The 125,990-nt window shown below is 42.5% G+C and overlaps 2 protein-coding genes across 2 annotated transcripts; both read left to right on the top strand.

The window, feature by feature from the left end:
• The first annotated feature begins 55,948 nt into the window (after window positions 1–55,948).
• On the top strand, window positions 55,949–76,514 carry Cd84 (CD84 molecule). Its single transcript, XM_035445316.1, has 8 exons — window positions 55,949–55,960; window positions 59,878–60,001; window positions 61,251–61,595; window positions 69,745–69,996; window positions 70,353–70,490; window positions 74,858–74,949; window positions 75,851–75,913; window positions 76,449–76,514. The coding sequence occupies exons 1-8, from the start codon at window positions 55,949–55,951 to the stop codon at window positions 76,512–76,514; spliced, it is 1,092 nt and encodes a 363-aa protein (XP_035301207.1).
• A 13,793-nt stretch (window positions 76,515–90,307) lies between these two features.
• Window positions 90,308–112,855, top strand: Slamf6 (SLAM family member 6). The gene is made up of 8 exons (XM_027418963.2): window positions 90,308–90,553; window positions 102,736–103,086; window positions 106,680–106,943; window positions 107,558–107,668; window positions 108,002–108,031; window positions 108,914–108,990; window positions 110,349–110,420; window positions 111,276–112,855. The coding sequence occupies exons 1-8, from the start codon at window positions 90,469–90,471 to the stop codon at window positions 111,315–111,317; spliced, it is 1,032 nt and encodes a 343-aa protein (XP_027274764.1). The 5' UTR covers window positions 90,308–90,468; the 3' UTR covers window positions 111,318–112,855.
• The last annotated feature ends 13,135 nt before the right edge of the window (window positions 112,856–125,990 follow it).

Here is a 125,990-nt window from a genome sequence, read left to right as displayed (position 1 = left end):
CTCTGCAGCTCACACGGACATGGAGCAGAGATCTCTTGATACAGCATTCCATCTTTGCTGTAGCAGACAAAATAGATGATGTGAGTTCAAACATCTCACTCTATGCTGGATTAGACAACAAAACCCAAAGACAAAAAGCCAGGACGTGAAACATCTGTCTCAGATGGCTGAGTACAAGGCACAAAGTCTGGAGATGTTCTTAGCGCTTTATTCCGGAAGCTGATCCTGGTCGCCTCAAGACCTGATCCGTGCCTCAGTCTCCCTCTCCCTCTCCAGATGAAGCAATGTTCGAAGAATGAATTCTTCATTGCCTGAGGTCATTCTATAAAAGGACCAGTATTCTATTTGCAAAACTCAAGCTAGTAAGTCAATAGACTGAAGATGACTTCAGAATCTAAAGCTTTGGAAGACAGAATGGAAACTATGCAACGTTCTTTGAAATCAAAGTAGCAAGTATTTGGTAATGCTGGGAACTTTATAACAAGAGGAACTTGTCCCAGGGAGGTTTTTCACTTCATAACAAGAGGAACTTGTTCCAGAGAGGTTTTTCGCTTCTTCAAAAGACTTTTGAATCTAAGTTCTCTGTTTACTCCATTGAGAAAAACAAAACAAAACAGGATCCTCAAGATTCTCCCTCCCTTGGTTCTGGGACCACTTTATAACCCATGTCTCCTGTGGAACTGCAGGTCTGCCAATCACTTCCTATTCACTGCATACCTCTTTGTACTAAATTTATCTTCAAATGAAAATTAAATTATTTTGATTGAACAGTTTCGAATGATTGGATGTTCAATCACTTAGATAACAAGTTGTAGTCAGAAGGAGTCTATTTAAAGTCCTATTTTCTTCATGTTGTCTGCCCTCAGAGAGGCCATCTTTCAACTTACTCTATTTCTTTCACAACTTGGGCAAATACTTTAAGAAATAACTATTGTGAAGTTGGGAAGGAGGGGTCTCACTGGATAGTACTACTTGCTTTGCAAACATCAGGATCTGGGTTCAAACTCTTAGCACCCATGTAAAAGATGGCCATGGATGAGTACCTGTATCACTAAGACAGACAGGACCAAAGACCTTGACAGTGAGCTAGCTTGGTCTGTCATAAATATCAAGTCCCCTGATAGTGACAAAGGAAGACACTGACATCCTCCTGTGATGTTTGCAAGTACAGCCACCTACATACTCACACACACACACACACACACACACACACACACACACACACACACACTACATACACCTACACATGCATAAAAAAACCTGATTGTATCATTCCATAACAAAGAACACCAACTGCCCAGCTCAAAACTCTGATGTCCCATTGCCCTGTACCTTTCTGTATTTAGACAATTTAAATGTTAAGTTCTGTTGCTCCATGTATCCCATTTCGTGGTATTAACTTCTATAAAATTGTTTCTAATTATAATCAAAAAAGCTAACTTTGAATCTTTATGTAAAAAAGAAAATATGTCAGTTGGTTCAAATAACTACTAAGATATCAGAAAAACCTTCATTATTAGTTAGGGTTCTCTAGAGTAACAGAACTTATAGAATGAACATAGAGTGAGGATTTATCAGAATGACTTAACAGGCTGCAGTCCAGCCAATACAACAGTAGTTGGCTATGAATGAAAAGTCCAAGAATCCAGTAGTTTCTCAGTTCACAAGGTTAGATGTCTCAGCTGATCTTCAGTAGATATTGGAATCCTGAAGAAGTAGGCTGTAATTCCAGTGAAGGAATGGACTTGCTAGCAAGGAGAGGATAAGCAAGCAAAGAGCAAAAGTTTCCTTCTGCCATGTCTTTATAAAGGCTTCCAGAAAAAGGTGTGGTCCAGATTAAAGTCGTGCCTTCACACCTCAAGACCTTGTTCAAAGGTAAGTGTCTTCCCACTTCAGATCTGCATCAGAAAAGGTGTGTGTGTGTCTTCCTACCTCAAAGGTCCAGACCAGGAGTGTATTCACATAAGGAAAAATAATCTCTCACAGGTGTGCCCTCCATTTCTGGATTGTAGTTCAATCCATATGTAATCAAGTTGGCAACCAAGAATAGCCATCACACTTCCTTTGCAAGTAAAGAGGGTAAGGGAAGAATAGGCTGTGGTTAGGGCCATACTAAGATTGCAAAGCTACTCTAGGGATTGCCACTATTTTGTAACCATTGTCTACAACACTGAGCATAGACTACTGCCCTTTGCTGCACTAGTAATGTGATAATAGTAGTTGTTATTGCTTCATTGTCCACCACCAAAATGACTGCTCCTTCCTTCATCTTTTTGTCTCTAGCTTCTAACTCAAAGTTTAATACTTCAGAATGGCCAAACCTAGCTCACAATTTCCTCATCTTACATCTCCAAAGGAGGTTATAAATTTGTTATCTGGAAGCTTCTACTTTTGTAGTGGCTGGTAAACTCTACCTTTTATGAACTAGAAAGTTCTCCAAACAAAAGTGAGGCTTAGATGGCAAACAGACCAAAAATTACTCACTATATGCCCTTGTACAATCTTAGGCCAAAGAATTTTATTAATTCTTTGAAAATATTGTATATGTACAACGTATTTTGATTGCATCCATCCCAACTGCCTTCCTACAATTCCTCTAGAGACCCACCAGCTCATTTTTCTTCTGACTCAATGCTGTCTTTTTTATTACTGAATCCTGTTAGTGCCACATGCTCTAAAGAAAATTAACCCCTCTCTCATTAGCCATCAACTGTTGATAATTCATCAGCTAAGGATGGAGCTTTGGGAGATCCCTCTCTCCATGATGAAATTTTAACTGGTTTGATCTTGTGCAGGTTTTATGCAGACAGCCACGGCTGCTTGTGAGTCGATGTGTACATCAGCCATACCACATCTGGAAGACTAGCTGTCTGTTCTGAAAACCATAGAGACACTCAGAACTGGGATGTATAAAGCCTAGAGTTACAAGTTCCCATTCATTTACTGCAATTCAGACATCAATAGACAATCGGCTCCTATCACTTTAGTTTTTGCTGTGGCTGGGTTTTTACCTGATGGAGATGCAGAAACCAAGAAGATTCTATTCCCAAACTTTCCTGAATCCCTAGACTCCAGACCTCACTGAGGATGGGGGCTGTTTTAGAGGCATTCTTTTTGGCCACCTATCCAACAATGCTTGGCCTTCCCACCCCCCTGCAATCCCATGTCTGGTTTGCAGGGGAGAAGGAAGAGAACTCTTTTCCCAGTACTACACTTGTGTGCTTCAGTCTTCCCCAAATGGCCCTGGACTGAGTCAAGCTCACCTTTCCCTCAGGCTGACGGTATTAAAGCAGAGACTACAGTGACAGAATTCCCCAGGTTGCTCTTCCAACGTTGTTTTCAGTTGACCAAGCATATCTGAATTCTGGAGAAGTCAGGAGGAACAAACCCATTCTCGGTTTTAAAGGCTAATGCTCTGATGCCTGGGTGGAGTCCTTGGCTTCTTTTGGAGTCACACAGCCTGTGTGTGATGGTTACAGGGTGCACATGTTGGCTGGGAAGACACTGGGTGCTCATACGCCCCCTAAAAGTTATGGTTCTCCTACTTAAAAAAAATAGTCTTCCTATGCATTCCATGTCAGCTTTGAGCTCCCAGTCCCCTGATTCAGCCTTCCAAGTGCAAGAATTATAGGTGTGTGTTTATAGTTCCACTCTGGGGAAATTAATAAAATATAGTTAATCCACTGCAAGAGGCTCACTTCAGTCTTACGTTTCTTAGTATGACAGTGTGACTGGACATGTTCCACAACCCATGACTCCATAGCCTTGTCTGTGGACATCTAATGTGGCTGTCTTGGTAAAATGAGTTGTGGGGCTTTTTCTTCTCCAAGAGAGTGGACAAGAGTGAGTCCCAGGCCTCTCCCTCTGCTAAAACCCAGGATCCATTCTCTTTACAGAGGATAGAACTGTGTCTAAAGAGCATTTGATTTTTTGTCACTGTCACAGTAATTCCCTTCTCTGAATCCCCCAACACACACACACACACACACACACACACACACACACCCTAAATTCCCCTAGTAGAAGAATCTGGAGCCAGATTTCTCAACTGACATTTGGGGCCGGGCAAATTTTTGTCATGATGTTTTGTTCTTTCTGTTTAACATCATCCTTATGCTCTACCCACTGCCAGTAGCCCATCCTCTATTCCCCCCTTTCCATGAGTGAAGATACTATTCAAAGGTATGGCACTGCCTATTGTATGAGGCTCTGAATTTGAACCTCAGCAATGAAAAGAATCAGTGGCCCCAGATATTGCTAGGTTTTGCCAAGTGGGCAAAATACCTAGTTGAGAACCACTGACCCCTGGACCTTTACTTAGCTTACAATAAACTAAACACACTGCATAAGTCAGGGTTCTTTAGAGTAACAGAATTTATAGACTGAATCTATGTATCTATCCATCTATATATGTTGTAATAAGTATATATGGGGGATTTATTGTAATAATTTACAGGCTGTGGTATATCTAATCCAACAATGGCTGGCTTTGCACAGAAACTGTTTAATCCACAAGGTTGGATGTCTCAGCTGGTCTTCGGTAGATGCTGGAAGCCTGAAGAAGCAGGCTCTAACGCCAGTGAAGAAATGAATGTGTAAGTAAGGTAGGGATAAGCAGGCAAAGAGCAAAAGCTTCCTTCTGCCATGTCCTTTATAGGTATCCAGCAGAAGGTGTGGCCCAGATTAAAGGTATGTCTTCCCTCCTCAAGATCTGGATTAAAGGTATGTCCTTTCCCAGTTTGAAAGATTTGGATTAAAGGTGTGTGTGTGTGTGTGTGTGTGTGTGTGTGTGTGTGTGTGTGTGTGTGTGTGTGTGTGTTCCTAACTCAAATACCTAGATTAGAAGTGGACCTTCCAGCCATGTAATGGTGGTGCTTGCCTTTAATCCCAACACTCAGGAGGGAGAGGCAGCTGGATGTCTCAGTTCTAGGCCAGCCTGGTCTACAGAGCTAGTTCTAGGACAGCCCAGGCTGCAGCCTTGTGTACAAAGAGACCCTGTCTCAAAACAGAAGTTGATTTTCCTTCTTCTAATTAAGCAAAAGATCCCTCATGGGTGTGCCCTCTGCTGGGGGTTTTAGTTCCAGATGTAGTCAAGAATATTCTTGACAACCAAGGATAGCCATCACAAGTCCACCCCTTGTCAACTTGACACACAATTATATCTCCTTTTTGTGACTAATTTTCAAATGAAAAAAATAACCAGGTCATAATAGTGCCTAACCATAATATAACATGTATAACCAACATGATATAATTATCCCCCATATAACTACAAGTACATTGCAAATTTAGAACAGGTGGTAATGTCCCTTAAGGGACATTCTTTTAGAATCTCAAGCTTAAGTGTAACCACTGGTATTCTCTCAAATGATGTTACATCACATGATAAAAAATTTGCTGGGCATTGGTGGTGCATGCCTTTAATCCCAGCACTCTGGGGGCAGAGGCAGGTGGATCTCTGTGAGTTCGAGACCAGCCTGGTCTACAAGAGCTAGTTCCAGGTCAGCCTCCAAAGCCACAGAGAAACCCTGTCTCAAAAAACCAAAAAAAAAAAGAAAGAAAGAAAGAAATTGAGAAAAGAAAGAACAAATGCATTCTTAAAATATAGCAGAAACATTCATGTCAACTATAATTTATAATCCTCATTTCTGTAACTGGTTAGGCCTTAGCTAATATTTATAACTACCTTCCTCTACTATCCATTCTGTATTTCTTCAACCCTTGGCAAGAGACTCAGCAGGCCTTGGCTCTTTTCCTGACACAGGGATTGAGAGTTAATATATCTCTGAGGCAAAACAATAAAGGTATGCTGCTTGCCTTCCCAACTGAAAGCAAATTTCTTTTGGTGGTCATTATGAGCAGGTGCTGAGAAAAAGGCATTTGCTGGATGAGTAGCTGCAACCCATGCACCAGGAGATGTGTTGATCTGCTCAAGTAAGGAGGTCACATCTGGTGCAGCAGCTGCTCACAGTCACTACCTGATTGAGTTTTCCACAGTCAACTCTCATTCTCTACAATCCATCTGTCTTCTGCGCTGGCCAGATAAGAGACTTAAAGGGAGATGTGGTGGGAACCACCACCTCTGCATCTTTCAAGTCCTTGATGGTGGCACTAGTTTCTGCAGTTCCTCCAGGGATACCATACTGTTTTTGATTCACTATTTTTCTTGGCAGAGGCAACTCTAAAGGCTTCCATTTAGCCTTTCCAATAACAATAGGCCTCACTCCACAGGTCAGGGAACCAACCAGGGAACTCTGACAACTTCTAAGTATATCTATCCCATTTGTACATTCCGGTACTGGGGAAATAAGCAACAGGATGAGTCTGGGGACTCATTAGACCTACTGTAAGTCAGACTTCAGCCAAAACTTCATTAATCATCTGAACTCCATAAGCTCCAGACTTTAACTGGAGGACCACATGTTTCTTGGAGTCTACTGGAATCAGCATCAAGTCAGAGCCAGCATCCAATAGACTCTGGGAAGTCTGGTTGTTTCCTTCCCCCAAATGTACAGTTTACCCTTATAAACAGCAGTAGGTCCCTCTGGGGAAGGATAGGAGAAAGGGTGACTAAAACTTTTAGGTGTTTACCAAGGTTCTTCCTCAGGAGAACCTAGCTGTCCCTTCATTCAAGGGGTTCTGAATCTGAAAACTGACTCAAGTCTGGAAATTGATTCATGGGGCAATATTTTTCTTTTGCTGTGGTCCAGTGTAGACTTTCTATCATTTGTTTGAGAATTTTTCTGCTTTTGAAGATTAAACAAAAATTCAGTAGGCTTCTTGTCTATTTCATGCTTGGGAACACTGTTAGTATTTAGGCATTTTACTGGCCTGCCTTTGGAACTCTGACAAGATACACCCTCAGCTGCTGCCACTAAGAGCACCATCTGTGCCTATTCAATATTTTCCCTTTTAAAAGGGCCCTCCCGCTCTCATCCCTCTCTCTCATTCTTTCCTCGCCCTCTGTCTCTCTCTGTGTTCCTTTCTCTCTCTTTCTCTCCCTCTGCCTGTCTGTCTGTTCCTCTCTCTCTGCCTCTCTTTCCTCTTTCCCATTGTTCCTGGAGGCTGGTCTCCCACTCCCTTTTTTAGGATCCTTTTCCCTTAATTAAAAACAAAACAAAACAAAACAAAACAAAAACCTCTGCTTGAACTGTGTTGCATGGTGTCTTTCTCTCAAGCCACTCTTTTGTTGTTGTTACTGTTGTTGTTACAACAAACACCATGATTGATTATCAGCTTCCAAAGGGCAAGATGAGTCATGCCACCATAAAATTCACTTTGCCTGTGCTATTACTGGTTAGGCTATTATGAACATTGCTTTGTCTATGCTACCTATTATGATAACTACAATCACCCTGCCTTTGTCACCTCAGTGCTGCCACCTCAGGGCCAAGTTAAAATTAATCCAACTGAGCAGCAGCATCTCCAAACGTAAGGTCTGGCACAAGAGAAAGAGCCACACACACACACACACACAAAAAAAAAAAAAACCCTTCAACTGTGCTGGTGCCCTCTCACCATTTTGTAGCTTATAGGATTAGTGAAGGGCATATCTTTTGGGCCTTCCCGTTGTGGAGGATTAGGTTTTACACAGCCTGCCCACTTTAGCATTTCAATTTCCCTGAGCTTTAAAAAAATCCCTTCATCAACACTAAGCCAAGGGATATCAGGCCTCGCCAACTTCATTTCAGTAGGCCATCTTTTGACAAATGCTTCAGTCAACCATTCAAACATATTTTTGACACCTTTTTAAAAAAAAACTGTGGGAGTTTCCATATTAAACCCAGAACCTCCACTCAGAAGACCTGCATCAATAAAGTCAGCCTGATCCAGTTTTATGTTCTTACTCCCACACCCTTGAAAATTCATTCCCACCCATTTCCCCAGACTTGTACTTGAATGAATTAGCAAACTCATTGATCTCTTTAGTAGCATACCATACCTCCTCATGACTCTACTTTCTAACTCCCTCCTAGGAGCCGGCTATGCCTTCAGTCTAGTTGTAGAACTAAAGGCAACTATTGATAGGCCTTAAAGGACAGGAGTATTGTTTTCCTGGAATTTCCTTCAGAAACAGTCACAGCTGGTTTAGTGGATGATGAAGGATTAATTTCCTCAGTCAAAGGTGAGAAAGGCAATGTTTCAAGGGGTGGGAGTGATGGCACTACTTCCTTAGGTGAGATAAACTCTTGAAAATCTGAAGGTGGCAAAGTTCTCAGCTTCAATGGGATCCTTCCACACATCCTCATCCCAAGTTACAGGATCTCATTCTGTACCAATTAGTGCCCTTACGTTAGCCACTGACACACTCCCAGGCTGGAACTTTAATTTTTGCTATTATTCAGCCAATCTTATAACAAGGGCTATGGTTTGATTTTCTGCAACTTGATCTCTGTGGCTGTAGGAGAGAAGATTCTCTCCCAGGTTCACTTAGAATCCTTTAGATCAGTGGCTCTCAACCCGTGGGCCAAGACCCCCAAGATCATTGGAAAATGCAGGTATTTACATTACAATTCATAACAATAGCAATATTATAGTTAGGAAGTAGCAATGAAAATAGTTTTATGGTTGGGGGTCACCACAATATGAGGGACTGTATTGAAAGGTCTCATCATTAGGAAGGTTGAGAACCGCTGCTTTAGATTGTTTATGTGCATCTGGAGCTGGATGATTTTATCACTAAGTTCATTACTGTGTTTCACCATATTCTGAGATGCTAATCTGAGATTGATTTTATCTCAGAGCTCAACCCTATCTTTTGTCAGTTTATCCAGAGACACTAAGAGCAACCAACCAGCATCAACATTTTCTTTATTTTCTCCCCAACTATACAGGGTCACCAAATCCATTGTCACTCACAATTGGTGAAATCAGCATATAAAGTGCATTTATCTCCTAACTTTGTAATATAGTTCACCCCATGGGCTTTCAGTACTCTCTGAGCTCCCAAAAGAGGGACTAGAAAGGCTTCAGTAACTGTAGGTGATGGAGAATTGAAAAGCCTATTCTAGATGCTTAAAAGATTCATCCTTATACTTCTGTTGTTCTAGAACCATGTCTGGTACCAAAATTTGCATTAGTTATGATTCTCTACAATAACATTCTCTAGAGAGAGTGAATATATATATTCATTATATTAATATAATATAAATATTATACATATAACTATGTGGCATAAAATTAATATTGATAATATAAATATACTAATATTATATGGTATAAACATTTATATTGCATAAATATTTATATATGAGTACATATATAATCCCATATACATGGGATTTATTAGAATCATTTACAGGCTGTGGTCCAGCTAATCCAACAATGGATGGCAGTGATTGGAAAGTCTAAGAATCCAGGAGTTGCTCAGTCCACAGTGTTGTGTGTCTCAGCTGGTCTTCAGTAGCTGTAGGAATACCAACAAGTAGGTTCTAATGCCAGTGAAGGAATGAGCATGTTATCAAGGTGAGGGCAAGCAGGCAAAGTGCAAGAGCTTTCTTCTGTTGTGTCCCTTATAGTTTCTAGCAGAAGGTGTGTCTTCCTTCCTCAAGAGCTGGAGTAAAGGCATGTCTTTTCCCAGCTGGGAAGATATGGATTAAAGGGTGTGTGTGTGAGTGTGTGTGTGTGTGTGTGTGTGTGTGTGTGTGTGTGTGTTCCTTACTCAAAGATCCACATTAGAAGTGGATTTTCCTCCTGAGTGAGGTAACCCAGATCCAGAATGGCAAGTACAGTATGTACTCACTCATAAGTGGATATTAGATGTAAAACAAAGGATAACCAGGCTACAATCCACAGACCCAGAGAAGCTAGGTAACAAGAAGGCCCCTAAGAGGGATGCATGGATCACCCTGGGAGGGAGAAGTAGATGAGATCTCCTGGGTAAACTAGGGGCTGGGCGGGGGTGGAGGGGAGGGGATGGTGGGTAGGAACATGAGAGATCAGGGTGTTCAAGGCGCGAATGGGATGGAGGAGGGGGAGTCATGAAAGAAATACTTGATAGAGGGGGCCATTATGGGGTTAGGGAGAAAACTGGTGCCAGAAAAACTCCCAGGAACCACAAGGATGACCCCAGCTAAGACTCATAACAATAGTGGGGAGGGTACCTGAACTGGCCTTCCCCTGTAATCAGATTGGTGACTACCATAATTGTCATCACAGAGCCTTCATCCAGTATTTGGTGGAAGCAGATATAAAGATCCATAGCCAAGCCCTGGGCTGAACTCCAAGAGTCCAGTTGAAGAGAGAGAGGAGGGATTATATGAGCAAGGGGGGTCAAGACCATGATGGGGAAACCCACAGAGACAGCTGACCTGAACTTGGGAAAGCTCACAGACTCTGGACCAATAGCTAGCTAGGGAACTGGCATTGGATCAACCTAGGCCCTCTGCATGTGGGTGACAATTGTGTAGCTTGATCTTTTGTGGGGTCCCTAGCAGTAGGACCAGAACTTGTTCCTGACACAAGAACTGGCTCTTTTGGAACATATTCCATATGGTAGGATGCCTTGCCCAGTCTTGATGCAAGGGAAAGGAACTTGGTCCTGCCTCAACTTGATATGTCATGCTTTGTTGACTCCAATGGGAGGCCTTAGCCCTTCTGAATGGAGATAGAGGAGGGGTGGATGGGGGGAATAGAAGGAGATGGGGGAGGGAACAGGATGAGAGTAGGGGAAACTGTGGTTGTATGTAAAATAAATTAATTAATTAAAAAAATAAAAGAAGTAAATTTTCCTACTTAAAATTAAGCAAAAAAATCCCTCACAGATATGCCCTCCATATGAAGGTTTTAGTTCCAGATGTAGTCAAGTTGACACCAAGAATAGCCATCATACACTCCAAGGTTCTTCAGATGCCTTAAAACACACACACACACACACACACACACACACACACACACACACACACAGAAAGAGAGAGAGAGAGAGAGAGAGAGAGAGAGAGAGAGAGAGAGAGAGAGATCAAAACTCAAAACAAGTTCTACACATTGTCCACACGAGGGTAGTGTGACAAAAATCATCTAATCCACGCCATTGGCTCCACCATTGGCTCTCCTCTACATCTGAAGGTTGTGGCCTAAGTTATGCACTTGCCAAAAGTATAACTAAGTTCACCTCAGCTCAAAACACTTACAAGCTAGAGGAAGCAGATGAGAAGGCTTAATATGGGTTAGTGACAAGGTCTAAGCATGGTTAACTGCAGTAAGTCATTTCACTGAAGAATCCTACTTGTACTCAATGATTCATTCATTAACGTACAGTTTCTAAGTTCCTGCTGTGGGTTAGAACTTGTCATGATGGGTTGTTCTGCTCACTTAACAGCATCCTTGTGCTCTATCCACTAGGTGTCAGTAGCTCTATGAGTGAAGATCCTATTCAAAGTACAGCACGGCCTATGAAGCTCTGAATTTGAACCCCAGCAATGGAGCTACATTGAGCACAGAAAATAAAATAGTCCCATGGCATTTAACAATGAGGATAATTTCTTAGAAATGAATAACTAGGCAATTTTACCATTGTTCAGCGATCTTAAAATATGCTTTCACAAGCCTAAATGGTAGAGCTGACTACATTTCTATGGTATGTATGTGTATTAGCTTATTGTTCCTCAGTCCATACTTAAGAAAACAATAGAATAGATCAAACACAAGAGAAAAATGATGCACTGGTCTGAAACATGGCACAAGATAGATGAGTGTCTGTTGCTGTGCTCTGCATGCTGCTTGACTGTTGATAACAAAACTGCTTAACAAGGGTAAGGCAAAAACAATAGAACAATGAACAAAAATTATAATATATAAATACATTGGTTAGCAACGAAGTTATTATCAGCTGTTGTGAGCTGCATAGGCATATATGTTCTATAGAACTGACAAAGTGGTTAGTTTAGTTGCACCAAGATCACTGCAAATGTCTGAGTAATGCATTGTGCTACTATAAATAGGAATTTTTCAGCCCTACAGTAATCTTATGGGGCCACTGTTGTATATGCAGTTGCTTGAGCAAAACCGTGTTCTGAACTACATAAATGGGTGATTACAAGGAGTTCAATACATTGTTGGGACCCAGTGGAAAATAAAAGTGGATGCTGATAATGTTAACACAAAGACCATAATTACAGGACCCAACTAAGCAGATGGGAGGTCCACTCAACTCAGACTTCGGAAGTCAAGTAGATAAGATTATTTTATGTGAGAAGTTTGGTCTGACTATGGGAACGCAGAGAAATTTAATGAAATGACCAAAAATGAGATTCTGCAACTTAGGTCAAGAATAGAACCACTATTTGACATCCCATCATTATAAAGTCACTTGGAATCACAGAAAAGAAGGAAAATTCTAAAGAAGACAAAAAAAGTCACCCATAACAGAAACTGCCAAAGAACACTGACATGGTCACAGATCATAAAGAGATCAGGATTGTGTGACATGATTTGGAAGAGGAGGAAATGAAACAAGAGACTTAAAAATCAAGAGAGATTGGTGGGTCAAATTTCTTGCTTTTATTTACTTGTTTTGCCTCAAAGATCTTCCAGCCTCATAAATCAAACATTTTGCTTTACATAAGTGAAGATAGTCAGGGTTTGAAGCGATTATAGGGGGCAGTCAGTGAAGTCTGTGCCCAGATCAAATTCCTCAGTCTTCTCTACCACATCCCTGACATCATTGCCTCTGGGGGAGAGGAGACATTCACACTCCAGTAGCCCTGAGTCCATCACTGATGTGTACCGAAATCAATGAGCTCAGCTGATGGTGAGGGCAAAGCCAACAAGCACAAATGGAAGATAAAAGAGTGAAGACGGGACTGGAGAAATAGCTGAGAGGTTAAGAGCACTGGGTGCTCTTCCAGAGGACCCAGGTTCAATCCCCAGCACACATACAGCAGTTCACAACTGTCTTTAACTCCATTTGCAGGGGATGAGACACCATCACACAGACATCCATCCATGCAGGCAAAACACCAATGTACACAACATAAATAAGTCAGATTAAAAAAAAAAAAAAAGAGTGGAGACAGTTTTGCCAAACAAAGAGAACAATGGAGGTGTTCTCAAATCAATGGTCTTCTGAAACAAAGAAAGTGGGAAAACTTACATGCATTTAGATAGGAAAGACTCAATGTCCCATGTAGACATGTGGGAGCACTTCTAAGCATACGCAGTATGTGGTCAGATAGCAAAAGTTTGTTTTGTTTTGTTTTTAATGGTAGAGAATTCTGTATTATAACATGTAAAGTTTATGGGAGTGATTTCTTTTACTAGCAGGGATAAGTTGCTTATTAGACTGTGAAGGTGGTAGCTGTTGTGCATGGTCAGCTCTGCAACTCGGGACGGTGGTCAGCTGCTCCGTGGTCATTCTGCCTTAGCTCAGGGAAAACTGCTGTCAAGGCGGAGCATGCAGACTGCTCTCTACAGAGAAAGGGGAACTGGTGGGCAGGGCAGAAGGTCATAGAGCTGGGCCTGCTTCTGGGGCCACAACCCCCAACAGTATCCTAGTCCCTTTGGAAATACTGAGGGCAATGGAGGAATGAGCTGGGAAGCATGGGTAGGAAGCGGCTTCTATACTTGTGCATCGTCACATCCGCAGCCTGCTAAGCCTGCATCTACCCCGTTCTTCTGTTTAGACTGGAATAAAATCAATCCTCCTCCCATCTTTAAATTCTTTGAATATTTAAAAACATTTCTTCATTATTCCTATTCTCGACATTTCTTCAGTTATTCCATTTTATTTATAATTAACAAATGTCTCCACCTAGAAGTTTTTGCCAATGTGTGTGTGTGTGACTCAGGGTAAGAGGATCCTGCAACTACCTCCAAGAGAGGTCAGAAGAGGGGCAATGTGATTTTAAAATTCTTGTTTTTCCTGGATGCGGACATGTAGAAGACTGCAGATAGACCCAATCCTATCGCCATGCACAAAACTTAAGTGAAAATGGATCAAAGACCTCAACATAAATCCAGCCACACTGAACCTATTAGAAGACAAACTGGGAAATACCTTTGAATTATTTGGTACAGGAGACCACTTCCTGAACATAACACCAGTAGCACAGACACTGAGATCAACAATTGTTAAATGGGACCTCCTGAAACTGAGAAGCTTCTGTAAGGCAAAGGACACAGTCAGCAAGACAAAACAGCAGCCCACAGACTGGGAAAAGATATTCACCAACCCCACATTTGACAGAGGGCTGATCTCCAAAATATACAAAAAACTCAAGTGGTCCCAGGAGGGACGGTAGCAAAGTAGAAAGCCAGGGGGAGGTTGAAAACCAATTTTTATACCAGGACTCTTGTTGTTCTCTTTGTTTCTTTCTATCCTCTAGATTTTTCTTTCTTTTTTTCTATACTATCTTGTACTAACCCAGTTTTATCTTTGTAAAAACAGCATTCCTCTTTAAGAGCTGCACAGAGGCCGAATTCTTTAAGAAAGACCAGGTCAAGACCTCTCCTACTTTGCAACACCACCTCAGACAGAGAGACAAATAAGTCTTTTAAGTTTTGTAATCCTGTGTGTAATTCCTTTATATCTATGTCCACTGCCATAGACAGTTGTGCATATTGCTGTTTGGAAGTTATCAGGGAAGCTAATCCTGTCCCGGCTCCAGCTGCCCCTAAGCCCAGCAGGACAGCTAAGGTGATGGCTGTAATGGGCTCTCTCTTGTGACGGGGGCCTTTCCTCCCAACTAGGGAGCAGCTCCTCCGGGGCATGTACCGTTAGGCGGGGCAACAACTGTACCAAAACGCAATCATCTTTACTCTCTAGAAACTGAAAGGTGGAAATAAAGGTGGTGAGTCCCAGAGAGCAAGCAAAGCAAGTTCCATCAGGTGCAGCTATATATGTAGATGACTGGCTAATAATGATAGTTTGGTTGCATATTGGCTGTAAGGGTTCTGGGAAACGAAGTTCCGGTCCTCTAATACAGAGGCCTTTGCCTGAGACCTGGCTTAAGGTCACGCCCTCCTGGTTCACGGAATGCCATCCTAGTGAGGAAGTCTCATTAGTGAAGATAAGATTTTCAAAAGTCAGCATGCCCTCATAGAAGGGCGGCTGAGGGGAAAAGCAAATCCAGCATTCCTGATAACGAGAATTATTAAGGAACTGTAAGGCTAAAGCAGAAGCATTTACCATGGATTTTAAGGCCTAAGAATTCCAGTCCTTTAGGACTGTGGGGGTTTTTATAGTCGTCAGGCAGCTCAGAATCTAATGCCTCTAGGCAATGGTAGTGGATCAAAACCAGTTTTTCGAGGATGGCATCAGTCTGAGACTTAATGAATCTGGTTAGTTTTTGAAAAGGTAGAGGTGACAATTTAAATAGTCAATCTAGTAGAACAGGCAAGGTAGGAATTAAATGCCTGCAATTCCCTGATAAAGGGGAGGGGTGGAAGAATAGCAGACCCAACTGTCCTCTATAAGGGAGTGGCTGGCTTGATGAGGGGCCTGAACAGTAGGGTTAATTAAGAAGAGAATAAGGTCATCGGAGGAGGGAGGTCCTGGGGGAAAATGGTCAGGGGTTCCCTAGTCTGGAGAGGCCCCTAAGGCTAAAGCACATAAGTCAACTATCAGGGGGGAATAGGAGGGGGTGGTTGCAATAGTTGTGGAAGCATTGGCAGCATCACTGGCTCAGTTGAGGATCATCCAGGTGTATTTGTAGATCTGATAAGGGCTTCCAGCGGCAACACCAATCAAGGTGATAAACGCCCAAGTAGCCAGAAAGATAGCATCCTTTATCTAAAATTAAGCAGAATTAGAAAGCTTCTCAGGGGCTTCCCCTGGGTGGATTATATAGTTTTAAAAGGCATTTAGGCAACCATCTAGCATTATTGGCCTGAGTATCAAAAATCCATGCATGTCCTTTTCCCCAAATGAGGACCGGATCTTGTCCATGCCATTTGTAAGTTAGGGGATCTTTCCATAAGGCTTGAGCATAATTTTGAGCCATTCATGGATGCCAGAGGCAATCCGAGGCTGATTTTTCTGTAGCATCATACATGAGGAAATTTAGCAGACAATGCATGGTATAGAACTCCTCCTCCTTAGGCAACCTGGTGGCCGCCCGATCTCTGGAGGTCACCATATTGATGCTGAACTTAGTGCGGACATAGCGCATTACAGCCCAGAACTCCTGGACTCAAGCGATCCTCCTGTCTCAGCCTCCCAAGTAGCTGGGACTACAGGTGTGCTCCACAGCGCCTGGCCCGTGCGTTCCGCAGGCTCAGGAGCCGCCGCTGCCCGAGCTGTGGGCTCGCCTCATGTCTCACTGCTGCTACAGAAGCTTGGAGGCAGGCATTTCACTCCCCCAAGTCAGCAGCATGCTGTGTCCCCAAAGGCCCAAAGGCCCAGCCGTGCCCGCTGCTACGGGCTCAGCAAGCAGGTCCTCGCACACTGGGCGGGACTAGGCCACACGGGCTGTTCCGGTAGCACTGGTCTCAGGAATTAAGCACAAAATTGCTGGAAAGCTTTGCTAGTATATCCAGACCCATTATCTGTTTTTATAACTTTTGACACTCCCATATAAGCAAAACATCTTAAACAGTGACTTAAAACATGCCTGGTGGCTTCTCCTGTTTGTGGAGTGGCACATTTTTAACTTGCCAAACTCTGTAATGTGAGTCACATCCATTCTCCATAAATGGTTGGGGAGCAGGCCTTGAGGATTCACCCTTAATTAGCCATAGCCATATTGTGGACATATTCCACATTGTTTGATGATTTGACCAACAGTCTCTCTGGTTAAGCCAAATTTCTTACTTAGACTTGCTATTATGATGAAGAAAAGTTACAAGCCTGTCGAGCTTTTTCTATTTGAGGCAAATCAACCAATTTTGCTAATCAGTTAATTCATTTCATTTGGCCAGTAATTAAGGAAAGGCCTATTTAATAGGTTCCCCCGTGTGACCCATAAACATGATAATTCTTTGGTGAATAATATTTTGAATTTGCTTAAATCAATCTAATATTGGATCCTATGTATGGAATTGTCTCTATTACCATAAGATCCTTTAATACATAGTGACTGTTAATATGTAAATTTAAACAGATTATTTACCAGGATCTGAAAAGCCGTTGCAACAGCTCGTAATTTGATTATTTGGGCTGAAGTCAGAGCTGTCTGCTCTATCTATTTATTTCTATTAATAACCTATGTAAGTGACTCTCCCAATAGAACCATTGGTAAAAAATTAACATAGTATATTTTTAAAGGACTGCTTTTTACAATTTTGGAAATACAAAAGGATGCATAGTGCAAATTGTAACAGTCCATGAGCTAGAAATTGATTATCAATTCTTCCTGAAAATTGAGCAAAGGCAATCCATGGACTATGACTTATTGTTCTGAATCAACCAATTAAACTGTTGCTTAGAGTAGGAGATATGTATCATACTTGATTTTCTCCTAAAATACTTCTTAGAATCTATATGGCATTTCTGTATCATGTAGGCTAATGCTTTAAAATAAGGGTTTAAAATATTTAGGCTGGTAATACAGGTAGGCGCAACCATAGTAATGGTTCCTTCTGCCATAAACCAGAAATCGGACAATGCTTTGTGGGGAGTACATAAGCTTCCCATGGTTTTGTATATGATGATGCTGAATCGCCTTTTCTAATTATAGAACTTGTCTACCTTTCTAGTTAGCTGTTTGGGTATATCTGGATCATTATCTCCTTATAGAATTTTACTTAAAGGATTTAAATCATCATTAAATGTCCCAAAAAAAGGTACTTAACCAATGAATATTTTATAACAATTTCTAAAAAACTCATTTAAAGATTTTTAAAGTATCTTTTCCAATTGTTATCTATTAAGCCTTAATTTCTTTAGAATATAACATATGTCTTTAACAATTCTCTAGATTTATTTAGAGTTTTTGAGTAGCCTTTTCTAATCTAACCTTCGAGGCTGACAAGCTGATAAGATCTCATTTACATGTTAGCTGACCTGCCAAGCTGTGAATCTAACAGGTTGGCTCTTTCTTGAGGCTTCTCACAAACCCTTCTCAAAATCATGCATCAACCTTTATTTTCTAGGTGTCCTTTTTTAACCAAAAAAATCTAGGAAGATCTGTATCCTCTCATCTGCCAAATTTTACAGAATCATCCATAGATTTCTCATGTCTCTAAGCTAATGCTATATAGGCTTTTTACTAACTTTTACATTGCCTGTATCCTAGGGCTCAAATCATAATTTCCCCTGTTAAGACATTGACTGACTGACTGACTGGATGCTCTTTTTGACCATATTAAAGTGATTTTGATATTTTTTAAACAATATCTGAGGCAATGTAAATATCTCTACTCATATCCAAGGCAATTTAGGTATTTCCATTCATCCGCATTCATAAATTCACAATCACATCATGCATCCAAGTGTGGCCACACCGTTCATTCATAACTTGCATATGTCTCATATTTCTCCTTTTGCCTAGGTTATGATCAGCTTATTGAAAAGAAAAATCCCTAATTGAAATTTTTAACATATTAGCTATAGTCAATCATTGAATTATGAGCATCCAAAATTTGAACAATTCTAAGCTTAAATATGTTGCCTTTTCTATAAGTCTCAAAAACAGTTTCTGTCTGGCTGTATCAATAGCATTTATATACATTAATTAGCCATCAACCATGGCGGCATCTCCCAAGGCTGTAAGTTGCAGCCCCCAAGCTTGACCGCCTCTAAGAAATGCTGCCAGCAGCATTTTTCGCTGTGGGCGGCTTGCAAGTCCCCCGCTGTGGGCAAAGTAACTCTCCCAACCTTTTCCCAGGTCTGGGGAGCTATGTCTGGTCCCATTAAAATCAACCATAGACAAGCTTTATCAATAAAACAGAAAAAAATGAACTAAATTTTTCTTTTTGACTCATTTCTTTTTATCTTCTCCTTTTTAACTCTTACTCCTTTCTCCCTAAATAGTCTTGAGTTTTCTTATAAATTGCAACTCCTTACTAATGAAAGTACCCATGGCATTTGGACAGCAATGATTGGTACCTTACCTCCACCTGGAGAGAGCTCGAGTCTGGCTGTCTGCAGGATCCTCTTTGTCCCGGGCTGTCTTTCCGACATCCGACAGCTTAACCGTACTTCAGGTCCCCTGGTCAGGCGCCACTTGACCGTCTCGGGTCCAGTCATTCAGGGTTCCGAAGGGGGGCTGCCTGAAAGAGTCATGGGCGAAAGAAAGGAAGGAGACCCTGCAGCGCAAGAAAAAGGACCAGAGTCCATCTATGCAATGTCAAGGTCTTGATTTATTGGGGCTTAGAGTGGGCTTATATAGCCCTGCAATGAGGAAGTTAGGCAAGCGGGGGCGGGGGGGGGAATAGCAGGAATGAACATCTGGTATTTGCTGGGGCTGGAACATTCTTCGAAACAGCAGGCAGAAAGGCCCCACGGTCTTTTCTCAGAACAGCAGTCGTTAGCAGTCCCACTTGGCCAAACATAATTATGGGGTCACATGAGGCTCACGGGGTTGGGCTTTAAGCCGCAAACTTTAAAGGTCATAAAAAGCTTACAAAAAGTGGGCTTTAAACAGCATAGCTTTGGGCCCATGGCCCTTTACAAACATCCTTAGCCATCAGGGAAATGCAAATCAAAACAACTCTGAGATACCATCTTACTCCTGTCAGGATGGCCAAAATCAAAAACACCAATGACAGTTTATGCTGGAGAGGATGCGGAGAAAGGGAAACACTTCTCCACTGCTGGTGGGAGTGCCAACTTGTACAGCCACTTTGGAAATCAGTATGGCGACTCCTCAAGAAAATGGGAATCAGTCTACCACAATATCCAGAAATTCCACTCTTAGACATACACCCAAAAGAAGCACATTCATACAACAAGGGCATTTGTTCAACGATGTTCATAGCAGCACTATTTGTAATAGCCAGAAACTGGAAGCAACCTAGATGCCCCTCATCCGAAGAATGGATAGAGAAAATGTGGTACATTTACACAATGGAGTACTACTCAGCAGAAAAAAAAAAAAAAAAAAAAAAAAAAACAATGGAATCTTGAAATTTGCAGGAAAATGGATGGAACTCGAAGAAACCACTCTGAGTGAGGTAACTGTCGTGACCCGGCTTGTCTCAACTTTAACCTACGACAGCCATGAGGTTCTACCTGTTTGGGGGTGTGTGGACCTGGAAGCTTCTAGGAACCCAACGGCGATAAAGACCAAACTCAGGCATCTTGTCATCTTCAGAGAGCTCTCAGTTCCATGTTGTGCAACTGGGAGCTATTTGTTTATTAGCCATCTTCTCTGGTGTCTCATAACCATCCTGTTCATACTGCGAGGCAACCATTTCTCTCTTTGTCCCCTCGATGCTCTCTCCTGCTCTCGCCCCTTCGCTCCTCACCTTCTGTCCTCATATGTTACTCACCTATCTCTAGCCCTCCACCCAGGTGAGGGCCTATTCAGATGTTTAGGCACATACAGATGCAAATAAGAGGCATATTACCCTCAGGCCATGGTAAACAAAAGTACTCCTGCTGACATTAACAATACAATAGTGGTCCGGAGTTTCCTGGCCCACCACTGTTATGGTGGCCAGAACCTGGGACCCTGTCCCCCACAGGTAACCCAGTTACAAAAAGACAAACATGGTATGTACTCACTCATATGCGGATTTTATACATAGAGTAAAGGATTACCAGCCTACAATCCACACTGCCAGAGAAGCTAGTAAACAAGGAGGACCCTAAGAGAGACATACATGGTCCCCTGGAGAAGGGGAAAGGGACAAGATCTCCTGAGCAAATTGGGAGCACAGGAAGAGGAGGGAGGGAGCTAGGAGAATGAGAAGGGGAGAAGAGGAGGGTTGCGGAGGACATGAAGGAGCAGAAAGGTTGAGTCAAGGGAAGAATAGAAGAAAACAAGAATGGAGATACCATAATAGAGGGAGACATTTTATGTTTACAGAGAAATCAGGCGCTAGGGAAATGTCTGGAGATCTACAAAGATGACACCAGCTAACAATCTAAGCAACAGAGGAGAGGCTACATTAAATGCCCTCCCCTGATAATGAGATTGATGACTGACAATGAAAGACCCCTGCCCCTTAGCCCTCTCTTTCTCAAGTTTGCCTCCTCCTCCGGTCGGCGGCTGATGGGGCGCGCGGCAGATGCCTCCGCTCCTGCGCCTTCCCGATCCCCACCCCCGCCGGCCTCCACTTCCCCCGCCGCCGCACGCCCAGCTGGCCGCAGGTTCCCTCCAAAGCTGGTCCACCCCAGCGGGGCCCCCGTGCCCCCTGCCCGCCCACCTGGCACCGCGCCCCGGGGCTGGGACCGAGCGAGGAGCCCGCGAGGAGGCCCGAGGGCGAGCACCAGGTGAGCCGGTCCGGGGCCCCGCCCCCATGCCCCCTCCCGGTGGGGAACACTCAGTCCCAAGGTCTCCACCCCCAAGGTCAGCCATTTGGACGCGGAGGGGGGAATTGAGTCTGTTGTACCAGACACCAGACCTTGAGAATATGCTGGTCTGGAATGGCTCTGTGCCTCATTTGAACCATCCAATAGAAATAACTCTGTATTTCACCTCATTTGAATGACTCTATACTTCACCTCATTTGAATAACCCTGAGTAGCGCCTCATATACATTGACCAATGGGAATAGCTCTGTACTGCGCCTCATTTGAATTATCCAATAGAATCCCTGCTTCTCGTTTGTGCTTTTTGCTATATAAGGACCCCTCTCCCTTGGCTCGGCGCGCTTGGCCTCACAGAAGCTAAGTCGCCCCGGGTACCCGTGTATCCAATAAAGCCTCTTGCTATTTGCATCCAAGTTCGTGGTCTCGCTGATTCTTGGGTACAGGTCTCCTTCTACGAAAGTACCTCTTCGGGGTTCTTTCATTTGGGGGCTCGTCCGGGATAGAGACCCCCGCCCAGGGACCACCGACCCACGTTTGGGAGGTAAGTGTTGTGCGGATCCACTGTCTTGTCTTGTCTTGTCTTGCCTGTCTGTCTGAATCCGTCTTATGAATTGCGCTTGCGTTTGTAGTACACAGCTGCGTACATTTGTATTTGGCGGCTCCAAGGAGGAACTGACGAGTTCAGACTCCCGACCGCGGCTCCAGGAGACGTCCTGGTAGCGATTGAAGCCCTCGGCGTGAAGGATTTGTACTTTTGTCTTTGAACTTAGATCTATGACTGGACATTTTCCCAGTCTCTTTGGAGAAGGCCCTCGGCTTGAGGGATTTGTAATCCTTACCGGGGACGAGGAAGGGGGGCCCCCTTCTTCGACCCCCTCTCAAATTTTACTTTCGACCTTGTGCCGAAACCGCGCCGCGAAAGCCTGTTCTGTGTTATTCGGTCTTTATCTTGTAACTATCATTTGTGTCCTCCTAGGTCTAGAAACTATGGGGCAAACTGTCACCACTCCTTTGTCCCTAACACTCTCGCACTGGAGAGATGTACAGGAGTATGCCCATAATCAATCTGTTGATGTGCGTAAACGCAAATGGATTACTCTCTGTTCTTCAGAATGGCCGACCTTTGACGTGGGCTGGCCGCGGGATGGTACCTTTAACCCCCAGACTATATTTCAGGTAAAAGAGAAGACTATGGATCCTGGACCACACGGGCATCCTGATCAAGTGGCTTATATCGTCACTTGGGAGGCTTTGGTTCAGGATCCCCCTCCCTGGGTATGTCCTTTCTTACATCCCAAGGGCCCCTCTCTCCTTCCCCCCTCTAACCGCTGTAGCCAACCCATTCCCTCGGCCCCTACACCTCCCACTCCTTTGACACCAACTCCTCCCAACCCTCCCAACCCCCCTTCCCATTCCAACCTGTAGGGAGCCGTCCCTGCATTCTCCATTACAATGATGGTGCCTGCAGGCACCGAATGTAAATTATTTCGCAGGCGCTTGGTAATTTCCATTCCTTTGATCTCTGCCTATCCCGTGGCTCATTTGGCCTGAGGAGCTGAAGCCATTCATAGGGTGACACGTCCCAGGCGGCCGCTGCCAGCCTTTATTAGGGGATGGGATTCTTGGCTCGGGGTCTCCGCTCTGGTAAGCTTATGCTCTCTCTCTCTCTCAAGATGCATTAAAGCTTTCCTGCAGAAGGATCCGAATGTCCTGTGTGTTTCTTGCCGGCGAGAACATAGCGCGCGGGACACCAACCTTTACCCTACCTCGGTGAAAGACACTAAGGCTGAAGAAAAGAAGACACCTAAGGTACTTCCCCCGGGAGAAGACCTGTTGGTTGATCTACTAACTGAGGAGCCCCCGCCATATCCGCCACCGCCGCCCCCACCAGAGGCAGAAGCGGACTCCGCCGCCGCCTTGGCGGAAGCGGCCCCTGACCCTTCACCAATGGCTTATCGACTAAGAGGTTGCAGGGAGCAGCCCGTTCCAGATTCAACCACTTTGCCCCTCCAAACTGGACTAAATGGCCAACCTCAGTATTGGCCATTCTCAGCATCGGACCTCTATAACTGGAAAAATAATAATCCTTCTTTTTCTGCAGACCCCGTGAGGCTGACATCTCTCATAAAGTCGGTCCTCACGACTCATCAACCCACCTGGGATGATTGTCAGCAGCTTTTGCAGGTCCTCTTAACCTCGGAGGAGAAACAGTGCGTGCTACTAGAAGCACGAAAGAATGTCCCAGGAGCCAACGGGCAGCCCACCCAGCTGCCCAATGAAATTGATGCGGCTTGCCCTCTTGAAAGACCTGAATGGGATTTTACCACTGAAGCAGGTAGGACCCATCTGCGTCTCTATCGCCAGTTGCTCCTAGCGGGTCTCCGGGGGGCAGGACGCAGACCCACTAATTTGGCCCAGGTAAAGCAGGTGATACAGGGGGCGGAGGAATCGCCCGCCGCTTTTCTAGAGTGATTAAAAGAAGCGTACAGGATGTATACTCCCTATAATCCGGAAGATCCAGGTCAGGCCACCAACGTTTCTATGTCCTTTATTTGGCAGTCAGCCCCGGACATAAGAAACAAGCTTCAAAGGCTAGAAAATCTACAGGGATATACACTCCAAGATTTGTTGAAGGAAGCAGAATGTATTTTTAATAAGAGGGAAACACAGACAGAAAGAGAAGAACGCTGGAGGAAGGAAACCCAGGAGAGAGAGGAAAGACTAAGACAGGAAGCAGAGGAAAAAGAGGTTGCGAGAGACCGTAAGCGGAATAAAGAAATGAGCAGGCTATTGGCCACAGTAGTGACAGGCCAGAGACAGAATAGACAGAGGGATGACAGAAGGGGGCCCCACCTGGACAGGGACCAATGTGCTTACTGCAAAGAAAAAGGACATTGGGCAAGAGAATGCCCTAAGAACCCCCGGGCCAAGCCTCCACGGCCAAGGACCTCTGACCTCCTGAACCTAGAAGATTAGAGAAGTCAGGGCCAGGAGCCCCCCCCCCCTGAGCCCAGGATAACACTGCAAGTCGGGGGGCATCCGGTCACCTTCCTAGTAGATATAAGGGCACAACATTCCGTTCTGAATTGGTCGCCCGGATCCCTGAGTCACCGGACTGCATGGGTACAGGGGGCTACAGGCAGAAAGCAGTATCATTGGACTACAGATCGGCAGCTCCAGCTCGCGACTGGTAAGGTCATGCATTCTTTCCTCCATGTACCAGATTGCCCCTACCCCTTACTAGGACGGGACCTACTGACCAAATTAAAAGCTCAAAGGATATGTGATAGGTAAGGTTTTAGTTGGTGGGGTAGTAGAGGAGGACGTGAGGGAGAAGGGAACTGGGATTGTCATGTAAAACAATCTCGTTTCTAATTCAAATAAAAAAAATCTTCAAAAAAAAAAAAATCTGGTTTTTCTTGCTGTGCTCTTCCATCTCTGCATAAAACCTACTGGCAGCCTGCTGGAAAATTTGACTTAATGTGGCTTCTGAGGCTTCCTGGATTACTCTGCTGGCTGGCATAGTAGCAGAACAACTCTTTACTGCCAACCTTGGGAGAGAAAAAAACTCAGGAATAAGCTGGTCTTTGAGTTACTTTTAGCTTAGTGAAGTTTATATCAACTGGGGTGGGGGGGTATCAAGAAGGTCTTAATAGTTGGGTGTAATAGCATACACTTTTAATCCTGGCACTCTGGAGGAAGAGGCAGGCAGACCAACCTGGCCTAATTAGCAAATTCCAAGACAGCTAGGGTTAAATCGTGAGACCCTGTCTCAGAAATAAAAAAGTTATTAACAGAGTGTCAGACAGAGAAAGATAGAACAAAAACTATGAATGTGTGTGAGAGAGAGGGAAGGGAGGAAGGGAGATGTGAAAGAGAGGGAGAGGGGGGGTTCAGTCCAAGATATCCTTGAACAAGCTCCCGAGTATGAGATTATAGGCATGTACCACCACATCTGGCTTGAGAACATCTTAAGACATAGCCTTCCTGGAGAGTTGGCTCGGTAGAAAAAGCAGGCTTCCTGCACAATCATGAGGGTCAGAATTCTGACCCCTAGCACTCCCATGAAATAGCTGGGTGGGCATGGGGGCCTCCCTGTAATCCCAACACCAGGGAGATAGAAGGATCCTCAGGGTAAGCCAACTAGCTATATGAGCTGAACTGGGGAGTTCTAAGTTTAGTGAGAGCGTGGCCTCAGTAAATAAAGTGGTCAGAAATCAAGGAAGACACCTGATGTCAATGTCTGTCCCCCCCCCCCACACACAAGGACAGATAATCTCAATCACTTAAATAAGCAATGGAATCTTAGCATTCTTCATAGTCTAACCCTGACTCGAAATAGGCATGTTTTCCGAGGTAGAGTCATTCATCTCAGTGAAGTCTTCGGCTTCTCTCCCACTCTACCCCTCACTTTCTCCAATCCAGTGTAAGAATCACCTTGTGTGTTTACCTACAGCAGTGCTTCTCAACCTTCCTAATACGTGACCCTTTGATACAGTTCCTCATGTTATGGGGACCCCCAGCCATAAAATGATTTTTGTTGTGACTTCATAACTGTAATTTTGCTACTGTTATGAATCATAATGTAAATAGCTGGTATTCAGGATATCTGATAAGCTACCCCTGAGAAAACATCATTTGACCAAAGGGGTCATGACTGATAGGCTGAGAACACTGACCTAGAGGTTTCTAAGTGCCAGGCATGGTGTGGAGTGTGCCAACCACATGTCCCGCCACCTAAAGTCTCATTTGACAAACATATTTATTAATAATGGAGTTGGAACTTTTTTTCTACCTATGTGATTCTTCTGTTTCAAAATCAATTCCAAACTCAGGAAGAGTAAGGAAGGCATCAATTAATGTTCTTTCCCTGAAACTGACACTGTCTAATGGGTTAACTCATCTTTTACCAGTCTGGTATTTATTCTTTCTCTTTGCCATGTATACTAAATTCTTAAGAAAAGTCTCATCTAAATTATTAAGATAATCACTGTTGTTCCAGGACAATGAAACAAGAAAATTGTCCCTAGGAACTCCTAATTCATTGATTTTTTTTAAATATATAGAACCAAAAACATCTGGTGTCCTTCAGATAACATTAGTATGAACACTGAAGATGTGGACATAGCAGGATTAGTGATTATTCTGGTGCCCACTCATCAGTTGCTAAAGATACGTTTGTTTAAATTTCCTAGATAAGTTCATGTCTTGAGGTTGTTAGCTGAGGTGGTTCTTAGGCCTTAACCTTAGAGCAACAACAAAACTACTGAACACTGTCAAGTTCTCTGTCCAAACATCATCCACCCTTTCTTTGGGCTTCCTCCCAACAATAGTTTCTCATGTTCCATATGTTATAACACTTCTTAGAGTTTGCCTGCTCTTGCCCTAGTTATTGACAATAATCTAATTCCTCTTCCACATGACAAGTTTTCAAATATTTGACAATAATTGTCATTGCTATGTGACTCAATGTCATGAATTATTGTGAGCTTCTCAAATTTCATGTCTTCCCTTCTTAAAATGCACTTGTGAGAGAGTTTACAAGATAATTCCTAAGGCTTTTCTTCCCTTAGAATTCTATTGTATCTCTGTTTGTTTAACTATCCTTACATGTACAGATTCCCTACAAGTCTTTTCATCATCCCTTATTTTTTAATCACATTTTGCTTGCCAATGTCTCTCAGAATTTACTGTTTAATATTGAACTGTATTTCAAATGTAAAATGTGCTCAATTTTAGCATGGCCTGGAACCTTTAGGAAGTAGAGACTAGCTAGATTAAAGTGAGTCATTGAAGACAGACTTCAGGAAATATAACCCACCCTTGCTTCTAGCCCAAGACCAATACTTTCCAGACCACCAGAAAAAAAATGAGGCATTCCAGTCATATGCTTTGTCCCCATAAGCCCTGCCATGATTTTCCCACCTTGATGGACTGTGCTTTCTCAAACTATGAGCCTGAATAACTTCTTTCATCTCAAACTGTTTCTGTAATATTCTATGACTGGAATGGGAAAGGAAAATAGGGGGAACTGGTACAGAGTGGGGTGTTGCTGTGATAAGTTTAATGAGTAAAACTGGTAGAAAATCAGAAGCCGGCAATGCTGGAAAAAATAGAGATAGGGAAGTCTAACTCATTAAATTTCAGAAGGGAAACAAGGAGTCTATTGGGAACTGAGCTTGAGGGCCATTAGTGTTACATTCGGGCAAAGAACATGACTACATTCTGCCAGTGTCCTGAAAATCTGAGTGAGGCTAAAGTAAAAAGAGAGTTTCAAATCAGCATAGCATTTGAATTGTGGCATTATTACTGTTGATAATTCAGCTCTTAGGCCGAATTGTAGTGTGATCGAGGAGAGCGTACAGCAGAAAAGATGTGACAGTTTCTCAGTTTGGTGAGAAAAGAAGCATAAGCAAGTTTGAAGTTGCCGACAAAGCAGAAGTAATTGGTAAACAGATGAGCACAAATAGAGAGAAGCCTAGATCTCTGCACTAGACATGTCTCCACCCATTGAAACCTTCATAGTGTAACAGTGAGAGCATGCTTGAAAAACTTGAATTTAAAAGGAAAGTGCCCAAACCAATGCCACAGTAGTAATGTTCCACTCCAAGACAGCCACCTAAGGAAATGTTTACCCAAGTTTGGCCTCACAGGCATTCAGAGGTCACTAAGCTATGATGAAAAGGGGACTAAACCACATTTAGAATGTGCCACTGGTTACCACATAGTGATAGGTCTGGCTAACATGAAGAATGTTAAGAGTTATTGGATCATTAAGACTTGCACCAAGATTCAAGAAAATTGCTGAGACTGGTGTGTCACAGGGTTTGATTTCTTATGTGGAACTCCTGAGTGGGTTGTGCCTGAAGCTGTGAAGGTGAACCGTGCATGAGTTCCAATAGATCTCCACTGTTCATGCCAGGAACATGAGACACCCACTTGAGGAAAGATGATCTTGGGATGCCAGCCCAAGAGAGAAGCCATGTGTATTACAGCAGTAGAGTTATAAAGCTGGGGCTATCCAAGCCCATTGGAGTCCAGATACTGCCACCAGGAACCCCAGATGTTGGACATGGAGCATCATCGTCTGTTGTGTTTCAGTCCTGATTTGGTCTGTTATCTCCATTCTATTCTGCTTTTGGAGTGGAAATATTTTACTCTGCCATTAAAAGTCAGAATTACGTAATAAAAAATTTTTAAATTATGTTACAAGGGTGCACAGTTAAGAGATTGCCTTGAGTTCCAGAAGAGACTTCAGACCTTGGACTCTTGAACAGTGTTGAAACTGACTTTTTGAAATTGAGTTGAATACATTTTGGATTATGAGAGGGACATAAGAAGTGTGTGAGTGTGGGGGGGTGTGGATCAGAATATCATGATTCAAGTGTGAAATGTCGCCTACATGTTTGAAAATGTATTCCCCAGATGGTGTCAATATTTGGGGAGATTGTAGAATGTAGAGATAGATTCTAACTAGAAGAAGGAAGTCACTGTGGAGGATGGAGAGTCAAAGTCAAGCCTGCTTCTGGTCCAAGCTCCCTGCTTCCTTGTCCACCAAGATGTGAGAAACCCAGCTGCATAACTTATTGCCATAAACTCTGTCATGATTTCTCTTTATGACAACTGTATCCTTTCAAACTGTGAGCCAAAATTAACTGTTAGTAGTGTTTCCAAGAACCAACCAGTTTGTTCTTGGAGACTATTATGGCACAAACTTCTTGTGGCCAATAAAATTATTGAAAGAGTTGGAAATTATAGAAACACACCCCATACTTTCAGTGGATAATAGACTATGGAGTAAGTCCACAGCATTGCATCTGTCCTTTATTCCCATGGTGATTGAGAAACTCAGAGCACATTTTTGACAGGTAACAGGTTATGAGTTAAGGCCAGAGAGTTTATCCACACCTTGTCCCCATGGTCATCTTTGTATTCATTATTTTTATGTCATGTGACCATATTTGCCAAAAGCAATGCAAAGGAAGAAATATTTATTTTGGTACAGAGTTTCAGAGGGTTTAAGTCCATCATGGCAGGAAAGAAAGGTAAAATAACTCAGATGATGGCAGAAGGAGCATGCAGTGAATGGAGACTGTTTGCATCACAGTGAATCAGGAAGCAAAGAAGGAGGCAGGAATTAGGGGCTGAGTATAGTCTTCAAGGGCTCATTCCTAGAGACCTAATTCAGCCAGGTTGGCCTCATTTCCTAAAGTTCAGCAGCCTCCCAAAACAGCACTATCATCTGGGAAACAAACATTAGAATGAACCTATATGGGACAATCAGATGCAAACCATGACAGTCCCTGACTGTCTCAAAATTTGTGCCCTTTAGTTCATTGTTTATTCATTTATTTATATGTGTTTGCAATACATGCACATATTCAAAATCAGTTTCAAGTTATAAAAATAGATACATCATTCTGTTTCTCAGGCCTTTTGTCTGTTATTCAACATTGTACTCTTTAGATCTTTTCAAGTTGCACTAGAAGAAACCATCCTGAGTGAGGTAATCCAGTCACAAAAAGACAAACATGGTATGTACTCACTCATATATGGATTTTAGACATGGACCAGGGGGTTGCCAGAGAGTCTGGGAAACAGGGAGGACCTTAAGAGAGACATGCATGGTACCCCAGAGAAGGGGAAGGGGACAGGATATCCTGACCAAATTGGGAGCATGGGGGAAGGGGAGAGGGAGCTAGGAAAAAGAGAGGGGGAGAAAAGGAGGGGAGAGGAGGACATGGGGGAGCAGGAAGGTTGAGTCAGGGGAAGAATAGAGGAGAGCAAGATAAAAGATATCATAATAGAGGGAGACATTATAGGTTTAAAGAGAAACATGGCACCAGGGAGATTTCCAGAGATCTACAAGGATGAAACCAACTGGCAATCTAAGCAATAGTGGAGAGGCTACCTCGAATGCCCTTACTCGATAATGAGATTGATGATTACCTTATATGCCATCCTAGAGCCTTCACCCAGTGGCTAATGGAAACAGAGGCAGACACCCACAGCTAAACACTTAACTGAGCTCCTGGAACCCAGTTGCAGAGAGGGAGGAGTGATGAGCAAAGGAGTCAAGACCAGGCTGGTGAAACCCACAGAAACAGATGACCTGAACAAGGGGGAGCTCAGGGACCCCAGACGGATGGCTGAGATGCCAGCATGGGACTTATCCAGAGCCCCTGAATGTGGGTGTCAGTGAGGAGGCCTTGGCAATCTATGGGGCCTCGGGTAGTAGACAAGTATTTATCCCTGACACATGAATGGACTTTGGGAGCCCATTCTACATGGAGGGATGCTCTCTCAGTCTGGACACATGGGGGAGGGCCTAGGTCCTGTCTGGGATGATATGACAGACTTTAGAGATCCCCCATGGAGGACCTCACCCTCCCTGGGGAGCAGAGGGGGGATGGGGTGAGGACTTGGAGGGGTTGGTGGGGAGCAGGGGAGGAGGGGAGGGAGCAGGAGCTGGGATTAACATGTGAAGCAACCTTGTTACTAACTATATATATATATATATTATATATATATATATATATATATATACCCCTATGGCTATGTCATATTTTGTGGTGTATTTCCTTGTTAATATTCAAGTTTCTTTAACTCCTGGTTATTGTGAATATCTATCAACTTTCCATGTCTTTGTATCTACAGAAGTGTTCTGAGTGGTCACCAATGTAGAATTGCTCTATGGAGAATTAATTATGCAAATTCACTACTGTAGTGAATTAGTAGTTCTTATGCAAAATGCATACTCCCATTCTCAGTACATTAGGACCCCTCTTTTCCCACCTCCTCACCAGCTCTGGGTACTATGGTATCTGGGGGGTTGGGGGGGTTGTTTTATTTTTAGCTGATCAAGTATGTGATGCAGAACCCTTGTTTTCATTTTCATTTCTCTGATCCCTGGTGGCAGAGGAGGATATAGTGAATGCTCCCAATGCTTATTTGCATTCTATTTTCTACTTCTATGAATTATTTATACATACTGTTAACTGATTCTCCCCCAGATAACCTTTTCTATTCTTGAGCACACACAGGCTCTCACTCTCCTTTTGTGATAGTATTAGTCGACTGTGACACCTCTTTCAACATTGTGCTGTCATTCATTAAGCAGAAGGCAAATTTGATTTAGATATCCATTTTTACATTGTCATTTATGCTTTTCTATCTTTTCATATTTTCCCCTCATGACAAGATCATTAAGGTATTCTTTTACATCATCATCATCTGACTCCCTCTCTCTCACTGAGGATGAGGGCTGTGAATTGATTCCAGGGTCTTGTGTGTGCTAGACATGTGCTGTGCCACCCACATACATCCCAAGCCCTTGCTTTCTCTTTCTCCTCTAAGTTATTAATAACATTGAAAATGTTTTATTAGCAAATATTAATTATCCATCTAATGGTTCCATTATGACATCTTGTATATGTACCTAGTGTGTTTTGATCATGTCCAATCCTAGTTACTCTTTCGTGTCTCACTTCCTCTTCCCAGCTGGGCCCCACTTCTACTTTCATTTCTGTGTGTGTGTGTGTGTGTGTGTGTGTGATCCTAGGAGTTTAATTAAGGTGTACAGGAGCATGGATGGGAATTTGTTTCTAGCAGTGTGTGCACCGTGCCAGTAGCTCCACCACTAAAGAAATTGTCTCTCCCTCCACCCTCAGTCATTATCTGCGTTTAAGTCTTTGGGGAAAGCTGGAGCCCCAAGAATGCTTCCTGCTTCTGGGACAGCATGCTAACAGTTCTGAAGTGGAAAACAGAATGCAAATTGAGAGCATTCACCATCGCCCTCTCTGCCACCGGGGTTCAGAGACAACGAGAATGAAAACCAGTGTTCTGTATCACATGCTTGATCAGCTAAAAGTAAAATAAATGTCGTGCAGGTAATCACAGTTGCTGTGAGTTATAACATGCAGCTGCCCTGCCAGCCTTTTCCCTTACTCCTTCCAGTTTCTATGTTCATTCCACCCCTTCTTCCGTGATGTTTCCTGATCCTTGGAGGAAGTGATACTGATGCTTCCTTTAGGACCAGGCACTAAATAGTCACTCTGATCAATCACTTTTGTCTGCACGGCATTTTAAAACTTAATGCATTATATATAATATATATATATATATGTATATATATATTTTATATATATATATATTATATATATATATATATATAGAGAGAGAGAGAGAGAGAGAGAGAGAGAGAGACAGAGAGACAGAGAGACAGAGAGATGAAGCCAAAGCTTCCAGCTATATTTTGTTCTATCAGACAACCCACTTCCTTTTTCTATCAGGCAGATCTTGTAAGAGGCTGATCACTTCATTGTAATTAGGAATTCAGCTTAGTCAGGTTGAGTTTCAATTTAAGTAAGACTTAATAAAAATAAAATCTTTATTTTACCCGGTTCCTTGGGTGTGGTCCTCCTGAGCCTTTAACTAAAATACTGGTAAACATCTGTTGTCCTAAGATCTGAGAGACCTGTCAATTTACCCAGCCCACCGCTTCAGTCTGGAATTCCACACAATCTGAAAATTAGTTAAGGGAGAGGTAGCCATGGAAGGCTCTCCCAGAACTACAGGACTGAGCAGTGATTTCACAATAGGACCCCATTATTTGGGATTAAGTTCCCAACCTCCCCGCTCTGCCCTTGACAGACGAAACTACAAATTAGAAATGGAGTCACTCACGCCAAACTCCCTAACTAACTTATTACTTGGTTTGAGAAATCAGGAAAGAGAGACAGACAGAAGGAACAGCAACATTTTCCAAATAGGCAGCTTTTGTTTTGTGTTCTGATCTGTCCAGTTTGGTGATACTAGGGATCAATTTCACATATGCTAGGCAATCTGGGCCACCGAGCTGTGTCCCTAGCCCTGAAGAGCTAGGTTCAGTTGCCATGGTAATAAAATTATGTTTTCTTTAGTACTTAGCAAGAAGGAAAAAATAATAATATACAGTAACCCAGTCCTCACCAGTTACCTTGCTGACGCTCTGCCTTCTGGTCCTAACTTTTAGGGAATACAACTTTGGGTGAAAGCTGAGGAACAAATCTATTCCTTGTTCTTGGTTTGTGCTTTCCTTGGAGATGCTGTATTCATAAAAGTAGCCACTTCTGCCCAACTCACTGAAACAGTAACTCTATTTTCTGAATAAAAGGCTGCCTGGATCGAGAACCACAAATAAAGCCAATTAAAGCCTTTAAAACTAAATTTGTTTTAATTTGGCCTCTTGCCAGTTCTTATCAGTCTAGCTCCCTAGCCTCCACGCATTCCTGTTCTATTGAGAAAAAAATTAGCGCACACTAGACGCCATTTCATATTCACAACTTTCTGCACTCGAGAGATTCCATTATTTTCCGCCTGTCCCTTTCCTGACCAAAAGAAGTTAAATGTTCAGCCTATGCATAAACTCAGTCTTTCCTCTTCATCCCCAACAAAGTGGGGAAACAGCTGGTGGTTGTCAGTTCATGGAATTACATACAGATCATGGTGTGCTGTTGTTTCCATAGCTCTCTAGTGGCTTAAAAACACAGCTCCAAATTCATCTTCACCCCTATGAGGAACATGAGACACTGATCTCCCATCAAGTGTAGTCATTCCTCTCAAAAGTTAAAGACTTAAGCTGTGCTGTATCTTTTGATATCTGTGAAGAATTTACAAGTCAAATCCTTATATTCCATAGAAATTCAATTAAAATTTTTTTCATATTTGTTTGCCAAGATTACCAAAAAAACAATAATTAAGTACAACTTATTTGATAAATGTTTTATCATAAGAATACCTGCATAAGAAATGTATTTTGAGTGGAAGACTTAATACATATAGAATCTGAAAATATGGTTCACATGTTCATATATAGATTTTTAGAGTTCAGAAAGTTATGATCTGAATACTGGTACTTCCTTAAAATTGATGTGTTGAACTCATGACCTCCAAGATGATGTTATTGTGTAAGGCCTTTGGAAAGCAGCTATGTCCTGAGAGGGAAGAAAATTACTGTTCTCAATCAAGATTTGTGCCCTTTCTTTTTATTCTTCTGTCACATATTACATCCTGACTGTAGTTTCCCCTCTCCCCTCCCCTCAGTCTCCCTCCCTCACCTCCCCTCTCCCCAGATTCACCCTCCTTGCCTTCCTTCACAAAAGAACAGACCTCCCAGAGACAACAACAATGGCATAACAAGCTACAATAAGACCAGACACGTACCATCACATCAAGGCTGGACAACACAACCCAATTAGAGGAAAAAGAATCAGAGACACACCCAGTCCCACTGTTAGGAATTCCACAAGAGCACCAAGCTACTCAACCATAACATATATGCAGAGAACCTAGGTCAGACCCCTACAAGCATACGCTAAGGAGTGGTATAGCCTATTGATGGTGTCCTTTGCCTTACAGAAGATTTCAGTTTCATGAGGTCCCATTTATTACTTGTCAAACTTGGTACTTGTGTTATTGGTATTCTGATCAGAAAGTTGTCTCCTGTACCAATGCATTCAAAGCTATTCCCCACTTTCTCTTCTATCAGGGTCAGTGTATCTCATTTTATGCTGAGGTCTCTTTTTAATTTAAATTCTTTAATTACTATTCATATTTACATATCTATCCCCCCATTCCCTTGCCATCCCATCCTCCCAGGTTCCCCACCAACACCCCCAACCCATCCCCCAACTCCTCCCCAGGGATAGTGAGGTCCTCCACCAGGGACCTTCAAAGTCTGTCATATCATTTGGGGAAGGGCCTAGGCCTTCTTGCTGTACCTGGGCTCCCTCCATAGGGAATGGGCTCCCCAAGTCTATTTGTGCTCTCAGATAAAGACTGGCTCCACTGTTAGAGGTCCCATAGACTGCCCTGGCCTCCTAGCTGGCACCCACATTCAGAGGGCTTGGTTCAGTCCAATGCTGTTTCCTAAGATTTATGACTAAGGTCTCCATGCTCTCACTAGTCAGGTCAACTGTTTCTGCAGCACCATCTTGGTTCCTTTGCTCATCCCTCCTCCGTCTCCACAACTGGATTCCAGTAGTATGGTTCAGTGTTTAGCTGTGGGTGCCTTTTCTGCTTTGAACAGCTACTAGATGAAGGCTCTAAGAATGATAACCAAGTTAGACATCAATCTCATTATAGGGGAAGGGCATCAATAGCATTTTCTTCACCACTGCTTGGATTTTTAGTTGAGGTCATCCCTGTGGATCCCCTAACATTTTCCCTGTGCCAGACCTCTCTCCAGACCTGTACTGTCTCCCTCTATCAAGGCATCTCCTTTCTTTTCCTCCTCTATACCTCCCCTGTCTCAGTCCTCTTGTTCTCCTCCCCCCTCCCCTTCTTCCCTTCCCACCTCCTCTTTCTCCACCCTGCCATGCTCCCACTTTGTTCAGGGATTCTTGTCCCCCTCCCCTTCTTTGAGGAACTATGCAATCTTCTCTTGGGGTCCTTCTTGTTTCCTAGCTCCTCTGGCATTGTGGATTGTAGACTGGCAATCCTTTGCTCTATGTCTAAAAATCATATATGAGTGAGTATATACCATGTATACCACTCACCAGCAAAGGAGGAGTGTTCATTTTTCTCCACATCCTCTCCAACATAGACTATCATTGATGTTACTGATTTTCACTGTTCTGACAGGAGTAAGATGGTATCTCAGAGTGGTTTTGAGCTGCATTTCCCTGATGGCTAAGGATGTTGAGCACTTTCTCAAGGGTTTCAGCCATTTTAGATTTCTCTGTTGAGAATTCTCTATTTAGTTCTGCACTCCACTTTTTAATTGCATTGTTTGGTGTTTTGGTGGCTAGCTTCTTGAGTTCATTGTATATTTTGATGATCATCCTTCTGTCAGGTGTGTGTGTGTGTGTGTGTGTGTGTGTGTGTGTGTGTGTGTGTGTGTGTGTGTTCCCCTTGTTTGGGTTTTTCTGCTTTGAGATTATTATCTGTATTTTCATGGGTATAGTTAACCTTCTTTGGTTGGAGTTTTCCTTCTAGTACCTTGTGTATAACTGGATTTGTGGATGGATATTGGTTAAATTTGATTTTTGTCATAAATTATCTTGTTTTCTCTGTCTATGGTGATTGAAAGTTTTGCTGAGTAGTAGTCTGAGCTGGCGTCCATGTCTCTTAGTCTGCAAGACATCTGTCCAGGCCCTTCTGGCTTTTAGAGGCTTGGGTTGTGGTAGGGGTACAACAATGAAGGAGATAGTGGTGGGGAAGGAAGAGGGGCAAAGGGATGGGTCTTTGGGAGCTGGATCTAGGGAGTGGGGCTGTTCAGCTAGCAGGTGAGTCGTTCTCCTATTCTTCTGATAGGTATGGCCTGCACAGGCATCTGCCAGGTTTGGAGGAAGGGGCCTGGCAGCAGGGTGGATGGTGAGGTCGAGATTTATGCCCTTTCAATAGACAGCCTGGAGGGACTGGAGAGATGGTTAAGTGGTCAACTGGATGTTGCTCTTCCAGAACACCAGGTTCCATTTCCAGCAAACAACCATCTGTAACTCTATTTTCATTGGTTCTGACACCATTTTTTGACCTCCATTGACATCAAACTGAAACACGGAGCATAGACACATATTTAGACGAAACACCTATATACAAAATAAAGTGTGTGTGTGTGTGTGTGTGTGTGTGTGTGTGTGTGTGTGTGTGCAGAAGAGCTGCCTTGTCTCTTCTGCAATGATTCTTCCACGGTGACAGGAACATTTTAAGAGGAAGGAGGCTCACATCAGACCTTGAACCAGCCAGAAACTTGATCTTCAATTTTTCTGTCCTTGAAAACTGTGACAAATACAAGTCACTCGGTTTATGAGAGCTCACTATTAAAAAAATGAAAACAAACAAAAAAGCTTTCGGAGAAATCAGAATAAGACAGAAAAAAAGCATCTTCCATTCAGTAGACTTTTTGTAGTTGTTGTTTGGGGTTTGGGGGTTGGTTTGGTTTTGTTTTCAGAGCTTCATAGTGCCTCAATAATTATAGAAAGATTACTGTCTCAGAGAAAAATATCAAGAGGAATCATTTAATTATTCCAATGATTTTAAATGCCATAAAATGTGAACATACAGGCAATTCATTTACAAGAGAATTAACTAAAATAAGACGAAATTATATATGACGTAGAATAAATTGCAATAACCAGGTACTAGAGATGATAAAAGTAGAACACTAATGAAACTTTGTGACCATGTACCAGAAATTATTATTTTTGGTGTCCAGATAGCCAGTTGTCTAAATATAGCATAATATAAACAGTAATAAGTAGAATTTTTATCTTATTTTCTCAGTTAAAGCAGGTGTTGAGCTTGGCAGAGAGCTCAGGAAACCACATGCCTTGCAAATATGAGAACCTAAGTGTGGATCCCTAGAAACCACATGGAAAGCTGGGAGAGGCATCAGTGGTGAGACTGGAAGCAGAGACAGATAGTCACTGGAAGTTCATGGTCCAGTTAACCTGGGTGACACAGTAAAGGTTCAGGTCAGTTAGAGGCTCTCAAAGTTGTCCTCTGACCTCCACATGCCTGTTGTGTATGTACACACCCACACCTACACTTTCAAATACACCAACATGTGCACACACACACACACACACACACACACACACACACACAGAGAGAGAGAGAGAGAGAGAGAGAGAGAGAGAGAGATCACATCACATCACAAAGATGTCTTCAGTTTGATTTTTGAAAGAATTTTTAAAGATTTATTTATAATTATGTGCATATGTACAGTTCTATGTGTGAGTTTGTGCACAAAAAGATATTGTCTGCTGAGGCCTGAAGAGGGTGTCAGATACCATGGATCTGGAGCTGCAGGTGATTGTGAGCCATCTGACTTGGCTTTTGCACTCAAATCAGGTCCTCTGCAAGAATAATACATACTCTTAACTGCTGAACCATCTCTCTAGCTCCTAGAAATCATTTTTTAAACTATTTTATCAGTTTGCTATTATAACAAACCTGTTTTTTTTTCTGGATATACCATCATTTCAGAGCATCAAATAATATCTATGAATTTAGTGTCCCCTTTAACTACAAACATATGCTTGTGGGTTTTTTTTTCCTAAATGAATGTCTTAATCTCTGTCCTATTGCTGTGAACAGACACCATGACCAACACAACTCTTAGAAAGCATTTAATTAGGGTCTTTGTGCTTATAGTTTCAGAGGTTTAGTGTCATGACCCAGAATGTCTCAGCCTCAGTCCATGAGGTTCTACCTGTTTCGGGGGGTGTGGACCTGGAAGCTTCAAGCAACCCAACAGCAATAAAGACCAAACACAGGCATCTTGTCATCTTCAGAGAACTCTCAGTTCCATGTTGTGGAACCAGAGCCATTTCTTTATTAGCCATCTTTTCTGGTGTCTCTTAACCATCCTGCTAATACTACGAGGCAACCATTTCTCTCTTTGTTCTCCTCTCTCCTCTCGCCACTCGCCCGCTTGGCTCCTAACCTTCTGTCCTCATCTCCCTGCCCAGGTGCAGGCCTATACACTACAGATGCTTAGGCACATACAGATGCAAATAAGATGCATATTACCCTTAGGCCATGGTAAACAAAAGTACCCCTGCTGACATTAACAATACAACAGTGGGCCGGAGTTTCCTGGAGCCACCACTGTTTATGGTGGCCAGAACCTGGGACCCAAAATATTCCATAACAGAGATATTTGGTCCCCCACAGTTTAGTCCATTATTATCATCATGGCAGAAAACATGGTGGCAGGCTTGGTAGGTGTGGTAGTTAGAGTAGAAATACCCCCCTAGACTCCTGTGTTTGAATACTTGGCCCATAGGAAGTGGCACAATTAGGAGATGTGGCCTTGTTGGAGTAGATGTGGCCTTTTGGAGCCAGTGTGTCACTGGGGGGGGGGCAGACTTTGGGGTCTCCTATGCTCAAGCTACACCCAGTGTGGCACACAGTCTCCTTCTGCTGCCTATGGATCAAGATGTAGAGCTCTCAGTTGCTTCTCCAGCACCATGCCTGCCTCCCTGCTGCCATGCTTCTTGCCATGACAATAATGGACTAACCCTCTGAAACTGCAAGCCCACCCCTAATTAAATGTTTTCCTTTATATGAATTACTGTAGTCGCCAGTCGGTGGTGGTGCACACCTTTTAATTAATCCCAGCACTCGGGAGGCAGAGACAGGTGGATCTCTGTGAGTTTGAGACCAGCTACAAGGCTAGCTAGTTTCAGGATAGCCTCCAAAGCCACAGAGAGACCCTGTCTCGAGAAAAAAAAAAAAAAAGAATTACTGTGGTCATGGTGTCTCTTCACAGGAATAGAAACCTAACTAAGACAGCTGGCATGGTGTGAGAGAGATATTTGAGAGCTACATCCTGATCCACAAGCTGAGAGGAGGAAGGGGCAGAGGCATGGGTTTTTAAAACCTCAACCACCACCCCCAAGTGACACACTTCCTCCAACAGGGCCACACCTTCTAATCCTATTAAAGAGCTCCATTCCCTGGTGTCTAAGCATTCAAATATAGAGGCTATGGGGGCCGTTCTTATTCAAACAACCACAATGGAGAACTGACCAACAGATAGTTCACAACATGGAGATGAAGACTCCGGGTCCCTATTGAAGAAGAATGAAAGCAGAAAGTCAAGTAGGGAGCCAGGTACAGTGATACACCTGTGAACCTAGCACTGGGGAGGCAGAGGCAGAAAGATTACAAATTCTGGACCAGCCTGGGCTGTATAACAAGGTCCTGTCTCAAAAGGAGGGAGGAGATGTAAAGGTAGAGAATACCATATTAATTTTTCAATGTTTTTGTTGTTCTTCTTTAAGGCAGGTTCTCTCTCTGTAGCCCAGTGAGTAGTTCCTTCAGCTCAGCTTGCAAGCTGACATCAAAACTGTTGCAGTGCCCATCCCCCACCCCCCCCCACACACAAAACTTGTATTTATCATGTTACCACATGCTGCAGCTGTTTTTATACTAGAAAAACGGCATCTCTTAGATAAATAGTCCCAAAGGTCATTGGATGCTTGGGAGGAGTTCACGAAGAAAGTAGCAGAATTTTTTTTTTAATTTCTATTTTGAAATATCCAAGATTCAAGCACACAATGAGAAATTCCCACAATAGCATTCGAGACAGAGGCCACTCTCTTCTTAGTTTGAACTCCGCCATCTGTCGTGAGATGACTAGAGTTGTGAGTAGGGGATCTTCAGGTAGAACTGATGTCAGCCCCTTTTCCTTCAGCTGTTTCTCATGTGAAATTATTTCCTGTAGTTCTAGAATGAACCTGTATACCCAATAATTAGGAAGTGTGTCTTTATGACTGCTCAGTGCCTGCTCTTTTGTGGGCACAGGAATTCCTAGCAGGAATCTACCAAAAACTTATATTGAATTTTTTTTAATTTTTGTTTATAAAATCTAATACAATGGAAATGTTATGTAAACACTGTATTAAGGAAATGGTGACATGAAAAATGCTCACATTCAGTGAGATGCAGTCATCACCCCTACTCTCCCCACAATCCATGGTCACCCCCTCTCCCTCCGACAGGTTCCCCTTTTGCATCTGTGTGTTCTGCTGTCCTCCACAGCCCAGCCCTTAGTTTTTTCCTTCTCATCTCACAGGCACTAGCCCCTTGCCTTCTCTTACCCTCCCACTTAAATACATAGATTTAACCGTTACAAGTTAGAGTAAGAAAGAGCATGCTATGTTTGTCTTTCTGTGCCTGTTACCTCATATAATACTATTCTCCAGTTCCGTCTATTTCCTCGCATTTTTTTTTTACCTTTGAATAAATTCTGAAAGACCCCAGAAGGGGTACTTTCTTAGAAGGAGACCCGCACCCAGGAATCAGCGAGACCACACTTGGATGCAAAACCGCAAGAGGCTTTATTAATGCGCGGGTACCCGGGGACTTAGCTTCTCTTAGGCCAAGCCCCAAGCCCAGGAAGAGGGGTCCTTATATAGCAAAAGCGCAGTACAGAAGCGAAAAGCACAGTTATAGGGATTCTATTGGACAATTTAATGAGGTGTAAAGTTATTTCAAATCAGCACTTTCTCAAGGTCTAGTAGTCAGGCGAAACGGCCTTGGCTTTACTTATCTTTTTCCACGTCCAGATGGCTGACCTTGGGTCGGAGCGATCTCCATCAAGCAGGGCCTGGGGGGGGAAGGGCGCCCTCTCGCCGCCTCGGGCTCCTCGGGGCACGAGCCCCGCCGGAGTGAACCCGCTGGGGGGGGAGCCGACAGCCGGGCGTGCGCGTACGGAAGTGTCCTAAGCCGTTCTGCGCTCATGGGCTGTTGGCTGGTTCCGGCTCGAGTTCTGGGCCCGGCGGGGGCCGGCCTTGCGCGGTGGCGGGGAAGGAGAAGCCGGCGGGTGTGGGGATCGGGGGTCGGGGAGTGCAGGGGAGGATGCATCCGCCGCGCGCCCGCCAGCCGCCGACTGGAGGAGGAGGCAAACTTAAAAGAAAAAGCTAATGGGCGGGGGTCTTTCAATTCCATTGTGTCCATACACTACATTTTCATTAGCCATTCATCAGTTGATGGACATCTAGGCTGACTCCATCCCCCTGCTACTGTAAATAGAGCATCAGCAAACATGGATGTGTAAGTACCTCTACAGTAGAACACCCAGTTCTTGAGGGGTGTGCACAGTCCTATTTGTTGATTTTTGAGAAATGCTCAACCAAATTTCCACAGTGGTTGCACCTCTTACACTCCCACCAGCAGTCAATAAGCGTTCCTCTTTTTGCACACGCTCACCAGCAATTTTTATCATTGGTTTCCTTGATGCCGGCCTTCTGGCCAAAGTGAGATGGATCCTCAAAGTAGTTATAATTTGCATTTCTCTAATGGCTAAGGATATTGAACACTCCTCAAAACATTTATTGGCCATTTATATTACTTTTGAGAACTGTGTGTTGAGTTCATTTGCACATTTATTGAGAGGCAAGGTGCTGGTTTTATTGTTTGATTTCTGAAGTATTTTTAGACATTCTAGGTATCTAGCCTTCACCTGGAGTGTAGACAGCAGATCTTCTCCCAATCTCTAGGCTATTCACACCATTGACATTTCTGTTGCTGTGCAAAAGCTCTTTGATTTGATGTGATCCCATTTAATTCTTGGGGCTAGTTTCTGTGCTTTTGAGGATCTATTCAGATTTTATTCCTGTACCTATATTCCAGAGCATTTTCCCACAGCAGTTTCAACATTTCTGGATTTAATTTGGGGTCTTTAGTCCATTAGAAACTGAACAGTGTACAGGACATGTGCTGTGCAGTAATTTCCTGAGTCTAACATGCCTGCCTTGAGAGGATAAGTGAAGCTCATGAGACTCCCGGAGTAACCAGCTCACAAGTCTCAGGACACTCTTAACCTTCATCAAGATCCACAAGACCCACCCCACTCCATCCACCCCTGGCTCGTAGAAACAGTAAACCACTCCTGAGGGGGCAGACTCTGGCCTGTGGAACTACATGCAAGCCATGTAGGGAGCTCCAGGGATGCGGCTTTAACATCATCCCTTCCATTGGGATGGTTCCTCTTTGATTCAGCTGTCATTGAGTCAGTCATCCATGTGCCTGTAAGTAACTCCACGCCCACTAAAAGGAAAGAGAACAACGTTGTCACATCTGTAATAAAGAACTCACTCTGGGATCCCGGGAACTTACGGGAAGAGTCAGACGGTGGAGAGGGTAAGCAGAGGTAAGTGATGAGAAAGAAGCTAGCCATACGGGAGGTGGTGCATGATGCCCAGAATAGGATGTTGTTCACCAGAGAATTCAGAAAAGGGGTTCCCAGAGCCTTGATGAACCCCATTTGGAACATGGATTTTATGGGCTAGGAGAGGATTTGGTAGATGTAAATGACTTAGACTGGCATGTAAACTAGGTTTATGAAGTGCTAATCTAGAACAAATAAGGAGAGGGGAGGGGTCTTTCCATGTCACCTGAAGACAGATGAGCAAGATTTGTGTTCCTACAGAAAGAAAAGTGATGAAAAAAAGTTGTATTAATAGAAGGTGAGAGTGTCAAAACAATACAAAAGAAAAGGACTAAGCTTGTCCTGAGGGAGGGCAGTCATTCCCCTGAGTAAATTAAACTGTGTACATCTTCCTCCTACCAAAAAAAAAAAAAAAATGCTGGGGATAGAAATTGTTGGCCTAGCCTAGAACTTTCCCAGAAGTCAGATGTGGCTGATGGGGAGATAATAGGAGTAGCTGCAGCTACAGTTCAGACCCAGAGTCTATCAGACCCAGCCAGACATAGCTGTGGCAGGCAAACCCAACTGTTCCTCCTTGGCCCTGACCTAAACTGCTTGAGCTGGCCCACTAAGTCCATGGAGGTGAGGAAGAGCATGGAAGCCCCATAGCAGTGGGCCAGGATAAGGAAACCAGACAACTGAGTGAGGCATAAATCTTCATCCTGTATTGGAGCTTGCTATCATTTTGCCTTAGCTGCTAACTCGTATCATCTGATGCTTCAGATGAACTACTGTGGAGTTTTGAAGAACCTGTTCACTGTTTGTTAAGAGGTATTATTACATGTGTTTGGGATTTTTGTTGTTTTGTTTTTAATACTAACTTCTGAGTGTCTAACAAAATTAGTGAAATCTTAAAAAAAAATTGGTAAAAACAACAGTTGTTTTGCCTCAATTATTTTAAAGGTATCCTACATGGGTTGGGAAAGGGGCTCCCAAAAGCTATAAGGTTGTTAAATGAAAGTCTCAGAACCAGTGGTGGGTTACCTCTGGGAGTTATTGGCCAGGGATACCTTAGAGGCCTATAAAATGATAACTGTGTTCTAGTTAGGGTTTTTGTTGCTGTGATGAAATACCATAGCCAAAGGTAAATTGGGGAGGAAAGGGGCTATTTGGCTTACATTTCCACATTGAAGGAAATCAAGACAGTAACTCAAACAGGGCAGGAACCTGGAGGCAGGAGCTGATGCAGAGGCCATGGAGTTGTGTGCTCTAGCTTGCTCATCATGACTTGCTCAGCCTGCTTTCTTACAAAGCTTGGGACCCCCAGCCCAGGGGTGGTCCCACCCACAAAGGACTGGGCTCTCCCCATCCATCCTTAATTAAGAAAATGTCTTATAGCTGTGTCTTATGGAGGCATTTTCCCAACTGAGGTTCCCTCCTTTCAGATAACTCTAGCTTGTGTCAAGTTGACATAAAACTAGACAGCACACACTGCTATTGGTTGTGTGAGTGAAATTTTTTGAGAACAAAAGCTGGATGTTTTGACATTTTCAACAAAGATTAAGAGACCACAGCTGTGTGGATTTATCTCTTCGTCCTTTATCACATTCCACTGGTTTTCATGTCCGTTTTTGTGCCAGGACCATAGTGTCTCTATCACTGTTACACTGTAGTTGTTGGAGGAAAGGCAATGTGATGTCTCAGGCTGTATTGTTTCTGTTTAGAATTACACTGGCTGATCTTTTATGTTCCAAGTTTTATTCCACTGTTTTACCAAATTATGTGAAAAAATATTGTTGAGATCCTGTGTGAATTTATGGATTATTCTTGACAATATGACTATCAGCACAACTATTAATTCTGCTAGCCCATGAGCGTGGCAGGTCTTCCTATAATCCATTGTCTTCTCCAATTTCTTTTCCCAGTATCTTCAAATTTTCCTTGTAGAGGTCTTTCATTTCTGTGGTTAAGTTTATTTCTGGATGTATTTTATAAGCTATTGTTAATGGTATACTCTTCCTAATTTCTTTCTTAGCAAGTTTGTTATTGCCATATATATAAGATACTGATTTTTTGTATACTGATTTTTATCCTGCTACTTTACTGAATGTTCAAGATCCAAACATTTTCTGGTGGTTTGTCTGTAGGATCTTTTAAGTATAGAATCACGTTACTTGCAAATAGAAATAGTTTAAAATCTCTTCCTTTCTAATATTCTCTCTCTCTCTCTCTCTCTCTCTCTCTCTCTCTCTCTCTCTCTCTCTTTCTGTGTGTGTGTGTGTGTGTGTGTGTGTGTGTGTGTGTGTGTCTTTGTTTCTCCAGGGTATCACTATGTATCCTTGACTGTCCTGGAACTCACTATGTAGACCAGGCTAGCCTAGAACAGAGAGTTCCCTCTGCCTCTTCCTCTCTCCAGTGATAAGATTAAAGGTGTGTGCTACCATGCCAATTATATCTTTTTCTTGTCTTGTGGCTCTAGCTAAAGTTTCAAGCACTGTGTAAAATGGGAATGGAGAAAATGGACACCTTGTCTTGTTCCAAAATTTGAGGAAATGGTCAGTTTTTAAATATTTCATTATGACATTTTCATATATATATATATATATATATATATATATATATATGATACATTTTTATCACAATCACTTCTCCATTACCCTCTCATCCCCTCATCCCCACTGATCCCTTCCTCTTCTTAGTAAATTCTCCTTAGACTTTGATGTCTTTTTTTTTCCTCCCAGTGAGTTTCATTATGGTTGTTTATTCGAGTATGAGTAAGAATGTCTTACTACTGATTGTTGGGGGAAATTTGTTTGTGTTGATTGCTCTGAGACCACCAATAGAGTTCAATCTCTATTCAAAGGGTAGAGTCCATATCACTTGGCCAGAGTGGACCATAGAGTTTCCTGGCAGGTTCAGACAGTGATAGAAGGAGGAAGAAAAGGACCAGAGGGTTTGCTCGGGATTTTTGATCTGAGAAGTAGAGTAAAGGGCAGGTGATTGTGTCTCCATCGCCCTGTGGATCTCTTAGACTTGTTCCCTAATATTTACTCCTGAATTTTATTTTTTAATAAGACAATAAAAGAAATTACAATAAGTGACCATATCACTGAAAAATATATCTCTTCCTTCCCTGTAAGCTATTTACTGTGTATATTTCCAGGGAAAGTGGGCCTTCTGATTTCATCCATATTCCATGACTGGATATTGGTATATATCATGTCCAGACTTGGAGTTTAAAAGTGTAGAATGCACGTCCAACCTGGATGTCAGCATCCCATAACAAACCGACCTTCCTCTGGCTCATACAACCTTCCGACCCCTTCCTCCAGCAATATTCCCTGGGCCTTAGAGGAAGTGATATAGATGCCTCAATTATGGCTGAGTGTTCAACAGTCACTTCTCAACTATTCAATCAGTATTTGACATTGACACATTGAAGGGCTGAAGGCTGCACCCCCACTGCAAAAAGAAGCTCTTCTTATTAAAGTAGAGAGTATCACAATCCTATGGGCATAAACATAGTCGTTTAGAAGGTAATTCAAGGGACGCATGTTATCCATTTACTAAACAGTAGCAATAGCTTCTCTGCCAAGCCCTATGACCCCTTCAGCCAAAGGCCTTTGGCCAAGTTTATAGTATTAAATGCAGGTTTTCTCCTTGGGAGTGGACCTCAAATCCAATCTTAAAGTGGGAGTTATATCCATGACCGACTTACCTCCATGGCACCAGTGGTCACATTTTTGCCTGGCTGGTCACTAGTGTGCATGCAGGGTCCCCAGCTGAGTAAGACTGTTGAAGACAATTTGTACCCATCAGCACCTTCTGGCATTATGAGGACTATCCAAAGAAGAGGAGGGTTCCACCCTAATTCCAGCCTGATTTCCCTCTGTCCTGTGACTAGAGCATGTGGAATCTTCAGCAATGGCATCTTACCATCTAGCTGTAGTGTGCAACCAAAAGTGGTAGAAATTGCCTGTATTTTTGGAGATCCTCAGGGACCTCCCTGACCTCCCTGACCAACAACTTGTCGGGAATCAGCCCAGCCATTGTCCTTGTTTTTTTCCTGTTGCAACAGATATCACCATTTATTGAAATTTCCTGTGTAATTATCAGTCCCTCAAAAAATGTTACAAACCCCACAAAATGAAGGCAGTCAATTACATTATTTCTGTTGATATTATCAATGCCCATAATATGTCTGGCTTATAGTAGGCACTTAATAAATGTTTGCAGAATAATTAATTAACAATGAATAGGTTCTGTAGTTATATAGTGGGAAACACTAGTTAAGTAGTGTAAAAACAAATACTTCTTTTTTAGTCAGCACTAACTTCCTCTCTCAGGCTTCCTGAAACGTCAGAAGTGTAAAACAGAGTCTGCTCCCCCAGAAGACTCCAGCCTGACCGGAGATGGCTCACCACCACATGTGGATCTGGTTCCTTTGCCTGCAAACCTGTAAGTTCCGAACCTTGTTAGAATTCAATTCCTACTTTTCCATAAAATTTTAGAAACTATGCTTGAGAAGGCATTGACATGTCCCTTTGATCTATTTTCAGCAGACCACCGTGGGCTTCTGTTTATATTATACTCAAAACACTGAACTACAGAAAGAATTTAAGATCAAAACTATGTGCTTTATTTCATTAAAGCAATAAACCAATCACCTTCCTCTTGATAGTTCAATCCCTAACTATGCCTCCAATTCCTGTTACTCTCTCCTCCTCCCCATGATCTGTTTTGTTGGTGAGACTTTCCACTGAACTACTTATTTGACTTAAGTATTTCATTTCCAGCACCATTTCAGTTTGACTTTTCTTTTGTATTTCCATCTCTTTATTTAGTCCTCTCAGCTTAGCTTGTCTTGTCTCTATAATATGCTTGGGACATAATAGGCACTTAAAAATGTTTTGCTGGGTAGTTAATTAGTTAATTAATGCTAGGCACTGGAATAGTAATAGAATAGAATTACTAGTCATATAATAGAAAACACTAGCAAGCAGGATAAGAAACAATGCTTCTTTTTATTTTCTTTTTTCCCCATTTATTGAAAATAGATTTTTTTTTGCTTATATAATATGTCCTGGTTACAGTTTCCCTTCTCTAAGCTCCTCCCAGGCCCTCTCCACCTCCCCTCCCCTCCAGAACCACTCCATTTCTGACTCACATTAGAAAAGAACAGGCTTCTAAAGATAACAAACAACCAAGACAAAATAAAATATGGTAGGATGAAACAAAAGCCATAACCCTGCGGCTGGACAATGTAACCCAACAGAAGGAAAAGAGCCCAACAGCAGACACAAGAATCAGACCCACTCATTCACACACACAGGAGTCCTATAAAAAGACTAAGCTGAAAGCTATAACATATACACAGAGAACCGGTACAGACCGTATAGGCCCTGTGCTTGCTGCCTCAGTCTCTGTGAGTTCATATGAGCCTTGCTTAGTTGACTCAGAGAGCCTTGTTCTCCTGGTGGCCTCCATTACCCCTGGCTCTTAAACTCTTTCTGCCTCCTATTCTGTGAGGTTCCTGAGCTCTGAGGGAAGGGATTTGATGGAGACATCCCATCTAGAGCTGTGTGTACTCCAAGGACTCTCCCTCCGCACAGTCTGGCTCTGGGTCTCTGCGTCCGTTCCCATCAACTGCAGGAGAAAGCTTCTGTAATGATGGCTGGAAAAGGCACTGATCTATGAGTATAGCAAGATATCAATAGGAGTCATCTTATTGTTACTTTTTTAAAGACAAGTCGTATTTGGTTTTACCCTAGGTCTCTGGGCTATCTAGTCTCTGGGTCACACAGGCAGCGTCCAGTTTGGGTTCATCTCATGGAGGGTTCTTTAAGGCAACTCAGAAATTGGTTGGTTTCTCCCACAGGTTTTGTGCCACTATTGCCCTAGCATATCTTTCATGCAGGACAGACTATAGGTCAAAGGTTTTGTGGCTGTGTTAGTGTTTATTTTCTCTTTTGATAGCCTTCAGAGTACCTTCCCGTGCCAGAGACACTAGAATATAGGGATAAAGACTCCATGTAGGCACCAGGTAGACCTCCCCATGTTCAATGGGTTGTATTAGTGTTATCCTCCAGAATGGGGCCCCACCGTCAAGTTGTGGAGAGCAACCCCTTGTCTTAGCCACAGCCTGAGTCATTTTGGGATTTTCATGAGACATCCTTGTCCAACAACTAAACTAAATGAAACCTAGTCCTGGTACTGGAAGCCTTATTTAGTGACAAGACATGGCCAGTCAGGACTCCATCTCCCCAGTTATTAGGAGACCTCATTAGGAGCGCCTTCATATATGTTAGAAAGTTTCTACTGCACTGTTTCCATGTCATCCTTCAAATGTCCCTCAATTCCAGCTGTCTCTCCCACATTCCCTCCCTTGACCCTGTCTCCTCTCCTGCTTCCCAACTGCTCCTCCCCTCCAGTTTCTGTCCCAACCTTCCCCCAGTCCACCCATAAAATCTATTCTATTTTTCCCTCCTAGAGAGATTTGTATGTCCCCCTCTTTTATCACCCTCTATATATAACCTCTCTGGGTCTATAGATTGTAGGTTGGTAATCATTTATTTAATGGCTAATGTCCTCATATAAGTGAATGTATACCATTTTTATCTTTCTGGGTCTGGGTTACCTTACTCAGAGTGATTTTTTCTAGTTCCATCCATTTGTCTACCAATTTCATGATATCATTTTTTTAAAAGCTGAGAAATACTCCATTGTGAAAAATGTACCACAATTTCTTTATTCATTATTCTGTTAAGGAACATCTGGATGGTTTCAGGTTTTGGCTATTATGAATAGAACAGCAATGAACACAGTTGAGCAAGTGTCCTTGTAATAGTATGAAGTATCTTTTGGGTATATGACCAAGAGTAGTATAAATGAATCGTGAGGTAGATAGATTCCCAACTTTCTGAGAAACTGCCAGTTTGATTTCCATAATGGCTGTACAAGTTTGCACTCACACCAGCAATGGATGACTGTTCCCCTTATTCCATATCCTCTCCAGCATGAGTTGTCACTTGTGTTATTGATCTTAGCCATTCTGACAGGTGTAAGGTGGAATCTCAAAGTAGTTTTGATCTGCTTTTTCCTGATGGCTGAGGATGTTGAACAATTCTTTAAGTGTTTCTCACCCATTTGAGTTTCCTCTAACTGAAAATTCTCTGTACCCCATGTTTTTAAAAACTGGATTATTTGGTTTTTTTAATATCTAGTTTCTTGAGTTCTTCATATATTTTAGATATTAGTTCTCTATCAGATGTGAGTTGCTAAAAATGTTTCCCCATTCTATAGGCTGCTGCTTTGTTTGAATGACAATGTCCTTAGCCTTACAGAAACTTTTCAGTTTCATGAAGTCCTGTTTATTGAATGTTGATCTTAGTGCCTACGTCATCCATGTTCCATCCAAGAACTCTTCTCCTGTGCCAATGAGTACAAGGCTATCCCCCACTTTCTCTTCTGTCAGTTCAGTGTATCTGATTTTTATGTTGAGGTCTTTGATCCACTTGGACTTGAGTTTTGTGCAAGGTGTTAAGTACAGATCTGTATGCATTCTTCTGCATGGAAACATCCAGTTAGACCAGCACCACTTGTTGAAGATGCTATCTTTTTTCCATTGTATAATTTTGGCTTCTTTATCAAAAATCATGTGTCCATGGGTCTGTAGATTTATGTCTGGATCTTCATTTCAATTCTGTTGATTGACCTTCCTTTTTTATGCCAACACCGTGCTGTTTTATTACTATAGCTTTGTAATATTACTTGAGATTGGGAATGGTGAGGCCTCCCCAAAGTACTTTTATTTTCCAGGATTGTTTTAATTATACTTTTTTTTGTTTGATTGTTTTTGTTTTTCAAGGCAAGGTTTCTCTGTGGCTTTGGAGGCTGTCGTGGAACTAGATCTTGTAGACCAGGCTGGTCTCGAACTCACAGAGATCCGCCTGCGCCTGCCTCTGCCTCCCGAGTGCTGGGATTAAAGGGTGTGTACCTCCAACACCCAGCTTAATTATACTGGCTTTTGTTTTGTTTTGTTTTTCCTATATGGAGTTAACAATTGTACTTTCAAGATCTGTAAAGAATTGTGTTGGAATTTTGATGACGATTGCATTGAATCTATAGATTGCTTTTTGTAGGATGGCCATTTTACTAAATCCTATCATGATCCATGAGCATGGGAGATCTTTCCATCTTCTGATAGCTTCATCTATTTCTTTCTTCAATATCTTATGTTTTTATCATACAAGTCTTTCACTTGCTTTGTTAGAATTAACCCAATAAGATATTTTATGTTATTTGAGGCTATAGTGAAAGGTTTTTCCATGATTTCTATAGGAGAGCTACTGAATTTTGTGAGTTAATTCTGTGTCTAGCTACTTTGTTGAAACTGTTTATCAGCTGTAGGAGTTCCTGGTGGAATTTTTAGTGTCACTTATGTATATTATCATATTATTTGCAAATAAAGATACTTTGACTTCTTCCTTTCCAAATTATATATCCTTGACTTCTTTCAGTTGTCTTATTGCTCAGGTATGGAGAAAGTGGACAAGCTTGTCTCGTTCCTGACTTTAGTTGAAATGCTTTGAGATTCTCTCCATTTAATTTGGTGTTGCCTATGGGCTTGCTGTAAACTGCTTTTATTATGTTTAGGTATGTCCCTTTCATCTCTACTCTCTCCAGGACTCTTATCATGAAGGTGTGGGATTTTGCCAAAGACTTATTCTGCATCTAATGAGATGGTCATATGTGTGTGGTTTTTTTTTTTTCAGTTTGTTTATGGTGGATTACCTTTATTGGTTTTTGTATATTGAACCATCCCAGCGTTTCTGGGATGAAGCCTACTTGATCATGGTTGATGATCTTTTTTGTGTGTTCTGGGGTTCAGTTTGCAAGTATTTAATTGGGTATTTTTGTATCTATGTTCATAAGGGGAATTGGTCTGTAATTTTCTTTCTTTTGGGGGGGTCTTTGTGTGGTTTGGGTCTCAGGGTAACTGTGGCCTCATAGCATGAATTTGGCAATGTTCTTTCTGTTTCTGTTTTGTGAAACAATTTGAGGAGTGTTGGTATTAACTCTTCTTTGAAAGTCTGGCATATTTCTAGCCCTAAGCTTTTTTTGATTGGGAGAGTTTTAATGACTACTTCTATTTCATTGAGGGTTATAGATCTGTTTAAATTGCTTATCTGATCTTGACTTAACTTTGGTAAGTGGTACCTATTGAGAAAATTATCCATTTCTATTCTACTTTCCAATTTAGTGAAGTACAGGTTTTTTAAGAATATACTTTTGACTCTCTGGATTTCCTAGGTGTCTATTGTTATGCTTGCCCTTTTCATTTCTGATTTTGTTTGAATAAGTGCTTATCTATCTTGTTGATTTTCTCAAAGAATCAACTCTTTGTTTCATTGATTTTTTTGTATTGCTCCCTTTGTTTCTATTTTATCGATTTCTGTCCTGAGTTTGATTATGTCTTGCTGTCTACTCCTTTGGTTGTGATTATGTCTTTTTGTTCTAGCACTTTCAGGTGTGTTGTTAAGTTTCTAGTATGAGATCTTGCCAGGTGGTTTTTTTTGTTTTGTTTTGTTTTGTTTTTTAATGTAGGCCTCTTACAGCCACTTTCATTGTGTTTCTTAAGTTTGAGTATGTGATATATTCATTTTTGTTGAAAGCTAGAAAGTCTTCATTTCTGTCTTGGTCTATCTTGGTCTATTTTTCGTTCAGTAGAGAGTTGTTCAGTTTCCATGAGTTTTTAAGCTTTCTGTTACTTCTGGTTTTTGTTTTGTTTTCTTTTGATGTCCAGGTTTAACATGTGATAATCTGATAGGATTTGGAGAATTATTTCAATTTCCTTGTATCTATTTGCACTTGCTTTGTATCTAAGTATGTGGGCAGTTTGGAGAAAGCTCCATGAGGTGCAGAGAAGTAGACATATTCTTTTGGGTGAAATTTTCTGTAAATATTTGTTAGCTCCATTTGGTTTATAAAGTCTGTTAGCTCCAGCATTTCTCTGATGAGTTTTTGTCTGGATGACCTGTCTATTGGTGAGAGTTAGGTAGTGAGGTCTCCCAATATCAGTGTGTGAGAGTCAGTCTATGATTTAAGCTATAGTGGTGTTTCTTGTACTACCCTGGGTACCCTTGTGTTTGGGCACATATGTTAAGAATTGCAATGTCCTCTTGGTGGATCTTTCCTTTGATGAGTGTGTAGTGTCATTCCCTATCTCTTTTGATTAGTTTTAGTTTGAAGTCTATTTTTTTCAGATACAAAAATGGCTATACCAGCTTATTTCTTAGGTCCATCTGCTTGGAATATCTTTTTCCAACCTTTTACCCTGAAGTAATGCCCATCCTTGATGCTAATGTGTGTTTCTTGGATGCAGCAGAAGGATGGATCCTGTTTTCACATCCATTCTGTTAGTCTGTGTCTTTTTAATTAGGGAATTGAGATCACTAATATTGAGAGATGCCAATGACAAATAATTATTGATTCTTGTTGTTTTGTTAGTGATAGTAATGGTGGTGGTGGTAATGATGGTGTGTGTGTGTGTGTGTATGTGTGTGTGTGTGTGTGTGTGTGGTGTTTGAAAAAATTAGCCAAGCCTGGTGGTGTATACCTTTAATCCCAGCATTTGTAAGACAGAGGCAGGGGAATTCCAGACCATTCTGGTCTGCATAGTGAGTTCCAGGCCAGCCCTCTATACATAGTGAGACCCTGTCTCAAAAACATGTATATGTTAGCTAATTCTGTTGCTGTGTTTCACACTTGTGTTTCATGCTTTATTAAGAAGGGTCCCGGTTCTGTTGTAAAGAGATCCTGGGCATGACTTAGCCATTTGTGGAATGGTCCTCGGAAGCTAAACAGAAAAAATATGGTAGCAGTCTGAGCTTGAGTGCGGGCTACTGGGGTTCTAAAAATGAAACCAAGGATCAGATATTCATTTTGTCTGGCATCCTCAAAACAGGGATTGGGGCCTTGTTTTCAAAGAAGTCAGAAATATGGATCACCCCAAGTATACCTACATTTCCCCTCTTAAGGTTTATTTCACGGGTACTTGCTAAGGGAAAAATATGCTCTAGATTCTTCCTGCTACTATCCATGGTAGAGTAGTCCCTTCTACTCAGTGCTGGGCATGGAGACCAACACTGCTTTTCTGCCCCCTTCCCCAGCAATCAGAGCAGTGAAACAGGCAAGGAGTAAAGAAAAACATCTCCGTTTTTCCCTGAAATCACTGCTACAAGAAAGTTGGAGGCAGTAAACTCATGACTTCTCTGTGCTGGAATTTTTTTCTCAAAACCAAGACTTACAGTCTGATGTTCTGATTCATTTTTTCTCACAATTTGTGACTGATTGTCTTCCATGTGTCATGGAGTCACTTAGCCTCCAGAGACAAAAGATAGAAGAGTCCACTACTTGCTTTTTGTTCATTCTTTCTACAAGTCTCTTCTGTGTTAGTTTTCCTTCTTCCTCTCATTTTTTGCATCTATTTGTTCAACCCTTCCATTTTGATTTTGTCCTGTCTCCCATCAATAATAACAAAACTTAACCATGTATGAAGCAATCACTATATGTCTGACACAATTCTAAGTCCTCTACAATTATTACTTTGTTCAATCCCATGATACTCTATAAGTTGGATAGTACTGATAAACCCATTTTCAAATGAAAGCATTGCTACATAGGCACTCAGAAGTCAAAAAGTGAGGAATTTTGTTTTATTCAAAGTTTAAATGTATGCTAATAGGAAAAACACTAGTAAAGCAACAGATGGTCATGTCCCTGCCTCTGTTTGAGATTTTGTGTTTGATTTCAATTTTTAAAGTATTGATTCAGAGTAACCTAAATCTTAAAAAAAAAAAAAGATTATATAAAGTAAAAATATCTGGGAAATGGTATACTGTTATAAAGGGTTGTAGGCTTCCTTTAAACTAACAAACAAAATTGTGACTCAGAATTTCTATAATTATGGAGAGTGACATAGGATTTCTGTTGCCCAGCCCTTTCCTTCCTCGTTGCTCTCTGTAGCATGATAAATAAAAGACCCAGAGACTGGTATTGGGGTTCAAGCTTCAAGCTGAAGATCAGAAAAGCAAAGCAGCCAACCCCTGCTTTGTTCTTTTTGTTGTTAAGAGGTGGCTCTTACCTCTACATCAGAATGGGAGGCCATCCTGTCTCCAGCAAACCTCAGACTGCAATCCCAGACTGCTATGCTCTCCTCAGCATGGCTGGAGAATCCTGATACTCACTACTGAAGACCCTGGTCCTATCTTTTATACCTCTCTAGTGCTGGGATTAAAGGTGTGAGCTCTGTTACTCTTTTAGACTGATTCAATCTCTTGTAGCCCTGGGTGGCCTTGAACTCAGAGAGATCCATCTGCCTTTGTCTTCTGAGTCCTGGGATTAAAACTGTGTACCACCACTGCCTGATCTCTATAGCTTGAGGCTGACTTTGCCTTCTGAATCCTCAGGCAAGCGTTAATAAGTCATAAATAATATATCACCACAGCTCTCAACATCTCTTGAGTTATTTTGATTAATATAACTGATTCTTATTTGAGTGTTGAATACTCAAACTATATCTGTTCATCCTCCCAGGTCTCAAACATGGAGGGAGTTTCTAGCCACACTGCTAACTCTGGGATGGAGAATAAAAAAAGGATAGTTTAGCTACTGCCCCACCCCCCAAGAAACAAGAACAAACAATGCTTATTTAAAGAGCCATGAAGAAACAAAGGGCAGCAGTGAGTGTTAAGCAATAATTCAACCGTCCCTACTTCCTCTCAAAATATCCTTCCTCCTCATTCCAATGTCCCAACCTTTTCTTTTTCCTTCAGAGTAGTATAAAGTATTATTTTAATCCCTTCAACAAAGGTTGTTTGTTTGGGGGGGAGAGAGGGAGAGAGAGAGAGAGAGAGAGAGAGAGAGAGAGAGAGAGAGAGAGAGAATTACGTGCCATGTACATGCAGGTACATATGTGGGAACCTTCATGAACACCTTATTTTTTAAGACAGGTTCTCTAATTGAACCTGGAGTCCACTGATTCAGCTACACTGGCTGGCCAATGAGCTTTCAGGGATCTGCCTATCTCTCCCCCAACACCCTCCCCCCACATGGTGCCCGAGTTACAGATGTGTGCTAAAGATCTAAATTTAAGTCCTTGTGCTTACAAAGCAATTGCTTGACAGACTGACTCATCCCTCCAGCCTCTTATTTATTTTGTATTTAAGAAACAATACAGTGGTCAGGATATGCCAGCCCACAGATATTAGCTTCTTTAGCTCTCGTGACACTTTTTTATTCATTAATTTGTTTATCTTACATCCCCATTGCAGCTTCCCCCCTCTCCTCACACCCATTCCTCCACTTGCCCCCCACCTCCACTTCACTCCACCCCTCCTCCATAGTCTCTCAGAAAGGGCAGGCCTACCATGGGCATCAGCAAAGCATCTCATGACACTTTTAAGAGGTCAGTGTTATTACTAATGTCACTGTAAAACTGAGGGAACTGAGGCATGAAGGGGTTCTAACTTTTCCTAGGACTGATGGCTAGTATTCCATAATACCAGCAGTCACATCCAGGAAGTCATGTTCTTAAACAGCAGGTCAACAGTGACTTAGAAAGGGGCAGGCCAAGGATGTTCCTCAAGACAAGACTTCCTGAGGGTCTCTTAATTCTCCTCAAAATGGAGGGATCTGTCATATAATCTAGTCCTCAAAGTAGCTCAAAATGACAGCTCTGCTTAGTTTCATTTCCCAGGCAGGATTCTGAAACTTAGCTGGTTCAGTACATTCTTAGATGTCTAGCTAGTCAGCCGTGAAGGGAGCAGGCAAAAGCACCTTGGCCGAAGTACTGTCATTTTGACTTCAGACTCTATTTTACCTGCAGGGTAAAATGAAGTTCAAGCTCCCAAGCCTTAGGGGAGCTGAGATCTTTCCAATGGCTGACAGACCTCCTCCTTAAGTAACAGAAATAGTCTGTTATGTCCCTTAGTTATCTAATACATTATGGCTGTTCCTAACAACAAAAAGAACAAATGAATTTGATTGGTTGGACTGAGAAACTCCCATTTTGTGTCAGTTGACCTTGATGGAACACACAAGGAAAGTCCCTAATCTTTGGCTTCTAATTGTGAAAATTGTATCTGTAACTTGGCAACAAATGTTTATGATTTTTGTGTCTATGAACCCTGCTTGTGCACCTGCTTGGTGCTGTCAGGAGAAACCAGGATCCCGAGTCCTCGTCCGGCAGCCCTGATTGATCAGTGACCCCACTTAAGGGGTGATTTATTAAAGCCTTTGAAACCCATAAGTGTCTCTCTCCTTCCTGTGGATCATAATGGACTGGTTGTAACAAGCAATACAGCCTGGCATGGATTATGTTTCTTGATCTGCAGTTCAGGGCACTGTTGTTATGTTGTAGGTCCCCATTCTATAGATTTATGTGGATTTTCTTTGAAAACAAAGCAGATATCCCAGTAAAGGAAGCTACAATGTGCTGACTGTCCCTTCTTATTAATCAGTTTAAACTTTGACCAAGACCCAAAGGCCGGTGAAAAGTTCTCTCTGACCCTCGTTTTTAGTTTTTCTGTTGGATTTCCTCTCCTGTTGTTTGTTTTATTTCATATTTCTATTGCTAAATAGAGACAGTGATTATACCCATAGCAAGAAAGGGTATTTGTGCTTATTCTCCACCCCACCCCCAACCCCAAGAACTACTTAAAAACCATCCACTGGTTATAGGAGAAACATTAGTGATGAAAACAAGACTCCGCATTAAAGTAGGCAGTGTTTCGGGAAGGGGGACTGACAGAGATCAATATACATATTTGAGACCATAGTAATGTCATCTGACACAAAAAGAAAACACGAGTGGGCTGTTTTAACACTGGTGGTCAGGCGTTGGAACATAGTCCACGAATGAAGCTGTGTGAGGAGCATTATTAGTGCTTGTGAGAAAACAGAACAAGAGTCCCATGATCTCAGTCTCCAAAGCACAGGATTGTTCTTGGAATGTACTCTTGTGCCCCTCCTAGGTGTAGCAAATGAGAGAGGATTTGCTTCAGATTCCCCATTGCATTTACTGTTGTTCTCCATCCAGACACAGTTTGTCCTTGTGATTATATATAGCTTGAACTTGTGTACTTTGCTTGTATGATGATCTTGCTTAAGGCTCAGAATAAAAATGATCTGAGGCCAGGTGGTGGTGGTGCATGCCTTTAATCCCAGCAGAAGCAGGCAGGTCTCTGTGAGTTCAAGACCAGCCTGGTCTACAGAGCAAGTTCCAGGACAGGTTCGGAAGCTACACAGAGAAACCCTGTCTCCAACAAAACGAAAAGAAAAAAATTATCTGAGGCTCTAAATAAAGTTAACTAACTATTGCATGAGACTTTAGTCCGCCTCATTCTTAGGCTCCATTCTCCCAGCTCCCAATGCTTTTAGAGTGGGAGGGGTTAGAGACAAGACCTACATAAGGTGAAGGTGTGCTGGAGAACAGAGCAGATACGTGCTCTGAGGTGAAGCGCCCTGGCCTATAGGGCTGTCTTGCCTGCCCAGGTTCCCCCTCCTCTTCCTCTCTCTCTCCAGAAATCCCATCTATACCTCCTGCCTAGCTTTATTACACCAATCACAGCAACACGTCCTCACACCGTAGGGGTCCAATATGGCCTCAGCATCACTGCGTAGTCATAGGGAAGGGCCATGCAATCTTTAAAATGTACATTGGTCATGATCAACACCAGGAATAATTCACTGTAGTTTCACTTTGATATTTAACACAGCCCCCCCTCCCCTGCTCACATTACATCGTTTGCTGCTCACTGAGCAGATGAGGCCAATGTTACAGCTATTATAGACTGAGAAAGGTTTTGTAACTTTATTGAGTTTGCCCAGTTTGGAAGTAGATGCCCAGGCTGGAGCCTGTCTCATGTGTTTTTTCAGCTATGTGCTGTAGTCTTAACAGCTACCTCTCTCAGAGCAGTTGTGTGTCTTTAAAAGCAGCAGAAAATTCGGTTCACACCTATTCAAACTCCTTTGTTTTTTTCTTAGCGAGCTTGGGTTCTTGCAGCAGCATCAGTGGTGCAAAAAGCTGCAGTATTTCCCCTGCAACAACAACTACCTATCACCCTCCCTTCTTGCTGGCTCTTTGATAGCCCAGCATCATTTCCTGAATGACTTGGCTGTGGGGAGTGGAGCAGAGCTTAACACCCACACCACATTCAAACACTTGTGGTTGCACAACTGCTCTAACACCAAGAAGCTCTCAGCCTTAGCAAATGGCCCCCACATTTCAGAACATAATGATGGAATACAGCTGGAATTAGATATCATATATCTGACTCGTCTCATACATAACTTAAACCCAAAGAGTAGAATGACAGTTAAGCCATAGGACCTCGATTTTAAAAAGCCTTGAGATATTTAGGAGATCTGAGACAAGGGTTGACTATGGCATTTGCAGGACCCAGTTAGAAATGAAAATTTTGGGGCCCTCTGTTTGAAATGCGTTAAGCATTTAGAAGTCACACAGCACCAGAAAACAAGCTCCGGATCCTTTGTGTTTAGCCTCTGGCATGCTATACCTGAGACACAAGCTAAGATATTCCAGGTGCCCTTTGTGAACCCTATCAGCCCAGTATGATAATTTATCTGGAAACACTTGATGTTGGGGATTTCTGACAGCATTAGCCTAACTTTATGTTCTCTGTAAGTTTTCTTCCTGTCATCTTTCCCATTTGGCACTCATCATGTTTCCTTTTATATCTTGTGGGCTCCTTCGGGACTATAGTGGTATCCTATGATCCCTGGGGTCCTAAAATAGCATGGGTGTATAGGTAGCTTGGTAAGTGTCCCTATTTTCCTTCTGTTCCACCCTTCCTTGTTGTAGTGCCCTGAAACGTGTTGGCTTGGCTTGCACATCCAACTAAGGCACCAGAATATTCCTCCAGAGGGCAAACCTTCCACTGACCCGAAAGGGGAGAGGTTCATCCTAGCAGTCCTGGGATCCCGCAGTAGCTACTGAGCTGAAGGGCACAGGTGGCCATAAGTGAGAGCACCACCAGGTTAAGAAATCCTTTCATTTTAGTGACTTGAATTCTCAACAGACCCTCTGGAAACCACGCCCTGTGTCAACTTTAGGGTTAATCTGAATCCACTTATGTGGAAAACATGGCTTGGTCTTGGGGGCTTACACATAACTAGTTCATATCAAAACAGCCCAGCTGGTTGTTCATGATTAACACTGTTTCTGACTGGTCAGTTCAATGTCATATCTAATATTGCATACTTCATGTATCATCCCTGCCAATCTCAAATACTACTGGTTATTAAAGAATACAAGGTAAGTAAATCTGCTGTGTTAAAACATGTTTACCTAGATGCATAAAATCTGAAGGCTAGAAGGCATTCAAGGAAAAAGACCAGAAACCTTTCTTATGTCCAAGATATCAAGTGTGTCTCTTTTCTGTTCCTTCTGCCCAGTAGTGGAAGAATATGGATTGAGTTCCTGGAGTAAGAGAGTTACTGCTTTTTGTTTGTTTGTTTGTTTGTTTTTTACTGTGGTATTCAAAAAACATGTTATATTTTTCCTTTTATCCTTGGAAGATAAAGTCAAAGAGTTATTCTAGGTTCTGGCAAAATTATTTCCAAGGTTGATGGTTTTGGAGGTATCATATTCTGTTCACTTCTATCTTCCCAACCTACATAGAGTCTTTGACACACAATGGCTGTTTAGCTACTTACAGAATGAGTTAAGTATTGGAATTCACTCTTGTGTTGTATGGACTCCCTTGAAGCAAGTAAGGCTAAGTTCATTTCTTCATTCATTCATTCATGAATGAACACATGTATTTGTTCAAGGACAGTTTTGTTTCAGACAACATAAATTTTGTTGTTACAGCACATTAAACATACCTAGAGTTAGCCAGGCAGTCATGCTGTACACCTTTAACCCCAGCACTGTGGAGACAGAGTTGGACAGATCTCTTTGAGTTCAAGGCCAGCCTGGTCTACAGAACCAGTTCCAGGACAGTGAGGACTACACACACACACACACACACACACACACACACACACACACACACACTGTCTGGAATAAACAGAAAAGAAGAAGAAGAAAAACATTCCTAGAATGAAAGAAGAAATCCTCACAACACAGGATGAGCAGTGTGTGAGGCAGTTCCTCAGTGATACTCAAGAAAGAGAAGGAACACAAAGAGGTTCAACAGTCTGATGGCTTCTGTTTTCTATTTCTATCCTCAGGGCCTGAAGCAGCAGGAAGACATGCAGATTTGCTTGTGGTGAATGGGATTCTTGGGGAATCGGTTACTTTCCCCTTAAATATTCAAGAGCCACAGAAAGTTAAGAACATTGGCTGGGTTTCTTCATTTGCTTCATCCGTTGCTTTTGTAAAACCAGGACTCCAAGGAGCACCACGTGACATTTTTGTGATCCAGGCCACTTATGAAGGACGAATATCCGTCATAGATCAGAACTATGACCTAGTCATTAGAGACCTGAGGATGGAAGATGAGGGAACTTACATTGCAAACATAAATGTAGAGAATACCCCCACCACCACAAAGCGCTATAACCTTCATATCTACCGTAAGTTATGGGAGGACAGAGGGTGGGTTTTACTTTTGCCTTGGAGATTTCTGACCTAAAGCGTATCTGTACTTCTGAAAATGGTTTCCTAACTCTTTTCACACTTATAATTGTATAGGCACATCAGCACTTCTAATGGTCTAACTTTAGTGCTGGCCAGCAGAGACTTTAGCTGTATTATTTTTCCAGCAGACCTCGTCCTTGGATCTTTATTTTCTTTGTTATAAAATGTCAACAATCACACTATCCAAGTCACAAGAGTTATTAGGACAATCTAGTAAGATGCCATCTGCAAAGTAGTCTATAAAAAGCTGCTTGTTTTAAAATAATTGCAGAATACACAGGAAAGTTTAAAAAAAAAACCATAAAAGGAGTTGCTGAGTGCCCTTCACGTCCCCTGTTCTGTTCCTCCAGATCCACCCACCAGGCTTCTCTCCAGTGCTATAGCAGACCCTCTGGGGTCACCTCTCTCCACGGTCTCCCCGATTCCAAGGAGATAAAATCAGCAGGTTCTGGTTGAACACTCTCCTCCTGCAAATGTTCACAGAACGGCAGCTCTGTGTGCAAAGTCAAAAGCAGGAAACTGATGCTAGTGCAGTCTGCAGAGCGGACTTAGAATGTTCCAGCTCTATCTGTGCTTATTTATGAATGGAATCCCTCGTATTCCTGTAGAACTTAATCACAGGTGTAGCACTGAATACCACGATCAAGGTAGCTAAATGTACCATCCCAAGAGTCCCTTGCCTCAGCTCTGGAGGGTGGAGATCAGTCAGCCCGGAATCTGGCTTTCTCTGCCTAGCAGCTTAATGCTGATAACATCTCAGTTCCTACTGAGAAAGTGAAATGAGATTGTAGTTCTCACCACTATGGCTACACCAATACCCACCACACATACACACAAAAAAGTCTCTCTAAAAATAGGTAAATATGTATAGTTTTTACCACTATGGCTACACCAATGTGCATGCGCGTGCGCACATGCACACAGACACACACACACATCTCTCTGAAAACAGATAAATATGGTCTTTTTACTGGGCTTCAGATGCCAGAATATTCAGGACCGTGGAGACACATTTCTCTGCCTATTATTGACTGTGTTTTGATGCTGGCATCTAGGTACCTGGGATTGGGATGACTATAAGTCTAGGTGCTGATTTGGGGATTTATCTTTGTTTGGTGGGTATTTTGTTCCTTGGTTTCTGTTTCCTCTCTGAATTTTCAGAGAGTGTGATGGATATGTGCTGTCTGATAGGAAATTTTCTTTGGACCTGATAGTTGTGGCCACTGGGGGTTTCAAGTAAAATGCATTTCTTAGTATTGGGAACTGACACTTTGGACCTGGGATAGGCTAGGGGTCTGAAGGGATTCATAGGAGAGAGGAGGGGAGACTGTTCAATCAGCCATTGCTTATTTCATCTCCTTGGAATCGGGGAGACAGTGGAGAGAGTTCACCCTGAGAGTCTGCCATGGCACTGGGATGAGACCGGAGGATTGGATCTAGAGGAGAGGGGAATATCTACAGACAGCTGACCTGCTTCCCTAGCAGAAGTGGTCTATGGATTATCAGGGAGTGCCTGCTGGAGTTCTGGGGCTGGGATAAGGCAATATGTGGGGAGAGGGAGGGGAGGAGGAGGTCTGTGGGAGCCACAAGAGATGAGGGTGGGTGGAGGTTAGAAGGAAGGCTGCAGCGGGTGGTCCCCAGGCAGAGCTGGGGATGAAACTAGGTGACTGGGTTTGGAGGAGAACAGGGACTGATGAAGGTCTTCCATTACTTCACCTGGCCTGCTCGGCTGGTATGTTTGCAGGGAATGCCTGCAGTTTTTTGTTGTTGTTGTTGTTGTTGTTGTTTTTCTTCCTCTCTTTCTTCTCCTTCTTCTTCCCCTTCTCCCTCTCCTCCTTCTCCTCCTTCTCCTTCTTTTGGGGGATACACAAGGGTGAGGGTGGACCTGAGAGGACTGGGAAATGTATGTGATCGGTGTATATGACATAAAATTCCCAAATAATCAATAAAAATATTATGTTGTAAAAAAATACAGGAAATTTGGGACACAATGAAAAGACCAAACCTAGGAATTATAGGAGTATAGGAAGGAAAATAATCCCAGCTCAAAGACCCAGAAAAATATTTTCAACAAAATAGAAGAAAATTTTCCTGACCTAAAGGACATGCCTATAACGGTACAAGAAGCTTATAGAACCCCAAATAGATTGGGCCAAAAAAAAAAAAAAAAAAAGAAGAAGAAGAAGAAGTCTCTAATAGGACAAAGCCATAGGAGAGAAGTTTGTCATGCAGAAAGAGTTCTCTCGGGACAGCAAGGCTCTCGAGCGGTTCCTGTAGGATTACTTTGATGGCAACCTGAAGAGATACCTAAAGTCTGAACCTATCCCAGAGACCAACGATGGGCCTGTCAAGTTTGTGGTAGCAGAAAATTTTGATGACATAGTGAATAATGAAGACAAGGATGTGCTGATTGAATTTTATGTCCCTTGGTGTGGTCACTGTAAGAATCTGGAACCCAAATATAAAGAACTGGGAGAGAAACTCAGCAAAGAGACCCAAATATTGTTATAGCCAAGACGGATGCCACAGTCAATGATGTGCCTTCTCCATATGAAGTCAAAGGTTTTCCTACCATCTACTTCTCACCAGCCAACAAGAAGCTAAATCCAAAGAAGTATGAAGGTGGCTGTGAATTAAATGATTTTATTAGCTATCTACAATGAGAAGCTACAAATTCCCCTATAATTCAAGAAAAAAAAACCCAAGAAGAAGAAGGCACAAGAGGACCTCTAAAGCAACAGCCAAATGCGCCACTTTGTAAAAGGACAATTAACACCAGAGATGGCAAAACCATCAGAGGACAGAATAGATATAGTCTGAATCCTATTAAATTTTCTCTAAACTGTTTCTTAGCTGCACTGTTTATGAAAATACCAGGACCAGTTTATGTTTGTGGTTTGGGGAAAAGCTTCAAGGGTAAAAGACTAAAGTAACATATAAAGGAAGACCTATTAACAATCACACCTGACTTCTCAACTGAGACTTTAAAAGCCAGAAGGTCCTAGACAGATGTGCTGTAGACTCTAAAAGACCACTGATGTTCATCCCAGACACCAAAGCCAGCAATAGTTTCAATCACCATCAATGGATAAAATAAGATATTCCATGATGAAGCCAAATTTAAACAATATCTATCTACAAATCCAGCCCTACAGAAGATGCTAGAAAGAAAACTCCAACCTAAGGAGGTTAACCAGGAATAAAAAAATCTTAGAGCAATAAAATCAAAATAAGGGGTGTGTGTGTGTGTGTGTGTGTGTGTGTGTGTGTGTGTGTGTGTGTTCATGCACACACACATGTACACCCCACTACCACCAAGAGCAACAACAAAAGCTAAATGACAGGAATCAACAATCATTGACATCTCTCAATATCAATGGACTCAATTCCCCCAATAAAAAGACACAGACTAACAGAATGGATGTGAAAACAGGATCCATCCTTCAGCTGCATCCAAGAAACACACCTCAGCATCAAAAACAGACATTACCTCAAAGGAGAGGGTTGGGAAAAGGTATTTCAAGTAAACGGACCTAAAAAAGGAGCTGGTGTAACCATCTTAGTATTTGAAAAAATAGACTTCAAACTAAAACTTATTAAAAGAGACAGGGAATGACACTACATACTCATCAAAGGAAAAATCCGCCAAGAGGGCATTGCGATTCTTAACATTTGTGCCAAAACACAAGGATACTCACATCTGTAAAAGAAACACCACTATAACTTAAATCACAGTTTGACTTTCACACGCTGATAGTGGGAGACCTCACTACCCAACTCTCACCAATAGACAGGTCATCCAGACAAAAACTCATCAGAGAAATGCTGGAACTAACAGACTTTTTTTTGAGACAGGGTTTCTCTGTGTAGTTTTGGAGCCTGTCCTGGCATTCCCACTGTAAACCAGGCTGGCCTCGAACTCACAGAGATCCACCTGCCTCTGCCTCCCAAGTGTTAGGACTAAAGGCATGCACCACTACCACCCAACTAACAGACTATAAGCCAAATGAACCTAACAGATATATACCTTCTTTACAACTCATGGAACTTTCTCCAAAACTGACTACATACTCAGTCACAAAGCAAGTCCCAATAGATACAACAAAACTAAAATAACTCCATGCAGCCTATTAGACCAGCACAGATTGAAGCTGATTATCAACAACAACAGAAAGCTTACAAACCCATGGAAACTGAACAGCTCTCTACTGAATGGAAAATGAGTCAAGACAGAAATGAAGGGGCTGGAGAAATGGCTCAGAAGTTAAGAGCACTGACTACTCTTCCAGAGGTCCTGAGTTCATTTCCCAGCAACCACATGGTAGCTCACAACTACCTATAATGATATCTGGTATCCTCTTCTGGCATGCAGACATAAATGGAAGCAGGATGTTATATTCAAAATAAATAAATAAATAAATAAATAAATCTTTTTTAAAAAGACAGAAATGAAAGAAATTAAAGACACTCTAGAATTCAATGAAAATGAATACACAGCATATCCAAACTTAAGGGACACAATGAAAGCAGATGTAAGAGGCAAGTTCATAGCACTAAGTGCCTACATTAAAAAAAAAAAGAGGGGGGGAAGAATCGTACTAGTAACTTAATAGGACACCTGAAAGCTCTAGAACAAAAAGAAGTAATCACACACAAGAGGAGTAGATGGCAAGAAATGATCAAATTCAGGGCTGAAATCAGCAAAATAAAAACAAAGAAAACAATCAAACAAGAAAAGAATCAATGAAACAAAAAGTTGGTTTTATCCAGGCCTAGGCTGCTGCCAAGGACCATGTCTGTCCAGTGGTCCTACCACAACTGAGGTCTATATTGATGCCCTGTCCCCACGGTACCACCAAAAGCCACGTGAAGCTTAGGGTCTGGGCCTTGTTGGTCCAGGGACCACGCTGCCTTCAGAGCCATTCTGATCTGAGTGTCTGGAGCCAACACTCGGAAAAAGGATGTCGACCAGGGTAAGCTGATGTCTGAGGCCATGTCTGGGTCCGTGGTCCACCTGCAGCTGGGGTCTGCCTTGAACACTGTGGCATGGGTTACCACTAGGGCCCATACAGAGGCCCAGATCTGGGCCAGAGTTGCAGCTGGGGTGGATTCAGGGGAGTCATGCCACAGCAGGGGCCATACAGACATGGATGGTCTGTGGTACCATCCGGAACCAGGGTGTCATCCGGGCCCAGGCTGCTGCTGAGAGCCATGTCTGGGTCTGTGGCCCTGAAGCAGCCAGGGTCCAGATTGACATACCTAGCTCCAGTTGACACCAAGTGCCAGGAAGAAGTCCTAGGTCAAACCAGCAACCTGAGTCTGCATTGGTGACCAATGACCAGGATGCATCCATATCTGAGTGACTTGCGCAGCTACTCATTGACATGGTGTCATCTGGGCCCGAGCTGCAGCTGAGGACCGTGTCAGGGTCCATGGCCCAACTACAGCCAGGGTCTGTGCTGATGTCCGATGTTCCTGCTACCATGGAAGGCAGTGCAGACACCCAAGATCAAGGGCCAAGTTAGTTCCTCAGTGGCAATGGGGATATCCAGACCCAGCTGCTCTAAGGACCATGTTGGGGTTCATAGTCCTATGACGGCTGGGGGTCTGACCTGAGATCTGGGTCCTGCATTGCCAATAATGGTCACTTAGAGGCCCAGGTTTGGGGCCGAAACCTGAGGCCTTGGTGGCAACCACACGGCTGTCGGAACCATTCCCACCAGAGTGGCCATTTCCTCCACCCAGAGCCAGGTTGTCGTCCGGGCCTAAGCAGTGGTCAAGGGTCATGTATGGGACCATGGTCCAGCTGCAGCTAAGGTCTGTGTTGATGTCTGTGGCCAGTGTCACCCCAGGAGGCCTTAGGAATCATGTAAGATTAAATTAGAGAGCTAGACTGAGCCAGTCTCACCCTCCACCGCCCTGGGAGAGCTGGCCTTACCTCTCGCTGCCCACCGCAGCAAGAGAGCTGGCCCCTGCACTCGGGAGGGAGGGCTCCACCCTTCACCACAGGCGAGGATGAACCTACTCTGAGGACATGCATGTAGGGGAGATGACTCCACCACTGCACCCAAGGCGGGTGGCCCCAGTGGCGCGATATGACCTGACTGGCTAACAATACCCAGGCCCACAACAGGACCTTGGGTTGACCCTACCCCATCTAGGTCCTGCGGGAGCTTGTGAGGGGATTGGTCCTGCAGAACGATACCAGCAATATCTCCAAGACAGAGTATACCCCAGAAGAGCTCCAGTGAAGAACCAGTGAGGATGGTTGGAGACCTTGAACCAGACCAATGACTCATTGCAATGAACAGTCGCCAGTCAAGCTGATGACACACCAATGCCTCCAATGCCACCAGGACAGATGAAGAGGTGATGGAGAAGCAGGAGAGAAGGAGAAGCAGAGATTTTGCTGTTTCAGTGTGGGTTTTGTTGCTGTTGTTCTGTTTTGGTTTAATGGTTTTTTTTCTTCTATTTTTCCCTTCTTTTTGTTTGCTTGCTTGCTTACTTTGTCTTCTTTTCTTTCGTGGGGGAGGGAGATGCAACAGGAATGAGGGGAAGTATGGGGGGACCCGGAGGAGAACAGAATTGAGGTGCATAATGTGAAACCCTGAAAGATTCTTATTGAAGCTTTAAAAAAAAAAAAAAAAAGACAGACAATTTATCCAAAATAACTACAAGACAGGGTGAGAATATTCAAATTAACAAAATCAGAAATGAAAAGGGGGAGCATAACAACAGACACCTCAGAAATCCAGTGCTTCACTAAATTGGAAGATCTAAATTAAACAGGTAATTTTTGTGGTGAATGCCACTTACCAAAGTTAAACCAAGATCAGATAAGTAATTTACACAGATCTATAACCCCCAGCAAAATAGAAGCAGCCCCACCTACTCCAACAAGGCCACACCTCCTAATCCTCCTAATTGTTGCAAATAGTTTCATTCCCTGGTGAAAAACATTGAAACATATGAGCCACTGGAACCATTGTCATTCAAACCAACACACCTTCAATGCTCATCATTTTCAAATTCAGTCTTGTTTTGTTTTGTTTTGTTTTGTTTTTGAATGCTTGTAGTAGGTTTCCCAGGCTAGCCTCAAATTTATAATCTTTCTGCTTCACACTCCCAAATGCAAGGATTATAGCATTCATCTGCATACCTAAATATAAGTTCCTTTGCTGAGGCCAAAAAAAAGAAAAAAGAAAAAGAAAGAAAGAAAGAAAGAAAGAAAGAAAGAAAGAAAGAAAGAAAAAGAAATGTTTTACAGGCATTAGATCACTACAGCGTTTTGTTTTATATTGACGATGCAATGGTTACCAACATGATATGCTTTTAAGATTCATCTTTTTTTAGCAACCTTTCCTCCATTGCTTTCTCAAGTGCAGAGCATCATTAACAAAAGAATAAGTCAAGCCCAAAATTGCAAAATTTCCAAATTTCTGCGGTTTAAAAACTTTGGCCATGACTAGTTTCTCTTCCCTCTACTCCTCCCATTTCTTCCTCACCACCCCTTACTGTCTCAGGGTATAGCCTATATGAGGAAAAAAAATCTATTTCCAATAAAAGAGAAAGTGAAGAATAGATCCGTGTATGTGGATGTGTACAAACAAATAATGAAAAACACGCCATGAACTTGAAAAAGGAGGGGTCTCTGGAAAGATAGGGAAGGAGTGAAGGGAAGGGAGAAATTATTTAATTATATTATAATCTCAAAAAGCAAAGAAAAAAGTTCTTGTTAAATGCTTAATGGGAGTGACAGAAAAATAAATAAATATAGGAAAAGCATTTATTAAAATAAAAACATCTTTTATGGCTGATTCCCCCTCCCCCACCGTGGCTGATTTTAAGATTTCTGGGTTTGAAAAGAAATGCTTACTTGTATGTCATTACAGAGCATGCTATATGTGCAACTCACCAAAAATGATTTTTAAGTAATTTTGGTACAATTTATTTGTTGTCATATTAATTTTTAATTCCATGTTTAACATCTATCATAAAAACTTTTGAAAAGTTAACAATTGATTCTCAGGAGCTTATAGATGCTGGTTTCAGCTCACTGTAGGCTTGTATGTTTTCTCCTCATAGGTCGGCTTGGAAAAGCAAAAATTACACAGAGTTCAATAACATTTTTGAACAATTCTTGTAATGTCACACTAACGTGCTCTGTGGAGAAAGAAGAAAAGAATGTGACATACAGTTGGAGTCCCTTGGGAGAGAGAAGTAATGTCCTTCAAATCTTCCAGTCCCCTGAGGATCAAAACCTGACTTACACATGTACTGCCCAGAACCCTGTCAGCAACAGTTCTGACTCTGTCGCTGCCCAGCAACTTTGCACAGGTAACCAACTCCATCCATCTCTTCTGGAAAGCCTCAGAGATCGCTCCGAAGAGCTTCAAGGCTTAACCTTTGACTTATCTTCACATACATATGCCTCCTCTATGCTGACACTAGCCCTGGCTGTATCTACACCCAGGTAGCTTTGGTGGAGGAAACCAACCTTTCTAGGAAGTGCTAATCATTCCCAAGCCTTTTGAGGAGCCCCTGGTTGACTCTGATTCAGACTGTTCATCGAAGAGCTTTGGCACTCTCGTGGGGCATCCCATCTTGACAGTGGCCATGAATGTGGGCAAACCTGCACAGACTCTTGTCTCTGTCTCCTGATAGCCAAGACTCACAACAATTTCTCTTTCCAGACAGTCCAAATTTCCACCTTCGCCGTGCTGTGTTGTCAAGTGGACTGGCTGCCGCTCTCCTTCTGCTTATTCTCATTCCATTTTTTGGGTTTCTGTTGTATTTGTACAAGAGATGGCGGAATAGGATTGACTTGAAAGGTAAAATGTGAGAATGTGTCTTCTTTCTTCCAGGGAGTGAAGTCGTTTATTTAGCCAGCATGGAGTGGAACCATAATAGCGCCTGCACACCACACACACACACACACACACACACACACACACACACACACACACACAAGATTTAATAAAGAAAATGTGTGCTACAAGAGAAAGAGAGATGCAGTAAGTAGTCTCAGAGATAGAATATCCCATGAAAGAGAACTAAGTTACTTTCTAACAGTTAAAGGAAATTATTTGGTCTTATCTTCCAAGACATTTTATATGGTCCATTTCTGGGCATCTCACTATCTTGTTAAGTGGTAAATTTTACAATATCAGCTGTCTTTCTTAACACTGGACATTTGAACTAATCATAAGATGTCACTGGGGTCAGTCCCCAAGTCATCAGGGTCTGATCATTAAAGGGTGAGTGTTTATGCTTTTGAAGGAGGGGATTTTTTTTGTCTCTACATTTTTATTTTAAAATATTTATTGTTTAATGGTGTGTGTGTGTGTGTGTGTGTGTGTGTGTGTGCACATATGCATACCTCCATGACTGAAATGGCCAGAAAAAACATCAGATTCCCTGGAGTTGGAGTTTCAGGCAGTTGTGAGTCACCCAGTGTGGGTACTAATAAACTCAAGTCCTCTGGGAGATGGGGCATGTCTTGAACAGCTGAGTCATCATCTCTCCAGCCCTGTCTCTACCCCCCACTCTATAATCATCCAGCCCAATTAGCTGACAAGGGTAGAAAATCTTTTTTTCTACTAGAGCTGCATCAGAACTGATGGGGTGACAAGGGGCACTGACTGAGGTCCCTGATTCTGCCATAGGGTTGTAGAACAATAAAGAAAAAAAAGGCTCAAGTGGTATTTTAGAGAAGGAAGTGGTGAGAATTTAAAGGACAAACTAAGGCATCACTATTGGCTAGGAACTCATCACAGTGGAGACAGGTGCCAACATTGATGGTAATGGTTGATACTCCTACAACAATGCCTTGTGGAGTTTAAAGGCTTCTAATCTGAAGGATATCGATTATACCAGAAGGCTAAGTAAACAGGGACCAGAGAGAATGGTAGTTCTGCTGATGGACTGACCCAGAAGAGGTAATAACTGGGATATTCAGCCCCATGTGCCCTTCAGAAAGAATCACCCTCAGAGGTTGGCTCACTCTATCTATTTAATCTATAGATAGACAGACAGACAGACAGACAGACAGACAGACAGACAGACAGGATGATAGATAGATTAGATTAGATAGGCATTTAGATAATATATAGATATATAGATCCTCCTGGTTATTAAAGACCTGGAGGACTCATGAAGTCAAGAAAGGAATCTAGATCCCTGGTCTAGTTTTTGAAGGTTTTGTTTAATATCTAGCAGGGCTTGGTGTACATACGTATCCAAATGTGCAAAGGTCCCCATTAGCCACTTTGTGAGGGGAAAGAATGGAGGACGGTTTTTCATTCTTCCCTGAATTCCTTATATGAAGTTCTTAAGACTGTGTGAGGGAAAGAGAAGACCAGGGTAAGGAAAGGCGCTGTTTGCAGAGAAGGAGTGAGGGGATTAAAACTTAAGGTGGGGAGAAAGCAGAGTTGTTAGATGGAGTGGCTGGTGAGCAGGGGCTTGAGTACAACAAAGAAAGGGTGATCAAAGATGTCCTCTGTGGTTGAGTGTTGGAACAAGGTCCAAGAATGGAGTCATGTGAGGAGAATTCTCAGTGTTTTTGAGAAAACTTCAAGAAAACAAGACAAGTGTCTTGTGATCCCAATTTCTTCAAAGCACGGGATTGTTCTTCGAATGTGTTTTTTGCTCCTCCTAGGTGTAGTGAATAGGACTGAGTTTACTTCAAATTATTCGTTACAACTGGCTGTTGTTATGTGTTTACATGCCTCTATGGAAAAACATGGTTTTTCCACATTTGGCTTGTCCTTGTGACTATAGGCTTTACTTAGGTGACTCTTCTTAACCCTCAGAGTATAAATTCTCTGATACATTTGGCTATTGTTTGAGGCTTGAATCTGCCTCATTTTTAGGCTCCACGATCCCAGGTCCCACCACCCCTACAGAGGTGAACAGTTGACTTTAAAGGAGATGGACTAGTGTGAAATAATCTAGTAAGACACATACAACATCCCTCTTGCATCTTGAGGCACTGTGATGAGGCCATGAAGGCTTAAATATAAGAGATCTATGTCCTTACCTAAATTATGACAATAGAAATTTAATTGTAATACCCAGTTTTACAACCCGATGTGCCAGGAGGTGGTTAATATTCTTGACCTGAGAGTGGACATTAAGGGTCAAATTTTATTGCAAAGTAAAACTAGGGGAGGTATTTTTTCTTTTGATAATCTGTGACTCAAATTTGTACCATTTCTTCAGCATACATCGCAGGGCTACGTCAGAGGAAACAATGGGCCTGAGACCCATTATGTGGGCCCTGCCAGAGGTGAAGTTTTTACCCAGAATGCACCACTTGAGGGAGCAACAGAACTCTTGTGTCAAAGACAATACCTGGCCACACTGTACTGGCTCCATGGAGATGTGCCTGTAAACTAAGGTGTCACTTGAGAATAGACCCTCAGGCTGGAGAGATAATGGCTCAGCCGTTAAAAGGCTAGCCTTACAACCAAAAATACAAGAGAATAGAGACTCTTCTGGTGCATGGAGGTTAAATTTGTTTTCACTCAAGAGTTAAACCTCTCCAGCTGGTGAAGTCAAACCAACCTTGAAGGTAAAATTTTACAGTGTCACACTTGTGAATTGGTCGGATGGGTAAGGAGAGGACTCACCATCCAGGAGAAAACTGGGTAACCTATGGATCTTCTGGATCAGGAAGTATTGCCCGGAGCCAGAAATTATAGGCAAAAGCACCATCAGCAAGTAGCTCTGCTCCAATCTGCTCTGGAGAGCAGCAGCAATGCTTGGATGGGGGAAAGGAGTGAAAGAAGAGAGGTCAGGGTCAGTCCTCACATCATGGGCACATTCACACTAGACAAGCTGCTGCCACCAACCGCACGGCACTTTGAGAGTGAGGTGGCCCTTCATTCTTACAAACTATGTTGGGGGGAGGGGCTGTTCTCTTTTTACTTTCCCCAAGTCCTATCAAAGTAGACCTTTGATGTATTGGTGCCTTTTCTCATTACTGTGACAAATACATGTAGGATGAAATTCCATCTCAACTATTATTTGACCAGTTATTTTTAGCTCTGGGAGATTCCACTGCCTCGGCTGCAGGATAATCCATAATAATAGGGCTTACTGCATATACTTATTGAGTAGACTACACACATGCCATAGTCAGCCTGGCCCCTGATACACAGGTACTAGGTAAACATTAGTTCCTCTGTGTATAATTGGCAGGCCTGAGTATGGAATAGAGGTGGCATTCTAAGGCAAAGGTTTTATGACATGCATCATAACTCAAATGGATTCACAAAAGGGAAATGTCATAGTCCCTTTGGCGTGATTTCTAAGTTTGCTCAATGAAACATCTGTCTTCCTCTCGCAACTGAAGGAGTAAGAAAGAGAGACCAAAACAGATGAGATGCGAGAGATGGAGACAGATAGATACATATAGGCTATTCTTTGCACCCACAAATAAGATTGAGATCACTTTGGCTGCCTCACCAAGTCTAGGGCAGAGACCAGACTAGCTCTGAAATACTGAAGCCTGTGATAATCTCTAATCCGACCCATTATTTGTACATATTTTTGGTGTCCTGTAATAAGAAGGAACAAAATTCTAGCTATCTCTTTTCAACTTGATCCTAAAGCATTGTGTTAATACTAAAGAAAAAGGATATGTTGAGATTAATGCCTCATCTATCTCAGGAAAAGTAAGGATCTATGTACCCTTTCTCTGTTTCTCTGAGGCCTCCTATGGAGGCTGGCACAAATGAATATCTTAATAAATACTTACCTAACTCATGAATGTTTGTGGTTATAGTCAGCTATGCATCAGGATAATAAGACACTGACTATAATTAAAATCAATCAAGTTAAGCAACTGAGACCCTGACATGGAAAGTCCACTAGCCATGACAGGTCATCAATGCCAGAGCTATCTTTGAATTCCATACAGGGCTGGGGAAATTCTCTTCGGGCTAAACTGGACTTCAGGAATGAAAAGGCATTCCCACTGGGTTTTCGGTGAGATTTGAATGAGATGGGTCCTATCACACATGTAATCCTTGGTATGGAAAGACCATCTGAGGATCCAGGCACCCTTCTCTGTAGGGCAGGGGCCAGTTGACCTCTGGGTTTTATTTCTTTTTCACAGAAAGATAAAATAAGACTAAACAGTCTCTTAAAAACCTACCTACCTTTCACAGACTATTGTTCTGTTTATTTGTGGCAGGTGATGTCTCAAGAGAAACAACATACCGTAAAATGTCAAGAAATGATCGTCTCACAGAGTCTAGAATCTATGATGAAATTCCTGAGTGCAAGGTGAGCCGATGCTACCTTGAATACACTCTACCACTACCACCAGCAAAATAGGAGTCTTGGGCAGTAATTGCCCTCTATTTGCCATTTCGTAAAAAGAAGCTACAGCCAAGAATCTGGAAGAACCCACAAAGAAACACTATGCTAAAGAAATGATGCCATGGGTCTCCCTATGAAAGCAAACGTAATCCATTGTCTCCTCATGGCAACCTCTATGGTATAAGACCCCGAGCTGTGGGTTAGATGTGATTTGTGTCTAAGAAGCTCTCCCCAGAGGAATCAAACAATGAAGGAGTCCTTATTGTGAAATGAGGGATGTCATGGGATTTCCAACAGGGCAAAGTTATTGGAAAGTTGTCCCAAGGCTACATAACTAAAGATAGAAATCTTTAACTACACTAGCTGGTCTATCAGAAGCTTATTTTCTCAGATTCTTTATTCACTGTGATCCATACCTTTTGCCTTTTGTCTACCTGCCTGGGCCTCACCTCCACTAAAGATCATTTTCCATGCCTACACAAGCCTGTTCCTCTGGAGTCTGCAAGGACTGAAGGGAGACACTCAGCTTTCTCTGGTTAGTCTGACCCTGAGCTTAAATTGTCAAGAAGCTGTTAGAGATTCACATAAGTCGCAGAAAACCAAACTCCCAACTGAGCAAGACTCAGTCCAAACTACACAGAACCCTCCTCTTGGCTCTTGGAGGTGTTTTTGCTACAGGGCTGTGCCCAGCTGCCACCCACTCATCCTCGTCTCTACCCTAACCCAATCCAAAGTCGGAGGGAACAAGAAGTGATGCTGAAAAATTGGGATCAGAAGTGAGTGATGGAGAGAGTGGAGTTAGGGTGGGAGAATCTTAAGGTTTGTCTTCTGCACTCGCGCTGAGGGCAAAGGATCTCTTTTCCAGGTGCTGTCCCACAAGGAAGAGTCAGTGAACACCATTTACTCCTCAGTGCAGCTTTCTGAGAAGGTAAATCCTGTGTGGCTTTTTACCTCTCTTCTTCCATTTGTTCTCCCCACCCTAGTGTATCCCATCCATCAAAATTCAAGTCTCCTCAAGCCAACGGGGAAGTTGTTCACAGCATCCTGAAGTACTAGACCACATGAGACATTGGTGGTGATGAGATGCCAACAGTTACTTGTCTCTATGTAGGGGAGAAAATGGAATTGTTGGAGAATAGAACAACTAAGGATGAACTAGGAACAAATAATGCAGCCTGAATGTTGCTTGAAGCCTAACAATCAAAACCAATTTCAAATACCCCTATTCCCTTCTACTTACCTCTTCTGGGCTAAGAAGTTCCCGAGGCTCCCAAATGGGGTGACTGGAGCAAAGGCAAAGGGCTCACCAAAGAGCCTTGCCATCCCAGATGTCCCCAAGCACAGGGGAAATCTAAGACATCACCCTGTGCCATTTCCTTAACTCTCCTGGTACCTCATGGGGCTGGACTTACCCAGCCACTCCTTTCAGCTAACACGCTTCCTTATTTCCCTCTCTTACACAGATGCGGAAAAACGACACAAGTGATGGCAGACCTCCCAAGACTTTGGGTAATGAAATTATCGTCTAGGTGAGCAGGCAGTGTTCTCCCACTGGGAACTGAAGTTACAACCAGTGATAGCGTGGGTGTCCTGGAGATCTAGACCTTTTTTGGCTATCCCTTACCAGGGCACTGCAAATGACCACGTCCAAACACACAAGCAGAGTAGCCTTCTGTTGCTGGGCATTACTGGTACCCAGATGGGCTTATGGACACTTGCCCCTACTTATCCCTGATATGATGGCTCCTAAACTTCCACACATCACAGAACATGTAAACATATTTTTATGGCACACTGGAAGAAATCATGAAGGTTGTTCATGTTTACAGAAGACTGAAGATAGCTGGAGGATGCTCATGCCTAGATGTAGCATCACTGTCCAACATCTTGGGAAGATATCAATCAATATTTGGACACCTGGAACACCCCCTGGCATACCAGCTATATGTTCTGTGCAGACTCAACGTGTGTCTGAAACCCTGATGCAAGGCCTCTACCAATTGCTACAGTACCTTAAGCAACTTTGGAAAGGCGTCCTTGGATGCCTTGAACACATGGCAAGCCACTGTAGCGACCCCTACACATCCCTCAGCTCAGGAACCACCATGCAGGACACAACTGCCACTATTAGCCCAAATATAGATGACTGTGCTACCTAGAAAGCTGTGAGTTGTGGCCCTAAGCCAGGCAGATACATTGTCTAAGTGTAACATTAGAGTATGTTCTTTCTGTAGAAATTAGACTGCCGGAGGTCTTCAGAAGCCTCATAGGGTTTCCTTTCTGACCAGGCTTACCTTCCCTGTGTATTACTTCAGACAGCCTTGGCAAGAAGACACCATGCCCAAGAGCCTCACTCTCCAAAAAGAATTGTCCAGCTACATTTCTGACACCCTGAGGGAAGTGGGTGCAAGCGAACCATCAAAATAAGAGATCATGACGATACCAGTGATTGTAGAATGCATTGTGGGAACCTCCTCAGAGACACCACACATGTTCTCAAGCTCCTTGCCTGTTTATAACACAGTACCTCAGCCAGGATGTATGTCCCCAGCCCTGTCTGTTTACATGTCCTCCAATCCCACCTCAAATAGTACCTCCTCTATGAGGCTTTCCCTGGCATGAGCAGTGAACTTTCTGTACCCCTCCCCAATTCATCCTTATTTCACTTTAACTCATTTCATTTTGACTTACAGAAGAAGTAATTATTTGTTTTCCTCTGTGTGTCAGACACAATTTTTTCTCCATTTTTATTTGAATTAGAAACAAGATTGTTTTACATGTCAATCCCAGTTCTCTCTCCCTCCCCTGCCCCCCAACTAACATCCTATCTATCCCATATCCTTTCTGCTCCCCAGGGAGAGTGAGGTCTTTCATGGGGGTCTTCAGAGTCTGTCATATCCTTTGGGATAGGGCCTAGGCCCTCCCCCATGTGTCTAGGCTGAGGGAGTATCCCTCTATGTGAAATGGGCTCCCAAAGTCCATTCCTAGGCTAGGGATAAGTACTGATCTACTACAAGAGGCCCCATAGATTTCCGAGGCCTCTTCACTGACACCCACGTTCCTGGGGTCTGGATCAGTCCCATTCTGGTTTCCCAGTGATCAGTCTGGGGACCAAGAGCTTCCCCCTTGTTCAGGTCAGCTGTTTCTGTGGGTTTCACCAGCCTGGTGTTGAGCCCTTTGCTCATCACTCCTCCTCTGCAACTGGATTCCAGTTCAGTTCAGTGTTTAGCTGTGGGTGTCTGCTTCTACTTCCATCAGCTGCTGAATGAAGGCTATAGGATGGCATATAAGTTAGTCATCAATCTCATTATAGGGGAATGGCATTTAAGGTAGCCTCTCCACTATTGCTTAGATTTTAGTTGGTGTCATCCTTGTAGATCTCTGGACATTTCCCTAGTGCCAGATTGCTCTTTAAACTTACAATGGCTCCTTCTATTATGTTATCTCTTTTTTTGCTCTCCTCTATTCCTCCCCTGACTTAATCTTCCTGCTCCCTCATGTCCTCCTCACCCCTCCTCTTCTCCCCTTCTTTTTCTCCTAACTCCTTCTCTCCTCCCCCAATGCTCCCAATTTGCTCAGGAGATCTTGTCCCTTTCCCTTTCTCCAGGGGACCATGTATGTCTCCCTTAGAGTCCTCCTTGTTTCCTATCTTCTCTGGTGGTGTGGATTGTAGGCTGGTAATCCTTTGTTCTATGTCTAAAATCCATATATGAGTGAGTACATACCATGTTTGTCACTTTGTAACTGGGTTGCCTCGCTCAGAATGGTTTCTTCTAGTTCCATCCATTTGCCTTCAAATTTCAAGATTTCATTGTTTTTTCCGCTGAGTAGTGTTCCATTGTGTAAATGTACCACATTTTCTCTATCCATTCTTCAGTTGAAGGGCATGTAGGTTGCTTCCAGGTTCTGGCTATTACAAATAATGCTGCTATGAACATTGTTGAACAGATTGTTCTTGTTGTATGAATGTGCTTCTTTTGGGTATATGCCTAAGAGTGGAATTGCTGGATCTTGTGGTGGACTGATTCCCATTTTCCTGAGGAATTTCCATACTGATTTCCAAAGTGGCTGGTCAGACACAATTTTCAAAAAATATGTTACTCTTATTTACTACTTAATTTCCATTTGCATTTGCCACAAGCCAACATAACACATTGTAGCCTGTGAGAGAGCAGTAAATGCTGTTGAATAGAAATCCAAGTGAGTCAGCTCAGAGGCACACATTGAATGCAGAAATGGATAGAAGCTGATAACATAGGGGAGCCAATTTACACTAAACATTATTCATAAAGATGAAGACATCAGCTATAGCCGAAGTGTAAGGGTATTTGGAGGGAAAAGACTTTCCGACAGATCAACCAAGAGGTCAGCTAAAGCCAAGTGCAGTGATGAATGCCTATAATCCCAGAACTGAGGAGGCAAAGACAACTTCAGCTACACAACCAGTACAAGGTCAGCCTGGGCTACATGAGACTCCCATCTTTTAAAAAAACAAAAAACAAAAATATTTTCTTCTCCTTGGAACATGCCCTCCACACTAGGTCAGCTGAGATGGTGAGCTAGGCATGAAGAGGCAATGCCCTGGAGAGTTACACATAGAAAGGAATGCAGAGACTTGGCCTTAAAGTCAAAGTTATACTTGACTTCCTCAAAGTCACTCCTCATCCTGTAGTTGAGCTGAGGAATCTTGGACATACCTCGGTCTCCAACTTTGCCCCTTCCTCTCCCTAATAAGCCCACATTTAAAGGTCTGGTATATAGTGGCAAATAGAAAGGACCAAAGGTGAGCGATTTTTAGGCATTCTACAAGACCAATTTTGTTTGAAGCATGGGAAATATGTATGTATGTATGTTTGTATATGAAACAATCTTATTTTACATATCAACCCCAGTTCCATCTCCCTACCATCCTCCCATATCCCTCTACAACCCCCCATCCCATCCCCCCTCCACTCCCCAGGGAAGGTGAGGCCTTCCATGAGTGATCATCAAAGTCTGTCAAGTCATTTGAGGCAGGGCCTGCGCCCTCCCCTGTGTATCTAGGCTAAGAGAGTATCCTTCCATTGGAAATGGGCTTCCGAAGTCCGTTCGTGCACTAGGATACATCCTGGTTTCACTGCCAAAGGCCCCATAGACTGCCCAGAGCTCCTAGCTGAAACCCAAGTTCAGGGGGCCTGGTTTGGTCCTATATTGGTTCCCCAGCTGTCAGACTGGGGTTCATGAGTTCCCACTTGCTCAGGTCATGTGTTTCTGTGCATTTTCCCAGCGTGGTCTTGACCCCTTTGTTCATCACTCCTCCCTCTCTGAAACTGGATTCCAGGAGTTTGGCTCAGTGCTTGGCAGTGGACCTCTTGAAGCATGGGAATTCTTAAGGTGGCCTTTGGGCTCAGGAAGAGCCTACATTTGTTTCTTTTTCAGGAATCTTGTGATTTTTGAAGATATAAGCTATTCACTCCTTCCTTTCGACTCTCAGTCCTCAGATTCTTCTGAAAAATTAGAATTATATTATTTTCTCATTTAAATCTTTCTAAATGAACTAGGTTGTGGCCAATAGGTCCATAAAAAAGTCAAAGTGTACTTTCAATAGGACAGGATCTCTTACTAGCCTACAGTGTGCGCCCCCCATCACACACACACACACACACACACACACACACACACACACACACACACACACATTGAGATGTCCAACACAGTGCCCTCTAGTGAAAAGTGCTGGTGAGCCAGGATGACCCCTCTTCACAAATACTAGGCTTCATGGAGTATTAAACTAAGTAAATGAGAAATCGAAACTCATGCTTCCCAAGGAGTGGGAAAATTGAACTATTTAAAAATATTTTTAATCTAAAAAAATGCATAAACTAGACAGCACACAAGAGAAGAGGTTGGCTGGGCCTCCTTGGAAAATGTCTACAGGCATGAAGAAGCCCATGTGGTTCGTGCTAGATCAACAGAGACCAGTCTTAGCTAAAACTTGCTGAGAAGAAATTACTAAGCCAGAGTTTCTTCCAAATTTATACCTATTTTTCTGTTTGACTTTTTCCTGAATTTCCCTTGATTTGTATAATTTTCTAAAGAACATAGTCTCGGGAGGCTGGAGGGATGGCGCAGAGGTTAAAAGCACTGGCTACTTTTCAAAGAGGTCCTGAGTTCAATTCCCAGCAACCACATGGTGGCTCACAGCCATCTGTAGTGAGATCTGGTGCCCTCTTCTGTTGTGCAGGCATACATGCAGACAGAATGCTGTATGCATAATAAATAAATGCATTTTTAAAAAAGAACATAGTCTCTACTGGGTATAAATGAAGCTTGAAAAACAAAGACAAACATAAGAAAACACGAATGATCAGAAATGTGGGCTCTGACACTGGAGTACCTAAATCTAAACCTAGTTTCCTAGTGACCTTGAGCAAGTCACTTGAACCTCCTGTCCTCAGGATGCCCATCTGTAAAAATGGACGTAGTTAATAGTACCTACCTTAGCAGAGTTGATTGTGAGCATTAAGTAAGGTGTTACTATAAGAATATGCCAGAACACAGAAAATCCTGGATCCTTTTCATCCATTCCTTGTGACTAAGGTTATTTTGTTACAGGCCTGTCTGTTCCTTCTGTCCTCCACACATACCAGTCTACTTACCTACTACTATACCTGTCTCCTCAAAGAGACAGAAAGGACAATGGCTGTATCTAAAAAATAATCAAAATGAAATGGAGAACTCTTGCAGGGCAAAGAGTTTGTAACAATTCACTTGGGACTTATTTTGCATGTCAACCATAACTACATTGTATATTGTAGTCAATACAACAGCCCTGTAAAGTGGAAAATAATTCTTCTAGTTTGCATTAAGACTAAGGGAATAAAAACATTGGCAAAATCAGAAATCCGGGAAGACAGGATTGAATGTGAGATTTCATACATTTGCACCCTGACACACAGCCTCCATTTACCTGCTGTAGACCCCAATGCTCGACACTTGATCTCAGACATAGCACACATCTAGCACTTTTGCATAATAGATGGATCACCAAACATCTGTTGAATGAATACTTGCCTAGACTATTATTTTAAAGCTACTTAAAGTAAATCAATGCAAATATACTGACATGCTAATTCCATTGTCATGTGGTCAACCACATAATGACCATCAAACTAAAGAAGCTTGTATAGAACTTTTTGGCTGCATCTGGGGAAAGCTGCTTTCATATCAAACAAGGGATCATAGTCATGCATGTTTCTGGTGAGTTTTTACAAAATGAGGGAACAGTGTGTATGTCCACCACTAACATCATACAAATAACGGGAACAGAAGAAGCAAGAATTTGGAGGATTGCACTGTACTAGTTAATGCTTGCCAGTATGAGAAGCCTTTGAGATTTTTCAAAATATATTAAAGTATTAAGATGCTTATACAAATAACAGTAGAAATCTTGACCTCTAACCCAAGGAAACAAAATAATGAGCAGAGTATTATCTAGAGGCTTTCAGACCTCAAGAGATTTACTTTAAGAACGCATGAAGAAATTCCTGATGGTAGCGAAGTTTTGCTGACCAACTGTCCAGTCTGTTCTCAAAAGCCCTATACAAGTCTCTGGGTATAGGTGGCTCCACTCTCTAACCTAAACATGGTTGTCTCTTTGAAAATGAGAAATGGAGACATGTCTTTTTTCTTATAAACCATCTGTCATTTCTTAAATATGCACCACTCTCAACCCTTACACTTTTGCTTATTCCCACCCTTGATCTTCTTGTAGATGTCAAAAGTCACCTCTAATTTAATGTGCCCCAAATTGAACTGAGTCTTCGCTGACCTCCCCACCTTGCTGCCCTGTTTTCCTTGTGCTAGGTGATGATCTAATGTGCTAAGTGATGTTAAGTAAGCATGAAGACTCACATTTATTCAGTGCACGGTGTGTGCCACTCTGTGCTCTTTTGGACATAACTAACTTACAGCTCTTGAGAAACATCTGCTTTCTGAAATAGATACATCATCCTGTGTCATGGATTAAGAAACTGAGATGTTTCTTAACACAGAAATGTTAAGTCACCCATTTAACTGAATAGGCAAAATGTTGATTCTTCCTTCTTTCTGCCTCACAGTTTCCCTAAGCATGTAATCAGTGAATGGATTCTGTCAATCCCAACTCCTCCACGTGGCTCATCTCAAGCTCATCTCCTCCATCTACCTAATTCTCAGACATACCCCATTTGCATGCCTACTGGCCTTGTCATGTGCTGCCTGAACTGTCACACATAAAAAGCAGTAACTCTGTTTCATCTTTCCTTACTGGAATTCACTCCCCTGAAAGATTAGCATCCTGTGGCTGTCCGGTTCCAATGACACAGAATTATCATGATTCACAAACTGACAAATCATTTCCATACCACACACACACACTTTTGCCCATATAATATCTGTCTTCAGAGTCAGACTCAGTATATTCTCTTTGTTGTCCCTCTCAAATTCTCCAACCAAAGCTAATTATCTATCATTCTATTTTTACTTCTACAGTACGTCATACCTAAATGAGTGGTAGCACTCACCACATCCTGTTATATTTTTTTTAACAGTCTCTCTGACCAGTCAGTGAGTCAGTTTTGGCCAGGGATCCTTCTTACCATATTTTTTTGAGTTCTCCAGACTTAATGAATATTAAATTCTCTGGATGATTTTTGCTATATTAGTTCATTACAAAGAAGATCATGTTTTAATGATAATAAACATGCTACTAAACCTGTCTCAGAAGTTAGTAACACAATGTCTTGTCTTCTTGTCACCTTTTATCTCTCCCTTTTGTAAACTTCCTTATCTATAAGATTTACTTTGTGAGTGATTAAAGCATTGGACTAAAGGCTCCATTTCATCAGGTAAACAAAATAAGCATTGTTTTATAATGCATCTTTTCATTTGTCTGACTTTTTTTGTTTTTCAAGGAAAGAAGAAATGAACTAGCTGAAACAGCAAAAGACAGTGAACATAGCACAAGTCCTGTGCATTCTGAAATCCCAAAATACTTAGAATCTGAGACTAGGGAGCTGAGCGTTGTCACCCATAGTACCACTTGGAAGAAAGGAACTAAGGCAACAAACGAGGCTGTGATTCCCACAAAACCTTCAGAACCTGAGGATATGTTGTGAAGCTCTTAGCGGGAAATGGCTTTGCGTCTTGCCTCTCCCTTTTATTTTGTAATTATTCTATTTCATCTATTTATAAGGGGAGGCACACACCTGCCACCATGCTTGTAGAAATCAGAAGACAGCTCATGGGAGTCGGTCCTCTTCCTTCCATCATATGGGCCTCAGGGACCAAACTCAAATCATTAGGCTTGATACCAAATGCCTTTCCCTTGCTGAGCCACTTTTGCCAGCACATGCCTTGTGTATTCATTTCCCTTGGCTGATTTTGCTTTACATACATTCACTGAAACAGATCGGATCGGTGAGTATACATATATACGCTATCCGTGGGTTGTGTGGCTTTTCCTGGGGCGATAAGCGAAAAATGTCCCTTCTTGTCAGAAAGAGCACTGATAATAAACCAAAGAAACCACTTCATCCAAGTTTAGCTTGGTGGGGCCATGAGTTTCCTAGGATTGCTTTCAAGTACACAGGTGATGGATGTCTTCCAGTAGCACAGGTGGCTCAAGGGCAGATGGCTGGTCACAGAAAAGCGCCCCCAGGCGTGGCTGAACCAGCATCGCTAAAGCCCCCCTGAGCAACTTGTAGGAAGCTCCACTGAAGAGTCTCCTTTCCTACCACAGTGGTTTGCTGCTTCTCTAAACTTGGTGATGGGTTTCCCGGGTCTTATAAGCTTTCATGAGCTTTCTAAGCCTTATAAGTTATGTGATCTTCTTGATGAGTTTCCTGAGTCTTGTGAACCTTCCTCCTCCCTCCAGGATGAAATGTTTCGATTCAGAGGAAACAGCTTTGCAACAACTGCATCCCTTCTTCCAACTGTTATGTTCTTTCTACTCTCTCTTCTACAATGACCCTAAGGCAGTGTGAAAATGATGTCTGGACATCCTCTTCCATTTATGGCTGAGTACTGAGGCACTGTTCCACAGCAAACGCCACTCATTCTCAGTATTTTGACGGGTTTTCAACTTGTGCAGTAATCACTACCTATGGGAAAAAAGAAATTCTGCAGTAATGTGTGGGTATAGACATAAGTAGAAGGCAAATTAAGAGGTACGTAATACCTGTTTAACAAAACAGTAATGGTAGCCTCCTTCCATCCTATAACCCCCAAGTCACAGATTTTACTGGCTTGTAGTACCAAATATGAGTTCTATCCTGTGAGGTGAACCTGAGATCCCAGAAGAAAGCAGTTGGTTGTGTCTGCATCAGCTGTGCCACTTTTGATCCAATGGCATATTCTGACTGGAGTGTCAATAGTACATCACCAAGCAGGACTGTTGGTCACAATTCTTCTCCACAATTCTGTTATAGTTCTTTCAAGTACTACAAAAGCTAACCAACAAGAAATGAGCTTTTGATTTAGTCCAAATTTGATTATTTTTAACGTCCTGCAACAAAAGCACACAGTCTTTGATTGTAGAAACTCAGCATCTAGTTCTGGCATGTAGCTAACAGCAGTGGCGAAAGCTTATATTTTATGGGGACCCTCATGGACCTCCCTGACCAATAATTGATCAAGAGATAATATACTCCTGGCACACACATCTTTTTTATCTCAACAACTTTGTGTTCCTAGAAGTGCCTTTTCCCCACCCACACAGGCTGCATTCTTCAAACTTTCCATCTACCATTTTTACTGCCCTTCCAGATGATTTTCCAAATTTGTAAGACACACAAAGTTTAGCGTTACATAATGAATCTTTTCACAGAGGGTGGGCAGGGCCTCTGAAGATCCATTGCTGTCTCTTCTAAGAAAATGCTACTTGGTCTTGGAATTCTGTCTAGAGGGATTATTTTTAACATCAGCAATAGAGCATGAAAAATATCCCATCACTTGTGCCAACTTTTTTTTTTTCAAAATTCGATATAGATACATGGATGGAGACACCACATCATTTAGATCTTTATAATCCATAATCATATCATCCATACGTTATCCAGTATCTCACCCTAGGGAGCTACACACCGCCCCAACCTTGATAGGCTCCATATGGCTGCTTTGTGACACTCTGCCCAGGGGCAAGGGAAAGCAGATCAATGTTGTCACCCATCACACCCACTATGAGCCTGCTCCCTGCATCAGACAGGCTTCAGGCTGCCTCCTTGGCCACCACTTCCATCAATCACCCCCGAAGTCTTAAAGAATTCCATCCTGAACAACCTACATCCCAGTATCCTTTCCTGCAGGGGAAAATGTGCACAGTATGCTGGGGGTAACTGACCAGTCCTTTCCAACTTACAAAGACCTGTCATTCGGGCCTTCTTACACCCCTCTTGCAAATTGTTACTCGGGTTTTAAAGCCTTTCACAAGCACAGAATTTGTCTACATTTGCTTTGGGGCAATAGACCCCATTATCTTCTTTCCTCTCTATCCTTTTTAAAATTACATTTATTTATTTGTTTGCTTGATTATGGGGGCAGATGCTGTGACATTGTATGTGTTGGGAGTGGTCGGAAGACAACATTCAGGAGTCATTTCTCTCATTCTACCATGTGGGTACCAAGAATGGGACTTGAGCCATCAGGCTTGGCAGCAAGCACCTTTCCTCATGGGCCACCTCGCCAGCCCAGGTTTCCCTTTTCTAATCCCTTCCTAAATACCTCGGCAACCACATAGGCACAAACTGTAGTCAGATCATACGGCTTTTCCAATTTTTGTAAAGATCATAATGTAACAACAGACTCAGCAAAGCCACTTGCCCTATACCAGTCCCAGGGGGCCTGCTAAATCAATGTTTTTCTCTCTCCTTGCTCACCTGGGCATCAAACACCTTGTCTTGCATACACAGTTCTCTAGACAATGTCTGTCATCCCTGTATTGTCTTCTAGTCCCTGATATTCATGGAGATCTCAGCCAGTGATATGAAGCTTCCCTAATTGTTCATATAAGTCACTTCATTGGGAATGGTTTCCCTTACATTGCCTCAAACTATTCAGCCTGTTTCTGAAAGAGAAAAATCCATGATATCTCTCAATTTCTCACTTCCACAATGTCAAGCTGATCCCATCTGACTCCCCCATGTCCCATGACCTCCCAAGTCAGGCTTTGAAAAGTTCTTCTATTGCTTATTTAAAAGTCTCTCCCAGTTGAAGCATTTGAAGGACCAATTATCCCCTGACTAGCATCATTTCCTGGGCTAAGAAATGTTAAGGCTTCTTTTTTTTTTCTTTTTTTATTTAAATTAGAAACAAGTTTCTTTTATTTGTCAATCCCAGTTCCCTCTCCCTCCCCTCCACCCCTGCCCCCTTTCTGCTCCCCAGGGAGGCTGAGGCCATCCATGGGGGATCTTCAAAGTCAATCATATCATTTGGAGCAGGGCCTAGACCCTAGACCCTCCCCAGTGTATCTAGGCTGAAAGAGTATCCCTCTATGTGGAGAAGGCTCCCAAAGTTAATTTGTGTACTAGGGGTAAATACTGATCCACTACCAGTGGCTCCATAGGTTGTCCAGACCTCCAAACTGGACCCCCTCCTTCATGGGGTCTGGAACAGTCCTTTGCTGGTTTCCCAACTTATCAGTCTGGGGTCCATGAGCAACCCCTGGTTCAGGTCAGCTGTTTTTGTTTTGGTTTGTTTGTTTGTTTTTCTTTTCTTTTTTATTTAAATTAGAAACAAGCTTCTTTTACATGTCAATCCCAGTTCCCTTTCCCTCCCCTCCTCCCCTGTCCTTCGCCAACCTCCTATGCCATCCTCTTTCTGCTCTCCAGGGAGATCAAGGCTTCTATATGCACACTGAATCACAGATTTTCCTTCTTATGTATTAAAAGTCAGGTCTGAAGGATGGACATCTTCTACTTCATCTCTTCACTCCTCACTGTCTGATTCTTCTCATGGATCAAGAGTTTTGGATTCCAGGAAGGGTTCTCTAGCCCAGGTCTAATGAATTCTCATTTACTGACTGAAAGAAAAAAAAAAAAAAAGAATAGGAACCCATCCTTCTTTTCCCTCCTTTCCTGCCAAATGAGAAGGCAATATGGAAGACAGCATCTGTGTGTCTCTTCTATTGTAATTCCTTCCTCCTGCTGGCAATTCCTCCTGGGCAGAAATCTTAACCTCAATTACAGCTCTTATGGCATCCAGCAGAGACCAAGGGTCTATTTCTATGACCTACTTATAATCACATGCCATATGGGTCCTTTCTGGGATTGCAATAGATTCTCTAGTCCATCAACCACCTTGGGGGCATTCCTGTGCTTGATTGACAGACCACATTCATAAAAGGGGCATGCCAACCACACCGCATAGAGGAAGATAGGGTTTCCCCTCAAAGATGTTCCCTTCAGCTGCATGTCTTATTCATATCAGAGGACATACAACTGCCACTGCAGGAGGGAGGCATGCTGTCCCATACCACCGGGAAAGAGTAATCATACCAGTTGGATCACTCTCGCATGTGCCTCCATCTCAGACTCAACTTTGTTTTGTTCATCCCAGCTCCAGCACCAATTGTGACTATTTTTTTTTTCCTCTGGAGATTTGAACAAGTAACTCTATTCACTCCAGATAGGACGTTGAGAACAAGACAAAGAAACAGCCCGCACGAAGTCTAGATTAGTTCATGGGGTTACTGAACGGTGCATGGGTGAGGGGTTGTCTGTAGGTGTATGGGTGGTCTAAGGGATTTGCATACCGGAAAAGCCCACTGTCAAAGCACCATCAATGACATAATAGTCTCTTAGTAGGACCCACTTCGTAAGGGTCCCACCACCCCTCTGAGTCACCACACTGGAGACCAAGCCTCCAGCATATGAATCATCTGGCGTCAGAACTACAGGAAGTCTTTAAATAAAGGGCCTGAGCAACACTTAAACAGTATGATCTGACAGACATCACAGAAGATGCCACAGACAAGGTGAACATCTTCTCAAATGCATAGACAGCTCATGACACACGTCTCCCTACACTTTTTAAATTAAAATTATACAAACTATTTCTTTTTTTTTTTAATGTATTCTTCCATCACATCCCCACGGCAGTACCCCTCTCTCATCTCCTCCCAGCCCTTCTCCCCACTTCTCCTTCATTTCCCTTCAGAAAAGATTAGGTCTCCCAGGGATACTGACCAAATATGGTTTATCAAGTTGCAATAAGACTAGGCATCTCCCCTCATATTAAGACTTGACTAGGCAACTGGGAAACAGGCATAGGACTGAACTAGGACCCCTGAATACAGGTGACAATGGTATGGCTTGGGGTGTATATGAAGCCACTGGCAGTGGGACTAAGATCTAACTGTAATGTGTAAACTGACTTTGTGGAGCCCAATTTTCTATGGAGAGATACCTTGCTCAGTCTAGACATGGGGCGGGGGACCTTGGTTCTTCCTCAACAAGATGATGGGACAGACTTAGGGGAGGCACAACCCTCTCTGAGAAGCAAATGGAAGGTGGGATGGCAGAAGGAGGGGAGAGTGGGAGGAAAGGAGGGAGGGGAAACTGGGATTGGAATGTAAAAAATAAATTAATTAAAAAAAAAAAACTGGACTAGGCAACCCAGTAGGAGAAAAGACATCCCAAAATCAGGCAAAAGACCCAGGGACAGCCCTCCCCCCCTCCCCCTACAACCTCCCACACACTCCCATTGTTAGGAATCCCATAAAAACACAAAGCTAACTGTAAATATATGCAGAGGGTCTAGGCCAGTCCCATGCAGGCTCCCTGATTGTCACTTCAGTCTCTGTGAGCCCAGGTTAAATTGACTATGAATTTTCTTGAGGTGTTCTTGACCCCCTCCGGCTCCTACAATACTTTCCATCTTCTGCAGGATCCCAAGTTCAGGCTAATGTTTGGCTGTGGGTCTCTGCATCTGTTTCTATCAGTTGCTGGATGAAGCCTCTCTGATGATCATTATTCTGGGTGCCCATGAGTATAGCACAATATCATTAGGCATCATTGACTTTTTTTCCCTGGATGTATTTAGTTCTATACAGATAGAACTAAAGGCTGGGCTATCTAGCCTTTGGTTCCTGGACCTCCAGGCAGTGTCAGGCGTGGGCTCCTTCTTGTGGCATGGGTCTCCATCTGGCCCAGTTAGCGGTTGGCCACTCCCACAGTTTCTGCACCAACTTTACTTCAGCACAGCTTTCAGGCAGGACAAATTTGTAGGTCACAGGTTTTGTGGCTGAGTTCGTGTCCCAGTCCCTCCTCTGGAAGTCCTATCTGGTTACAGGAAGTGGCTATTTCAGGCTCTGTAACCCCCATTAGTAGGAGTCTTAACTTATACAAGGTATTTCTATATGCAATGTGTGAAAGTGAAAATCGATAAGCAAAGGCTTGCTAACATAGAGGAAGAGCTGTCATCACCAGACGAAAGGGAAGGAAGTCTCAGTGACAAGCTGGTGAAAGAATGGTTGTCTCAAGGACTCCCGCGCCTGACTCCGCCGGTCAGATGATGGTCTGGCTGTTCCCACTTGTCTTCTGCCTTGGCTCAGGTAAATGTCTGTGGACACTGATACTGTTGCTGTGTGAGTGAGTCCCTTCTTTGGGACAGCTCACTCAGTTTAAGTCATCTAGATCGGGCTGACTGCCTGGCTCTCTGTCAGAGACTCAGGAAGTTCAAGGTGGTTCATAGCAAACCGCTTCCCTCAGACTGCCAGAGGAATGATTTGGGGGCAAAATTTCAGCTGGGCCTGACGGAAAGGGAGTGTTTTCTGAGCATGTTTCCATGAGTCTTTTTAAGTCAGAACTGTTTGTGGTACAAAAGTAAGTTTAAAGGGGGAAAAAATCTTCAACATTTTAACTGCTGTGATACTGGGTAACGTCAGGGGGATTCGTTGTCTTTTCCGAACTTCACTTTCAATCAAATACTGAAAACCCAGCACTGCAGTTAGGAATGGATTGGCTGGGTCTGTTTCTTCTCCCTGTTATCTGTTACACAGAGGGCAAAAAGGCTCACATCATGTTTGAGAAGTCTCAGGGTGGCATCTGGGCTGTAGTGTAGTGTTCTCAGAAAGGGTACCAAAGGCTGCTAACTCAGACCTAGCCCTGGAGGAGTTCACTGAAAAAAAAAAAAAAAAGCTAGCATTTATTTTGCTCCAGAAAATGGGCTAGATATTAAAAATGCATTATGTTTGGAAGTCTTATGGCATGTGTATGCATTTGTTCTATTAATAGCTTCATGTTAACACAAGGAACTGAGACTATGATAATTTAAGTAACTGATCAAAAGTTCATTAGCCAGCAAGAGGCTGAAAAAAACAGTTGACTAAACCTGTCAGTAATACAAGAAAAACTGCAGACATAGAACTAACTAGATTAATTGACAAAAGAAGTAAGAGGAAAGGAAGATTCATTAGGTCATTTGATAACCATTCATTAAATGCCTACGAGATAGGCTGGAGTAGTTTCAGGAACTACATCAGGATCTAAGTCCACAAAGTTTCTGTTCTTAAGGAATTAACTTCTTGGCAGGGAAGATAAGCTCGAAACAAATAAAACGTGCACTGGCTAGCAACAAATAATTTTGAAGAAATGAGTGAGAAAGAGAGAGAAAAAGAGACAGATAGACAGACAGACAGACAGAGGGAAGTCCCATTGCAGACAGGACAGTCAGAGATAGAGACAGGGGTAGGATGGAGGCCTAGCCACGAGGAGGAAGGTCAGCTCTTCTTTGGATCTGTTTTATGATTCAGTGCTATAGCTGAGAGGAGATTCCTGAAAGCAGCTAGAAACTGAGGCACAAGGCTAAGGCTGAGAATAGAGACTAAGTCAAGCTAGGAAGAACAGAGGAACAAGGAAATACATACAAGATGCAGAGAAAGATGAAAATTATTGTACTTGCATCTGTGTTATCACTTCCTGACCTGGGATCAAGCAGCAACTTGAGTTTTTCACATTTATCTCTGTAAACTGGAAATTTCTGAGAGTCCTCTTATTAAAATCCCTCCTCCGTATCTCTGTGGGTTCTTCTTATAACCAACCTGTGAAATATGAGGCTCAGTCCCCATGTGTGGTTGACCAAAGAAGGTGCAGAGCCTAAGTAACAAACAGTTCACTGCCACACAGCTGTGGGGGAGGGTGTAAAGTACACAGTTGACTGCATCTGCAGGAGACAGATGCAGGTGGTCAGAAACCTCTCAGTGGAGCAGAACTGTGGTTGTTGGGGTGGAAAGTGGAGAGTCTGGTTCTAAGGTAAAACTAGGCAGGACACCAAAAACAAGGGGACTGCTCTGGAATGGTGGTGAGGAAGAACTTTCTGGAATAGGTGAAAATGATATGCGGTTAAGTAGGGAAGGAATCAAACACAGCAACATGAGAGGGAGAGGGAAAGGGTTAGGAGAAGAGTTTGGAGTGAGTGAGCAAAGACAAGACCACTGTAGCATGCAGGTAGGACAAAGATGCTCTCCCAGCAGATGGAGAGAATGACTCACTACAGGCTGTCAGGTAGGTGAGAAACATCCTGATTCCATTAGGAAACTTAGTTCAAAGATAAATCATGTTGGAAATCTAATCTTATTTCCTTTTGTGTGCATATATGAGCATTTACTTATTCCTGTGTGTTTACAAATGAATGGGGGCAGTAGGGGGCATCCATTGAGTGGCTTTGACAGCTGCTTCTCTCTCTCCCTTTGTTTTTTGAGATGGGGTTCTCAATGAACCCAAAGCTTGCTCATTTGGCTAGGCTGACCGAACAGTAAACCCTAGGGCTCCTCCTGACTCCCCAGGGCTCCCCCTGCTTCCCCAGGGCTCCTCGGGGCTCCCCTTGCCTCCCCAGGGCTCCCCCTGCTTCCCCAGGGCTCCCCCTGCCTCCCCAGGGCTCCTCCTGCCTCCCCAGACCTCCCCCTGCCTCCCCAGAGCTCCCCATGCCTCCCCAGAGCTCCCCCTGCCTCCCCAGAACTCCCCCTGCCTCCCCAGGGTTCCTCTTGCCTCCCGGCTGGCCAGCCACTGAGATTACAGCACTGGCTTTGCATTACATTCACCAGGCTTTGGACTTGGGTCCTGGGAATCTGAACTCAGGTGGTCCTGCTTGCATGGCAAGCACTTTGCCAATTTATGCATCACCCCAGCTCCCTTCATTCCCTTTAATTCATTTCCTTGGGGGCAAAACCAGCTTACCATGTGACATGACAGTTGTACTCTTTGATGTACAGCAGCTGTAATGACCAGCACAAGACATGCACAAAATTAGGCTTAACAACATTCTGTCAAGGAGATGGAGACCAATCAGGCCCATCCCTTGCCTCAGGGACTTTTAAGTGTTTAATGGTTGGTTGGGGAGGGAGAGATTTTTTTTTTTTTCCTCAGTGATGTAGCCACTTGTCAGATGTCCTGGCGTCTGTATATAACCCCTTAACCCATGCTCCTGTAAGCAACCCTAAGAAACTCATTGGCTCATCAGAGGAGAAAAAGGAAAGAAAAATAGAAGGCGGGTTAGTTTAGAAGGAGACTAACAGGAGTGGGAAGGGGTCAGAGAGGGTACTGTGGGTAAATATGATCAAAATATATTAAAACCTATTACCACATATAATTAATAGGTTTTTTGGGGTTTTTTTTTTTTTTTTTTTTTTTTTTTTTTTTGAGACAGGGTTTTGGAGGCTGTCCTGGAACTCTCTTTGAAGACCAGGTTGGCCTCGAACTCAGAGATCCGCCTGCCTCTGCCTCCCGAGTGCTGGGATTAAAGGCGTGCACACCAACCCCCGGCTATGGTGCATGCTTTTAATCCCAATTTAAGATACTGAAGCAACCTGGGCGACACAGCAAACCAAAATAGAAAAACAATGGTTACAAATGAAATGAGCTCCTTGGTGTATCTCAGCTACTTCTCTATTCTTTCTACATAGGAATTTGTGAAACGTTAATGTATTTATAACTTGAGGGTTTTGTTAGGCTGGAGACTCTGAAAGGAAGCTGTAAATATCTGCTTTTCTAACAAACTCCCAGGTACTTATCAGGGTTGCCTGCCCGTGGACCACACCTTAACTATCAAGGTTCTGAACCTCAGTCCCACAGAAATTAGTGCCAGAGGAAAGCAGGAACTAACTCTTTGGGTGGGTATGAAGGACGCAGATACCGGTATCGGAGGCCCAGGGAAGAGCAGGGGCTGGATGAATAGGTAAAGGAAAAACACGTGGGCTGGCTCTGAAATCTCCTTCCCTCCCACCCTCCCCTCTTCTGTCCTATCTTCTTCCATTTATTTTGCAGCTAAGGATCCGACCTAGAGCCTCGAGCGTGTTATCATTCTACCACTGAACTACACCCGCCGCCCTGGTTCTGAAATTTTTTGAGTCAAAAGTGTGTATGATTCTACTGCTAACAGGTTGTTTTGTTGTCTGATGCCTCCTGCCCCCACCCCGCCCGCGCCCCTGCCGCTGCAGTACGGTTATCGTTTCTTTAACAACCATCTGCATGTTCAAATGGCTGTTTTACCTCATCAAAGACAGGGTGCTGTTTCACATGTTGTTATTATGCTCAGAGACACATGACTTTCCATTGCTCAGACTCTGTATTCTGTCCCCACTGTCATCTCCAGCCTTCCGTGCCTCACACTTCTCCGCTTTGGGTCCCTCACTCCAGATCTAGCTCACGTTGTTTCCTTTGCTCACCCTAAGGCCTTTCTTTTTGTAGTTTCAAGATGAGATGTGCATGGCACGTGTGCTGCAATCATCGAGTCTACTGGTTCGAAATATCCATCGCTCAGAAAGAAAATTCCAGGCTGGGGATGTAGCTCAGTCAGTGGTGGAGTTTTTGTTTTGTGTCCTTTGGAGCAAACCCAACACAGAGAGAAAGCTGTTCTTCACCTCCCGTTTTCCCATATCTTCCTGTCCCCATCTCCTAAACCAACCCCGGTATACTTTCTGCATCCATTGAGCAACTAAATGAAAGCGTACAATGGCTGACCCACTGTGTCTCATCTAACAGAATGATAAGGATCTGCTGCTAAGATACTGTTTTCTAGCACTCTTTGATACACTTTTTTTTTTTTTATTTTGACATAATATTTACCTTTTTTACTTTTCTTTCATTACTTGTATTTTTGGTATCAGATCTAAGCATCTATTATCAAATATCATTAACTGATATTGCTAAAATCATTAATAATGACCCCTTTGATTGTTTATAGTTCAAATCCAGAGCTTTATTGCCTGCTAAGAAAGTACACTGCCACTGGCTGTATCCCCAGTCCAGCCCTTAGATTTTCTTCTACAAATTTTATAGATTTAACTCTTACAGATACTTCACATAGTTTGAGTTTTGTTAAGATAGGAATTCACCTGTAGTCTTGACTGGTCTAGAACTCGCTATGTAGACCAGGATGGACTGGAACTTATAGAGATCTTCCTGCCTCTGCCTCCAAATGTTGAGATCAATGGCATGTGCTGCCACACCCGGACATAATTTAAGTTGGTGTGAGAGGCAGGAATTTAGCTTCATTCTTTTGTATCTGGATATCCATTTGACCCGGTGTCTTTTCTTTTTCTTTAATTTTTCACATTTGGAAATATTTAGCTGCCTGAGGGTTATTGTTTTATAACAAAAAGTTTTGGTTTTGTAAACCAAAGTTTTTTCAGTTTAAAAACTAAAAACAAAATAATGAAAATATTATGATAGGAACTTGCATATATGACAGAACATGTCTCATTTGTCTTCCTAGGTCTTGATTATTTCACTCAGGAAAATTTTGGTTCTACCCATTTTCCTGAAATTTTCATAATTTCATTTTTCTGTATAATTGAATAAAAATTCTATCATATATATGTATGACATTTTAATTATTCATCTATTAATGGTCATCTAGGGTGAATCCATTTCTAGCTATTGTGAACAGAGCATCAGTGAGCCTAGCTGTGTAGGTTCTCTATGGTAGGATGTGGAATCTTTGGATGTATACCCTGGGGTGGCATTGCTAGATCATCGGGAAGTCCTATTTTTCATTTTGTTGAGTATACATTTACATTCCCACTAATATTGGATGAGGGTTTCTCTTTCCACACATCTTCACCAACCTTTGTAGTCATTTGTATTCTTCATGTTGACCATTCTGATTGGCCTGAAATGGAAACCCAAAATGGTTTTGATTTTCATTCCCTCATGGGAGAAGATATTGAACACTTTTTAAAGTATTTATTAGTATTCTGAATTTCTTCTTTTGAAAAATTCTCTGTTCATTTCCAAAGCGCCCATTTTTGATTAGGTGGTTTGGTTTTTGATGTTTAGTGTTTTTTATTTTTTTAGTTCTTCGCATATTCTAGGTATTAATCCACTACTGGGATATATGACGGGTAAATATTCTCTTCCATTGTGAAAGCTGTTTTGACATTTGATTAATAGACTCATTTGCTATATAGAAACGTTTATTTTCTTTGAAAGTTCCACACATCTACACAATGTTCACTGGTCACATCCATTTGCCGCGCCCTCTCTCCCATCTCACCCCCCACTTTACCTCCCTCTCAGCTTCAGGTTATTTCTTTTATCTAGGCTGCCCATCAATGGCCCTCTGAGTCCAATTAGTGCTGCATGGCAGTGTGTGGTTATCCACTGGGGCATGAGCAACCTATCAGCCACATCTCCAAAGGACAGTGACTCTCCCTCGACAGCCATCAGTTGCCATTAGCCCCTCTGATATGTGTGAAATTTTGACTGCCTTCTCTTCTGCAGGTAACCCCAGTTGCTGTGAGTCGTTATATACAACATCCCTTTGATGTCTAGAAGTCAGTTTTTCACAGCTCTTGCATTCTTTTCTCTCCCTTTTCTTTGAAGTCCCTGAGCCTTAGATGGTGAGAAGTTGATACAACTGAGCACCCACAGTTGTTTAGACCCAGTACTTTGGCCAGTCATGAGTCTCTGTATTAATTACCTGTTGCAAAAAGAAGCTTCCCTGACCAAAGTTGAGAGCAGCACAAATCCATGGGTATAAACACAAATGTTTAGAACTCAGTTTGGGAGAATGAACATTTGGCAAAATGCTAGCAAACAATAGTAGGTTCCCTCTTCCTTGTCCAGGGCCTATGATTTCCCCCATCAAAGTCTTCTAACCATGTGAACATACCAAGTACAAAATCTTTCCTGTGGATCAGGCCTTACATCTGGTCAGAAAATAGTTACCCGCCCCCCCCTTAACCTTTCATGCTATAACTGAACCAGAAGGCATATCTTGCCCACATATCAGCATTGCAGCAAACAGGGTCCAGCAGTGAGAGAGACCATTGATATCTTTTCTCCCCTGGCAGCTTGCACAGCACCTTCTGGCACTATGCAAGTTAGCCAGCAGGAAGAGAGTGTCCCTGTAAGATAGCAGTTGATTTCTCTATGTCCTGGATTCCAAATGAGTGGTATTTTGGCAATAGGGTCTTACCATGTTGCTATGGAGGACAACCAAGAGCAATTTCAATAGCCAGTGTAATTGAGGCTCCTCTGGGGCCTCCCTGACAAATAACTCATATGGGGTATCTGCCTGAAACTGAGCTGTTTTGTGGGGTGTTGTTGCTGTTCTGTAACCCACTGAGATGCCTGCTGGGATGTTGACTGACTTTGTTGGCTTGATCTTGTGCAGGTAACCATGAGTGAAACTGTAATGTCATGCCTAAAGTCAGCATTGCATAGCATCCCCTCAGCATTCTCTGTCTCTTATATTCTGTCCACATCATCTTCCCTGATGGTTCCCGGGTCCTGTGGGGTTGAAATAGATGTCCTATTTAGGGATGAGTCTTCAACAGTCCCTTACTCCCACCATTTGACTATGAGTCATTGCATTAACTATTGCCCATGACAGAAAAAGCTTCTCTGGCCAAGGTTGGTACTAATCTATATACCCCCTAGCTATGTTGTTCTTTTGGATGTTATTGTAAGTGGAATTTGTTTTCTATATTTCTTTTCATTGCTAGTGTAGAGAAATACAAACACTAGTTTTTCTTGGGGTTTTGTTTTTGTTTGTTGAGACAGTTTCTCTTTTCGTAGCCCTGGGATCCTGGAGCTCACTATGAAGACTAGGCTGGCTTTGAACTCAAGGATATTCACTTGCCTTTGCCTCTGAGTGCTGAGATTAAAGTCATGAGCCACCACACTCAGCAAAACTGGGTGTATAACCTCATAGTATTGTTCGATTCAGTTTGTTAATATTTTGTTAAGTATTTTTCCACATTTAGTCCAGAAGTGACTTTCAACCTATAGGTCACAACCATTGGAACACACATATTTCCAATGGTCTTAGGAACACCCAACCATAAATTTATTTTTGTTGCTACTTCATAACTGTAATTTTGCTACTGAACAGTATCTCAGTTCCTAAGACCTTTGGAAATATGTGTTTTCCAAAGGTCAAAGCCCACAGGTTGAGAACCACTGGAGAGTTAGGATTTTTGTTTGTTTGTTTGTTTTTCTCTTTCCTTACTTTTCTTCCCTGATGTTCTTGGCCTTGTTAAATTATTGACTTAAGATCTTCCTTCTTTCTTACTGTGAGCATTTATAGCTATAGATGCTCCTCTGCTCTGTGCTTTTGCTGTATCCCTAGGCTTTAGCCTGGTGCTTTCATGTCCACAGCACTCAGGGTACAGTATAAACCCACTCTGGTTTCCTAAGTCCATTAACTGTTTTAGACAATGAAGTCTACCGTCCATATTATTTGTGCATTGTTTTTGTTTTTCTTTCTGTTTTGATTTCTGATTTTAATACATGGTAGTCAAAGACGAGTTTTTCTATTATTTAAGACTTTTAGAAGTTTTTGAAATTTGCTTTGTGTCCTCACAAATTTGCTTTGTGTCTTCAGTCTGTCTTGGAGAATGATCCAAGAATCATTCAGGACATCTCAGACCAATTTGTCTTATAACTTTGAGATCAAGGTATTTGAAGTGTCTAAATATCATCCTTTACCTATAAATCTCTTAAGCCTCATTCTTGCTTACCTTGATGGCAGAAGAGACCCCCTCCATTCAAAACTGACACCACGCTTGTGTTCCTGTCCCCACTTGGGCTTCCTCCTCAGAAACAGCCCTGTGTTTTATCCATTCCTTTCCATCATACCTTTAACACCCTTCTCCATGCACTGTTCCCTTTTCTCTAAGTTTACCAAGGGTTCTTGTTATCCTAATGACCACCTTTCCTTCATCCCATATCCACCTAAAAGGTCTGCTCTGTTTCTCTTCCTCCTTTGGTACACTCGCTCGGTAAATCAGTCTCTACTTTCTTTCACTCTGAATTCATTGCCTGGGAAATAAAACATCCCACTGTATTCTTTTGGCTATGAACAGACCTAAGACTTCTAAGTTAGAAACACCAGGGTTTCTTGTGACTTTTGGTTCCTTTTCAGAGCTATCTTCGGCCTGCCCATGCCTTATCCTTCCTGAAACATTGTTTTCCGTATACTTTTCTACTTGTCCAAAGCACATTTACTAATACTTTACAAAGTCAATTCTCACTGTTCAAGTGACCCACTAAGACTTTCTGCATTCTAATTTCAGTCTGAATAGCTTTCATTGAATACTCTGAAGCAACTTCTGGAGAAATAAGAAGCTAAGCCAGACATTATTCATGTTCCCAGAACATGTCATCCATTGGGTGAAACATAAAAAGTATGGGATAATGTTCCCTGGTTTGATATCACCAGAGAATATCAGCACCCTCTCCCTAGTCCAAGTGGTCCTCCAGTGGTTCGTAGAGTGCCAAAGGGATGCTTTCTATGCATCCTCTCCCGCCAACATGCCAAGTAGCCTGCCACAGTCAGAGCCACCATGAAGTGTCTTTCCAAGTTCTACTCTTCTATTCTGACTCTACTCTTCCATACTTACTGCCAGCAGAGTACGTGGATGTCCCAGAACATTAGTATTCATACCAAAGGTGTTGGCACAGAGTGATTAAAAACATCTGCGCCCAATCCAGGAAAAAAAAAAATTCTGTGTTTCCTCTGGGCCAATCTACCATCACCTGGTGGTCTTTTGGATATGCTCAGTGACTTCTGATCTTCATGTATTATAAGCTTGTTGACTCAAATCTGGTTTTAGACCTGCAGGGAACTGCTACTGTTCCTTCTGTCCATACACCTCTCTGTCTTCAACACAACTCCCTTCTCCTCCCCCTGTACCAGTGAAAATGCCCACAAATCAAAGCAGAGGCAAACAGGTATTTCAGCAATCTTTCAAAGCAAAGTAACAACTTACCATGTAGAAATGAAGGGGAAAGTATTTCAAACAGAAGTGACATAGTACAAAGACAGCAGAATCATCAAGGAAATTTACAAATCGCTGAGCAATGGGAAAGTCCCTGTTGTTATTCAAAATCTTCCTACAACATCTTGTTTTTCAGCTTCTTCCTTCATAACTGTCCCTGGTCCATCATTCACTATTTGTGCTTCCACAGAGCACAGACATACCTCCATCAATTCATTATTTGTTGACTTGAAACTGTGCTAAAGCAGTAAGAGTACACAGGAAACAACGTAGGTGGTATAAGAGTGGTACTAAGACAATACAGAGGCAAACCTAATGCCAAGTCAACGCCTACCCACCACACCATAGCTACTCATTCACCTGTCAGTCTTCTCTGTCAGATAGCAAACCAGCGAATCAGGACTATCTTGTTCATACATATAACATATATATTTCCCAGATCCAGACCAGAAGCAGACATATGAAGGGAAATCAATAATATAGTCTGGATGCCATGATTTCTAAATTTCCACCCATTAAATTAGCACAGAACTAAGTAAATCATAGAATGCATTTGACTAAATGCTCTTTGACTAAACTAATAATCCAGGCATGGTGACACATGCCTGTAATCCTAGGCCTTGGGAGTCTAAGGCAGAGGATTGCCAGTTTGAGGCTAGCCTGGGCTACATATAAGACCTTGCCTCAAAACCACAACCACAAAAAAATCGAATAATTTTGATCAATAAAATCAAGAGAACTTAAAGAATATGCTAGGCAGTTGGAGGAAGAGTCCCTGCTAAGTCTTAGGATTTCTGACAGTACAGACCTGTCTTACTTGGTTTTAATTTGAAATAAGCAAAATACTACTTGAGGGAGCATTTTGGTCTCAAGACTTTGCTTGTTATACTTTACTCATGTGATTCTGAGAGGACAGAGAGGTCAAGATGACAAATGGCCATGTGTCGAAAGGCTGATGGGAAACACAGCGCAGGAGGGGATGTGTGGCAGCAATACAGATGTGCCTGGAAACCGTATGGCAATTCAGGAAAAAAAAAAAAAAAAAAGCAGAAGCGTGAGCTGGTGTAAGGGCTGAGTAAGTGTCAGGATCCTCTGGGCCACCCCATAAATACACACACACATGCAACTCTTCCCTAGAAAATTAGAGGCACACACCCCTTCCCCTCGCCCCCAGGAAAGCTGATGTCACAATCAGGTTTATTTGTTGACTGATAGCAAACATTTCCACAGATCCTATCATGTGTCAAATACGGTGCTGGAATATGAGAGTAATCACTGTGAGACCAGCAAGCAGAGCTCTAGAAAACAGAGTAATGCGGGCTAAGAATTTGGCATTACTATGAACATAGTTGAGCAAGTGTCCTTGGGATTGGTATGCATGCATGTGTGTGACAATCGTGTAGCTTGTCTCTTAGTGAGGCTTCTAACAGTGAGAGCAGGACCTCTCCCGGGCACTTACTTGCTTTTGGTAATCTGTTCCCATGTTGAATTACCTGGCTGACGGACTTTAGGAGAGGAGCTCGATCCTGCCTCACTTGATGTGCCATGCTTTGTGCAAGCCCATGAGAGGCCTGTCCCTTTCTGAATGGAGATGGAGGAGGAGTGGATGGGGGAGAGGGGGAGTTGGGAAAGGGGAGGGGACAGGAGGAGAGGAAGAAAGGGAAACTGGTTGGTATGTAAAATAAATGAAAAAATGTTATTTCAACAAAAAAATTTTTAAAGAATTTGGCATTGATTCTAAAGAAACATCCTCTTTAAGAGTTGTAAGTGATAACCCAGCAGTTAAGAGCATGGACTGCTCTCTCAGAGAACTCTGGTTTGATTCTCAGCACCAACATGACAGCTCAAAACTGTCTGAAACTCCAGTTCCAGGAAGTCCAACTCCTTTTCCTGGCTCTGCTATTTTTCAGATGTACAACCAAGGAAAGTTAGTTTAACCTCTCTATGTCTCAGTCTCCTTATCCATAAACAGATTTTTTTATCTGCCTCAAAGACAGTTACCAACATCAAATGAAATAATGCAGGCAATGAACTGCATATGCAGTAAATCCCTACTATCGGCTCTCTGGGTTGCAAAAGCATGCTACATAGACAGACACTAGGTAAATTATAAATGACTGGCTTGACAATACTGCCATCAGCAAAGACTTGCGATTGTTGGAGCTTATGTCAAGGGGTTAATAAAGTTCCTTATCCCTCTCACAGATTGGTGCCAAAAAATTTCAAAGACTGAGGTCACAAAAGTATGACAAGCCAGAGTGGAAGCAGACCATGGGTCGGGATCACCTAACTAGACCAATTGCCTATTGACCAAGACTGCCAGACTTTGCTGGAGGTGGAGCTACTGGGTGTGTAAATGCCCACCACAACACTTCTAGCCCTTTTTTATTCCCTCCACCACACCTCTGGCTTTCTTCCAAAGAGCTTAAACAGAATGGCAGAATTAAGAGAAAGGATACAGGAATGGAAGGTTAGCGGGACAACTTTATAGCCTTCTCCTTCTGCGTTTACAGGGAATGAAGTTCCACAAAGCAGTCAAAGCCCAAGGGTGGTGAATGGTGTTCTAGGAGAGTCAGCAACTCTTCTTCTGGAGCTTCCTGCAGGAAAGGAGGCCAGTCTCATCATCTGGCATCACAAAGGAGAAGCATCACAAGACACTACGATCCTTATCGTCCAGCTCAATAAGTCTAAAACTCCACGAATCATCGAATCTGATCCAAAGAGGGGAGAGCGACTGAGCATCATCCAGTCCTACTCCCTGCAAGTCAACAACCTCACAATGGCAGATGCAGGACTGTACAGAGCACAGATAACCACAAAAGACCCTACACCGGACTTCTCTATTTATAAACTGAGGGTCTTTGGTGAGTCCAAATACATCATTTAATCACATACAAACTGAAAACAAATCCAAATCACGTATGTCAACGCTACGTACCAACAACAGTGCAGTGTAGCCTAGTGATACCAAGGATGGCGTTTGGCATCACCATGAGGTCCAGAAGTAGAACAGTTTGATGACACTGCACAGCTAAATAGCAGCTGGGCTGAGTTAGAAACTTACATCTTGTGGCTCTCTTCACCAGTCACCTCACTTCCCCTTTCAACCAGAAATGAAGAGTTAATGGAAGCAAAATACTGAACTACCACAGGCAGTGAGATGGCTCAGTAGGTAAAGGTGATTGCTACCAAGCCTGACGACCTGAGTCTGATTTCCAGGGCCCAGGTGGAAGGAGAGAATGAACTCCTACAAGCTGTCATCCGACCTCTCTATGCACTCATGTACACAGACACACACAGACACACAGAGAGAGAAAGAGACAGAGAGACAGACAGAGAAACAAAAGTAAATAGTTAATTTAACTAAATTATTAGCTGGTCATGATGGTATACACCTTTAATCCCAGCACTCTCCTGGGGCAGAGGCAGGTGGATCTCTGTGAGTTCAAGGCCAGACTAGTGAATTCCAGGACAGCCAGGGGCCTACGTACAGAGAGCCTGTCTCAAAACAAAACAAAACAAAAAACCAAAAAATAAATTAAAATTAAATGTTATTACATTTTTAAAAATAAATATGTGAATTGGGTTCCATACTAGACAACTTTAAAGACCACTCAGACTCTGTAATTTCTATTCACTGAAGAGTCCTCAAGGTCTAAAATTCATTTATACTCCTATGGCTTAAGATGTGGAATTCTTTTAAAAGGCACCATTAAAATAAAATGTCTCCACAAATTGGTTACCCTGTTACCTTTATATTCCCCGCATATTTGATGACTTTGCCTTGTCATGCTAGTCAAAGTCATATCACTGAAAGAACATAACACAGAACAAGTAAATAGGACTGCTATAAAAAGGGTGTCTGGAAATTTTCTGAGCAGAGGATTCCACAAAAAAGGGGGCCAGGTAGCCTCAGAAAAATGTATTTGCTTCCTGAAGTAGCCAAAACAAAATTTCACAAGTTTCATGACCTAAATAACATAAATCTACTCTTGTGAAGTTCTAGGTATGAACAGAAGGCCATTCTGCTCTTTGTGTCGCTGCTTCTGATTATTATAGATTCCTTGGTGTTCTTTGGCCACCTCTTTATGTCCTGTCTTCTGTCTGTCTCCAATGTCCCTTGGCTCACCTCTTAGCTAGACACTTGTCATTGGAAAGTCAGGGGTGACCTTCTCAACTAGTTTATAGAAAATTTGCACAGACCCCTTATTCAAGTAAGATAGCATGAGTCTGGAATTAAGATGTGGGTGTCTCTTTAGGGCTGTCCTCATTCCAGACATTCCAGTCAGGATCACCTGGCTGGTTTGTGATCTTCAAAGCACTACCAGATTTCTGAAGAGAACTGAGATGCATGCAACAGAACCCCTGAGAATAGATGCTGCCTGCCAGGCTCTATCACATGTCCTGGGACACCGTTCTTCTGACACTGTTCAGGACACCATGGCTTCTACAGCAACCAGGCTCCTTACACTTATTGATAACCCATATTCAGGGCTGCTTGGAGCACCTTCCCTTCACAGACTCATACACACAAAGATATGTGAGCTGTGCCCCAACCTTTTCCTCACCAGTAGAAAGGAATTTCCAAGGATGAAATACAGTTTTTGTTCCTCAGACACTGACCATACACTCTGTGTTAAGAAAGAGATAATAATCCAGGCATTGGAGGCGCACTCCTTTAATCCCAGCACTTGGGAGGCAGAGGCAGGCAGGTCTATGTGAGTTCAAGGCAAGCATGGTCTACAGAGAGTTCCAGGACAACTTCCAAAGCAATACAGAGAAACTCTGTCTCGAAAAACCAAAAAGTAAAAAATTAAAAGAAAAGACAGAGATAATCAAAATTTGATAATTTCCAATTAATCGGGAGTAACCCACTAGAGTTTAGTATTGGATATGAAGACATGTTATACCTATTCATTGAATAACAAGATTTATTGCCATGGATAATGTACAAGGCAGTCTGCTATGCAACTAGAAAACATCAGTGAGCAAAACAAAGGCTGTTGCCCTCATGAAACTTACAGTATGCCGTGAGTGCTAAGGAAAAAAGGATTGGAGCATCAGCAGTGCCAGGGAATGGGGCAGAAAACATGGTGCTGGGGACCAAAAATAGGCTCTTGAGCAAGCTAGGAAAGTGCTCTGTCTATCACTTAATGTACACCAGGCCCAAGGAATCATTTTAGAGGAAGCGATCAGAATAGGCCTCATTGAAAACATGACCTGACGTTTGAGTCGACATCTATTAGTGTTAAGAGAATAGATACGCAGATATCTGGAGGAAGAGCCACCCAGAACAGATAACAAAGTTCGTGTGTGCTCAAAGAGCATCCCTCAAGAAGACTTGACATCAGTCCTCAGGATCCATATAGACATCTGGAAATGGTGACAAACATCTGTAATCCCAGCTCTAGGGAGGAAGCTACAGGAAAACCCCTGGAGCTTGTTGAGCAGCTATGCTTGACCAACTGGTAAGCTCCGGGTTGAATGAGAGACCCTGTCCCAAAATATAAGGCAGAGAATGACAGAGGGAGACATGCTGCATCAGCCTCTAACCTCCACATGCATGTGAGCATGAACACACACACACACATGCATACGCTAGCATATGCACACACCGAAAGAAAAGGCAGGAAGGTAGGATGATGAGCAAAGCCATGTGTAGCAGACTTTGGGGGGGGCCACCAACCAGCTCCCAAATCATGACTTGGAGACTGATTAGTAATTATGAATGCTCAGCCTTATCCTATACTTGTCCCGCTCTGGTAACTTACATTTTGCCTCAGGGCTTTTAACCTTTCTTTCCTTCTGTACATCTTGCATCTATATATACTTCTTGTATCTAGCCTACTGGCAGTTGCCAGACTAACTGACTCTGCGAATCTCCCTCATTCTCTTTTCTCTTCTCTCTCCTCTGTCAAGCCTAGATTTTTTTTCCTCCTCCTTAGTCTCTCAGCCTGCCAGCCCCACCTATCCCTCTCCTGCCTACCTATTGGCTGTTCAGTTTTTTTATTAGACCAATTGGGTGCCTTAGTCAGGCAAGGTGAAACAAATGCAACACATCTTTACATCATTAAACAAATGTAGCACAAACAAATATAATACATCTTTACGCCGTCAGCAAAGGCAGCAGAAACAAATGGAGCACGCCTTCCCATAGTTAAAGTCATAGTCCACAGCAGAAACAAATGGAGCACATCTTTGCCTAGTTAAGCTATTTCACAACAATCATGTGTCCTGGTTTGTTTGTTTGTTTGTTTGTTTTTAATGTGCATTGGTGTTTTGCCTGCATGCGTGTCTATGTGAGAGTGTTGGATCCTAGAGTTACAATCAGTTGTGAGCTGCCATGTGAGTGCTAGGAATTGAATCAGGACCTCTGGAAGGGCAGTCAGTGCTCTTAACCACTGAGCCACCTCTCCAGCCCCAGCCATGTGTTCTTAACTACAGTCTTTTTACACAGAACGACTGAGCAACTTGGAAATTACCAATCATACTCGCCTATTTGAGAATGGGACCTGCGAGATCCACCTGACCTGTATTGCGGAGAATCCAAATCAAACAGTCTCAGTTGGGTGGAGGACCTCAGGAAGCATCTCTTTAGGGGAACCAAATCTCACTGTCTCCTGGGACCCGAAGAATTCCAATGACCAGAGTTACACCTGCCAAGCTGAGAATGCTGTCAGCAATCTGTCTGTCTCTGTCTCTGCCCAGAGTCTTTGTAAAGGTAACTCCTGCCTTGGGTCTTCCTGGAAGCTTCAAGCAGCTGTGTAGTGTTATAGCATGGAGTCACAGCCTGTGTGAGGGCCTGCACAGTGGCAATGGGAGGAGCCAAACTCCTGCAGAGAGAAGGACAGGCAGGCTCTAAAACTATGCCTCTCATTAGTCTCCCTCTTTCCCTCCTCAAGTCCTCTTCCTAGAGCAAAGCCTCAGGAGCCAGAATGGCTTTCTCCCTCCCCCAAGCAGACCCTACCTGTCCTGCCTCCACAAGGGACCCCAGAAAGCCTGACAGGGCCCCAAACTGGGAGTATAAATGGCCTTACCCAGCCCCTGAAGGCAGCCCAGAAGAGACTCAAGAGAGGCCTAAAACAAGTTCAAAGGAGCCCTCAATGTTTTTAAAGATTTTATTTATTATGTATACAACATTCTGTTTCCATGTATATCTGCACACCAGAAGAGGGCACCAGATCTCATAACCGATGTGGTTGCTGGGAATTGAACTCAGGACCTCTGGAAGAAAGGGCAGTGCTCTTAACCTCTGAGCCACCTCTCCAGCCCAGGAACCCTCAATTTATGTATCCTGAGAAGTTCCTCTTCTCTTTTTTTCCTTCTTCTTTTCAGGTGTTTTACCTGAGAAAAATCTACAGTGGCATCAAACATTTATAATTATTGGTACCTTGCTGGCTATAGTCGTTGTGTGCCTAGTCATATGTCTTTGGAAGAAAAGAACAGGTAAATTTTCCTTCTGCCTTCTTCTATCTCTAGAACCGCAAGTGTTTAGGGTCTGGGGCCTCTGGCTGCCAAGGGCCAAGGGAGGGTGGACACAATCTCTGGCTAAATGAATGCATTGGGATGACCCCCTGGGGTGGGGCAGGCTTCTGTTAATATTTCAAGAGTGGTGTCTATTGAGAAAAGCAGGACACAGCTTCAGGGTACACTTGCTCAGCTGCCCTTCATTTGGGACCTGTTACCTGTATCCTCTGGAAAGCCACCTGTTGGGGGAGGAGGGAGAAAGACTTCCCTCACTGAAGTCATGCATTTCAGCTTCTTGCTTTTCTCTTTCAGGTTCTCTTTTTTTGGCTAGCCAACATCCAGGTGAGCATCCATGCTCTTGATTACAGCAGACAGGAAGGGATAAACCAAAGAGGAGAGAGAGAGGGGGGCTGGCCAGAGGGCTGAACAGTGAGAAGGAGAGAAAGCAGAACATGGCTGTTCAGCTGGACCCTATGGTGTCAGAGAGCCTGGTTTGTCACCATGAGACCTGTAGAGTTCCTCCCAAGCATGTAAGGGGCACCACGGTTTTCTATAGCAAGGTCAAGATCACTTACTTCCTTTCTGAGGGAGAAAATAAGTCCCAGTGAAAGGATCCATGAACCATCCACTGTCACCCAGCTGGTTTCGAACAGAGATAGGACTTGAGCATGAAGCACTCAAAACCAGGCTCCGTGACTGTACCATGGATGTTCAGCCAAGGTTTAAACCCCAATAGATAGACACCATTGAAAAAGAAGGTGTGATAAAGAGAGGCTAATGCACACTCATTTTCTAAGTCTCACCCGGTGGGTGATAGTTTCAAGATACCATTGTTGAAGAGAGGGCACAAAGTCAGGGGTCAGAACACTTGCTTTCCAATTCCTGTCCCACTGCTTCCTGAGTGGCTTTGTATAGGTCTACTGAGCTCTCTTGAACCTGTAATTCTTCATCTCTAAAACAGTCAAATCTGTCACACTGCCTGTGAAAACGGTGTCTCCAGAGATCCCTTGGGTGGTGGTGATCTTTAGTCCATCATGTGTTGAGCATGAGGGAGTCACTGAGACTGTAAGTCATAAGAACACCGTTCTTATGAACAAGCTTGAAACAACTGCTTTGGAGATAAAAACAAAACAAAACAAAACTCTAGAGATCAGCAAGACGCAAGAGGGAAGCAGCCCTGTAGTCCCACCACTGATAGCCATACCTTTTTTGTGTTAACCATAGATTCCTCCCAGAACACAGATACTCCAGGCTCTCCAGGGAGCAACACTGTGTATGCACAGGTCACTCATCCAGTGCAGGTAAGTCCTTTCCACTCTGTCCCCCACCACTGTTATTTTACGATTACTCACAAACTTGTCACCATAATCATCCATTATTGGAGAAGGCAGCCATAGAGCTGAGCATCCCAGTGTCGGCTATGATCACCCCTAAGGGAATGTTCACTCTTACTTGATTCCTAGTGTTCTTTAACTGTTTAATGTTCCAGTAGATCTTATCCTTTCTGGGTAGGGACAACCTGCTTGAAAGTACAAATTAGATATCCTCCCTTTCCCTTACTTCATGTAGCATGACACTCAATGAACACAGGAATAGATCAGAGGAGATTATACCTAGGAGGAGCTGTCATCCAGGTAGAGGGGTGCTAGGAGACCCTAAAGTGGTCTCTCAAAAGACAAGGGGGGCAAGTATCATAACCCCTCCACAATGAAGGAAACTAAAGCAAGGGGCTCCCACATAATACGATGGCCTTGGTCAAGCTCCAGGCAATCCTCTTTCCCACCACCTATGATTGAGACAATACTGGGGACACTTTTCTGAATAACTAAACAGACTGGAGAGCTGGTTCTCGTGTTTTCTGAAAAATCAGCCAAAAGAACATGGCATTCTTCAAATGGCCCAGCTAAAAGTCTTGGATTCCCCAAGCAAACACTCCTGGCCAAGCTCATCACAGACTTTGTGAAGTTCCTAAAAGAGAAGACAATAAAGGGTATTCACACCACTTACTCAATTGCCATTCCCAACTCCCGCTGGGAGCAAGCTCTCCAACAAACCCAAAACACTAATGGCTAGCCCATTTGTCAGCTTCTTTAAAAAAAAAAAAAAAAAAAAAGCATTATACCTTGGAGAGTTTCTAGGGCCTTAATTATTCTCTAAATATTAAAACCAGGAGTTTCTATACTTCTAGTTCCCAACCATGACCACAAAGCAGTGACTGGGCCATTAGAATAACAGGGATAAATGGAGCAGGCAATGAAGATGGCTCCAGTTATAGCTAACAAAGACTGGGAGAAAAGATACGATGCAATAACTATCTGGCATGTAATTCTCACAGACAGAGGAGAAGCAAGCATAGAATCAGATGCAAGACAAGGATGTTTTCAGCCCCTCACACATGGCCACCTTTCTGTTGCTCTCTAGTTGGGACCTTGGGATTGACGGGATGTTGCTCTTCTATTTAGGCTGCCTTTCTACTTCTCAAGAAATGTTGCTAGAACCTCACAGATTTAAACTGGTAGAACTAAGTCCCCACCTACTCTTGGCATGCCACTTCTTTCTCATCACACTGTCTCCCCCACAAAAATATATGCATGCACGTACCTCTTTTGTCTCTGTGAGAGCCAAATGCATAAAATTCTTTTTTTGTTGTTCTTTACAGGAAATGGAAATCCCAAAATCTATAAAAAATGATTCTATGACAATTTACTCCATAGTTAATCATTCCAGAGAGGTAAATGCATGACTGTTCTATCTTCTTTTATTTTGTATGAGTGAATGAATATGTGTCTAATGTATGCCTGTGGTTTGTGCTTATGTGTGTGAAGATGGGAACCGCCCCATCAGTCCCCTCCCCTACCATTCTCTATCTTACTCCATTAAACGGTGCCTCTCACTGAACCCAAAGCTAAACCTGTGGCCAGAAAGCCCAAACAATCTCCCTGCCTCTGTGTCCCTTAAAGTGCTGGCATTACAAGCATATGCACAGCTTTTTACATGGGGAATGGAGATTTGAACTCAAATTCTCATCTTGCTCAGCAACCATGTTCTTGCCAGCCCCTATGTCCTTGTATTTTTTTTTTCTACTCCTCTCCCAAACCTACAATTTTGCAAATAAAACAAAAGGTCCATTTTACAGATATTTAAATACCACTAGAAAAAAAAAGAAAGTCTTGGGACAAAATATAAAAAGTTATCTTGAGGCTGGTGAGATAACTCAGTGGGTAAAGGGCAATTTTCACCAAGCCTAATGACTTGAGTTCAATCCCCAGGACCCACACTGTAGGAGAGCACTCCCACAAGTTGTTCTCTGTTTGTATGTACATACATACATACATACATACACATACAATCATACATACACAAACATACACAAACACAATAAATAAATAAAGTGATGAAATTTTAAATTATCTTGTTTTAAGATCACCTATTATAGTTAACCTACTTGTTTTTTAATGTAATCCTACTTGAGGCTGTCAATAGCGCTACTCTCTGGCCAGCAGGGCTTTCATGTCCTCTCTGTAGCCATGGAGGGTAGGCTACGGCCTATCTACTAACCTACTTCTTTCTCTCCTCATAAAACAAGCCCATTGCTCCCAGGATCAATACTCTTAAGGACATCAAGTAAGTTGGTGGAGGACTTTAAAGGAATTCAGAAAGAACACATCTACTGACCCCTCGGAAGTGAACAGAGAAGCCTGGTTTTCTACTGGCAATGAAATCTGGATATCCAGGGTTATCATGTCAAACTTGATCCTGCATGCATGGGTCAGATGCTTGACGAGTAGCAAGGTCTCCAATGTGGAACCCCAAAACTGCTTTCCAGTCCACTCCAGGACAAATCCTGCTTTGGATAACACACCTACATGTTGTTTTCTCTTTGGTAACTAAACAGAGTTTTGACCAACAGATTATAATTCTGCAGGTAACGATGTCTCTCCTTCTAGAAGGCAAGTGAGATGTAATTGGTTGGAGAGAGAATGTGACTTTTGGGTTAAGTATGTGGTGTCTGGTGTTGGATGGGCCCACACTCTACAAATCATTGACTAGACAGGTCTCCTGGGATGTTTCCTATTGTTATTGGCACTTGAATCTCATAGCCAAAAATAATAACAGGATAGCAAGGAATTGATGTCATCCCTGATTGCAGCCTCTCTATCACCAAGCCCTTCAGCCTCTACTTCCAAAATATATTAAACATTATCTATCTCTTTCCAACTTGTAGACCATGGCTCTAGGTGCAACCCTCCCCATCTGGAACCTGAATACTCCAACAACCTCTAAACATCTCTTCTAGTTTTTCTCTTGTCTCCCTGAAGCCCACCACCCAAAAGACCACCAGCAAAATATCCCTAGTATAGATCAGCCCTTTCTCTCACCTGCTCATAACCGTACAGACTCCTCATTGCATTCCGTGTGAAAGCCAGTCTCCATGGCCCAGGATGGTCTGACAGACAGTTCCCCAGACTCTGCTAGCATCACTCTCTCCATTCTCTATTTGGCCTCTGTGATCCCTCAGTTCCTCTATGAGAGAAGAACAATCTCCATATTACAGTTATTTACATCTGCCTCAAGGCCCTTCCTGTCCCTGTAGGTTCCTCCTATCTTCAGAAGCTAAAGTGTTTAAGTAGATATCTAAAGATAGGTGGTGGCGCACACCTTTAATCCCAGCACTCAGGAGGAAGAGGAAGTCGGATCTCTGTGAGTTCCAGACCAGCCTGGTCTACAGAGCGAGTTCCAGGACAGCCTCCAAAGCCACAGAGAAACCCTTTCTCAAAAAAACAAAACAAAACAAAAAAAAAAAACACTTTAGCTTCTGAAGAGATCTTCCCAGAGCACTCTACCTGAAGTAGGTTTCTTTATCATTCTCTTAAACCTTTCATACTGTTTATCATGTCATTGAATATTTATTTTTATTTTTAATATCTGTTTCCCTCATTAGAACATAAATTAGTGGGATCAGAGACAATAATTATTTTATTGATAGTACATTGTGTTAATTAATTACACTGTGTTAATTAATACCTAGCACATTATAAGTGTTACAGCAATATTTTAATAAATGAATGCATATGTAATGGGTTTGTGTGGAAATTAAATAAGATAATACAGTTGGCTCTGAAACTGTGGGTCAACTTCTCTGTATTCTATCAACTACAAACTGAAATATTTGAGAAAGAATTATATCTATACTAGGTATATACATACTTTTTCTTATTACTCCCTTGAGTTAGATATAGGTTCTATACTATTCCATTTTATATGAGGAATTGGCATCTAGGGATAGCCTAGAGCCATCTCCCAGGAATACCAAGGGATGACTGTAAAGCTAAAGCCCTTAGCATAGTGCCTAACACATTAAAAAGTTCAAGAAATGTCAGGTCTAACTTCTAGTTTTGCCTGGTGCCATCTGGTAGGCACTCCTAGAATCCCAATGCTTGGGAAGTAGACTCAAGAAGATTAATGTTGTCCTCAGCTATACAGAAAGTTCAAGACCAGCCTGGGCTACATGAAACCTTGTCTCAAAAAAAATGATCTTATCACAGATGTTATCATCACTATTAAGTTTTATTCTCCTGAAGTCATAGAATCTTCTTGAATAGCTTCAGCACCTAAGGCCTTGAACTTAGAGTTCAAGGCCAGCCTAGGCTACATAGGAAGTTCCATGACCATCTAAGCTCCATAGCAAGACTCTGTCACAAAAAGTAAAATAAGATAAATAAAAAAAGAGAAAGTATACTACTTGACTACATTCATGCGATTTCTTGCCTTTACTCGTTTCCCTTTCTATTCTTTTTACCCATGTGAAAAACAATGCTCCTCTGTCCTTGAGTAGGATTTTTAGTTCGAGAAATAGGCTTTTAATAATTATTTTAGTATATTTCATTTTTTTCTCAAAAAATAATACATGTGCTTATTGTGAATAATTGGCATACTCCAAAACAAAACTTCTCTACAATGTCCAAGATAGCTACCATTAATAATCCTATTTTAAAATAGTACCATTTTTACCAAAATGAAATATTTTCATAATTTTGTCTTGGTTCTTTGTTTTTGGTTTTTGTTTTTCATTTGTTTTGACTTGTTATATTTTTACTTAGCAATATCCCTTAAATAACTTTCTTAGATCAGAATATATAATCCTACTAACAGTCATCTTTGCTCTTACTCTTTTTTTTCAATTTTATAAACTAATAGTTGAAAGTCAAGCAATGATTTGAAATGCATTTTAAAACTAGGTAAAGGATTTTATTTTATGTTCTCTACACTCATATTTCCCATACACACACACACACACACACACACACACACACACACACACACACACACACACACACCACAGTATCTCTTGATTTCCTATTAATTGCTAAGATACTTCCCTGCCTCATCTTTCTAATTTAAATAAATGTCAACTTTGAATAAATACAAACAGATTCAATGACTTTATCATTATGGCCATATTTTTTTCTTATGACAGAAACACTTTATTGCCTGTGTTCTCAAGGCATTCTAATAGACAACACTCGGTTTCATTCACATAAAACTTAGACCTTCACATTCAATTTTATATCCTCCTGGCTTTTCCACAAGGAGTATTTTATCTTAAGTTCCCTTAAATGAACAAGATAACTTATATTGCTATACCACACAATTGAACATTATACATTTGAAAAGAGAGACAATTTTTCACAGAAGTATATAATGCTGGAAATTCAACTGGTGCCCTGTGCCCAAGCCTATTAAGATTAAAGGCATATGGCTTATCTTGGACTTTTTTTCCCCTCCATTTTTTTTATTTAAAATTAGAAACAAGATTGTTTTACATGTCAATTCCAGTTCCCTCTCCCTCCCCTCCTCCCCTGCCCCCCACTAACACCCTACCTATCCCATACCCTTTCTGCTCCCCAGGGAGGATGAGGACTTCCATAGGGAGTCTTCAGAATCTGTCATAGGCTTTGGGATAGGGCCTAGGCCCTCCCCCATGTGTCTAGGCTGAGGTAGTATCCCTCTATGTGAAATGGGCTCCCAAAGTCCATTTGTATGCTAGGGATAAGTACTGATCTTCTACAAGAGGTCCCATAGATTTCCGAGGCCTCTTCACTGACACCCACATTCATAGGGTCTGGATCAGTTCCATGCTGGTTTCCCAGCGATCAGTCTAGGGACCAAGAGCTCCCACTTGTTCAGGTCAGCTGTTTCTGTGGGTTTCACCAGCCTGGTGTGGACCCCTTTGCTCATCACTCCTCCTTCTCTGCAAATGGATTCCAGTTCAGTTCAGTGTTTAGCTGTGGGTATCTGCTTCTACTTCCACCAGTTGCTGGATGAGGGCTATAGGATGGCATACAAGTCAGTCATCAATCTCATTACCAGGGGAGGGCATTTAAGGTAGCCTCTCCTCTGTTGCTTAGATGGTTAGTTGGTGTCATCCTTGTAGATCTCTGGAGTTTCCCTAGTGCCTGATTCCTCTCTAAATCTATACTGTATGGCCATATGTTTTTAAAAAATGGCTAGTTACTGATGTGATAAGTGATTTGATTACATTTCCTTTGTCACATAATTTTTTGTTTTGTTTTGTTTTTCTTAAGAGTTAATAGTTGCCTTATTTTTTGTTGCTTGGTTTTCATTAGACTTTCATCTTCTTAAATCCTCCTCAACTATATAAAATGACTCTCAATGTACTCTCAACCTAGTTAAGTCTGTTAACTAAGCTATAAGTTTATACTGTTTTAAAGCACCCTCCTGGAGCATATGGCCTTTTACTCCATTCTAAACTGGTTACTTCCTATGCCTGAAGCATAACAATTCTCTTGCGGCTTCCTTCCCATTGCCTTAGACAAGTGGTTCCCAACCTATGGGCTCACATTCTGCTCTCTCCCCTCCCTTTCCTCCTTATCCATTATTGTTTTCTCTGCTGTCCTTATCCCCTGACTCTGAGGGCAGTAGGCAGATGGGTGATGCTGTATAAATGTGAGTGAGGGGAAGAGGGTGAATATGTCTACAGTAGTTCAGGCTCCCAAATCCATAAATACACTACCCATCTTCTTTTAAGGCAGTGGAGGGCAAACACCACCTCACTGAGAAGATCAATTTACTCTTAAATTACTGTCATCTACTCTGTATGCAAAAGTGAATGTTCTTTTTTTCCCCAGGAAGATCACTATAGCCACTTGGGGGTATTAAACAATGCTATCTCTTCAGCTCTGGCTTAAATTAATGAAATCAGTGTCTCTTTGACATTACTTTTTTTCACTGATACAGATTTAATGGAGGGAAGAGATTAGATTCAATGAGTGTTGCATTTAAGAAATAGAATTCATATTTCTCAAATGGAATCCACAAGGCTGGGGAAATTGCTTAGTGGGAAAGGGAAGACTTGAGACTTGAGTTTAAATCCCCAAGACAAAGCCAGGAGCAGGAATTCACATCTGTCACACCAGTATCCTACAGAAAGAGGAAAAAGTGGAAAGGGAAAAGAGTCCCCAGAAGTCTATGGGCCAGCTAGCCTGGGGTATATAACAGTAAATAAGACCCCATCTAAATTGTGTGTGTGTGTGTGTGTGCGCGCACACATTATGAGAGTACCTATGGAGGCCAGAGAGGGCGTAAAGTTTCCTTGAAGTGGAGTTATAGGCGCTTGTGAGTTGTCTGATGTGGGAACTGTCTTAGTGTTTCTATTGCTTCAGTGAAGCACCACAGCCAAAGAGCAAGTTGGGGTGGGGGGATGATTTATTTGGCTTTCACACTTCAGCATTGCTGCTCATCAGTGAAGAAGTCAGGACAGGAACTCAAACAAGGCAGGAACCTGAGACAGGAGCTCATGCAGAGGCCATGGAGGGGAGCTGCTTACTGGCTTGCTCAGCCTGCTTTCTTATAGAATCCAAGACCACCTGCCCAGGGATGGCACCACCCACCATGGGCTGGACACTCCCCCACTGATCACTAATTGAGAAAATGCCTTACAGCTGTATCTCATGGAGGCATTTCCTTAACCAAGGCATCTTCCTCTGATGACTCTAACCTATGTCAAGTCGACACACAAAAACCAGCCAGTACAGGGACCAAACTCAGATCTTCTGGAAGAGCAGCAAGCACTCTTAATCACTGGGCCATCTCTCTACCCTGTCTGAAACAAGGTGGAAGGCAAGGATCAACACCTAGATTGTCTTCTAGCCTCCATATATTCAACATGTCAAGTATGTGCCCAAACTCATACACACACACACACACACACACACACACACACACACACACACACACACACACACACACACGCACGCACGCACGCTCACACACACACACACACACACAAGAAGGAAAAACTAAATCCAAAGGACTTAGTGGCTGAGTATGTATTCAAGATGAGGAAGAGGAATGACTGAAAAGTCAGACATCTTGATGGTTGACTGAAATTTTAAAACAAACAGAGAGAAACTAGAGAAGGTAACTCAGGCCCAATTTAAGCTGCCAGGAGGACATCCGAAGGCCACTCATCAAGCACTCAGAAGTACAGTACAGGAACAGAGGAGCTCAGTAAGGCTAGAGATAAAGATTTGGGGGCCATATGCATTGGGGCAACAGCTGAAGTCATAGATTTGTAACATCACCCAGAAAGTGTGCATACAGTGAGAAGAGAGAATATATAGAGAACACTGGGTAACCCCACTGAGCAGATAAGTTTACAAGATGAAAAAAAAAAATGGAATTGACCCAAAAGGTAGGAGAATAAACAGTTCCCAGGGCTGTCACATTTCAAGAAAATATGAATAATTGAAGGCAAAAGAGCTATTCAGGTTTAGTCACATGCAGATACAATCTACAATCCCAGCACTCAGTGATGTAGGAGGACTGTAAGTTCAAGGCCAGCCTGGGCTACGCAGCAAAGCCTTATCTTTAATTTTTTTCAATAAGAAATTAAAAAGGAGGAAGGCTGACAGCAAAGAATGAAAGAAAAGAGAATGAAAAAAGAATTAGAGGAAAGGGGAAGTGATGACTAATTCTGAAGAAAATGTCAGATAAAATTTTAGTAAGGAGGAAACCATGCATGGCTGTAAGGTGAGTGGTTTTAGCTGGACCCGCCCTGCTCTTCCTGTTGTAGACACTACTCCCTATCAATTGATGCGATTAACTCAATGTAATTGGTCATTGGCCTCCTCCCCAATAACCCTGCCCTCCATTCCTTTAGCCGTTCAGATATTCACTTGACTCTTGCTTTTTTTAAAAAAAAAATATCTCCTCTCCTCACGCCCCTTGTGTTATCATTTCCCTCCTACACTCCATTCTTTATCCAACTGCCTTAAGGCTTCTACACTTCAATCTCTTTAATAAATTAATCAGTCCAAGTAGACCTTCCCAATCTCTTCACAGTTTGTTTTTGCCACAGTGTTCCTCAGCTTGATAAGCTGCAACTCCATCTTTCCAGTTGCTTAGACAAAGACCCTTGGAGTCCTCCTTTCCCTCGCACTCTCCCGTCCAATCTACGGACACATGCTATTAGTTCTCCCTTCAAAGCAGAACTGGAATCAGCTGTTTACCTGATGCTCCCATGGTCCAGAACACTGTCAACCAGCTAGTTTTCTACTGGGCTGCTCTAATTCCTGTCTTATTTTTTACAAGTTACCTTCAACAGAACATAACCTTCTCTACTCCATCCCTCCAAGTTTTTTTCTTCTCACAAAAGTAAAGAGCCATTAAAATGGTCCATAAGGTCTACATGACTTGACCCCCTCATGATTTCATCTCTGTCCTCATTTGTTACTAATTTCCTCCCAAAGTTTCAGCTCTGTCCTCACCATCTTCCTTGCCACTCTTTATATGTGGTAAGTACACTCACACCTCCAAAGTCTCCATTCCTACTCCTTAGAAAGTCTTCCAGATATACATATGATTTGTGGGGTTTTTTTTTTTCCCTCACCTCTTTTAGGGATCTGGTTGGAGAGTCACACGTTTGGAAACCGTTTTCATTTGAGTGAAAGCTGGAGCCATGGTACTACTGAGACTGTGCTAGTGTGTGGTAGGGAAAGATGATCACAGAGATCTTTAGCGACAGGGATTCCAACAGATGGGAAAGGAGAATTGGTAGAAGTTAGGGGAACTAGGAGAACCTAGCTTCCCAAAACTCAAGGAAGGGGAGAGTTCCAAGAAATAGGAAATGTGTCAGTGAATTCTTCAGAAATTAAGTAATACATGAGTTTGGTGAGGAGGAAGTCGGCAGGGAGCGTCCGCTCACATTGAAGTTAGAAAGCAAGGACTTGAGAAATGTCAGGGAGAAATGGAAGCAGAAACTAAAACTGGAGATTGTTTTCTCAGAAGCTGAGCTCAGCAGATGCCTGTCTCCAGGGAAGGGCAGACGCTGGCAAGGAGGAGAATGCAAATAACGTGAAGAGGGGTTTGCATGGGGGGATTTCTGTCTTTTGTGGTTTCAGGTTAAAAATGCAAATTTGAGGGTCTTGAGAGATAGTTTTGTGAGCCCAAGTACAATTCTAGTACATTAGACAGCTCAAAACTGTCTGCAACTCCAGCTTCTGGGGATCAAATACCGTCTTCTGGTCTCTGCATGCACCCATGCTATACAGTCTCTCTCTCTCTCTCTGTCTCTCTCCCACCCCCCTCCTCTCTCTCCCACACATACATACACAAAATAAACCAATAAATCTGTTTTAAAGATGCAAATTTGAAGGTGAGCAAGGTATCGAGCACAGCAGATAAAGGTCTCTGTCACCAAACCTGAGCACCTGCGTTTGATATCCAGGACATCTCATAGTAGAAAGAGAGAACCAACTTCTGCAAGTTGTCCTCCGACTGACTTCCACATGCATGCCGTGGCCTGCATACATGGACATGAATACATACATATATACATACAAATAAATAAACAAACATTTTAAAAATATGTGTTTGAGTAAGAATAAACTAAAAGTTGGAGGTGCAAGAAAAAAGGCATTCAGAAGAAGGAATAATTGATGTGGCTAAGCCCTGCGAAGGGGCTTCAATAAATGCCCAGCTAATACTTATGGTATGCCTGCCACCGCATGAAGCCAAATATTAGGACACAAAGGATAAAACCAACATAAAGTAGCTTTTAGCATAATGGAGGTGAATGAGGTAAAGACTACAGTTGTGGGTTCCACTCTTTAAACTCAAGGGAAACAAAGAGAGTAAGATATAATTTTGAGGGAGTTCATATATTTCGGTCTCAATTTCCTCAGCAGTCTCTATTCTATTGAGAGCGAGGGGGCTATAAGGAGCAGATTTACAGAAGACAATTGAGCTTAAATATTCACAATAGGATTGTCCAGATGGCTCATCAGATAAGACACTTGCTTCCAAGCCCAATAACCTGAGTTCCATCCCCACAACCTACATAGCAGAAGGAAAGAACTGAGTCCTGAAAGTTGTCCTCTGACCTCCACACACATTTTTGGGATATGAACATCACACATACACATGCACACACACACACACACACACACACACACACACACACACACACACACACACACACTAAGATTTAAATCATTTTAAAAGATTTACAGTAAGAGGAGGAGACAATAAAACGAACAACAGTTCTATCTGCCTAAATAATATTAAATTCTACTAATTTGTAGAAGCTCCATTGTCTCTGAGTTGGTGGCCTTTATCCAACACTCAGCATTAAAATATGGAAAGATCTGTACAAGTCACAGGTAACTGATGGCTTGTAAGTGAAGGGAAGTGATATAATCCAAGTTGCTAGCATGGGGTTTTCCATCTCTACCTTTTTTTTTACTCTTTGCCTACCTCTAATAAGGAGACAACAAAATTCAAAACATTCCCTCCCCAGCTCTTCTGCTGGAAGAAGGCACTTGAATGCTTCTGGCCAATAAGACGGACCATAGGTATGGTCTGTATAGGTTTCAATTCAACCTGACTGGGGTGAGGAAAGAATAAAGAAAGAGCAGACACACACATACAGAAAAGCTGGGACTGAGTGGGCCCATTCCCTCTCTGATGAAGACACACCAACCGCAACCTGGAAACTCAGCATATTTATAATGTATGGCTGACAAGGAGGTAAGTTTATTACATACAGCCATAAGGAGGGTTAGCCCATCTCCATAGAGGAGTGAGCTATCCCGGGCTGCAGTTATCTGGGAGGAGGAAGCTGTGATTGGATACTTCCTGTAGACTCTCTCAACGTGCATACTCAGACCAGGGGAAGGCTTTGTTATTTCCATGGTCTGAGGCATTGGGGTCCTTGACATGGCAGTGCCTACGTCAACAATATCCATTCACTCAGAGCTTCATCTGTTCCCCGCATCTTCCCTGTCTGATTTCTTCTCGTGGGGCTTCACTTCTAACCCCGAAAAGCCCTACATAGTCTCTGGAACCCAACTGAGAAGAGAAAGACACAAAACATGGTGGATTCAAGTCTGGGTTATTTGACTCATCCTGCTCAAAAACTAGAACAACTAAAAAACTATCCTCCCCCTCCTGACCACCGCATTCCACTCCCTGGCCCTCATACACTTGTAACACTATGGTAACGCAGAACTGCATTCAATTCAACCTCAAAGGTCCCCATAGTCTACCACACCTCCTAATAGTGCCACCCCCAACAGTGCAATTGGCTGATGGGGGCCAATGGCATTCAAACTACCACACCACCCTACTTCAAGTCTTATGATTATTTGAGTTAAATAAACATCTCTATAAGACAGGTTTTTTATTATTATTTCCTGGTGATGCAACCAACACATTAATTATGGAAAGAGAATTTGAAACTAGATAGGTTAGTCATAATAGTGTTAGAAAACAACCAGAATTGTATTAAGAAACTTTATGGTTTGGGTGTAAAAATATCCCTGATAGGCTCATGTCTTTGAATACATGATCTCCAGTTACCTGTTTTGAAAGCTTGTGAAACTTTAAAAGATGGAGCTGCAGGTGGTGGAGAAGGCCTTAAGGTTACATAGTCCCATGCCACTTCTTGTTCACTTTCTGTCCCAGCTTCCTGACCGCTGAGCCAGTGTGACCAGTTGCCTCATGTGCCTCTCCTGCATTAATAGACTCAATTTCTTTGAACCAGGAGCCAAAATAAAACTTTATATTGCTTCTGACATTTGGTCATCACAACAAGAAGGGAGCTAATACATCAGTGTAATGAGAAAAAGGGGAGGGGATCGATTGGCTTATATAGCTGGAAAAATCTAAGATAGTCGTGGCTTCCAGCCCAGCAGGATCCACAGTTCAAATAACATAATAGAACCTTGTCTCACTTCATCTCTTAGCTCTGCTTGTCTCCGCTTGACTTCATTCTCCAAAGCTGTCCAATTATGTCAAGGCTCAAGCAGTTCTATTCTCTCGTGTTCCTTAGAGCTCACAACCCTTGGGCAGACCTGGGACCTTTCTCTCACAGTGTAAACCTCTAACCTCAATAATGACTGCTTGGCCAGTCTGGGTCAGGAGCCCACACCCAGGTCTTGGAACTTAATGTACATTTACAAAAAGGGAGTGAAGTTTTGAAACCTTTCAAAGTCGAGAGATGAAACACAAAAAGTCCAATAAAGTTAGCATTGCCCCATGCATGATCGGGTAGATTAAAGGGAAAAGCCATCCGTCTGAATTAGGGGATGACTCTAAGGTTGGTTTGTCTGTCTGTCTTCGCTCTGAGTGGTGGAAACAAAGCCTTGCGTGAGAACCTGAGAATCCAAACACCAGACGTCTGTCTTCTATTAGGTCTAGGGCTCAGGTTCATAACACTCAACCCTGGAGACCTCCTCAACTCAAGACACCAACATCAAAGTTGACCTTGGTTTGTGGTATTCCTTTCTCACTCACTCACATATGCTCCACATGCTTAGAAAAGAGAGTCCCCAGACCGAGACCACCAGAGAGTCTCAAAAGAAAACAAAACAAAGTACACGGATAAAGTGCTGATAAGTAAAAGCGTACCAACGAAAGGAAAGCTAAAGTCCCTGAGCACTTATAATAAGGGGATAGCATTCACCTAAATATAAAGTACATACGTTAAAATTATTTAAATATGTTGGGTATGGTGTTACACATCTATCCCACCACTTAGAAAGCTGAGGCAAGAAGTTCATGAGTTCAAAGTCAACCTCAGGTGCATAGCAAGTCCCTATAAAAAAGGAAGAAAGAAAGAGAGAGGGGGAAAGGAGGAAAGGAGGGAGGAAAAAAGGAAAATTAAAAACATAAATAGGGCCAGCCGTGGTGGCTAAAGAAACTACATTTTGTGCTAGGCATCCTTCTTGGTCCCCACTAGCCATTAGTCTCTGACTCTAGTTCCTAGAAAATAAGTTCCCAGTAAACCTGATTCAGTGACCTCCACTCAAAAATGTGTAGCCATGACCATCTGTTTTGTTATGATATGACTAACTGCTTTTTTGGCTTCCATGACCTACTTATGCAGACATTCAAGGGCTATTTTGAGGTTGCCTTGATTACCTAACCTTGGCAGAGCAGAACAGCTCTTGGCTTGCTTATGCAGACACTCAAGGTCTTCTTAGGGTTTTCATCTTTAAAAAGCCCCCCTTCATGCAGCCCCCTCAAGTTTGGTTCAAACATTGTTGTCCTGCTAATGAATTTAACAAATTATAGTCCAGATTGAGTCTGTGGTCTTTTCCTGAGGTCTTGAACTCCATAACATAGCAAGATGGCTCAGTGGGTTAAGATACTTGCTTTAATGACTTGGGATCAATTCCTAGAATCTACATAGTAGGAGACACTCCTGCAAGTTGTCCTCTGACCTACACACACACACACACACACACACACACACACACAGACAGACAAAAAATAAACATAATAAAAATTTAAATAAAGCCAGGCATGGTGGTGCACGCCTTTAATCCCAGCACTCAGAAGGCAGAGGCAGATGGATCTCTATGAGTTTAAGGCCAGCCTAGGTTACAGAACAAGTTCCAGGATAGTCATGACTATACAAAGAAACCTGGTCTCAAAAAACAGCCAGGTGGTGGTAACTCATGCCAGGAGGAGGCAAGTGAGTTCAAGGCCAGCCTAGTCTACAAAGATAGTTCCAGGGCAGCTAGGGCTGTTACACAGAGAAACCCTGTCTCAAAAAAAAAAAGAAAAAAGTAAAAATAAAACAAAGAGCAATAATTTACAAAACTTATATCCATTGATGGGCATGTAGTCATTGAAATTAGCAAGTCAGTATATATTCAGCCCTAATTAAAGAATTCTTTCACATGCTACAATACAGATGATATTTTGTTTAGTGGACTAACACAGGCACAAAAAAACAAATAACTAGTGGTGTCAGTGCACAGGATAACCCCATGCCCCAAGGTTCCCAGAGAAAGAGGGAAACCTGCCACCACAGCCTGCCCTGCCGGGCCACTGAGAGGCATCGGAGCAGCTTCCATATGCTCACGCCATCCCGTCGCTTCTGGGGTTTAGACTCGGTACTCCCAAGATGATAAAGACAGATCCAGATAAAGAAAAACCTCTAAAGGTTTACACTGCGTTTAAAAATATATGTAGGCTTGTGAGAGAGAAAGTAACAGGAGGAAATAGAGTAGCCGGTTGTGGTGGCGCACGCCGGTAGCATTTGCTGAAGGAAGCAGAGGCAGGTGGATTTCCACAGAGAAACCCTGTCTCGGGAAAAAAGAAACAAAAGGAAGTAAAAATAAAATAATAAAAAAGCCACATAAAGATGGAAAATACACAGAGAATCTGGATACTATATGCTATATGTCTTTAAATTGTTTGATTGCCGAGGAAAGACTTACTGCTGCTAAAATACATTTGATTATAAATGCTGCTAAATTAATCCAACTTATACATTTTAAAAATGCTTTGACTTCAGAATTTAAGTCTAAGGACTACTTGGAAAAAAGTTTTTACTTATGTTTCCACAGAAAATAAAAAGCTATGGATTCCTTCCAGACTAACATGGTATGATCAAGCAAGACCCCCCTGAAGCTGAGATGATACAGCCTTACAGACTACAAAAACAAGGACTTGGTCAGATTTCTGTGTTTTATCATGATTCCAATGGTATATAAACATTGCCCCCAATCAGCAAGAAGCAGTTTAGAAAGAACGACGCCCATATTCCCAAATATTGTTTTTAATGTTTGTTTTCATTTAAATGGGGTTGGTTATAAATGATAATGAGCATAGTCAATTTTTTTAAAGAAAAAAAGGGGAATAGGATATAGGAATGAATACTTTGGTATGGAATCCATTGGTATGGATTTTCATTTATTGATACAACTTTAAGGTCAATTTTGTGATATGTATATGTCTCCTATTGTTTAGGTATTGTGTTTATACAGATCTTTTACCTATAATAGTCAGAACTTATAATTAGGTTAGTTAGGTTTTCTAGATATACAGAGATGTATTTGAGATGGTTAGGTATTCTTCAAACCTTTCAAAGACCTACAGAAATATGGCATTTAAATGGTTTAGGTTTTTTCTTGGCAGTGAGACACAACTGCTCCTGGCACACCAATTACGTCAGAAATTGGGCATCGAAGAAACTTGTTATGGAGTTTGGTTTCAACATGGCAAGATTAGTCATTTGGGAAAGAAACTGCTCTTGCCTGGACTGTTTGTTGCTGTATAAACTGGACATACAGGACCCACAAGAAAGTGACTGCTGAACTTACAAAACAAGACAGTACTGAAGGGTTCCTGTTGAAATGGAGAAGTGTGCTAGACACACTGTGGCCTATAGGCTGAAGATGGATACCCCAACGTTACAGAGGAACTTTGGGTGACTGTCCAGGTAGCTAGATGTCTCTGTCAATTCTAGAGTTTATATATTATCTTTCTGTGGTCTTTGATAGAGTTGAAGACAGATAGTTACGGTTATAGTTTTCTTCAGTTATTATAAAAGATAAGTTATCTTTCTTTTTATTTAGACAGAAAAGAGGAGATGATGGGGAATGTACTGTGTATGTTTATCTTATTGATTGTTAAATAAAAGTTCTGCTTGGCCAATGAGACAGCAAGTTAGACGGGACTAGGAGTCAAAGAGGATTCTGGGAAATGTAGTAGAGAAGTGGTGATCCAGGCAGGAAGTGACATAGCAAGGAGACTCATATTTAAGCAAAGGAAATAGGAAATATCCCCTTTTTTCCCCTCCACTCTTTCTCCAGTGGCGCAATGTGATCCACTGGCAAGGAGGGACACCAATAAGGTGCCCGATAAGTCTTATAAAATATATAGATTTATGATAATTAAGACTGAGCTAGCAGATGAGAATCATAGTCATTGGCCAAGCAGCTTTGAACCTGATACAAGTCTCTCTGTGTATTAATTTGGGCCTAAC

The sequence above is a fragment of the Cricetulus griseus genome, chromosome 5 (assembly GCF_003668045.3).
Source record: "Cricetulus griseus strain 17A/GY chromosome 5, alternate assembly CriGri-PICRH-1.0, whole genome shotgun sequence".
Classification (NCBI taxonomy): Eukaryota; Metazoa; Chordata; class Mammalia; order Rodentia; family Cricetidae; genus Cricetulus; species Cricetulus griseus.
The sequence above is the reverse complement of the archived record's forward strand: the minus strand, read 5'-3'. Positions and strand labels throughout refer to the sequence as shown.

Excerpts from the sequence above, each read along its gene's own strand:
- Cd84 (XM_035445316.1), top strand. Across the intron at positions 60,002-61,250 it reads AGCAGTCCTGGGATCCCGCA|GGCCTGAAGCAGCAGGAAGA; the intron begins GTAGCTACTGAG and ends TTCTATCCTCAG. Across the intron at positions 69,997-70,352 it reads TGCCCAGCAACTTTGCACAG|ACAGTCCAAATTTCCACCTT; the intron begins GTAACCAACTCC and ends TTCTCTTTCCAG.
- Slamf6 (XM_027418963.2), top strand. The coding sequence starts at position 90,469 with ATGGTTGTCTCAAGGACTCCCGCGCCTGACTCCGCCGGTCAGATGATG. Across the intron at positions 90,554-102,735 it reads TGTCTTCTGCCTTGGCTCAG|GGAATGAAGTTCCACAAAGC; the intron begins GTAAATGTCTGT and ends CTGCGTTTACAG. Across the intron at positions 108,032-108,913 it reads TTTGGCTAGCCAACATCCAG|ATTCCTCCCAGAACACAGAT; the intron begins GTGAGCATCCAT and ends TGTTAACCATAG.